Raw genomic sequence first — 144179 nt, forward strand, 5'->3', positions numbered from 1 at the left:
TATTAATTTTTTCTTCCCTGGTCTTTTTTTTAAGTCCTTTTCTTTTTTATCTATTTCATTTTGCAGTGCTGACAGCCTTTCTTCTCTTGCTCTTTTGTCTTTATTATTCAATGTAATTAATATACCCCTCATTACTGCTTTATAAGTGTCCCATACTGTTGGATATTCCATATCATCCGTTTCATTTATTTGGAAGAATGCTGTAGTCTCCTTTTCTAAGAATGATACAGTGTCTTTATTTTGTAGTAAATCCTCATTAATTCTCCATCTTCTTGATTTTCTTTGCAATTTTGTTGACCAGCATATTGGATTATGGTCCGCCCAAACCTTTGGAAGAATCTCAATTTTTTTTGTTATGAGGCCCAAGCCTTGGGAACCCCACAACATGTCAATTCTGGAAAAAGAATTATGCCTTGCTGAGAAAAATGTATAGTCTCTTACCTCAGGGTTGAACTTTCTCCAAATGTCTTCTAGATTTTCCTGTTTAATCAACTCAAAGAAAGAATTGGGCAGCTTCCCTTCTTTATCATTCTTCTTTGGACTTGATCTGTCAAGGTTATTTTGTATTGTCCCATTAAAATCGCCCATCATCAATACCTGGTCATAAGTCTCTTCGTCCATTTGTCTATTTATGTCTTTAAAGAATTTGTCTTTCGCTCCATTGGGTGCATAGAGTCCTAGTAGTAACGTTTTTTTCGCCTCTATCGTCACCTCAACAGCAATGTATCTTCCTTCTTTGTCTTTAAAGATTAATTTTGGGTCAAGTTGTTCTTTAATGTAAAAAACCACCCCTCTTTTCTTTTGCTCTGCTAGTGAAAAAAATTCCAACCCCAAATTTCTATTCCACAAAAATTTACTGTCCTTGCGTTGTATATGAACTTCCTGTAAACAAATTATATTGCATTTTTGCTTTTTAATCCAATGAAATGTTCTCCTTCTTTTCTGTGGTGAATTTAGTCCATTTATATTCCAAGATAGTAATTTGTACTCCATTATGATGTTGGTTCTTTATTTTCTTCAAAAAAGCTATGCATCTCTTGTTCGCTTCTTATTGTAATCCTTTTGCCATTTTGTTCAAATCCAAGACCCTCTGGTATTATCCATCTATATCTTGTGCCCTCTGCACGCAACTGATCGGTTAGCTTCTTGTACTTTTTCCTATCGCTGATCACTTCTCTTGGTAGCTCTTTCATTATTTTAACTCTGCTCCCTTCTATTGCCCAGGCTTTTTGGTACCCTTTCCTCAAAATTTTCTCTGCCACTTCTTTTGATCTTAATCTTATGACGATGTCTCTTGGCAGACCTTTATTTTTCGCATAAACTGAGTTGACTCTGTAGGCACCCTCCAACATACTCTTAAATCTGTCAGGGTCTTCTTCTATGTACTCAGTGATGATATCCACCATATAGCCTTTTAAGTCTGTGTCTTCTTTTTCAGGTACCCCTCTTAGACGCACTTGTGACTCCAGCAACTTACAGTCGTGTATTATGACCTTTTCTTGAATTTTTAGCAAGGCAGAGGCCTGTGTATCCACTTTCATCTCTACCTCTTTCACTTTATTTTGAGTCTCTTCCTTAAAATTCTCTATCTCCTTCTTAAGGTCTCCAACTTCTTTTTTAATATCTTTTTTTATTGCCAAATGCAATTTGTCCATAGCTTTTAACATTTTTGCCTCCAGAGCGTCAAATTGAGCCTGCATCTTGTCAAATGATTGGGCTCTTGCACGTGTTGTTCTTTCTACTGACATATAAAAAATCACCAAACCTTAAAAAAATCCCCACATAAAATTTAGCATCCAATCCAATAGCTTAGAGCCAGTTCTTTCAGATGAGACTAGTTTCGTTTTTCTCCCTTCTTCCTGAGCAAAGATATTGAATTTTAACAATTTTGACAGTTTTTCTCCCTTTTAAAATGGCAATCGTTATTTCTCTATGGTACAGTTCCAGCCTAGAGAGGTCTCTCTTCGTCTTTCTTGATCTGAGTCTTGGACTCAATTCCTTCCTAGTTCAAAGGTCGGATGTCACAGCTCTTGTTGTCCTTATAGGCTCTGATTTATTGTCCAGCCCCTTTTAGTTTCACTTCCTGTCACAGCTTAGACTGATCTCGTGTCTAGTCTCGCAGTTTTTTGAGCTGCATGAAGAAACCGCAACCACAAAAATTCACAACAATATGTCCTTTCTCCAAAATATCTTTGAAGGCAATTGTTTTTACGGCGTTCAGTTTTCCCAAACTGAATTCTTTCCCTGCTGTGCCCCCACTCAGCTCAGTTCATTCTAGGTTCTGCAGTTTATGGGCATATATACACGGCAACTCTCTTTTCTTTCTTCTGCGTCACCAGCCTCCCATTGCCAACTTTCACTCTTATCTTGAAAGGTTTTTTTTTTTTTTTGCTGTTGTTCACATCCAAAGCCACAGAGCTCAGCTTAACAAGGTAAAAGTTTTTTTTTTCATTCAATTATGCTTTGCCTTCGTCTGTTATTAATCCACTCAGTGTTTAAACTATATTCAAAGTCTCTCAGAGTGAAGATAAGAATGATGAGTCTACCTTTTAGATGTTCTCAACTCCCCCGGCTGCTATTTTCTTGCAATTAAAATCAGTCCTTCTAGCGTGCTTGGATTCCGACAGCCTTAAGTGACCGAAGTCACTTTAGAGTCACTGCAGACGATGGTTGACATTCCATTGCCGGACATCAAGAAATGAAGGAGTCAGCTCCCTGACTGCTCCAGTTCGATATCAACAGCATTAAAGGAAGATAAGTCGTCTTGGGTTAACCCTTGCCTAGGGTTAATGAGCATAGACCTTATCAGGGGTCTTTAATACCCTGAACAGTGACAATAAAATCCCCCTCTGTTAGGGAGCTGCAGACTGTCTTCCAGCCAAACAGGACTTTGTACGCGCAGCTTTGGAAGCAAGAAAAAATACCAGAGAAATGGGAATGGACCATGAAAGTTTTATCGTGGTGTGAAATGGACAAATTAACCAGAACACTAAGAGACTATGATTTAGAGATATTCAAAAGGGAGTGGAGAAAATTTAAAGGATATATGGAGAAAACTTGGAAAGTAAAGAAATATTGGACATTTTTTTAGTTGTAAGAATATATATACGGAACTTTGAGCAATCAGAAGTGCCTTTAGTATGGATTTGAACTTATAACCTCGGGGAAGTCAACATTGGAGGGAGGGGGGATGGAAATGTCATATGGGTTAATGTGAAAAAAAAGAAAAAATTAAGAAATAGATAAGCTTTGTAACCATATGCTACCAATAAATTGTTTAAAACAAAAAAGAATGGGTGACACCTTAAATCCTGAGTCAGACCTTGCACTCACCAGTAGCAGTCATAGCACTTTTGTCCTCTTGGGATTAAGTTTCAGTTTATTAGCCTACATCCACTCCAAAACTGTGTCTAAGCACCAGTTCAGGGTTTCTACAGTCTTCCTGGGATCAGCTAGAAGTGCCAAATAGAGTGACATCTGCATATTGGTGACAATCCAGCCCATATTTCTGGATGACCTAACTCGGTAATTCTATGTAGATGTTAAAAAATTTAGGAAACAAGTGATGGGGAAATTACAAATTTATCTGGGTTCAAAGAAGGGGTCCAAATCACTACTAACAGCTGGTACAGAAACTCTTTATTGATTGATTGATCATCATCAAAGAAAGCATCTATTCCTAAGAAAGTTCAAGATACTGACGCTGTTACATTCATCTTTGGTTTTACATAAAATGCATGCCTACTCAGCTCTGTATTAACTGTAAACTAATAAAAGCAATTTGCCCCCCCAGTCGGAAAGAAGAGGCAGACACAAGTGTTGGGTTTTAAACCGGGCCGCTTTATTAAACCTTAACAACTGTAACTGGCAGGGGGGTGAAAGTACCTGAACCAGACAAGCCCTGGGGTCAACCCCGGACCCCGCCTTGTCCAAAGGGCGAGCCACCTTGCCCCCAGCACAAGCCCGCCGTATTCGGGTTGTAGCTGAGCGGCCAGGCCTCCAACCATCACCATCCGGGCTGGCATCGATCCCCATGGAAAGATCCACCCTGGTGAGGCTGCCTGTGATCCGCATTCCCCGCACTGAGCCGTGTAGCCCATCTACGGTTCCTGCAGACCACCGCACCAACGGTGCTAGGCCATAGGTGCTCCCCTGGAAAACCTTGTGGCCAAACCTCCTCCAGCCTGTGACCAAAATAAATAACACTAGCAATCCTAACCTAATAGGCAGTACAAGGTAGGCAAAAAACACCCCCACATGAGCCAATTATGTGGAAGTGAAAAAATTCCTACCTGGCCCCTAATAAGGCGACCGGCATACACCTGTACTGCCGAAAGGGACGGGTGGGCGGGCAGAGAGCCAAAGGAACTGCATGGTGAGGGGGCGGGAGCCGAGGCTTATAAAGCCCCGGCTCTGCGCCCAGGACAAGCACCCGTATGTCGGGTGATGTCGCCCCTCCCTCCTTCCAGGGAGGCAAAGACGGCCCCCAGCCTAAGCGCCGGCAAGCCGGCTTGGCTGGGAGGGGCCGAACCTTGCCCCCCCAGTCGGAAAGAAGAGGCAGACACAAGTGTTGGGTTTTAAACTGGGCCGCTTTATTAAACCTTAACAACTGTAACTGGCAGGGGGGTGAAAGTACCTGAACCAGACAAGCCCTGGGGTCAACCCCGGACCCCGCCTTGTCCAAAGGGCGAGCCACCTTGCCCCCAGCACAAGCCCGCCGTATTCGGGTTGTAGCTGAGCGGCCAGGCCTCCAACCATCACCATCCGGGCTGGCATCGATCCCCATGGAAAGATCCACCCTGGTGAGGCTGCCTGTGATCCGCATTCCCCGCACTGAGCCGTGTAGCCCATCTACGGTTCCTGCAGACCACCACACCAACGGTGCTAGGCCATAGGTGCTCCCCTGGAAAACCCTGTGGCCAAACCTCCTCCAGCCACCGCCAATGCCAAGCCTCTGCTTAGGCATTAGCGCCCCAACGGGTGGCCCAGAGCCAACCGCACCCCCTGCCGTATCTCGTCTAAAAAGGCCCGGTTGCCCAACTCCGAGAGATGAACACCATCCGGCCGATACAGGTCAGCTTGCTCCACCCGTATGGCCGGATGCAGGAGAAAGATTCCCAATCCCCCTTCCATAGTTTTCTGAATGGCCCTATTGGCCTTGCGCCTAGCGCGTTCCACACCGCCTGGCGAAATGACACGGCTCTACACCCTACGCGGCAGGATTGTCGACCATACCAAAATAACTCCAGGCCACCTCCGCTGAATTTCACGGAGGTCAGCCAACACCTGCTGGGAGAGAGCCCAAGCCATTCTCCATGGCTTTCTACAGGGCCCTATTGGCCTTGCGCCTAGCGCGCTCCATACCACCAAGTGAAAGGGGGCACCTCCAACTCTTGCATGGTGATCCATCTGACCATACCAGGACCAGCCAGCAGGACAAGCCCTGGGGTCACACCCTGACCCCGCCTTGTCCAAAGGGTGAGCCACCCTGCCCCCAGCACAAGCCCGCCGGATTCGGGTTGTTGCTGAGCGGCCAGGCCCCGAGCCATTCACCACCTGTGATAACGTCAATCCCCATCGGAAAGATACGCTCAGGTGAGGCTGTTCCGTGATCTGCAGTCCCCACACTGAGCCGTGTAGCCCATCTGCGGTTCATGCAGACCACCTGCACACTTGGTGCTAGGCCATAGGTGCTCCCCTGAAACCGCCCAAGTGAATGACTGAGATGTGCGGAGGAGGTGCCCTCCTCTCTCCGCACTACGATGGGCTTGCTGGGCCGCCTGGACACCCTGCTGTGCGCGCGGATGAGAACACAATCCTCTCACTACGAGCCACAGCACCTGAAAAATAGAAAATTGTCAGAACAGATAATAACCAAGAGGCGATGAAAACCACCGCCCTGCACGAATACCCCCTACGTTACCAACGGGCGCACCTGGCCCAAAAGGCTGTCGCCCTCCACAGGCCAACCAATGTTAACATTCCTGGCCTGGGGCACCCACCCCGCAGTGCAGTAATAGACTGCACAACCCACTCGCTAAAACATAGCGCCGAAAAAGGCCATCAACAAGGCCGCATGAAGCAGAGCGGCCCCGAAAAGGGAACTGCATAACCGTACCACGGAACCAGCCAACTAACATGCAGTTCCGCGGTGCTTCCAAAAGCCTGGAATTGGGAAGCCGCTCTGTCGAATGCACTTCTGATAGTAGGTCTTCTCAACGAAACCATGGGCTTCACTAATAAAGGCCAACGCCGCCAGTTGGACCCAAATAGTCCTCAACCCCGAACCTCTCTTTATGCAACACGCAGAAGTGCATAATATAGGCCGCCGAAATCGGCTAGCAATCCTGCAGCGCAGCGGCCCTCCGAAATTCCCGGAATAGGGAAGCCGCTCTACCATAAACCCTATTGGTACTAAGTGCCAAAACCAGCTGAATGTCCCTACCAGGTTCAGCTTCCCAAGTTACCAGAGGTCCAGGGGCATTTACGCCAGCCGCGAGTCCACTTCCGGGGCGAGCTACCTAAAGCGCTCCATCTATGGCAAGATAGAGCGTCCCCCACCCCATTGCAGCCTCCGGGTACGTACCCTGTCAGGAACCAAATATTCCACCGCAGGTAATAAGGTGTAAATAACCTAACTGGGTTCATCACCAACACGACTTAGAGGTCAAGGAGTTGATAACATGTACAACCACCATGCCATCGCCCGAGACAAGCACAAACTGGTTGGCGAGTAGCTCACCCCAAAGCCAAATGGCCGCTAGAATAGGGAAATTTCCAAAAATGCCATGTCCCTACTGAACCCGCTGTCCAACGCCGGTGACCCCCAGCGTCCCTAATATGCTGTAAAAAGGCCCTGCCGGGTGCCACCACTTTGCATGCAAAGCTAAGGTGACCAACTACTTAGTGTAATTAGAGCAGCGACACCTTGCGTTGCCCCCTCCCGGGCACAAACGACCCCTAAGGTCAGCCACCTTATTCCCTGGCAACCAAAACGCCTGCTGGTGAGTATCAAGCTCAATGCCTAAAAATGTAAACACCGTACTAGGCCCCTCGGTATTCTTGTACGCCAAAGGTACCCCAGCTGGATGGCCAACACCTGAAAAGCATGTAAGAGCCAGGCGCATCACCTTGCACCCGCTGGACCGACAAAAGATAGGCGCCCCGATAGTGCGCCGTGTTATTAAGCCCGATCCTATCCTGCAACGTCCACTCGACCGAGGAGCTAAAGCGCTCAAATGCAGCGCAGGAGACCGAACCCCCAACAGGAGGGCGCGATCCATGTAAAATTTGCTTTGAAAACCAAACCCAGGAACTCGAGATCCAAGTGATGAACTGGCAAGAGGCGAAATGCCGACTTAATGTCACATATTGCCATCGCAGCCCCAACACCACGACCCCGTAGTACTTTTTGACCAACTGGTCAAAGAAAGTGCATTCCATAATTTACTGGCCCCCCTCTAGGGTAGGACCGGTGAAAATTGAGGCGATATTCCCCCGGTGCTTTATTAGGCACCACCCCCAGAGGGACTATGCACAATGTGGGTACAGGCGGCGTATCAAAGGGGGTCCTAAGACCCTGCATTCATAAAGCGGTTTTGGCAATCTTGGCCCTGACTACATGCTCAAGGCCTGCCGCTGACCGAAAATTAGCAGCCAAAAAAAGGGGGGGCCCTAGGCCCCTGATAAGGGATCCGAAACCCCAAAGAAAAACACCTCCGGCAGATACTGCCCCTCCACTTTACGTGGGAACTTATGCAATAAGCAATTGAGTACCCCCAGTTGAATGGGGCTGGGCCCCTTTTCCAGGGGGCTGCTGACTGCAGCCACCACCCCCACCGGGGCGCCTACCCCCGGGCCTCGGCTTCGACCTGGTACAGGCGGAGAAGGCGTGCCCCCCACTATAAAAGTGGACACTCGCGCTTGAAATTGTAGGGTTTTCTGCCCTGCACACTAGGCCCCGCCTGGTGCCACCGCCTTGCACACTAGGCCACGCCCCCTGCAGATGTGCATACTGCTGCCCCCCCGGGGCAAAATGCCGGGGGGGACACCGTGGGAACCGCAAGTGTCCCTGCCGGGGCAGCCTGTTGACCCACCGCCTGTAAGCCTAAGCCACCCACTGCGGCCCGGCACCCCACTGCTCTCCGAGAGTTCCGGACTGCCCAGTGCTCCAATCCCCACCCCCTGCCGCCAAGGCGGGGGATGGCATTTTATTAGGACACCAGGGGCACCCATGTGTCTGCTGCAACAGGAGCTTACCACCAATACCAAGGGCGTTCAAGCCACGCCTGGGGTCTGCCGCACTCCACCTCCAAGCGCGCCACCGCTCGCCCGTTCACCCGATGGACCCTTGTCCGGGCCATCCTCCTGGTCCGGTTCCAAATGAGGTTCGGGCCCAGGTGTGTCGCCCTGTAAAGTAGACAAGTGGGCCAGCACCTTCGTCTCAAAAGTTAGCTACGCCGAGCGCCCAGAGGTGCGACGACGCCCCTCCCAGATGGGAGCACCCCGGCGACTCTTTCCTGCTCGAGGGCCTCGAACTGGCCCATAATGGCCCTTCGGACCCACTTACCCTGCCCCGGCTCTCAGCAGGACCGGGCTGCGGGCCCGGCCCCCTGGCGGGCGGGCGGGCCGTTTTCCCTTAGACCTGCCCTGCCCTTTCATGGGTGCCATCAGGACATCTCCAACCCGCAGCCAGGCCCGCAGCAGTGCATGTACGACACCTAAACCGACCGGTCCCAAGTTCCCCTGTCAAGCCTAAGTGACACAATAAGTGGAGGGGTGCCCAAAAGTTAATGCACCCTGTAGCCACCCACCCAACTAGGGGAGAGAAAAATCAAGCAAGACCCCAAGCAGCTCAAGATAGAAGGCTGAGTCAACCTCGAGCCAGCTACCTGAACACCCGGCTTCCGCCAGGGATCAAACTCAGATGAACTTATGCCCATATGAAACTGCCTTATACTGAATCAGACCCTATGTCCCTCCATGTCGGTATCGTCCTCTCAGACCGGCAGCGACTCTCCAGGGTCTCAAGCCGAGGCTCTTCACACCTATTTGCCTGGACCATTCTTTGGAGATGCCGGGGATTGCACCTGGGACCTTCTGCTTCCCTAGCCAATGCTCTACCACTGAGGGAGGATGGGTGGGGGGGATAGATGAGGCAAGGCCGGGTCCCATCAGGCACATAAAATGAGGGGGGGGGGGAGACCTCCCCAGAAGGGCACAGGCAAAAGCCCAACCCCAACTCACTCTCTAACACCACAGCTGCGTGATAGAGCCATAATGGCCAGCCGTCTGCAAACCCCTTATATGCCCGCGATATTCCTCAAACGAGCCCCAGCACCACGTCACCTCCAGCAACCAGTGAAGGAGGGCTCAGACTGACCGGCCAGAGAAGAAGGGGAGGGGGGGTAGGCAATTATCTGCGCCCACCAAAGTACTCCCAAGCCCCAACTCCTAACAAGAGAGCAGCTCAGTGTTTAACAGGTGCCATCCTACTTGCTCTTATAAGCACAGGCCGAAAATAGCAGTGACTGCCGCCCACAGACACTCAAGGTTCCCTCCGTGCACCCCCACTCCCAATTGGTGTGGTAGTAGGGCAGTTGAAGTCAAAGGAGCCCCAGATTCTCAATCAAAGGCAAGAAGCCCAGCCCAACCCCAAAACAGCTACCCTAGGCTACAGGCTCCCTGCGCCCAAAGGGAAAGGAGGGGCGGTGGGGGGGGGTGTCTAGAGGAACGAGCCACAGCACAACGTCACCCCAGCAACCAGTGTAGGTGGGCTCGGCAAGAGAAGAAAAAAAGGGGGGGGAGAAGTTGCAGGCAACTATCCACCCCCACCAGGTACCACCAAGCCTAATTCCTCCCCACAGGGAGCTCAGTTCCTGGATCGCTGCCCTGAATCGGCCCCCCGAAGCCCGAGGGGCTGGGGAATGCCAAAGCCTCCGTGCTAGCTTCCCTGCTCAGGCCACCCGGGCCATTAACAACCCCGCCGCGCGAAAAGCAAATCAGCCGCGCAAGCGCTGATCAGCCAGCCGCACGCGCTCCTTGAAGCCCGAGGGGCTGAGGAATGTCAAGGCCGCTGCGCTAGCTTCCCCGTCCAGGCCAACCCCGCCGCGCGGAGAAGCTACTCAGCCTCGCAAGCGCTGATCAGCCGGCCGCTGATGTCACCGAGCGCGAAGGAGGGAAGGAGCCAAGGCCGCGCCGCGCTACAGTGCCTAGTCCAAGTCCCTCGTTGACTCGACGCTCCGCAACCCCACGTGGCTCTCCCTCACAGAGAGCCAAAGGAACTGCATGGTGAGGGGGCGGGAGCCGAGGCTTATAAAGCCCCGGCTCTGCGCCCAGGACAAGCACCCGTATGTCGGGTGATGTCGCCCCTCCCTCCTTCCAGGGAAACAAAGACGGCCCCCAGCCTAAGCGCCGGCAAGCCGGCTTGGCTGGGAGGGGCCGAACCCTATACTCCCTTCTTAACATATTTCAAAGAATATTACTACATTATTTACAGTATGCAACATGAACTACTGACTGCTATAGTATAAGAAAACAAGATATGTGTTAAAAGTTAGTTTAGGTTAGTTTCCCCAATGTGATGAGGAATGCAGATTTTGGAGGCTTAACACAGATAGCAATGCTTAAAACACAGATAGCAATGCTTGCTCATCACTAGGTCAAACATTCCCCTCAGTTCTTTCTTTTATGTTCACAGAGACAGGTACATAATGGTTCATTTACCTTTCCTCTTCCCCCACATCACAAGATGGAACATTGCAGGGCAAGCACAGACCAAGGGGCTGAGCTACAGTCCCCCAGCATCAACTTCTAAAAACAAAGGCCCAATTCTGACACCCGTGGACCCCATGTGACCACCCACAAAGATGTGGAGAGCTGCTGTCAGCCTCAAAACCTGGGAATGATCATGCAAACTTGCCATTGACATGTAGTACCTATGCTACATGTATTTCTATGTAGTGTCCAGACATGTAAGGGTCATCAGTCAACATGGTTGTAGCCTCCATGCTATCTTAGTGGGTAGGAGAGCAACAAAAATATAAGAGGTATATCAGTTCTGGCATCTCTTCATAGAACTGACTTTTTCTACTGTCACCTGTCTGGCACTTGCACTCCCATTATCTCTTTGTGATCCCCTCAGTTCCCGGCACAATACATAGGTCTCAATTCCACCTGTGGCCCATGAACACTCATCTCCCCAGCATAAGAACTACCCTTCACTCTTCCAAAATTCACCTTGATCATGTACTCTTAACTGCAATTCCCTGTTGTATCTCTTGATGATTCCCTGGGTATTCCCAGGGTACCCAAAGTGCAGTCCATCAGATCTCCTGCGTGCTGCACGGGAAGACTGGACTGCTCAGGTCTTGGGTTTTCAGGAAATAGCAGTTGGATATAGTTACTCAAGCTGGCTGTGCTGTTATCCTCTATGATTCCTGAAAAATCCAGAATGGCCCTGTTTTCTTTCTTCCTTGTTGAAAGCTTGCTAGTCTACAGCATCTCAATGCTGTCTTTACAAGAGATACTGCTTCATTTCATGCCTTATGGTGACAGTAATTTGTATCCAACACAATCTTCTAATTTTCTTTTTAGTTTTTTTAGTAAGCAAAGTGCTAATTTTGGAAAGATTTCTAATGTTCTTGTTTCTATGGCACAGAACAGAAAAAGTATGCAAAATACCGTAATAGGAATCTCTTCAAAATTGGTTGCTATTGTTTTTCCTATTTAGCACTAATTTTAAAAGCATTTTTTTGTCTCTATGATACTGTAGTACATAGTTACACTCTTTTGTGCTACAGAAACAAAACAAAAATAGAAACCCTCTCATAAATGCAAAAACATCTTATATGTTTAGTTTTTAAAATATTTTGGCAAATAAAGTGCTAATTTTGAAAAGCCTGCAACTTTGTTCTCTTTTTTATACTGCAATATGTGGATAAGTTTTTTTTCCAGGATTCCTAATTCTCAGGCTTGCCAAAATGTATACCCTGGGGAATTGAAACCATTTCTTCTTTGACTATGGTCTTCACAGATGCCAGGGTAACAGAAAAGAGATTTCTCTTTTTAATCATCAAAGTTCTACAAAATTTGACAGATCATTGGAGCAAAAACCCTGGATTAAAATGGAATGAATTCTAAATAAACACAGCTGAAGCACTCTATTCATCCTTACTTGTTTGAACTGAGGGACAAGCATTACAATCCTAAACAGAAGTATGTAACTCTATTTAGGATTACAGTGTAAATTGTATCTTTTTAATGACTCAAAGACTTAACATTCACATTCCGAACTAACATCAGCAATGCTACCTTTGTTCTGCTTCTGGAGTTGATGATTCTGGTTTAATCATCCTTTTATAATGTTGATGATGGGCTACTGTTTATTAAATGTCTGTTATCTGCACAATTTTTATTCAATGATAATAAATCAGAGTCCATCCATTTGACAATGTTTGATTCTAATAAAAGTGTTTGCAGTCAGCTTCAGATTTTTCAAAAGCCTTGAAATAGTATGCCTCCATGAACAAAGTTTGAGGATGCAACTGACACATCAGAAGAAACTGCAATCAATGGGGGAAAGCCATACACAGGGCCGGCTCGCCCACTAGGCAAACTAGGTGGTTGCCTAGGGTGCCGGGAGCGAGAGGGTGACGAATTGGGCTCCCCCCTCCAGGTGCCCAAGACAATGACCTAATTTGCCTCCCTCCCCACCACCACCACCAGCTCCCTCCTGCCTGCTGTGCTCCTGCCCCCCAGAAGCTCACCCTGCCGTTGCCTGCCCCACCCCTGAAGTTTGCCTGCCCTTCTGCTGGTGTAGCCAGCTCCCTCCCACCCCCAAAGCTCGCCCTGCCACCGCCCGCCCCATCCCCAAAGCTTGCCTTGCCACCCCCACAGTCAGCTCCCTCCCATCCCCCCCCCCCGAAGATCACCCTGCCACCCCCACAGCAGTCAGGGATTTATATATTTCCAGTCTATACTATAAACATCAGTAAGATTAAACTTTCATGTATAATAGGCAAAATGTATCTGAAATCATAGTTAACACAGCTTGTCTATGGCTCCAAATTAGAGCAGTTCATTCTAGATATTAAAAGGAGCCTATAAAAATAAGTTCTCACTGTTCCAACTGGTAACATTCATAAAGGAAGTTGACACCAGATACAGTCTATAAATAAGGTGTTATGAAAATACTCATGACTAGAGTCAAACCAGTATGTTCAGCCAATCATTTATAAATAGCTCTGTTCATATTTTGTCTAGTGCTGCATTATGCTCTAATTGTTGCATAATGGCATAAATGTCACTATTTGATGCTAGGCCTAGTTATTATGAATGATGCTGCTAATTAGACTAATATAAACAATACAAACAGGAATATTGATGCCTTCAGCTGCCACTGTTGTTAGTTGACTGTATGAATGATAGCACAGCAATAAAAAAAGAAAGTGGTTCATTGATTCAAGAGGTAAAACATCCCATTCAGAAACAACTACAACAGACAATTCTCACTCTCACTCTCTTCTTCTAGTTATCAAGCAAATATCACTATATCCAGTTCTTCATGTGACTGAATCTGCAAATACTTAAATCCAGAAACTGGAGCTGTGAATGAACAAGACAGATCTTTCTACAAACCTGAAAACTGCCCCAGGTAAGCAGAAATGAATACACACACACATTGGAGGGGGGAGTTTTAAAAACTCTACCATCATGATTTCAGATATCACTTGTATATACATACTCACCCATTTTTAAAAATTCCTAATTTCATACTACTTCCCTTACACTGAATTTTCCACATTTTCTCCATTAAATTGACCAATTTTAATGTTATTATTAAAACATTTTGATATACATATGGCATGAGCCTGCTTTAAACCAAAGATAACGCATCTGGAACACTAGAAACAAAAATGTGGAATGGAAAAGAGCAAAATGATAAAACCAAAAAGAATACCAAAAGAGCATATGTGTGGACCCTTAATCCATATTTGGAATCTTAACTGTATGCCTAAAAACAAATTAGGCATACATCTCAAGAAAGCTAATGTGTGACCCTATGGGTTATCCCCCATCTATCGTCAGTCCTTTTTCCAACTGTCATAACAGAGTTATTTTTGCTATCTGCTTACAAGTATATAATATAATATTTAAATAAATGAAACTGCATTAATGCTATTTACCTGTGAAACTGTTGTTTGGGGAGCATATTTCTTCTTTAAAGTTTCTTCTGAATATGAGAACACCCCCTAGAATATATTATCCTAACACTGCAATTAGCTGTTTCCATTTCTTTAGTTTCCTAAAATGGAGATATGTATTTCATAAAAGATCAGGCACTATGAAAGCAATATTTTCTACCTGTCTTGGGTAGTCTAAGCCAAGGAACATGGTGCATGATTTCAGACATCACTTGTATATACATACTTGCCACTCAGATTCTCTGCCTAAATGCAGCTTGACTGACACATGAAAAGCTAAAACATCTGTCTGACAGGTCTAGCTCTTCCAACAGACTTTCTATCATCTTGACAAAGCACCTCTAAAGATCTTTTCTCTCAACCTATATTTTCAAATGTGCTTCTAGAAGATTGCCTGTTTTCCAAGAATATGATGTTGGCTTTATTTTTGTGTATGCAAAGTCCCCCCACCAAGGGGTTTTCAAGGCAAGTGAGAACCAGAGGCATTTTGCCATTGCCTTCTTCTACACAATCTTCCTTGGTGTCTCCCTTGCAAATACCGACCCTGCTGAGCTGCCTTCCCACACCTGATTTATTTTAGTCTTAAATTATTGATTAAACCTCCTCAAACCACATTATTCAGAAGATAAGTAAGTACTATTCCATATTAAGGTACTGCCCTGCTGTCCATGAATTGCATCCTAACACCATTCTGCAGACAGAAATGAATCTTTGCCCAACTTCACCTTCTTCCAAAAGTCTTCTGTGAGCCCCAAAAAGGTATTGCAGGAGGAATGAGAAACACGCACAGACAAAAAGCCCAATGGTCAGACAGGGTATCCCATATCAGAAATCCTCTGAACACATGTTCCCACATGCATTCCCAGACCTTCCTGTCAAAAGATCTTTTGTCTATGCTTGATACAAATGCAAGCTTGGACTATATCTTAGGAAACAATGAGGGAGACTATACTTAGGTTTAATCTTTTTTAAACATATAAAAGTAACAAGAGAATAAGTGGGAAAATATGGGCAGATTTGAAAAGAACAATAAATTCCTAAGTTTGTGGAATTGTTGAGATATGAATAACTAGATGCCACATTAAATCACAACAGCATTCATGAAACAAGCAACAGTGAGCAAATCAGGTGATTCTTAGTGGAAGTCACCCCAGTGACTCTTCCTTCAAGCTGATCCAAATATCAGAATTCATCCTTGGTGTTATTAAAAGTGTACAGTGTCTCCAGAGAGAGGTGGGGTAGGTCAAAAGATAACAGTTGAGGACTCTCTCTCTCATCAGGAAGAGCTTCCTGACAGAGAGTAGGGATGTGCAAAAAAAAAAAAATCGGAAATACACGGATTCGGAAGTACACGGGGAAAAAAAATTCGGATTCCCCCTGTACTTCAGAATGCCGTATTCGGAATAGCCGCATATACGGTAATGCGCGGCTATTTCCGAATATACGGCCCTATTATACCCTATGGGCCATTGAAATCAATGGCAAATAGGGTATATTTGAAGCCGCCTGGAGGGGGGGGTTTGAGGGAGAGCCCCCAAATTTGCAGGGGACCTGCAGGGGACTCTCCCCTCCAAACCCCCCAAGTCCCAAAAAGATTGGGCCAGGGGGTCCCATTCCAGGGGCACCCAAAGAGGGTGCCCCTATTCCATCATTATACCCTATGGGCCATTGAAATCAATGGCAAATAGGGTATAATTGAAGCCGCCTGGAGGGGAGGGGGTTTGAGGGAGAGCCCCCAAATTTGCAGGGGACCTGCAGAGGACTATCCCCTCCAAACCCCCCAAGTCCCAAAAAGATTGGGCCAGGGGTTCCCATTCCAGGGGCACCCAAAGAGGGTGCCCCTATTCCATCATTATACCCTATGGGCCATTGAAATCAATGGCAAATAGGGTATAATTGAAGCCGCCTGGAGGGGAGGGGGTTTGAGGGAGAGCCCCCAAATTTGCAGGGGACCTGCAGGGGACTCTCCCCTACAACCCCCCCAAGTCCCAAAAAAATTGGACCAGGGGGTCCAATTCCTGGGGCACCCAAAGCCAAACCTAACTTCACACCAGAGAATCTCTATAGGCCCCAAATGCACTACAGCAAACCCAGATGCCAGCTCTCCAGCCCTGCCCCAAACAACACGGGGAGAGCTGGCAAACCACAAAAAGCCTGCTGCCTCTGGGTCTCTCACCCAGGTGCCAGCTTCCCTGCTTCAAACAACACAATCTACAGGTGCCAGCCCTCCTTTGTAAACAAGCACTGAAGCAAAGCAGAAGGGGGGGGGGGCGTGGGGGGATGGGTTAATTGCTATCAAATGAATTGCTCATTTTATTTATTATTTATTTTGGATTTCTCTGCCTGCCTTACGAAGAGATCAGGGAAGGGACGGTGCTAATTATAATTGATCTCAGTCAGCGCTGGGGGTGAGGTTTAATAAGTGGAGATTTTCCTTTCCCAAGCTCATTGCACACAACTGAGAGAAAAAGAGAAGAGGCCATAGAGGCCATCTAGTCCAACCCCATCCAGGGCAGGCAGTCCAAACCTAGACCACCACTGCAGGTGGCTGCAGGTAGCTGTCCATCAGGTGGACCCCTGCTGAAGACCTCCTGCCAGCAAAAGCCCACTGCCACCTTCCCCCAAGGAACTTTTTCCATCTTCCAGCAGGGTCATCAGAAAGCAGGGGTGGGGGTGGGTGGGAAATGTATGCTGAGGATGGGAAGGTACTGGCTGGATATTAGGGAAAACTCTTCTCTCTTTTTTTGACAGTAAGAGTTGTTCAGTAGTGGAATTAGCTACCTGGGGAGGTGGCCAGCCCCCCCTCACTTGCGGCTAGACAAACTCTTAGAACCATAGAGTTGGAAGGGACCTCCAGGGTCATCTAGTCCAACCCCCTTTCACAATGCAATACCATCAGTTCACGTGATCTGGACACTATACTTCTGTTGATACAGCCCAAAATTGCATTTGCCTTTTGTCTTGTCAGGGATTCTGTAGGCTGATCCTGAATTGAGCCAGGGGAGTTGGACTAGATGGCCTGGAGGGCCCCTTCCAACTCGGTGATTCTGTGATTGTACTCCATAAGCAGAGTGAACAGCTCCTGTGTGTAGCTGATGGCCCAGCCATCAGCTACATTGTTATTTTGATCTTTTGCAATGTTCTCTGGCCAATCAGAGAGAGCAGTGCTATTTTTTGAAATTGCTCTCTGTAGGGCCAGAGAACCTTTTTAAGGAGTCTTCCTGCTGGACTCCTCCTCCATTGCTGTGTTGGTGTATGTGGTGTGAGTGGGTTGGTGTGAGAGAGATTGTGCTGCTGCTGTGGTGGCTCTGGCTGGCCTGCCTGCTGCTCTCTCACTGCCTTACCACCTCCCTGGACTCAGAGAAGACAAGGTAAGACAGTTTTGGGGTTCTTGTTTTAGTTTTTGTTGGTAAAAGGACTAGAGTCCCTTTACTTGTTCAGATTTGGGTGGGTGAGTGCTGGGTGGGTAGGGTAGCCTATTTGGGGTTGAGGTTAGGTTCTGCTGGGGGTGGGGGGGCCTGGGGTGGGGTGGTTTTGCAAATTTGCCCATATCTTAATTTAGTGAGAGGACTTTTTAAAGTGCAGTGTCCTTTTACTTCTCCTGATTTGGGTGGCTTGGATTTCTTGGGGTTAGGGTGAAGGGTTTTTTTTTTTGGGGGGGGGAGTTCCTGTATTATTAAAAGTTGAGTTTTTTACTGTTTCATTGTTTGATTTGTTGCTCTTGTGTTGTGTTGCTGCTGTGTTACTTTTATCTTCAGGTTATTGGGGGGGGGTGCTGTTTGGCCTAATTTTCATTGTTTTGTCCCTCTTTTCTGGTTCTGCTCTATCTAGGAATCATCGGATATTCTATGGTAAAACTGTGTTTCTTGGTGATTCCTATAGAGGTATGACATCAGTTCTGAGCTTTTTCAGGAAATAAGGAAAAGCTGTCCCCTGGTGACAATTTTTTCCTCTACCACTCATCATTGGAGTGGTAATGTGGCAAAACAAAGGGAGCCAGGGGCAGGGAATCTCAGTGCTCCCAGAGGGCAAATAACAAGCTGAGTTTGCTAGTGAACTATTGGGGTGCTATTGTGGAAAGAAGCAGACATATTATGACACCCCAGTTAAAAAAAATTAATACCAGAGAGTTTCATAATTCCTTTTTTTTTTTTTGGTCTGAAAAATACACAGAACAACCAAATAAGAGGATTTTGAGGTGTATTTTTAACTTGGGAATGTTAGTATGCACATTCTTGTTTGGTATGCATATACCTGTTCACATATTTCAGTACATGTGTATATCTTTGGGCGCAAGATGGCGACCTAGGAAGGAGCTCAGGTGCTAGAGCTCCCGAAAACCGGGTTTCTATCATCTATTAACCACCCACGAGAAATCCTGACAGGCTGGTATTCGACCCTGGTGAGGAGCGAGACACCGGAGACCGCAGAAATTAGGGTGCCACCGATGCCGGGCTCCCAACATCAAACAAAGTCAAACCGGGCGCGGGCCGCGTTGGCCTACCTGACCGCGAACATAGCCGAGGCGGCGGAGTAGACTGCAGCCGATCGCGGCAGCGACGCGGACGCTCGGGCTGGGACCGAAATCAACACCGCGGCCCGGCGAATCGGCGGTCGAGCGGGGGCGAGTGCAGCAAGAACGGGGTGGAGCGGAGTCGAGTGGAGTGGAGAACGGGGGCGAGTGCAGCGAGAGGCCCCCCATGCTTGCAAATTGGGAGCGACGGACGAACAGCGGCGAGCACAGAGCACAGTGGGAGACCCTCGACGCTTACAAACTTGGAGCGACGGGAGGAGTGCCAGAGCGACGGAGGGGCCGACGCCCAGGAGAGTTTGATGCAGGTGACCTGGGTGCCTAAAGCTAACAACTGGCCGCACAGGCATAATAGGGCTCCATATGAACTGGTTGTCCCTATAGTTAATGCAGGAGGGGCCTCACGGCGCGGCGGGGAGTACGAGGGGGGTTTCTACCCACCGCGGGCTCACCAGCCTGCGCAAGATACAACGAGTAAGTCCCCAACCACGAGACCTGCACTTGCACCCAGAGCCTGCAATCTCTCGGAACTATCTGGCACACTCACATGGCCCTTCTGGGCAAACTATTGAGACTCGGTTCTGGACTCTGCACTGTGCACTTGACACTTTACTCCATGCTGATTGTAGTTTCATCGGCAACACCCATTATACCTCATTGGTGTCTGCTACCTCACAAGGAGCGTCTAAAACTGCACTCACGTCGCACTTTAATAATTGCTAACTCCACTCTGGAATTTACTAGTTTAAAATTAATTTATTACTAATTAACTCATTATTACTAATTAACTCATTGATTATTTATTACTATATATTTTAATCGGACTATATAATATTTTTAGCAAATTGATTGGAATTAGAGAGGGAGTTAAATTGATTGCTACTGGAATTAATTTATACCAAATATATATAAGGAATTGGGGGGGGGGGGTTCTTGGGTTGATTGGAATTAGGGTCTAGTTGGGTTGATTGGAATTAGGGTCTAGTTAAACGGAGTGAGGAGAGAGCGATTAGATACCAGCCTTGATAGTGGCTTATAGCAGCTGCTGCCAACGAGGAATGGCCGGCTCAGGGATTCCAGCGCTCCTGGGGAGGGGGAGGTATGGCGGTGAGAGCAGATATTATAAGGGAGGAGGACAGAGACAAGTTGGTGCTCGGCCCCCCTCCAATCTGCGGCCCATCCCAAGGGTGACAGGTAGTAGGGCCAGGTGTAACCCGCCTCCGTCATTGGTGTTATGCAACGCCAGGTCCATTAATAATAAGACCTCAATTCTCCGAGAGTTTATGCTCGAGCAGAATGTGGACCTGGCTTGCGTGACTGAGACCTGGATCCGGGAGGGTGATACAGTAGCCCTCTCGCAAACAGCTCCCCCAGGTTACTCAGTCTTCCATCAATCGCGGACTAGCGGGCGGGGGGGAGGAGTGGCATTATTTGCACGGGAGGCTTACTCCTTTAGGGCGCTCCCGGCCCCAAAGATTGAGGGCATTGAATGTGCCGGTCTGGCGTGGGGGGATGGAGAGGGGTTGGCGATTTGGCTGGTGTACCGTACGCCTAACGCACCAGCCAACGCCTTACCGTCCCTGCTCGAGGCGGCGACAGGCTGGGCGTTGGAGCACCCAAGGCTGATAATCCTGGGTGACTTCAACGTCCATGCTGATGACCCGTCCTCCAGTCAGGCGGCGGACCTAGTGTCTTCCATGGCGACACTGGGACTCTCTCAATTTGTTGCAACCCCCACCCACCAGGCCGGACACATGTTAGATCTGATCTTTGCGGCTGGGATTGTAGTGAGCGATATAACCGCAGAGGTGGTGCCATGGTCGGATCACTTTGCCCTCAAGGCCCGTGTAGATATGCCTCCCCAAACCTGTTTAGGCGAGGAGCCGATTATGGCTCGCCCGCGGAGCCAAATGGACCCGGAACGGTTCCAGATGGCTCTGCGGGATCCCTGGCCCTCTGGCGACTCCCTCGATGGCCTGATTGAGACCTGGAATAGCCGGCTCTCTAGGGCCATCGAGGAGATCGCACCTCGGCGCCCTCTGCAGCCTCGGACTAAGCTGGCTCCGTGGTATACCCCGGAATTACGCCAGCTGAAACAAGGCCTTAGACGGCTAGAGAGGCAATGGCGGCGTACTCGTGACGAGGCGACTAGAACATCTTATAGGAAGTTTATGAAGTCCTATGAGATGGCAACCAAGGCCGCAAAGAAAACATACTTTGCGGCTAAGATTGCATCTGCAAATTCGCGCCCAGCCCAATTATTTAGAATAATTCGGAACCTGACTACGCTGCCTCAAGGCAACTTAAAAGCTAAGGAATTGGAGATTGGCTGTGAGGCTTTTGCGAAATTTTTTGCGGATAAGGTCCAATCGCTCCGCCATGACTGCCCTGCCAATTTGGAGGCAGTAAGTGAACTCGAAGCCCAATGCGTGTCTTCTGATTTAATTCTGGATTGCTTCGACCCGCTCAGCTTGGAGGAGGTCGACAGAATTCTTGGTACTGCACGATCCACGACTTGTGACCCGGACCCATGCCCCTCCTGGCTAATTAAGGCCTGCCAGGAGGAACTAAGATATCCTATACGGGATATTATAAATCGATCTCTTTCAGAGGGTGTTTTCCCAACACCCCTGAAAGAGGCATTGGTCCGCCCTCTCTTGAAAAAACCGTCATCAGACCCGGCCGAATTGGCACACTACCGGCCGGTCTCAAATTTGCCCTTTTTGGGCAAAATTATCGAGAGGGCTGTGGCGGTGCAGTTACAGGAATTTCTGGAGGACGCTTCCATCTTAGACCCATGCCAGTCCGGCTTCCGCCCGGGCCATGGGACGGAAACAGTCCTGGTCGCCCTCATGGATGACCTCCGACGACAACTGGATCGAGGCGGCTCGGCGGTACTGCTGTTGCTAGACCTATCGGCTGTGTTCGATATGGTCGACCATCGGCTGCTGACCCGCCGCCTCGCCGACGCAGGAATTCGGGGGCTAGCCTTACAGTGGCTCTCCTCTTTTCTTGACGGTCGGGGACAAAGGGTGGCAATTGGGGGGGAGCTGTCTCAGAGGCACCCACTTCATTGTGGTGTGCCCCAGGGAGCAGTTCTCTCCCCGATGTTGTTTAACATCTTTATGCACCCCCTTGCCCAGATTGCACGGAGGTATGGGCTGGGTTGTCATCAATATGCAGATGACACCCAGCTCTATCTATTGATGGACGGCCGGGCTGGTGAGGTCCCTATAAATTTGGACCGGGCATTACAAGCCATGGCTGACTGGCTCAGGCTGAGCGGGTTGAAGTTGAATCCGGCGAAGACTGAGGTCCTTTGCGTGGGCCGCGGCGGACCGGGAGGGGAGATTACCCTACCGGCTTTTGACGGTGCGCCACTGGTACCAGTGCGCAAAGTCAAGAGCCTGGGAGTGCTACTGGAATCCTCTCTATCAATGGAGGCCCAGATAGCCGCCACTGCTAGATCCGCCTTCTTCCATCTCAAGAGGGCGAGGCAGCTGGCTCCCTTCTTGGAGCAATGGTCACTTCGAGACTAGACTACTGCAATGCCCTCTACATGGGGCTGCCCTTATACCGAACACGGAGGCTTCAGGTAGTCCAGAACGCGGCGGCCAGGCTGCTGGAGGGACTACCACGGTGGGAACCTGGGCTGCGGGATCTGCATTGGCTGCCGGTTGTGTACCGTGTTCGCTATAAAGTGCTGGTTATTACCTTTAAAGCCCTATATGGCCGAGGACCTGCCTACCTAAGGGACCGCCTCTCCCCATATGTGCCCCAGAGAGCACTGAGATCTAGCTCTCAGAACTTACTAACAATCCCTGGGCCAAGAGATGCTAGGTTGAAGGCTACTAGGGAGCAGGCCTTCTCAGTGATAGCCCCTCGTTGGTGGAACCACCTTCCAGAGATGGTGCGAGCCCTGCGGGACCTGAACCAATTCCGCAGGGCTTGCAAAACATTTCTTTTCCAGCTTGCTTTCGAGATGGAACCCGATTAATCTGACGTATGCACATCTAGCCATCTTATGGATATTATGATCACAGTATTTTAGCACCCATTTATATATTTTATTTATTTTAAATTAATTTATTATATAATTGATATATTAAAATTGTTTACATTGTTTTATATGAATCATGGGATTTCCATGTCTGTTAGCCGCCCTGTTAGCCGGGGGAGGGCGGGATATAAAAATAAAGTTGTTGTTGTTGTTGTTGTTGTTGTTGTTGTTATTATTATTATTATTATTATTATTATTATTATTATTATTATTATTATTATTATTATTATTATTATTATTATTATTATTATTATTATTATTATTATTATTATTATCTGCTTGTAAGAGCCAGCACACATTCACTTTATACCTGGTAGCAGCTCTCCAGGGTTTCCAGGGTTTCAGGCAGAGGTTTTCTCATTACATACTATTTGATCCCTTTAATTGGAGGTTCAGGGATTGATTCCTGGACCTTCTGCATACAGCCACTGAACCACAGACCCTTCCTGATCCCCATGGTCAGTGTACTACCTGATAGAGTGTCCTCTTCCCAGCTAAGGCAAGAGCTGTTTCTCTCACACAGAAGAATGGTACTGTTCCATCACTTAGTCACAACCATGATGGTATTTTCTACATTTGAACTGTACACCACTTAAGGTAGAATGGGCATTAAATAAATAATAAACAAACAGCAAACACTTTCCCCAAGCCAGTGACCCAGCAGAATGATTAGTAGAACTACACAAAGAAAAAATGCTATTTAGTGACAAATCTCTGTGTTACAATGTTCGGCTTGGACAACATGCTCAACAAGCATGCATATGCTGAGTTATTTTCAGTCTTTGCCTCCACTGAAAAATAGAAATGTAAGGATGATTTAAAGAAATGGAAACTGAAAGCAAAGTGCCATTTGAACCAGAGTGACAATACCAATAAAAGAGCCAGAACTGGCCTTCATGAACTTGGGTCTGAAAATTGGAACTTTCATTTGGCTGAGCCACCTTAAATTAATGGAACAGTCTGCACAGCTGAGGTTTGATTAATCATTTTCTGAATGGCACAATAAAATAACACAAAGAGAAAAGAACTTAGTATATAATAAAAAGTTTAAATTGATCCTAATAAAATGAGAGTTGTTTATTTTCTTGTTTTGGATACATTCGTAGCAAATTGAATTAAGGAGAGGTACCAAAAGTTATTCTCTTCCCTCTACTACAGGGATAGCTGCCTGTATTTTAAGGCATGGTTTATTTTACATTCCCTATGCATGACCTTGCACTTGGCTGCAGTAAAATATATATTGTTGGACTGGGCCCAGCATACCAAAGGGATCCAGATGGCTTCTCTAAATGCCCTGTCCTCATCATTATTTAAGAAGTTTCTTCAGTTTGTCTTAAGGGGTTACAATGTTTGTGAAATCAGGCGCCCTGACAGATTAATTAAAAAAGAAATCTGCTCAGTTATACCTCACAGTTTGCTCTCCTCAGTGTGCATTATTCATGTGTAATAAGAAAAACAGTCTAGTTGATCTTATTACACAGAACACTTCGTGGCTCTTGGCTTTTTGGAAAAGCGTGAGGACAGGCAAATGCTGCTTGGTGGGATGCTGTGAGAGTACAAATGCAAAACAAGCAGCATACTCCAAATCTCACGAGATTAAAAAGGTAGAGGGACCTAAGAGGTACAATGTGTATCGTTGTATGTGGAACTAAATGAATTAGGAAAGTAGACAGGAGGAATAACTCAGGAATACAGGGGAAGATAGAGTGTGAGGGAACATTTACAGAAAGTGTCTCAGCAGAGAAGCAGAGAGAAATAGGTCTAATATGCATGCACAGTTTACTGCAGAGAATCTGAGCAGTAAAGTCTTTAAGATGAGTGAGTTCAGATTCTGTGTCTGTGGTATGCACCATTCTTTTTTCTCCAATGTATTTATTCTGCAGCTAAAACCAAAGAACCATAGTTTTTCTTAATTGTGGTGGGAATGTCACTTGTGACGTGTGGGGTGACACCCAAACTTTTTTTTTTTAATTACACAATTGCCCTATCGTAGTAGCATCCAACAAGCACCTTTTATTTAAATCCTCTTGGTTCAGGTTTTGTGCATGCATTTTAGTGTCAGTTTATTGAATTAAAAGAAACAGAAAGGAATGTGGGCAATGGGGGGAAACCCAATGTTGAAACTACCAGACTTTAAAAACCTTTCCTCTCCATTTTTTTAATGAAATAGAATGAGGATGTGTTGGATGGGATGTGCAGAATCCTTCCACTCCTTTCATTTATTGTTCCGGAATTTTTCTGCTCTACATTCTGTTCCTCCTTAATTACAGTTTTACTATAGCAATTTCTAAAATCAGTTTGAAGTATGTACAGATTGACAAATCTATCAATGCCTTCATATTTACGTCCAGTTTTCTCCACCTACCTTACTGATTTGCACAGGCACACTGATTTAAAAAAAAAATCAACAAAGCAACCCTGATGGGATTTTATGTACTGTTGTTCCAAGGTTCTTTTTTGTACAGAATTTTATTAGACATGAATTCCCATGGATTAGTAAAATGCTGCACACACATAATACAGACTTTTGCAGTGTTTTATCAATGTGTAATAACACAGAAGAGAAAATATGGAAATAAAGAAAGTGAAAGCTGCAATAACACAATGCATGCTCAGCACTCCATACAAGAATTTAAAAGAAAAAAGAAAATGCCTAATGAACCCATTCTACTCAGAAACAAGAAACTCAAATTCTAGGAAGAAACTTGAATGAAGAGAATTTTGGAAGAAATACATGTTCCAGCTCCTCTAGAGTAGAAGAACCTCTGTGTAATAAAGAACCTCTATGTAAAAGAGAAGTAATTATGGATTATGAAGGGTCAAATGATTTACCAAATTGAATAAATTCCATTGCTTTGTTTTTTGAATCTTCTAAGGAACTTTTACACAGCAATAGCTTTTCCTAGAGTTTATGAGTATCAAAATTTTCACTCAAATATAGCAGTAACTTGAGGAAGTTGATTTAAAAGAACTGCCACAGGCACATGCAGGGAAAATAATATTGTAAAAGATTTTGCACCCAAAGTGTCCTAGCAGTATGACATATAGAAGGAGAATATCAGAAGAAAATATATAAGGCTCTAAAAAGAAAATATAAGACCCTCAAACAAAATATTAGCTGCTGAACTGTAAAACAAAACTAGGATACAGATCTTGCCCATGATATAGTATGATTTCCAGCGACAGGAATTCAGTGACAGAAAATTTTGTTGGCTTGTTTCATCCACCAGATTTAATTTTAGTGGCATTGTTGAAAACAGCAGGTAGCATGATTGTTACTGTATATTGGTGGGAATAAAGCTCTTAAGCAAGTCTACAAAATGGGGTGCGTTTTTGATAATCGCCTAGGAATGCTAAATTGAGATAGACTCTTTTTATATTTCATTTCTTCTTTCTCTCTTTACAAGAATCAGTGTAACATGTCTGTTCACTCCCAGTTCACTTGGGACTTTGGGGATGGAGCCAGGAGACTTTCCCAACCCCTAAAATAAATAAATACAAGTACAGCAGTGCAGTTTCCCTGAATACAGTTATTTCCTTATCCCCCAGCAGCTGTGATTCCACTAAATGAAAATGAACACACCCTCACACACTCACAAAGCAGCCAAAATAAATGCAATTTGCAAGTCCACACTTCTGTAATCTCACTGGGGCAATTTACTCATCTGTTGCATTTCAACCAAGTTCTTCAGACCAAAAGAAAGGTTCTAATTTATTCTTTATTATTTATTTTACTGTGCAAACAACTTCTAAAATGAATGCAAAACAAACAGAGGCGCTCTTACTTTCTCACAGCTTCACAGACTCACCGGAAACAGTCACGTGGCTCTGTTGATTCACCCCACAACCATTCAGTCATGTTTCTACTAAGATTTAAAGGCACACACACCTTACAAAATACAAGCCGCCCTGAGTCCGCTTGTGGAGAGGGCAGGATATAAATTGAAAGTAATAAATAAATAAATAAGCACTTTCAAAGCTTCTTCTAAGCCTTCCCAAATGAAAAGGCACATGGTGGCTGTTGAGGTGGGGCTTTTCTCTGCTGGCCAGCTGTGTGGCAGCAGGGAAAAGCCTGCAAAACTGGGAGATCCCCTGCTGGGACCTGAAGACTGGCTTTCAAATCAGCATGCACATAGGCATATGATTGGTTGCTTAGCAGTTGGAGTCTGAACAGATTCCTGTCCATCACAACATACATAGAACATTTCTCAAGATCTGGAAAGAGGAGTTTTGGAGGGTCACATGAAGTCAGAAAAACTCCATAGGGCCTTTCCTGCTATGCTAAAGTCCTAATGGAAATTGGGAACTCCCAAAGCTGCTAGTTATCAATTAAAACTTTTTGGGAGACCATTCACAGACATCCCAGCTTCTCATCTAATTTGACTTTTACTAAGTGTTTAACCAAAAATGTGAACTACGAATGGAACAAACTTATATGTGCAAACATGAACACCAAAGACTAGCTGATATTCTCTGATCAGAATGCACTCAGAAGCAAACACAGATTTGCTGTTTGTAATGTGGGGCAGAGCTATGCTACTCTAGAAATATTTTAGCCTTCCTAACCCTCACATATCCATGCACAGCCTTGCTATAACTCTTGATAACCAAGATTGCTTTGACAGCTTTTAGAACTTGTTGTTTTACCTCAAGTTGCATTACTATGCTTACAGGGACTGGAAAGTTCATAAAATTTGCCTGTGAGGGAGGATAGCAAATGGAAGAAGTTGCAAAAAAAACATTTTTGGGGTGGGTATTTATATACCCTTCCCTTCTGACAAAGTTAACACTGGGGGGCAGTATACATTCAAGAAATATATAATATACTAGTGTTTGGCACATAGTCTGCTATTTTAGACAAAGAGATGACTCAGTTTAGAGCTATCAAGCATCAATGGTCTAGCATGATATACTGATTAATAGTGGCACACTTTAATCTGGAGAACTGGGCTTGATTCCCCACTTCTCCGCATGAAGTCTCCTGGGTGACCTTTGACCAGCCACAGTTTTCTCAGAACTCTCTCAGACCCACCTACCTCACAAGGTGTCAGTTGTGGGTAGAGGATGACAATGTGAGTGTAAGCCACTTTGACACTCCTTAAGGTAGAGAGGGAGCACTCACTGAAGAAGATCCTGATGCTGGGAAAGACAGAAGGCAAAAGAAGAAGGGGATGGCAAAAGATGAGATGGCTGGACAGCGTTACTGAAGTAACAAACATAAATTTGAACAGACGTTGGAGGATGGTGGAAGACAGGACTTTCTGTTTGGGTTTTGGACAGTGCTGCAGCTCCCTACTAAGGAGGATTTTTTTTCTCTCTGTTCAGGGTATAAAAGACCCCTCGGGGGGGGGGTCTATGCCCATTAGTCTTAGTTAAAGGCTAATCCAAGATGACATCAAACACCTTTTGCTGTTGATTTTGGTTTGGGGAAGGTGGGGAACTGCCTTCTTCAGATCTTGAAGTCCGGCTACAAGGGGATACGTCTGCCATTGTCTGCAGAGGATTAAAAGTTATTAATTTGACTTAAGCCTGTCGGAATCCAGACACTTAAGAACTGACTTATGACTGCAAGATAACAGATAACAGAAAGCCGGAGTGACGAGAGAATTTCTGTTTAAGGTACTTTGGTCTGAATTCCTACTCTGAGTCCTTAAACTTTATCTAAACGTTGTGTGGATTATAAACAGTTGGAGTTGAAGCGTAATTGAATAAAGATAATTACCTGTCGGGTTTGAACTTTGAAAGTAAAAAGGCTTTAGCAGAACTTGAAAGAAAAAAGAATCCGTTATAACTGTCTGTGGTTTGCGGTTGATGACGTGGGATGTAGATCGCTTCTTGCTGTGTTTTCACTCCTAAAAGCTGGAATTTATAAATAAACTAAGCTGAATTAAGGCATAATTGAAAGAAAATTCAGCCTGCAAAAACTGGACATTGTTAGTTCAATAGCCTCAAAAGAAACTGGAGAAAAGGAAAAGTTGTTTTGAATTCTTGTGGCTTGTGGGTTGTGGCTGAGGAAGAAGACTATCTCAAAGGCTGCGAGACTAGACATGAGAACGGAGTAACCTGCACCAGGAAGTAAAAGGGACTGACCAATCAAACAAGTCTGTAAGGATTACAAAAGCTGTGACATTGGAACCAGGGAGGAATTAAGACCAAGATCAAGAAGGACCCATCTAAGAACTGAATTTAACCATAGAGAAATAACGATTGTCATTTTAAAAGGGAGAAAAACTGTTAAATTTGTTAAAAATCAATATCTCTGCCTAGGAAGCTAGGAGGAAAGTGAAATTAGTCTTATTTGAAAAAGCATGTTCTAAGCTATTGGACTGGGTGGTGAACTTTAATTGGAAAACTTTTTAAGAGTTGGTGACTTTTTTATGTCAGAAGGGAGAGTAACACGGGCAAGGGCTCACTCATTTGACAAAATGCAATCTCAATTTGACGCTCTGGAAGCGAGAATGTTAAAAGCTATGGACAAAATGCAATTGGCAATGAAAAAAGAATTTAAAAAGGAAGTTGGAGATCTTAGAAAAGACATTGAGGGTTTTAAAGAGGAGGTTAAAAACAGAGTGAAAGAGGTAGAGGAAAAAGTGGATACACATGCCTCTATCTTGTTAAAACGCCAAGAGAAGGTCACAATACATGATTGTAAGTTGATGGAAACACAAGTTCGTCTGAGAGGAATACCTGAAAAGGAGGAGGCAGATTTAATGGGATATATGGTGAATACTATCACTGAATATTTAGAGGAAGACCCTGACAAATTTCAAAGCATGTTGGATGGTGCCTATAGAGTCAACTCAGCATATGCAAAGGATAAAAGCCTGCCAAGAGACATTGTTATAAGACTAAGATCAAAAGACCTGGCAGGAAAAATTTTGAACAAAGGTTTCCAAAAAGCTTGGATCATAGAAGGGAGCAAAATTAAAATAATGAAAGAGTTACCAAGACAAGAGATCAATGACAGAAAGAAATACAAGAAGTTAACGGACCAACTGCGTGCAGAGGTTACAAGATATAGATGGATAATACCCGAAGGTCTTGGTTTTTAACAACATGGAAAAAGGATTACAATAAGGAGTGAACAAAAGATGTATAGCTTTTTTGAAGAGAACAAAGAATCAGCATCATAATGGAGTACAAACTATTATCTTGGAATATAAATGGACTAAATTCACCACAGAAAAGAAGAACAACATTTCATTGGATTAAAAAACAAAAATGTAACATAATTTGTCTACAGGAAGTTCATATACAACGCAAAGATTGTAAATTTTTATGGAACAGAAATTTGGGGTTAGAATTTTTTTCATTAGCAGAACAAAAGAAAAGGGGGATAGTCTTTTATATTAAAGAACAACTTGAACCCAAACTAATATTTAAAGATAAAGAAGGAAGATATATTGCTGTGGAAGTGACAATTGAGGCGAAAAAAACATTGTTACTAGGATTATATGTGCCCAATGGAGTGAAGGATAAATTTTTTAAAGATATTAATCGGCAATTAGAGGAAAGTCATATGAGCAGATTTTGTTGATGGGCGATTTTAATGGGACAATACAAAATAATATTGACAGATCAAGCCAAAAGAAGAATGATAAAGAAGGGAAATTACCAGATTCTTTCTTTGAGTTGGTTAAACAAGAAAATTTGGAAGATATCTGGAGAAAATTTAACCCTGAAGTAAGAGACTATACCTTCTTCTCAGCGAGACACAATTCTTTCTCTAGAATAGACATGTTATGGGGTTCCAAAAGTTTGGGCCTCATAACAAAAAAAATTGAGATTCTACCAAAGGTTTGGGCGGACCATAATCCAATATGCTGGTCTACAAAATTGCAAAAGAAAACGAGAAGATGGAGAATTAACAAAGACTTGCTACAATATAAAGACATTGTGACATTTTTAGAGAAGGAAACTGCAGCTTTTTTCCAAATAAATGAAACTGATTATATGGAATTTCAAACAGTATGGGACACTTATAAAGCAGTAATGAGAGGACTATTAATCACACTGAACAATAAAGATAAGAGAGCCAAAAAAGAAAAGCTGTTAGCATTACAAAATGAAATAAATAAAAAAGAAAGGGATTTGAAAAAAAGGCCAGGAAAAAAGAAGTTAATAAAAGAAATTACGATATTACAATCCCAAGTTAAACACCTGTTGAACAAAGAATTAGAATGGAATTTAAAAAGTTTGAAACAGAAATCATTTGAAAGTGCGAATAAACCTGCAAAATATTTGGCCTGGCAATTGAAGAAAAAGAGAGAAAATAAAACCATTAATAAAATTATGGTAAATGGAAAAGAAATAGTAGATCAAGAAGGAATCAAAAGAGAATTTTTTAAATATTATGCAAATCTATTTAAAGGTGTGAATATCAGGAAAGAAAGAATGGAAGAGTATCTACTGAACATCCAAGTGGCACCTTTGACTGAGTATATGAAAAAGACTTTAAATGACCCAATAGAAAAAATTGAAATAGAAGCAGCAATAAAAGCAATGAAAGAAGGTAAGGCCCCTGGGCCAGATGGATATACATCTAAATTTTACAAAACTCTTAAAGATGAGATAACACCCAAACTGATGAAATTGTTAAATACGATAAGAGAAAAAGGGAAAATTCCAAATACTTGGAGGGAAGCGGTAATTTCTTTGATTCCTAAAGAAGATAAAGATGCCACAAATGTAAAGAACTATAGACCAATTTCATTGTTGAATAATGACTATAAGATCTATACAAGAATTTTGGCAGAACGATTGAAGCAATATTTGATTAACTTTATAAAAAAAGACCAAGCTGGATTTCTTCCTAAAAGACAAATAAGAGACAATGTAAGAGCTGTTATTAATGTTGTGGAATACTATGAGAAACATCCAGAAAAGGAAGCGGCCTTATTCTTTGTAGATGCAGAAAAAGCCTTTGACAATTTGAATTGGGACTTTATTTTTGCGGTAATGGAAAAAAAATAACTTAGGGGAACATTTTATAAAAATGACGAGAGCAATATATATGGAACAACAAGCAAAATTGTGCATAAATGCAGATCTTACCAAAGAATTGAAGGTAAGCAAAGGTACAAGACAAGGGTGTCCGTTATCACCATTGCTGTTTATAATGACTCTTGAAATTTTATTACAACAAATACAAAATGATAAAGAAATAGAGGGATTAAAAATCAGAGGATTCCCTTACAAATATAAAGCATTTGCAGATGATATTGTGTTCATAATAGAGAATCCAATCCAAGTGTCGCCATTGTTGTTAGCCAAGATAAAAGAATATGGAGAGTTAGCAGGACTATATATAAATAAAGAGAAATCGAAATTTCTATGCAAAAATATGCAACTAAATAAAATTAATGAATTGCAAAGGGTGACGGGCTGTGAGGTTACTACTAAAGTTAAGTACCTTGGAATAGAGATAACCATGAAGAATATTGATCTATTCAAAAATAACTATGAAAAATTGTGGTGTAAGATGGACAAAGACTTGATGAAATGGAATAGACTTAATCTGTCCTTATTGGGCAGGATAGCTGCAATTAAGATGAATATCTTGCCAAGAATAATGTATTTGTTCCAAACAATTCCGATTGTAAAAGATACCAAACAATTTAACAAATGGCAAAGGAAGATTTCAGACTTTGTATGGGCCAGAAAGAAACCAAGGATTAAGATGAAGATTTTAATAGATGCTAAAGAGTGAGGTGGTCTTCAACTCCCGGACTTAAGATTGTATCATGATGTGGTTTGTTTGACATGGATTAAAGATTGGATAATGCTGTTAGACAAAAAACCTTTATGGTTAGAAGCTCATGGGAATAAATTCGGCTGGCATGCGTATTTATGTTATGGGAAGAATAAAATGGACAGATTTTTCTCTCACCATTATATTAGGAACAGTTTATTAAATACTTGGATAAAATATAAAAAATATGGAGACGAGAGAAAACCGCTGTGGATAGTGCCAGCAGAAGTAATAAAAATAACAGCTGAATCCGATGAAGAAAGAGCGATGTCATATAATCAACTGCTCAAGATTCAAGGAGACAAAATTGAATTAAAATCTTCAGAAAAGTTAAATAATAAGTATGATTGGTTTCAAATGCAACAAATTAAAAGCTTGATTAAAAAATAATATTAAATCGGACGGAATTAGACATGAGCAAACAGAATTAGAAAGAGTCCTGCTTGGAGATAATGAAAAATTGATTTCGAAAGTATATAAATTATTATTGAAATGGTCTACAGAAGATGAAGTAGTAAAGTCTCAAATGGTCAAATGGGCAATCAATGTGAATAGAGAAATACAAATGGATACGTGGGAGTACCTTTGGAAGAACTCAATGAAGATTTCAACTTGTCAGAGTATCAAAGAGAACTGTTTTAAGATGATGTATAGGTGGTATATGACTCCGAAAAAACTGGCTAGGATGAGTAAGAAAATGTTGGATAGATGTTGGAAATGTAAAAAACATGAAGGTTCTTTTTTTACATGTGGTGGACTTGTGAAAAAGCAAAAGAATTTTGGATGATGATACAACAAGAAATCTCCAAAATTTTGGGTTATGACTTTAAAAAAACTTCAAAGACTTTTTTGCTTGGATTACAATTAGAAAAATTTCCAAAGGAAGACAGGACATTAATTTGGTACTTGCTCTCAGCTGCTAGGACATTGTATGCGAAGCTGTGGAAACAAGAAAAAATACCAGAGAAATGGGACTGGATTATGAAAGTTTTATCGTGGAGTGAGATGGACAAACTAACTAGAACTCTAAGAGACTATGATCTAGATATATTCAAAAAGGAATGGAAGAGATTTAAAGGATATATGGAGAAAGAGTGGAATGTAAAAAGACATTGGACAATTTTTTAGTATGGATGAGGGAAAAAAAATATTGAACTTTGATTAGTTACTGGTACCTTTAGTATTGAACTTAAATATATAACTTCGGGGAAGTCAAACCAGGGAGGGAGGGGGGATTGAAATATCATATGGGTTAGTACAGGAAATGTATAATTAAGTTTTGTAACCATATGTTATCAATAAATTGTTAAAACACGAGGATGGTGGAAGACAGGAGGGCCTGGCGTGACTTTGTCCATGGGGTTGCAAAGAGTCAGACTCAACTGTGCGACTGAACAACAAAAGGTAGAGAAAAGCAGGGTTATAGAAGCCTATGATGAGATGAAAAGCTCTGATGGTGGGGTTAGGTGAAAATGGCATCCCTGTGATAACTTCACCAAATTTCCAGCAAAACCCGTCCCCAAAAAATGACACCACTGTGTCACAGTGCCATTCAAGGATTTCCATGGATCTCTGGTTTGGCTCTACAAATCCAGGGAATTCCTAGTGTATCACTGCAACACTATGATCTTGCTTCCAGTTTTCAGTCAGAAATGGCAACAAGATGTTGCACTATGTGATTTTCCCCTGTTGTTCATTTAAGCAGTATTGTGGACCAGGGAGGATTAGCAAGGAACCCTTCAGCCAGAATTAGGAAATGGCATTCCTAATTCAGGATACGTTTGTGGACTATGTTTTGTGTTATAAAGAGAATTTTGCTGCAGCCGTCTATTAGATAATTTCATGTATCCAATTAATGACCTAAAGTATTTCATCCACCTCTAATACAGCAGTGTATCACACACCTCTAAGCTGTTACCAGACATAACAGCAAAGTCATGAAAGTTCAAACTGTATTATTTTAAAAGAATGATTTGCGGAGGGGGGGGGATTACAATCATTATTTTTCCTTAGCATATCTCCCCACCACCACCATATATTTCCACCCGTAAGCCCTAGTCTTGCCCACGTTAAACTTGGTTGTCATTAATTGAAAAGTGATGTGGGGGGAGGGAGTAGAAAAGAGAAGAAGCTTTGGCAATAATTGTAGATTTCAAAATATTAATTTATTTTAATTACTTGTCATCTTGTTGTATATGTGAATAGATATGAATCAACCAGACCTCATACTGAAATGATATATTAGCTTTATCTCATGATATTTTATGAGCGCTGAGAGAGCGCTGAGGTCAGCTGGAAAGAACCAGCTGAATATCGCTGGGACAAGGGAGGCCAGATTGAAGTCCACCCGGGATCGGGCCTTCTCTACAGTGGCCCCCCTACTGTGGAACCAACTCCCGGAGGAGGTACGGGCCCTGCGATGTTTAGAACAATTCTGCAGGGCCTGTAAGACCCACCTATTTAAAACAGCCTTCACTTAATACCGAGCCAAGAAAGTCCTGCTGGATATGTTCTATGTTTTATGTTTTAATCACTGGATTTTATGAAAGATCTTAATTATAGCACCATAATCTTAAGTCTAACGTAATTTTAATTATTTTAAGGATGATTTTATAACTGAAATTGTATATGAATTTAAAACTGGAATTTATAATTGATTATTGCACATGGTTTTATTGTACACTGTATTTACATGTTGTGAGCTGCCCTGAGCCTGCTTGCGGGGAGGGCGGGATACAAATAAAAAGTTGTTGTTGTTGTTGTTGTTGTTGTTGTTATTATTATTATTATTATTATATGTATTTGATATGCTTTGTTTTATTTAGTGAACATATTCCGTCCTTTCCCATAACGGAAATAATAATTAGTGACCATGAATAACATTTTTTTTTTCTATTGTAGAATTGGTAGCCATTTTGTAGCAACCTGATAGAGCCAGAGAAGTAACAGCTTATTGCTTCTTTATTAAGGTACCAGAAATATTAATTCCTTCTTTCCCTAGGTTTTAACTAAGAACTTGCAGGAAGCTATGGTAAATTTAGCTGATTGCCAAAACCCTAGAATATGGTGTAGTAGTAATCTTCAGTAAAGTACCTACACAGCTTTTATTTATAACTTCTAATAAATGTGGCCAGCTAGTATCCCGTATAGCTGTTCTTATAATCTTGCCTTTTAAATTTAAACCTTTCCATCCCAGTTAATATTAGCCAAAGTAGCAAACATGAAAATAACTCTTTTGTGTTCTGGCATTTTCCATTTTAAGAATTATTAGTCATATTACAATAGTGCCTACAGGTCCCTGCCAGGGAATGCACTGCAGTATATTAGGGCCTTCAACAATGTTAAATATGGGACAGATGTTGTTGTGAAGGATTTGCAATACAAGTTATGAAACTTCTGAAAAAGAAATATTATTGACTTTTCAAGGGTCAACAAGGTGGTAAGATTTTAACCTGCTTGAATGTAGCAGTCAGCTTTGTCTTACGGTAAAGGTTACCTCAGTAGTTTTTGGACCTCTCCCAAGTTCATAATTATGTAATCTGAGACCACTGTTTTGCCAAAAAGTGAGTTTTGGAAAAAAATCTCTCTCCCTCCCTCTCTCTCTCTTGTCAGTACAAATTTGATAAGTGACAGATCTTTCAGTAAGAGACTTTCCAATAATTTGACATCAAGCTATAATCACAGTCCATAAACTACCTCTCCAAAGTCTAATAATTATAGTGGGTTATTTTCCTAATCTTACCAAGTATGCCAGAGCTCCCTGTGAGCAAGAGACCCCTAATTTCAGTTATATACAGACATCGTAATCACCCATTTGGTTGCCAAGGTGCCTGGAGATTCACCTCACACACATCTGCTGTGAAACATGGGTTTTATCTACCATTTTATAAGAGACTTATATGAGTACTAACAGCCTCAGCGTTACAACAGCACTCTATATCTCTGTAAGAGTGCTAGCCAGAAGTACAGATGGGTTTCCAGCCGCTCTGTGCATGCACCATCTCGGCCGTTGCAATGAAAGAAGTAGCACCGCAATGGAAGAAGTTGAGGGCAAGCGGTTTCCAGCCTTGACCATGAAAGCCATGTTGGTAGGGTAACATCATCAACGACCATCTTCCTGCAGTGCCAGACTCCAGAGAAGCGAGAGGCTCATGTACTCAACAGCTGTTACATCTATACAAGGCAATCAAGCTTAGCTTAGGCATGGATCCTGCCAGACTGCCCAAGTCTTTGTCAAACAGAACTTCAGACAAAGGACTGTGCTAGCCCGGTGAGCAAGAAGAGGAAGACCAGCTTCACCCCGAGCCAGAGTTTTTTGGGTAGATCAGGTGTCGCCTTAGGTACCAATTTGGCCCTCTATTGTAATGTTTAGATAAGTTTGTATAGTTTGTTTTAATGCCTCCACCCATGCCTTGCCCAAACTGCCACTTTGGAGCCTCCCTCTGTCCCATTGTTACTTGGAGATCCATTCAGCTGACCAGAGTCAGGTCTGCTCATTGGCTGGAGGTGGACATCCAATCAGGTACCCAGAATAGACTAGATACTGCCCACCAACAAGCCAGCGCTTTTTGGGAGGACCTTTTCCTTTCCAAAAATAATATAACCAGAGAGAAAGCCATGCTCACTTTCTCTCTACCTGAGCAATATGTAACCAGATTGTTCCTCCCTCCCTACTCTAAGTAAGGAGCATCAGGCATGGCACATCACAGTGCATGTCTATATCTTCTAGTTGTGACTGGACCCTAAGCCACCATTAGCAGGTCGTATACCTTGTCTATGTTTTTACCCTTGTGTTATCCCTCTATCAATTTCATATCGTTTTCTTAGGCCTGTATGTATGTTGTATGATTTTATATCCTTGTATGTTTGCCTTTACTTCATAATAAAACCCCCTTTCATTATTAGACCAAATCTCGTTATTGGGTGATTTCCAAAGAAGACGCTTCTGTATAAACAGGTTTTTAGATCTTGCTGAAAGGCTGATTGCCCTCCACTCTAAATTCCCCCAAACCCTATTTTTTTGGGCAATTTGCCTAACATCCCTTCATAACAAAACTATAAATTCATTGCAAACTTGCCATGGAACAAATGCAGAATACTTCAGATCTCACAGGATACTTCATATCTCAGTATGAGTATGCTATAGACATAAAAACTGGTTACATCTTGGCAAAACAGAGCACCTTGATTAGTTGGAACTGCACTTCATCAACCTTTGGCCTGTCAAGCTATCAATCAAGAATACTTGCATGCCATTGGTTGAGCCGACTCCTCTCTCCTACCTGAAGGACTGTATCTACCCAGCAAAACTGGTTCTGTCAGTGAAAGACAAACAACCTTACTTTTGGCAGTTACTGGCTCTCCCTACTCTCCCATTGGCTGAGCCAACTGTTGTACTGATTCACAGAGGAGAGAAAGAAAATCTTCCTTTGATTGGTTGAGGGAGGGAGGAGGAGGCAAACAGCCAGAGAAAGGCTTCCCTTGATTGGCTGAGAACTCCTCTCTGTCTTCCTTTGGAAGGGGAAATAAATAGTGTCCTGTAGCTACAGACCAGATACACAGAGAGAGAGAGAGAGATTGAAGTCCTGTGCTTAAGACCAACAACATTGTCAGAGACAGACTGTTGGTCTGAAAGATATCACTACAGGCCTCTGAGAAAGAACTCACTGGAGCCAGTCCTGACTACAGCTGCAAGTTCCAGGTTTTGTGGTGGAGTTTGAGGAGGGCATAGGTCTTCAGAGCAGGGTCTGCCAGACACAGGTTCTTGCTGTGGTTGCTGACTGGGTGATTTTGGTCCACTCACAGACTTCCAGCCTAGCCCCCCTCACAGGGTTGTGAGAGAAGAATGATAAAAGCTGCTTTGGTTCCCCCCCCCCATTCTGTGGAGGAAGACTGTCCTTTACCTATGTAGAGGCTGCAGGGAGGGGGGAGGCAATGTTGAAGTCAGAGGGGCAGATAAAGGGGAAAACTGCCAACTCCAGGTTAGGAAATTGCTGGAGATTTAAGGGGTACAGTCTGGAGAGGGTGGGGTTTGAGGAGAGGTGGGATCTCAGACAGGTACATTGCTGCTGACCTTTTGATTGAGGCAGCGAGCATTCTTTTCTATCAACTATTTATCAGTCAGCCTCCCTTGTTGTGACATCATACTTTGTAGCCCTGTTGAGGTGCTGAATCTGATTTTAATACCATCATTTTTGGGGCCAAAATCCGTACTTTGTGAAATATGCCATTTCCACCAGTGATGCACCTTATGTAGTTTTATCGTTCTATGTTTTGATTTTATTGTATTGTTTTTAATTTGACTTGTTGGTTTTTATTGTTTTATTTATTTATGTATGTATGTACATTTATAGTCCACCCTTTCTCATGAAGGGCTCAGGGCAGATTCCAACAAGCTAAAACATTAAAACCAACAGTAAAACATCAGAATAGTTTAAACAATTAAGCCAATAAATTAAAATTAATTATTTAAGATTGCATGGATGGCACATGGGGCGTAATTATCATGGGCAGCCTAAGTTGCTCAAAGATGTCAACAGTACTGGTCCCAATTGAAGTGGCGATCATTTCTGGGAGGCCAGTTAGATGGTATAATAGGATGAGGATGTCCACTTGCCTCAACCATAGACCTGACGGAACAGCTCCGTTTTACAGGCCCTTTGGAATGGTAACAAATCTGGAAGGGCCTGAATCTCTATAGGGAGCTGATTCCGCCAAGTCAGGGCCAAAGTTGAAAAAGCCCAGGCCCTGGTGGAGGCAAGCTGGATGTCCTTTGGGCCAGAATTGGTCAGAAGATGTTTGCCAGTCAATCGTAATGGCCTTCGGGGCTCATATAGGGAGAGATGGTCCCGCATGTATGCCGGTCCCAGGCCGTACAAGGCTTTAATTGTCAATACTAAAACCTTGAAGCGGATCTGGTATTCAATTGTTAGCCAGTGCAGAGTGCGCAGCATCGGCCGACTGCTTGCCCATAAAGGCAATTCAGTTAGCAATTGTTTCTGGATAATTTATGTTGTGATCTCCCCTGAGCCCATTATGGGAAAGGACAGAATATGTTCACTAAATAAATAAACAAATTTCCTCCTGGGAAACCACTCTTGCCAATCTCCAGGTTAGGGATGGAGCTCACTCAGAATTACAACTGCTTTCCAGATGGCAGAGATCAGCTCCCCTTGAGGTGGGGGAAGAGTGAATGCTTTCACATGGGTGAGTGGGGAGACATCAAAGGGGGGCACTTGCCCAGAACCACCTTCTAGAGCCTGTAGTATTTTTTTTTCCAATTAAGTACCTGTGGGAAAGAGTCAAATCTAGCTGCAGATAGTTTTGATTCTTCTCCTCCTGGCTAGATCACTGCTTAATCTGATTCCTTATTGGTCTAATGAATTGGTTATACATCACCATCTAGGGACCCTATTGATCTTTAGGTCTGAGATCACAAGGGCCCCTTATCCATAAAGAAGTAGGGTTCTATTCAGCTAAAGCATCTCCCTTTACTGATAGAAGCAACCTTGGTTGCCTAGCAACATCCTCTGGCTAGCAGCTTCCCCAGTGGGCCAATTGGCATCTGTCCTGGGGCAAGACTGAGGGGAGGAGGGAGGCAGGGAGTGACAGGAAAGTGATGGTTGCCCTGGCCTCTGAAGAAATGATCCTGGTGAGGCAAGGCCTTGTCACATTATCACCTTCATTCTCTGTATCTTCACTGTTTTCCTGCTGCTGCTGCCTACTTTCTCTTCTTAATGCTACAGAGAGGATAGGCAGCAGCAGGTGGAAGAGAGGATTGCTCCTAGCCAGTGGCATTCAAGTTCTCTAGAGTGATGGTTGATGGCTAATCACTAATGAATGCACACCACAGACAATGAGAATGCTGGATTTGAGTGGCAAGGCAAGCACCACTGCACCCTTAAGTGCCTCAGTGCCATCAGACTCCAGGTGGGACTGGGGAGGGAGTAATGGGGGATGGATCCTGTTGACAGAATGTTTGCATTGGAGGATAGGGAGATAAAAGGTGGGACCAGGAGAACTTCTGGAATCTGTGTTTAAAATAATTATTTTAAATTAAGTATAGCCATAATTGGTGCCCCACAAAAATGTGCCTCATTAAATGAAAAATCTTGACTATGTGCTCCACTAAACAAAAAATCCTAGCTACAGCCTTGGTTGGAGGCTTGCCCTTTGGTCTCTAATCATAAGAATACGCAAAAGGATTGGTATATGATGAGTTCTGCACCCCTTAGCCAAAAAAAATTTGGCCAAGGACTAGACTGGGTCTCTTTGACAGGCACATCACCCTATGTTTAATCTTCTGGGTTTAGAATCATGGAGTTGGAAGGGACCTCCAGGGTCACCTAGTCCAACCCCCTGTACAATGCAGGAAACTCACAAACACTTCGCCCTAAATTCACAGGATCTTCATTGCTATCAGATGACCATCTAGCCTCTGTTTAAAAACCTCCAAGGAAGGAGAACCCACCACCTCCTGAGGAAGCCTGTTCCACTGGGGAATCGCTGTAATGGTCAGGAAGTTCTTCTTAATGTTGAGCTGGAAACTCTTTTGATTTAATTTCAACCCATTCGTTCTGGTCCAACCTTTTGGGGCCACAGAAAACAATTCCACACCGTCCTCTATATGACAGCCCTTCAAGTACTTAAAGATGGTGATCATATCACCTCTCAGCCGCCTCCTCTCCAGGCTAAACATCCCCAGCTCCTTCAACCTTTCCTCATAGGACTTGGTCTCCAGACCCCTCACCATCTTTGTCGCCCTCCTCTGGACCCGTTCCAGCTTGTCTATATCCTTCTTAAAATGTGGTACCCCAAACTGAACACAATACTCTGGGTGAGGTCTTACCAGAACAGAGTAAAGTGATACCATCACATCACATGATCTGGACACTATACTTCTGTTGATACAGCCCAAAATTGCATTTGCCTTTTTAGCCACCACATCACATTGTTGACTCATGTTCAGTGCATGATCCATTAAGACCCTTAGATCCCTTTTGCACATACTACTGCTAAGACAAGTCTCCTCCATCCTATAACCATGCATTGGATTTTTCCTACCTAAATGCAGAACTTTATATTTATCCCTGTTAAAATTCATTTTATTGATTTTAGCCCAGTTTTCCAGCCTGTCAAGGTCATCCTGTATCCTGTTTGTCTTCTTCTGTGTTTGCAACCCCTCCCAATTTAGTATCATCTGCAAATTTAATAAGCATTCCCTCTATCCCTTCATCCAAATCATTGATAAAGATATTGAACAAAATAGGTCCCAGAAGAGATTCTTGAGGCACTCCACTTGTCTCTCCTCTCCAAGAGGATGAGGAACCATTCATAAGCACTCTTTGGGTGCGATTTGTCAACCAGTTACAGATCCACCTAACGGTAACAGGATCCAAACTACATTTTACCAACTTGTCAACAAGGATAGCATGTGGAACTTTATCAAAAGCCTTACTGAAATCAAAATAAACGATGTCTACAGCATTCCCCTGATCCAGCAAGGTAGTTACTTTCTCAAAAAAAGAGATCAGGTTAGTCTGACATGACTTGTTCTTGAGAAAATCATGCCTGCTCTTAGTAATCACATCCATTCTTTCTAAATGTTCCAGGACCGACTGTTTGATGATTTGTTCTAAAACTTTTCCAGGTATAGACATTAAGCTGATGGGTCGGTAGTGACTCAGATCGTCTTTTTTCCCCTTCTTGAAGATGGGGACAACATTTGCCCACTTCCAATCCTCCATCACCTCTCCTCTTCTCCAAGAATTCTCAAAAATAATAGCCAAAGGTTCAGAAATTACATCTGCAAGCTCTTTTAGAACCCTTGGATGCAATTCATCTGGTCCTGAGGACTTAGTTTCATTTAAAGAAACTAGGTTTTATGTACTACCCCTATGTTGATCCTACCCCTATGTTGATCCTAGGTTGGAACTTCATACCTTCCTTATATATTCTGTTTTTGCCATATTGAGCACCGTTTCCCTCAGAAGAGAAGACTGAGGAAAAGTAGGAATTGAGTAGTTCCTCCCTCTCTTCATTACCTGTTACAATTTCACTTTCTTGCCCTCGCAATGGGCCTACCGTGTCCTTGCTCTTTTTCTTACTCTGAACATAAGAAAAGAACCCTTTTTTGTTGTTTTTAGCATCTTTGGCCAGCCTAAGCTCATATTGAGCTTTAGCTTCCCTAACTATTTCTCTACAAGCACTGGTGATTTGTTTATATTCATCCTTGGTTATAAGGCCCTCCTTCCAATTCCTAAAAGAGTCTTTTTTATTTCTCAAGTCTTTAGAGAGCTGTTTATGGAGCCACTTCAGCTTCTTTAGGCTTTTTCCATTTTTTCTTCTCATAGGAATTGTCTTTGATTGCACTTTCAGTATTTTACTTTTAAGAAACTCCCACCCCTCCTGAACCCCATTCCTCCTAAGTATTTCTGAACATGGGGTTTTACCCAGCATAGTTCTAAGTTTATCAAAGTTTGCCTTTCTGAAGTCCAACCTATAAGTCTGACTACGTATAGCTTTTCCCTTCCCTAAGACTGTAAATTCCAAAATCATATGGTCACTACTGCCCAGGGTGCCCACTATTTCTACTTCTTCAATCAATTCTTCCTTGTTGGTGAGAATCAAATCCAAGATAGCAGATCCCCTTGTTTCCATCTTCACTTTCTGGAAAAGGAAGTTGTCAGCAAGACAAGTCAGAAATCTATTTGACTTTTCATTTTTAGCAGAGTTGGACTTTCAACAGATGTCCAGGTAATTGAAATCTCCCATGATCAAGTGGTTTACCCACTTCAAAGTATCAGGGAGTAGAACCAGAGGGTTTAAATGGCTCCACCATGGCAACTATGATCTTCCTGAGGCAGAGAGAGTTCTCCCTGTTGAACACAGATCCTGTGGTCAGTTTCTCGTCCTGCAGCATGGTTTTAAAGTATGCTACAGAATGAGAAGCCTTGGCAGCCAGGAGAGCCTTTCCCACCACACACAGATCCCAGGGTCAGCTTCTCCTTCTGCAGTGTGATTTAAAGCATGCCACAGGAGGAGAAGCCATGGCAGCCATAATGTGCTTGTGGCCAGGAGAGCCCTCCCCACTACATGCAGATCCTGGGATCCTGAGGGGATCCCCATTGCTTTGATGATTACGTGCTTGGCATTAGCATGTCTGCTGCACAAACTCCCAGCATGGAGGTAAAAACCATGGAGGTTCATTGTGGAGGTTCATTGAGGCCATAACTGCATGACTCTTGGCTCATGAACCATGAACCTGTTTTTTTGCAGTGGTCAAACTTAGGTTTGTGATGAAGTTTGTGCCCATCCCTAAGTACAGCTATTGTTCAAAGTGTGTACACATTAAGCTATGCTGATGAAAAGACTCGCTTGTGTTTCTCCCAACCATCCAGTGAACCAAAGAAAGATTTGCTTTTGGCTTGCTTTAGAGTTTAGACTTCCCACTTATATCATTCCAAATATTCATGAACAAATTAAACTTACAATTAGTAAAGCTAAAAATAAGTACAGTTGCATAACAACTAAAGACATTGGTGTGAAGAAACAAGCTGTAAAACAAAGTCTCAAAGCAGTAGTATATATATTTTATCAAGTTGGGAAGAACTGGAGTTTCACTGTTAGCTGACACTTTTGATTGTGGATTGCAAGCCTCCTTGAACCATGGGAAAAAGTGAGGTATAAATGTTCATACAAATATATATATATGGAGACCCTGAAGAGACATGGCCTCTTTGCCCAAGAGAGAAGAGGTCTCTAGCTCCACTCTTCAATGATGTCACCACGCTCCATCCTCATGTCTTCTGGGGTCCAACTTTCTGCCAAATGCTGCCCACCAAAGTAGAAGGTCAGTTTGTGCCTCCCAAGTCCTTGGGCTTAGCGGTAGCGATTCATCAATGTCTGCAACAGCTCATTCCTGTGGACTGTGATGTCCATGTGGGAGCTCTTGTCCTTCTCTTGCACATGCAGCTGCAAGCTCCCCACCTCACCACTCTCTTTGCTTGTTGCCTCCGCTATGTAATCGATAATATCAGCCACCCCCAGGTCCAGCCTACAGGGAGTGGCATCAGCTGCAAGTTCATGGTCCCGGAGCAGGAGTATTCTGCTCGGATGAACCTTTAGTGTCTGTCCCATATGTTCAACCACCCACTGAAGGAGGTCAGTCATCTGAACAGAAACTCTGTAGGGATCAGCCTGGCACCAGATCTTCAGGACCAACTCCTGGGATTCTGAAGGTTAAGGCAAGTCAATCATAATCACATCATCCCCATCATCCTGTAAGCTCTTCTTGACAGCTGAGCCTTTGGCCAAGAATTTGGGCTCCATGGCACCGTCTCCATGGCTGTGGGGAAGGCAGAGGGGATGGTGATGGTGGTGAAAGTTAACATCTTTTTTCTTCCTCTATGGGAGAAACTACCACCAATTCTGCTTTCTCCTCCTCCTCAAAGTGAAAATACACAATAGGCTTCACAGAATGAAGTTGCAACCAAATAAAACAAACCACTCTGTGAAAAATGCTATTACAAAATATACGTAATTCATACAAGGAAAAGAGTGCATTTCAGCAACCTCATAATTTTACATACCGCATGTACATATTTATGCAAATATATACACCATTGTGCATATAGTCCAAACATCATAAGTCCAGAAAAGAGTTCTAATGGACCACTAGCAGAGTATAGCCTGTTCTGGACCACCAGGTCCTTCCTCCAGGGAGCATCTTGCAAAACTTGTGGTATATGTGTAGAAAATATTCACAATGTTCGGTTATTTCACAAATTCATGCATAATTGGAACAGTGGACACCTTTTTTCTTCCTCTGTGGGAGACACTACCATCAATTCTGCTTTCTCCTCCTCCTCATCAGATGTGCCCTGGGGATCAGAGGATGCTAGCGGGCTTTGAACCAACAGCTTCAGAGATTCAGGGAACAGTTGGAGGCTGTTCTGAATCTTATTGGAGTAGACTGGGATGGCCACGACTGCTGTGTTAGGCAGAGGTGGCGACGCTTGGGGAGGTGCTTATTGGAGGGGTCCCACTGGCTCCGAGTCACTGCTGGAGCATGAATCCAACTAGGGAGCAGAGCAGAGAGGGGTTAATGAGGGGGCACCAAAATATTTTTCCTGTTTCCCAGCTCTGACAGACTTAAATCCATGCTACTTCTTACTTATCCCCATTTTACTTATTCCTACTTTGCTATTGGGGGAAGGAGGTGGAGGGACGAGGAAAAGAAACGTCACTTGGCTACTCCTGGGTGTGGGGAATTGCCAACATCCTCTATCCTTTCTGGGCCACACGAGGCAAAAGACTGGGATCTCCTCTCACTTCCTTTCCATTTTTCCAATTATTTGGAAACCACAAATAAAGTAGAATTGTTTAAAAAAGGAATATATATATATATATATATCCACACACACACACACAAAGGGAGAGAGAGAGAGAGGCAAAAGAAAAACTGAAAAGAAATTTTAGATTAATTTGTATTTATGATGGAACATTTCATCATTGCAGGAAGGGGTTGTGGCTCAATAGCAATATATCTGCTTGGTGTGCAGACAGTCACAGGTTTAATCCCTGGTATCTCCAGATAAGAAGAGTCAGGTGGTGAGTGATGTGAAATACCTCCACCAGATAATAATGGTATTTTGGAGGGGGGGGGGACAGCAAAACAAACCAAGGACTGGTGTCAAACCAGAGTCTCTTCAGTAGAAACTGAAGGTGGAGAGATTATTCCATGCTCAACAGAACCAGAGCATGTACATACAGAATGCCTTGCAAAATTAGTGCATGTACAGAATGCCCAGCACAACCAGTGTATGTATAGAGTGCCCAAAGAAGGTGCCTCCAACCTCCATTGTTTTCAATGGAAGGGCAAAAGAAAACATTTAAGTGATGGCACCAGGTTTTGCTGGGCAATACTATATTGCATGGGTCCGGCTAAACACTCTGTACAAGCTCTGGCTATGCAAGGCTTGAAACCCCCCCTTGCATGGATTTGTTAAGCTGGCATTGCCACAATGGCATTGGTTCTGTTGGGTTCTCTGTACATGCACTGGCTGTGCTAGGCCTGCAAATCCGGCCCCCATTTTGATTTGATGATCTGGCATTGCCACAGTGGCAATGGTTCTGAAAAATTCCCCCCACCTTTCAGTTTCTACTTCAGAGACTCTCTGGTTTGATATCAGTCCTTGTTTTGTTTTTATTTTTGCTTTGTTTTGAGGGGGTTTTTTTGCTGTTTTTTCTCCTCCATTGGAAATAATAGAGGATGGGGGCACCTTCTTTGGGGGCCCATACGTTGGATCTTCTGCTCCAATCATTCTGAAACTTGTGTGTGTGTGTGGGGGGGGGGTTGATTACAGGTGCCAGAAGCTACACTGAAAAATTTGTGTCTCTGCCTCAAAAAACAGCCCTCCAGACTCTCACATACCCCCAGATAAACCATTACAATGGCAAAAATACCTCACAAAAGAGGACATCCATTCCAAAATGAGGAGAGAAAAAAATAAAACTAGCAAAGTAGTTCCTGCAAGAGACCATTTGAACATTAGGCAGTTATACTATGAAAAAGACATTAATAAAAATGCAGAAAAATGCATTTGTAACCATAAAGTGGTAGAGGTGCTGCAAACAACATGCCTTTGTATCTGGAAAAACCAAAAGCCTCTCAAAAAGCAGAACACATTATTACTTGATATAGGACACATATCCGGCTCTGAAGAATCTTTCATAACTGAAAATCAAGTGATTACTGAAAAATCAAGTGATCACTGCTGCCACAATGGAAATGTAACTGTTCCTCCAGTACAGTGCCCATCATTACTTAAAACACTCTTCATGGAAAAACCAAGCAAAGCATAGAAGCCTAGTACAACTAAAAATAAACCACAGCACAATCCCCATTTTGTTGCTGGTCTGCATTATCTATATACTATTAGCCATGTGTGTCCCTCATCTGTGGATATATAAATCCACAGACTGGAAACACAAAGAGGCTAAACAATTTTTTTTTCAGCAAACTTGGGACTAGGGGTGTACAAAAAATGTTGTCCCCCCCCCCCCAATTCAGGTCTATTGGACCAAAAAAATATCAGTACTCCCAAATATTCCTGAATCCTTACATTGGTATTGTATTTGGAGCTAGGTAAATATTCGGAAAACCTGAATTTATTTGGCTCCATTATACCCTATGGGGACTTTCCAAGTTGTGCTGTGGCAGTGGCATGACTCTGCAAGTACAGAAGGTCTTTTCAGGACTGTTTTGACCTTTGAGGGAGAACTCATCAGGGCCAGGTCTGGCAGCAGCCACTTGGTGGCTAGTCACAGACTACAGTAAACATATGTACAATCTGTTTTCAGTGTACATTTGACTTTTCTTTATACAGGGGTCCCCAGCAATATTCCCTCTAAGCTGAGTTAGTGAGAGCTAGCTCACTGTTTACAGCTTTGAGCTCACATGTATTTGTCTTAGCTCAGGGAAAAAATGGCCTCAGAGCAAGCTAATTATACAATAGCTTGCAACTTTAATGCCAGTAGCTCACGAAGTAGAATTTTTTGCTCACAAGATTCCACAGCTTAGAGGGAACATTAGTCCCCAACCTTTTTCAGCCTGCAGACTCATTTGAAAGTTCAATACAGCATGGTGGATGCAGCAACAAAATGGCTGCCACAAAGCAGCTGCTAGCAGGAAGTGGAATTTACAAAAAAAAAATGATTGCCACACTTAACTTCAGTAAAGCAGTGTAGATCCTTGTACTGTGGTAAAAAAAATTGCACAGCCAAATCTGCTATATAGTCAATCAAAAACCTTGCTGGGCAAAGCCCTATCTGGCTTCACACACTTCCTAAAAATACTTGGCGGGTGCCAGAAAAGGTGCAGCAGGGACCATGGCACCAACAGGCACCCTTCTGGGGACCTCTGCTTTATACACATATTGAGTAATTCTCATGTTACAGCTAACATATTATAGCTGAATGTGTGATTTAAGCCCTTCAAACATTCAGGTAATGGGGCATAGTGTAATGTTAAAGATGTAGGATATAAGTCTGAAATTTCCAGTTTATAACTGTATCTTCCTCCGTGCAAAAGTATTATTTCCCGAGTGACTATTTTGTTAGATTCTTCTATCTCTTCAAAAGAATACCAAATATTATCTCTGGTTCCTTTGTGTTTGAAAGTATAATCCTATGCAGAACTCTGCAGTCTAAGCTTAAATCAACAAGTTTTGACTGGAGTAATTGCATATAGGATCATACTGCTAGAAATTTCCCACATCAAAAAACTAAAAAAAGAGATGGTAGCTGCTTTCACAGATGCCCTTTTCACTTTATTGTTTTGAGGAAGATAACCTGAGTGAAATTATCAGTGTAGTTTGGCGAGAAGGATGGTGAGATTGACTTTCTTCCTTACATCTTTCTAAGCATTAGTAAAGAAAGAACACCTATTTATGGCAGCCAAACATCACCTGTTCATATTTCATTCTCTGCTTTCCACAGCCCTGCTGCATTAGCATTGTCCTCTAGTGTAATGTGTTGGTTCTATTTGCTGGCAGAGTGCTCTGTCTGTCTTCCAGAAATCTGTCCCTCCCTTTCTCCTTTCCTCACGTTGTTTTCTTTGGTTAATAACACTAAGTAGTTAATGTGGCATTATGATTTGTTGCCAAGAGGAAGCCTGAACAGTGCTTGACCCTCCACAGATCACCAGTGATTTAAAGTGGCAGTCTAAATTGTACACATTAGCCTAGGCTACAACATTTAATATACCCATAAAACAGAGTTACTTCAAAATACAGCCAGCCCCAGAAGCAACATTCAGAATACAAATGTAAGTGTATTTCAAGGGGGAAAAAACATTATTGGCTAACAAATATGGGGTAGCATTAAATTCTTGGATAATAACTTTTTTATTTTGTTTTGTTTAAATGAGGAAAATTCCAAGCATTGCCAGTTGTATATAAGGGTAGCTATTACTCACCCATAAGGTATTCAATATGTAGTGAACTGTGTAGTCTTTATTTTTTATCCCACTTATACCCTATCATTTATACCAGCCAAAACTGGACCTCATGCACCTCATCTAGTAAGAAAGAAACACGGGGGGGGGGGGGGGGTCAAATGGTGTTTCATTCCTTTAGAACCATAACATTTTCTAACTATTGTCTTTTAAAAATTCTAAACATAATAACCAGTTAAGTATAATCACTAATATTGTTATGATAGTGGCAATTCATTTTAAATCAATGTTAGGTTTACTGTTGCCTTCTCTAGATGCTGGATTTTAGTTAATCAGTATAACTGAGTTATAATAAATAGTGTAGTTAATAAGATCATTAATAAATAATTTCTATATGAATTTTTAATGAAATTGTTGTTTGCCAGCAGAAAGAGTATATATTGTAATTGTAACATACTTAGTATTTGTTTAGCTCTTTTACTCCACAAAAATGCTCACAGTAATTCTTAACAATGCCATATAAAATGAGATAATATAATTCCTCGTGTATTGAAGATGGTGAGGAAATGCAGCGTGCTACAGCCTGATCATATCAGATCTCAGAAACTAAGTAGGGCTGGTACTTGGTTGGGAGACCACCAAGGAAAATTCTTCAGAAGAAAACAATGGCAACTCACCTCTGCTTTTCACTTGCCTTGTGTAATGATTCTCTGCTTTATTTTTCTTTCTGTTGGAGAAGGATTGTTTCAATTTGGTCTTGTGCACAAATGTAAATAACCACGCAGAATCTGCTGCATGTTACATAGTATTCCTGGAAGTGCATCCTGGATCATAAATTACCTCTTTTTGGAAGAATATGTAACTCTTGTGAACAAAGTCATTAGCTTTGCTACCATGATACTGTGAGACCTTTCTCCATTTCTGTCTGTCCAACCCAGTTGTTTGAATGTACATGGACATATGCTGACCTAGGGAATTGGGGGACCAAGTAAACTCTTCCTTTTGTCTTTGTCTAATAATGGCACATGAGAGGGTCAAAGCATTAATTATTTACTGTCTGTTACACCTTGAAAGCCCCTTACTGGGGTCTGTATAAGTTGACTGTGACTTGATGGTGTATATAAATTGAAGATTGGGACTGCACCTAAGGCAGAAGACCTTGCTTATGTGTGTGATTGTGACTGAGATGAGATTGAAACCGGCTTTCTTCCAGATTTCAACTCAGTGCTATTTTAAGCAGAGTACTATCCTTATGTTCATTGATTTAAATGGAAGAGTATAACCACTAATGATAATATTTGTGTCCAGTAGCCCCTTAGAAATGAACAATTTTCCCCAGAGTGTAAGCTTTCATGAGCCAAAGTTTACTTTAGCAGATTCACACAAAAACTTATATTGTGGAAAATTTGTTGGCCTGTAAGATGCCACTGGATTCAAATTGTGTTCCTCTACTACAGACTAAAACAGCTACCCCCACAGAAACTATCTGCTTGGGATGGCACTGTTATCTACTATGCTATGTGGTCTTCCAAACACATCCCACATTATTCACAGAACTTCATATAGACAGGCAAGTCACAGTTTGAAAGATGAATTACTGGTCACTGTTCTATGATTGTATCTGATCTATCCAGCAGTGGTGAGCTAGTTCTTATGCTTACTCAGCTAAGGATATAACATACAAAGTGCTGAGAATATATGCAAGCCCCCTCCCATAATATGTGCTGAAGATGTTCTTCATGCATTCATAAAATCTCTTTGTTTTTCTTTCTGATGGGGAATGATTGTGTCAATTTGGTCTTGTGCACATATGTAAATAACCACACAGAACCTGCTGCATGTTACATGGTATTCCTAGAAGTGCATTCTGGATCATAAATTGCCTCTTTTTGGAAGAATATGTTACTCTTGTGAGCAAAATCATTACCTTTGCTACCATGACACTGTGAGACCTCTGATATCAAAAAGCCATAGATATCTAGGGCAATCCGGCCCTTCCCTGCCCGCGCTGCTGTCAGGAGGCTGTGGGCAGGGGCCGCGTTTTGCCTCCCCGGATGGAGTGAGGCAACGCTTCCCGCCCATCCGGGGACTTGCTGGGCGTGGGCTGGGGCTTTATAAGCCCAGCCACGCCCGAGAGCACGCACTTTGCCGCATTTTGTTGGTCGAGCTAGTGCGTGCTCTCGTCGGTCTGGCCTCTTACGAGGCCTGCTGCGGCGGAGTCGGACGTCTTCGGGGCTTCCTCCTCAGGGCTTGGCTCCAGCTGTACGGCGGCACTTTCTACGGCGGCGTTTGAGCTGCGGCGGGTCCTTTCGGCGGCGGTGTTTTTTCCCGGCGCCAGCTGGATGGTGCGCTTTTCGGCTATGGCGGCGTTCAAGCCGCGGCGGCCCCTTTCGGCGGTGGTTGTTTCTTCTTGGCTCCAGCTGGACAGCGTGCTTTTGGCGGGCGGTAACGGCGGCGTTTGAGCCGCGGCGGGCTTTTTTGGCTGACGGGGTTTTCTCTGAGTGGCGCAGTCTCCTTTGGGCCCTGTTGGACCTGGGCGGGTGCCTCTCTGCTGCTCCTTGGTTCCCTGTGGGTCTGATTCAGTAGAAGGCAGCTTCAAATTTCTTAAGGGAGCTTCATTTTGCCGCTTTCCCACCCTCCCCCTTTTTTTGTTTGTTCTTCGGGGATGGCAAGGGAGGGCTTGCCTAGGGACCTTGGCCTGGTTGGGAAGCGCCCTCACCTCATTAAACCCTGGTGCTGGCCACACAGCTTATCTCGGTATTTGGCTTCAGGCAAGGAAGCCTTGAGAGCCTGTTGGGTTAGCTGGGCTATTGGGTTGAACCTCTTTTTTGTGCAATGGCTCCCAAAAAGGGCCTGGGGACATCCAAGGGCAAGCAGCCTGCGAAGGCCCAGGGAAAAAGGCCTGCACCTAGCAGGCCCGGGGAGGAGAAGGAGGCCAACACTAGGCAGGCCATTGTGGATCGTTTGGCCACATTGGAGCGCCAGCATGGCTTGGACCCGGGCACATCTGGGTTACCCCGGGGGAGGAAAGCCGCGCGGGCGTCTACAAGGGCTTTTGAGCAGGAGGTCCTGGCCCGTCTTTCTACTTTACAGGACTTGGCGGCCCATCCCGGCCCATCCGGTGAGCCGAGTCAGACGCCTGTGGATCCCACCTCGGATTCCGAAGATGGGGCTGTTCCTGCTGAGGGCCCGGATCGTCCCGAGGATCGCAGCGGGACTACACCCGTTGTGGTTGCGGTTGGCGTGCCTGGTCAAGAAGGTAAGCTGGGTGGGCCGGGGCCTGCTGGTGCTTGGCCTTGGGGTGTTTGGGGACCCCTCTATCAGCCTACAGCTTCTCTGTCGTCACCTTCAGTTGGCCTGGGCGCAGCCACTGGGTCCTTGGGTCCAATGGTGTCATCTTGCAGTTGGGGACCTTGTGGGCAGGGCCAGATTCTGTTGTGGTGTGCCACGCCCGCCTCTGCAGCAGCCAGCGCCCTGTCCACATCTCAGAGTACGGTTGGGCAGACCACGCAAGGTGGATCCCTGCCATGGGGTCACTTGTGTGTGGGGGGGCAATGGCCTCTTGGTTGGCCTAGCACCTCCAGCGGTTTAGGGGGATGGTCCCCTGCCTCCTTGGGGTCGGTCTCGTTTCAGTGCCGCCCTTTCGGTGACACGGCCATGCCCTTGGGTGACCACTTGATGGTGGCCACTCATGAGAAGATACTCAGGGGCGAGTATGTAGACGTCTTTGGCCTTCTTTACAGGGAACTGGAGAAGAAGGACAAAGACGAATTAGATGAGAGAGACAAAGAAAAGATTAAACGTAGGAAGGTTGAAAGAAATTGGGCCAACTGGTTGCCTGGATTTCTAATTTATACTGGTGTGATAGCGCGTGCACAGCCTTTACGGGCTGCACCGCTATTCCAGTATTGTGACATTGTTTACAAGGCATATACAGACTTCTCGGGTGCTGCATGGCTGCAGTACGACGAGGAGTTCCGGATGAGGGCTGCGCTTAACCCCACCATGCCTTGGGATCAAATAAACCAGCAGCTCTGGCTGCAGCTCATGTCCCCGGCTAAGCCTAATGCAAGGGACAGGTCTGATAGTGGGCACCTGGTAAGTAAGCAGGCTGGTGCGTCTGGTCCCCGCACGGGTGCGGGGCAGCCGGTTCAACCCCGGCTTTTGTGCTGGGAGAATACGTCCCAGGGAGTTTGCAACCGTAAGACCTGCAAGTACAAACCCGACTGCCCACTGTGCGGAGGCTCACATGCTCTGTCTGAATGCAGCAGGTCCAAGCCCCGGAGTGGTCCCAAGAGGTCGGGGGCGGGGGCGGAGCCCATGGCTCTAGTAAAGGGACCCAGCCCCATCAAGGTGAGGGTTCTCAGTGAAATGTTAGCTGGTTATCCTAGAGCTTACTTATGGGAGGGTTTTTTGTTTGGTTTTCGTATTCCATTTCAGTGTCCACGTGGACCCTGTATGGCTAAGAATTTAATGTCCGTTAGAGGGATGGAACGAGTTGTTAGGGAAAAGATTTTGAAAGAGTGCGCAGAGGGCAGGGTTTTGGGCCCTTTTGATGCCCCCCCTGTTCCTAATTTTTGGGTGTCGCCTTTGGGTGTAGTACCCAAAAAGGCTCCGGGAGAATTCCGGCTAATTCATCACCTATCTTACCCCAGGGGTGGGTCGGTGAACGATGCCATCCCAGACTTCCTGTGCATGGTCCGCTATACTTCCTTCGACCAGGCTGTCAGGGTCGTACGGCACTGTGAGGTTGGCGCTGAGCTGGCTAAGTGCGACATAAAGTCTGCATTTCGCCTATTGCCGGTACACCCTGACGACTTTGAGCTCCTGGGCTTTATGTTCGATGGTAAGTTCTACATGAACCGGGCATTGCCCATGAGGTGTGCTATTTCGTGTTCGGCTTTCGAACGCTTTAGCACTTTCTTAGAATGGGCTCTTCGGGAACGGGTTGGGTCTGCCAACACCGTTCATTACCTTGATGATTTTTTTTTGTTCGTGGGCCCCAGGGGTTCGGGCCAGTGTGCACAGCTTCTTTATTCCTTCCTCCAGTTGTCTGAGGACCTTGGTGTCCCGCTGGCACACGAGAAGACGGAGGGCCCATCCTGTGTTTTGACCTTTTTAGGCATTGAGCTGGATACAATTAGGCAGGCGTCCCGCCTGCCGGCTGAGAAAATCGTGGGCCTCCGCCAGAAGCTTGCTGGGTTGAAGGGCAAGCGTAAGATTTGTCTCCTAGAGCTCCAGCAGGTTGTGGGCCACCTTAACTTTGCTTGCAAAGTGGTGGCCCCTGGGAGGGCGTTTTTGCGACGCCTATGTGACGCCATGTGCACTTTGCATCTTCCCCATCATCGAGTTAGAGTCAGCCGTGGAATGCAGAAGGACCTCGAGGTGTGGGAACAATTTCTTTCCGATTTCAATGGGGGTTTTTTTTGGCGGGAGGATATGCGGATCGAGGCCGATCTGCAGATCATGTCCGACGCTGCTGGCGCTATTGGTTTTGGGGTCTATTTCCATGAACGGTGGTGCGCGGAGTCATGGCCCGTCGCTTGGTTGGATACGGACCTTTGCCGTAACTTAACATTTTTGGAATTTTTCCCAATTCTGGTTGCAGTACGATTGTGGGGTGAGGAATTGGCCAACCATGTTGTCCACTTTTGGTGCGACAACATGGCTGTGGTTAATACCCTCATGTCCAAATCAGTCCCGGTTATGCGCCTTGTTCGGTTTTTTACCTTGTGTTTTTTACGGTTAAACATTTTGTTCCTTGCCAAGCACGTGCCCGGTGTGTGCAACGGGGTCGCGGACGCTCTGTCTCGTCGTCAGATGGAGCGGTTTCGACTTCTTGCACCAGGGGCCAACCTCCTGCCGGCTCAGATGCCCCCAGAGATGTGGCGGCTTGGAGAGTCGAGGCCAACCGGGCAATGATGCTGGCCCTAGCCCCCTCTACCCGGAAGGCCTATGATCACTCCGTTGAGCAGTTTACGGCTTTCAGGGAGCAGGTAGGATTGGCCGACCTCTGGCCGATTCCAGCAGCTCATCTCATGCAGTTCTGCGTTGAGTTGAAAGGTAAGGGGTTGGTGGTAAAAACCATTAGGGCCAAGCTGGCTGCACTGCCGTTCACCAGTAAGGTGAAGGGAGTAGCAGACGCCTCCAACGACTTCAGAATACGCAAAACATTGGAGGGCTGGTCCCGTGAGCAAGACCCGCGGCCTGATACGCGGCACCCCTTTTCACCTGAGGTGTTGAAGGGTTTTCATAGAATATGGCCAGTGGTTTGTTTTTCTAAGTGTGAGGCTGCTTTGTTTGAGGCAGCTGCCATGTCCGCCTTTTTTGGCACGCTTAGGGTTAGCAAGCTGGTGGTCCGCTCGCGTAATGATTGTTCTGGCCGGGCTCTCCAGGCTGGAGATGTAAAAATTACTGGGGACTGCGCATCCTTAAGGATGCGCAGGTCCAAGACCGACCAGAAACAGTGGAGTGTCATGATTACCTTGGGCTCATGCCATGATCGTGACATTTGCCCGGTTTTGGCTTTGACGGATTACATTTCTATTCGGGGTGATGATGCTGGCCCCTTTTTTCGGCACGAGGATGGGTCCCCGTTGACTAAATTCCAATTTTGGTCTGTGACCAGCCATGCCTTGGATAGGCTTGGGCGGTCGGGTTTTCGGTTTGGGACCCATTCGTTCAGAATCGGGGCGGCATCAACTGCTGCGGCCATGGGGTACCCTGGGCCTGCCATTCAACAGGTTGGGAGATGGTGGTCTTCGGCATACAAGGGCTATGTTCGTCCTGTGTTGCCTGGCAAGTATTAGCTGGGTTGGTTTAACATTGCCATTCTCTTCTGTTCTAGGTGCTGTGGTGCAGGGCGAGAGGCGGAGGATACTGATCGCCGGCCACAGCATGGTTTTTTGGGCTGCCCACCAAGCCCGGCGTTCAAGTATGGGTTCGTAGTTGGGGCTTAGTGAGTGGGTGGTCGTTGAGTGGCAGGGCCGTTGGGGCCTTCGTTGGGACGGGCTCCTGCCACTCTTGCTCATGGGGAGGAACGGTCCTCCACCTCACATTTTGTTAATTCACCTGGGAGGCAATGATTTGGGCCTGGTGCAGGGGAGGGCCCTGTCACTCCAGGTAATCGAGGACCTCAAGGTGATTCGGAGCAGGTGGCTCGAAGTGCGGTTACTATGGTCCGCCATCCTTCCGCCGCGGGTGTGGAGAGCGGCTTGGGAACCTGTTGGGTTAGAGAGAGGCAGGCGCAAGGCCAACAGAGTGATTAGGAATGCGCTTCTCGGGGGCCTTGGCCTGTTTGTGCCGCACCCGGCCATTAGGTCGGATCGGGCGGACCTGTACCGGCAGGACGGGGTCCACCTATCCATGTCTGGAAACAGGGCGTTTTTGGGTAAGCTTCAGCTGGGGCTTCAGCAGGCTCTAGGCATGCCGGTGGGCCCAGTTGCCTAAGCTGAGGCTTGGCGCTGGGTTGGCGGGTGTTTAAGTTGGTTTTCAGGTTTCGGTGAGCAGCCACGGTTTTCCCTGATTTAGGGAAGTAGCGGGATGGGACAGTAGCGGGGTTCGACGGCCCTCTGCTGTCTTGCCTGCTATCGGGTCACCTCTTCTGGCAGGCCGTTCCTGGGTGGGCGGCCATGCCGGTGGGTGTTAACCTGGCCGGCGCCGGCCTAGCAGCAGCCGGTTCTAGCTGGCTGCGGCCGGGGGCTGGGTTGCTCACCCATCCGGACAGGGAAGGGTCCTGGGGTGTCTCCCTTGGCCTGTCCGGTAGCAGTTTAGTTTTGACCCATGCTGTTCAGCTCAATAAAGTTGCCCTGTTTTTCTATCCAACTCTTGGTGTTGTCTCGTTCTTCCGACTGGGGGGGCAATCCGGCCCTTCCCTGCCCGCGCCGCCGTCAGGAGGCTGTGGGCGGGGGCCGCGTTTTGCCTCCCCGGATGGAGCGAGGTAACGCTTCCCGCCCATCCGGGGACTTGCTGGGCGTGGGCTGGGGCTTTATAAGCCCAGCCATGCCCGAGAGCACGCACTTCACCGCGTTTTGTTGGCCCTCCCTCCCTTTAATAGTACAGGTTTTCCGGTCGCTGGTTTTCGGGGCCAGGTAGGAATTTTTTCATCCCATCTGATTGCCCTTTGATGGGATGTTTTTCGCCTACCTTGTACTATTTTATTTTGGGTTTGGGGCTAGGTTGGTAACTTTATTGGCTGGTGTTTAAGTTGGTTTTCAGGTTTCGGTGAGCACCCACGGTTTTCCCTGATTTAGGGAAGTAGCAGGATGGGGCAGTAGCAGGGTTCGACGGCCCTCTGCTGTCTTGCCCACTATCGGGTCACCTCTTCTGGCAGGCCGTTCCTGGGTGGGCGGCCGTGCCGTTGGGTGTTAACCTGGCCGGCGCCGGCCTGGCAGCAGCCGGTTCTAGCTGGCTGCGGCCGGGGGCTGGGTTGCTTGCCCATTCGGATAGGGAAGGGTCCTGGGGTGTCTCCCTTGGCCTGTCCGGTAGCAGTTTAGTTTTGCCCCATGCTGTTCAGCTCAATAAAGTTGCCCTGTTTTTCTATCCAACTCTTGGCGTTGTCTCGTTCTTCCGACTGGGGGGGGGCAATGAGGAAACCTTTGATTTTGCATGAAAAACCATATATTTCTATGAGGCTTTCAGCCACCATATTGCTGGTGCCATTCAAATTAAGCAATCTCAGTTCTGCTCCTATGCTGCTTATGAAATAGATTGGTGTGACATGTTTCAGAAGTGAACCATAATGACTTCGTATAGTTTCAATAAGGAATCAGATTTACAGTTTCAAAATAAAATACCATTGTTCAAAGTAATGCATCCAAGCAAATACATGTTAAAGGTTTCCCCCTTCCCTTCTAAACCCAAAATTATCTTTTCTTCTCAGTTATAAAAGTAACAGTTTGCAAGACTTTATTTCAAGTCACAAATATTTTAACCATTGCTCCCTTAGAGAGAGAAACAGCTTTTATAACCAGCTGGTGCTAGGATATATTTGGCTTTCACAGCCTGGACTCAGCTATCAGCTTAGAAACTCATAAATACTTACAAAAACAATACTGTGTATAGTATGCATGATTGGGAAAGTCCTAAAGCAGATTTTGGGGTAGATAGAGTTTTGGCACTGCTCTTTTCTATTAAAAGGGGGTTGATTTGGAAATTTCTCATAAATCCTTGAGTTTATGGAAGTCTCTGAAAAATGGAATTCTAGCCATATTGTGCAGAGAAATTATGGCAGAGAAGGAAGAAAAGATTACTGAAACACCAACATAGTGATAATATATTTTTTCCAGATGAACTATCTTATCTTTTAAATGACTTGCAATACATCATAGATGAAACCAGTAATCTTCTAGTGCATAAGTGAGTGGGCTAGGGTGTGATGCATGTATGTATGTTTATATCTTTAAGTACACCCTCAAGATTTGATTTTTGTTTCCCTTCTCAAGGCCTAAGAGGGGTCTCCCTTCAGTTTTGTTCTGTGTGTGTGTTGATTGCAGTCTTCCAGTATTTTCCATAAGTGAGAGTTCTCTCTCAGTTGGAAGCAACCTATTATTGAAGCTACTAGAGCCAGTTTGATGTAGTGGTTAAATGCACAGAGTCTAATCTGGGAGAACCGAATTTGATTCCCCACTCCTTCACATGCACCTGCTGAGTGACATTGGGTCAGTCACAATTCTTGAAAATGCTGCTTTCTCAAGAGCAGTTTGTAAAAGACCTCTCTCAGCCCTACCTATCTCACAGAGTGTCTATAGTGGGAAAGGGAAGGAGATTGTAAGCAGCTCTGAAACTCTGAGTAAAGGGCAGGATATAAATCCAATCTCCTCCTCGTTCAAGCTGGCTATTTTGCAGAACTAAAGTATCATCTGACAGGTAAACTGTAACAGATTGGTTAGGTTCCACCTCTCCCTGATGGGAACTGATGGGATGTTGGTGAAGGAGGCAGCTGAAAACAACAGTTGGTTTTGTTGAGAGCGAGTCTGGCTGAGTGAAGCCATGGAGAAGAACAGTGTAATGCTGACAGAGTAATATATTCCAGATACTGGAATAGGAAAATAGCTCAAAAGTTCAATTGAAAAGAAATTTTGTAATCTGTACCTGATCTATTCCAATGTTATCTTCAAACCATAAATAAAAGTTAACTCCTTGTTTAACACTGTGAACTGGTTGTCTAAGGGAAAGAAGCACACAGAAACAAGCTAAGCTCTCAGTTTATATGTATTTTAGGACAATGGATAACTGGTGGATGCATGTGAATGTTGCAGTGTTTGAGTCGTCACCCCCAATAGCTCTGTGCAGTGTCTGAGTGAGGAGTCATCATTAAAGGGGACTGGGTTATTCTGTCTGTTGGGTGTCTCTGAGTGTGTTCACACTAGCCTAAATAACGCATTTTGCAACTGGATTTTTACTGTGCAAGAATAGCAAAAATCTAGTTGCAAAATGCATTATTCAGTGTAGTGTGAATTCACCCTCTGTGAGTAAGAAGAAAGACCTGGTAAGTGAAATGGTCATGGCTGTTGCAATATATTAAAAAGTGGCAAGATTGGTAGTGACTTGTGACAGAGTTACAGGTAAATCTGAACTTGTAGGGGAGAGAGGTTATGCAGGACGATAGGCACTCTATATGAGACAGCTCATTGTGTAAGTTTACCTAAATCAACCATGCCTCAGAAGATACTACAATGGGTAAAGTATAAAGACAGGAACATAAGCAGAATATAGGAACTATAATGCAAGTGATGGCAATTGGACAGCTATATATGGCAAAGGTCAAATTCAAGTTAACTTTATACTCGCTATATGGTATTTATATAACTGAAAACATTAGTACCATTTTATAGTTCAGGAATACTGAAACACTGGGGCACAACAATAAAAATATGGAAATCCCTCCCCATGGAGATTTTCATCTCCTATCATTGTTTTCTTCCAGCAGGTGAAGATTTTTCTTGATTTGCCTGGTGTTCTTTCACTGATTCTTTCCTGATCATGTGTTTTTATATTTTCTTTAAATTGTTTTAAATTATTTTTAAAATATTTATACGTTCTTTAATCTTGTTTTATTGTTTTTATATTCACTGCCTTGAGGATTCCAAATTGGGTGGAAAGGCAGCTTTAAGAGAGAGAGAGAGAGAGAGAGAGAGAGAGAGAGAGTTACTACATCAGTATTAGTATGTGTAGCTTAGAATTCTTAAATTAAAACAACTACAACATAATAATAAAATGACTTAGAGCATATGCAAGTGCTTCTTCCTCACCACTGAGCAATTGCAGGCTTACCATCCCCATAGAATTAAGACATATGGTTTATGCTCTTATAGCATATCTTCCATATGGTAAAATAGTTAAAGGAGGATACAGTTAGGATTACCAGCCTCTAGGTGGTAGTAGGCATTGTCCCACTTTCAGTGCAGCCTTCTGTCTGCTTTCCTTCAGAAAGAGGGTGGAAAATTAAGGGTGAGGGAGAATCAAGATTGTGTGTACTGTGCTAGTATTTCCAGTGAAATCCTGAAAGGTCCCTGTATTTGTTATGTTTAGGATATTTAGGATGCTATGATCCATTGTATACAGCCAGACTCTATGCTACAGCCGCATTTGTTCCAATCCTACAGACAGAGATTCTCACCTTAGGGGTCTACAATTAACCTTTTTGGAACAAAAGTATCTACCTGATGAGGTCAAGAAGTAGATTAACAAAGACAGAATGGTACCCAGAGAAAACCTGTCCAACACAGTTCCAAAAGAGACAATAACAGAGCACTACTAGTGGTCACATACAGCTCTCAAATCAAAACAGTTCAATGTACCATCAGCAACTTATAACCTCTACTGGATAATGACAGTTCTCTTTCACAAGTACTTTGGGGGAGAGCAAACCTTTTCTTGACACAGCCAGCCCTACAATCTCAAACAACTCCTCAGCCACAATAATATAATATCTAATTTGACCATGGACACTAATACCAGAGCTTGAAATAAATACAGATGCCAACTCTGCTACCACATTCACCCAGGCAACACAATCACATGCTCATCTTCTAAAATGCCATTAGTTCTCTACATAGAGCAAACAAGGCAAATTCTACACCAAAGGATAAATGGACACAAATCTGACATCTAGAATCACAAGACTGAGAAACCTGTTGGAGAACACTTCAGCCTTTCTGAACATTCAGTGGGTATCCTCAAAATAGCTGTCTTATTTTATTTATTTATTTATTTATTTCTATTTATATCCCGCCCTGCCCTACCCTACCTAAGCGGGCTTATTGCAAAGGAACTTCAGGAACAGACTATAAAAGGAAATTCCTGAGTTGAAAGTTATTACAACACTCAGAACAATGGAATCCTCAGAACTCAACAGGGATATTGATTTTTTTTTTAATCTCACTACATATGCTAACCTCATTCAGTCCTTTCATCTGTATTTTCACCAATCCCCCAGAAGGGATATAATCCTTTTTATTTTATTTCTTAATTGGAATAGTAGATTAACAGCACTGGCACCAGGCTATTAGGTGCCCCAGACAAGCCCCCCCTCCTCCCACCCATAGGCAAAGTATGCTTCCCACCCCTGGTCTTCTCCCCCCCCCCTTACAGGCACCTGAACAGTCTAGCCTCACTACAGCCACCTTATCTGAGAGGTGGGGCGGAGATGCAGCATGGCCTGGCAGCATGCACTGCAATCCAGATGCACGCACATACACTGCCTTTGCCTCTGCCACCCCCTCCTGGGCATTTTAAAACATGTGGGAGGGCACAGGTGAAAGGGCCCACCAATCAGCTGAGCAGTGGGGCCTTTATCTGTGAGCAGGAAGGATAGCAGCTCCCCCTTCCTCCCTCACTCCCCCCACCCACTGCCCTGGAAGGGGGGCACCCATAGGCACCCACTGCCCCCCAGGGCTGCACCCATAGGCAATCACCTAGGGTTGCCTAATACTATTCCCCTTGAAAGGAGCTTGATTCATTATATCTCACAGCTTATGCTGGTGATGTACTTGACAAATCTGTTCCTTTTATCTGGACCAATCTTTTTACACTGCTGTAGTCCATGCTAGAAAGTAGTGTTGAGGAGAGGAAAGCTCCACAGAGAGCTATAAATCCTGTAGTCCAGTTGGACAACACTCTGTGGGAAGTAACAGGCTCGCAGTCAGATCCTTGAGCCACCTCTTCGTCCCCTCTTTCACATAACATGAAGTTTCAGGGTTGTGCACATATTTTTTCCAAATGCAAGATTTCCAGGTTCCATTCTTGACATCTTCTACTTAAAAAGTCTCTGGCAATTAAAAAATCCTTTAAATTCTTAGTTCTATCCTCTAACACGAAAAACAGACAAAAAGCAATTCTCTGGTTTGTTGTCTTGTCCACCAGGCTTCCTGCAATTCTTTTTGCAGCTATGACACTTGGTGGGCTCAGATCCAAGACCCTACCCACCTCTCCTCCAACCCCCATTAATTAGATTATTTAGTTCAGTGCTATCTTTTTGACAGACAAAGACAGCAATTTCGAATAATTCTTAGTTGCTGATATGCACCTGAAGAGGCCTATGATCAGGCCAGATCATGTAGCTAATAGTCTAAACTTTTCCTTGGCTGTCTTGTTCACTGACCTCTCTATCATTCCTGCAGTCAGTTCCTCTGCCGTTGTGGATGGAAGTTCCTAGTGGTAGAATTCCAACATTCCCTTTCATTTGGGATTATGTCTTGGCTGTTTTGCAAAGTGCACAGCAATTAGGGTGGCGAATGTAAGGCTACTATTTTGGTTCATTCCCTGTTCTTTTGATGGGTGGCTGTTGGTCCTTTCCAGGAGAGCCTAACTTGACTTTCCCTTTGCTTGTCTTAGTCTTTAGTCAGTCCTTATTTTTCTAAGATTGTCAGCTCTTTTTGGTTTCCATTGCACAACTTGCATTATTAATGTGTATTTTACCTTTTTGCGGATGCCCAGACTTGTTTTCCTTTCTTTCTGAGACAGACCTAACACATGCCATTCTTTTTTTTTTTTAGTTAAAACAATTTTATTGGTAACATATGGTAACAAAATTATTTCTTAAATCTTAATAACTTCTTTTATCTACCCCATATATTACTTTTTACCCACCCCTCCCTCCGTTACTTGACCCCCGCCGGTGTTATTTACTTATAATGCTAATATTTAAAGGTACCCTTAACTATTAAAACAAAAGCTTATATTCTTCTTCTAAAACTTAATCATTATCAAAAATTGTCCAATGTCCTTTTACTTTCAACTCTTTTTCTACATATCTTCTAAACTTTTTCCATTCCGTCTTAACAACTTCTAAATCATAGTCTCTTAATGTTCTTGTTAATTTGTCCATTTCACTCCATGTCATAACTTTTATAATCCAATCCCATTTCTCTGGTATTTTTTCTTGCTTCCACAACTGTGCATATAGTGTCCTAGCTGCTGAAAGCAAGTACCAAATTACAGTTCTATCTTCTTTTGGAAATTTTTCCATTTGTAATCCCAACAGAAAATTTCATATCCCAAGATCTTAGTAATTTCTTGCTGAATCATCTGCCAATACTTTTTCGCCCTTTCACAAGTCCACCAGATATGGTAAAAAGAACCTTCATGTTTTTTACATTTCCAACATCTATCTGGCATCTTGTTATTCATCTTTGCCAATTTTTAGGAGTCATGTACCATCTGTACATCATTTTAAAACAGTTCTCTTTAATACTATGACATGTCAAATGCTTCATAGAATTTTTCCACAAGTGTTCCCAAGTTTCCATCTGTATTTCTTTATTTACATTAATTGCCCACTTAATCATTTGAGATTTCACTACTTCATCTTCCGTAGACCATTTTAACAGTAATTTATATATTTTTGAAATTATTTTTTCATTATCTCCATGCAGAACTATTTCCATTTCCGTTTGTTCTTTCTATATCCCTTCAGTTTTAATATCATTATCCACCAAGCTCTTAATTTGTTGCATTTGGAACCAATCATATTTATTATTCAACTCTTCAGCAGTTTTCAATTCTACTTTGCCACTTTGTATTTTTAATAATTGATTATATGACAACCACTTTTCTTCACCTATTTCAGCCGTTATTTTAATTACTTCCACCGGCACTATCCATAACGGTTTCCTCTCATCCCCATATTTCTTGTACTTCATCCATGTATTTAACAAATTATTTATTATATAATGGTGAGAGAAGAAACCGTCCATCTTCTTTTTTCCATAATACAAATACGCGTGCCAGCCAAATTTCTTTCCATGACTTTCCAACACTATGACTATAAAATATATACTGCCTACTTTTTTCAGTTAGAGAAGAGTCCAAGGTATGCACAGGAAACTTTGAGGAGATTTACCTTGGCTAAAAGGGAGTCCGGGGGGGGGCTCCTTTGAGGGGTCTCCGGGAAGAGTTGCATTTTCATCATCTACAGAAGTTTTCAGAGTCATTTATTTGACATAAGCTCGACAGAATCCTAACCTTCTTGGACATTGCTAAACATCTAAAACTACACAAGACCCGTGAGATAATTGGAAGAGAAGGTACAGATTACTATCTTTCACTCCGGGACTATTTACTGTTTAATGGAGTAAATTTCAAAGGTGGGAAATGAAAACTTAGAAAGTTTGGAAGAAGGGAAGAAAAGGTGAAATTTGGACTTTGTAAATATAAAAGACAGTGCTAAAAAGTTTCTCCAGTAGAACTTTCTCCAGTAGAACACGGCACTTGATCCCGAAAGATTCTACAAACCCTAATGATGTTACCAGCCGTGAAAACCTGAAATCTTTGAATCCACATAGTCATGGAATACACTGTAATTATGTTTCCATTGACTAATGAACATCAGCTCCCTGACATTCTGATTGAAGGTCTGGGCTATTTTACCTTGCCCCACAGTGGGACATTCCTTTGTGCTTCTTTTCTGACAGGGGCCCTTGTAAATTAGGAATGCCCTTCTAATCACTTACCATGTTTTTTCTCTGGCGATACTGCTGCACAGGTTGTTCTGCAAGCTGTACAAGGTTCATTTATGGCACATCCTATCCATCCTCTCTTTGGCCACATCACTCCTGTTTTCACTGCCTCATTATTATGGCACAGATCTGCTTATTCTCACTCCTGCTGACAACTGGGTACTTTGATCAGCTGATCCTGTATTGTAGCAGTAGCCTCACACTTTTCTGAGTGGCACCACTCCGGCACTACTAAATTTTGCAAATTTTGGAAAAGTGTCTCTAGCTAACAGGATTTGGACCTTGCTTCTTGTGCTGTTGATTATGTTTTGTCCACTGGTTGGGTCACCACTCTCTAGCCTTTTCTTTTCCTTATTGGATTTCTAAAGGTGCTACAAAACAAAGGTATCACTCCTTGTTTTATTATTATATTTCCTGGGTGGTTCATTTATCTTGGACTTCCTGGGTGCTTCATTTCTATGGTGTATAAAGAGAGGTGGAGAATAAAAGTGATTGGGTTAAAAAGTCAGGACTAGAGGTTTCAAGGCCTGTAGCCCTATTCAAGACTGAAAGGCACATCATTCACTGAGACTGTGACATTTAAAAGGTTCTCCATGGCTGCGATCACACACACTAAATAATACACTTTCAATCCACTTACAATGCACTTTCCAACTGGATTTCACCAGTTCACACAGTAAAATCCAGTTGGAAAGTGCATTGAAAGTGGATTGAAGGTACATTATTTACTATGTGTGATCATAGCCCCATGAGTAATGCATCAGAGATGTAGCATATGCTAGCGTTAATTTAATGGTGTTAATATACCATATACACCCCAGAGGTCATTGTGATCAGCTATGCAACACCTCCTGACCACCCCTGGACCTAAGGATGCCCAGCTCATCTCAACCAGGGCCAGGACCTTTTCAGCCCTGGCCACTGCCTGGTGGAATCAGTTCCCTGTGGAGATCCAGGCCCTACCTGAACTACTACCATTTCGTAGGGCCTGCAAGATGGAGCTGTTCTGCCGGGCTTATGGTTGAGGCAGCAGGCGCCCTATTATTCCATCATTTGGCCTCCCTTGTGGGGACATTGTGCCCTTGTGGTGACATTGTAGCTTATCGCAGTGTTATCACCATCACTTAAATGTGGGCTTATAACTGGCTAGACATGCTGTGCCTTTTTCACCGATTATGCATTTTATTTATTGGTTACTGTTTTTACTGTTTAATTTTAAGGTGGTATTTTAACTCTGTTTTATAACTTTGTATTGTTGCTATTATGTGTTGTAATCCGCCTTGAGCCCGGTTATGGGAGAAGGCAGAATAGAAGCCTACAAAATAAATAAATAAATCATTAATGTTCTGGGAATTTTTTTGGTTTTTTGTTTAGGGGTCTGGAGTTGACTTGAAAAATAAGCCTGAATTGGTTTCAGAATGAGAGACACTTCATTGGCAGCAGCTTTTCAGTATCTATTCAGGATTCCATGGTTTCTATTACATCTGTGTGCCTGTAACTAACATTAAGAATAATATTTTCTAGCCATTTCCTTGTCATTCTTCAAGAAAGAACATAGCAATATTTTTCAATGTGTACACTTTGGAAGGTCCTTCATTAAACACTATTTTAAAAAAAAACAGTTTTAAAACTGACAAAAGTATTGCACTGTGAAATAAGAAAATGAGTACCTAGGCATTGATGTAAAATAGCTTTTGAAAGTTTTCATAAATCTGTACTAGGCAAGTGCATCTGGATTATCATATGCTGTGCAAAGAATTGCATTTACCTTCCATTCCATGTAAAATTAGTTTCCTAGCAAAATGAAGGTGGTTACTGCAGTAACACAATGGTTGCAGTAGACAATAACAGTTTTTAAAGATCATTGAGCTCATATGAGGTCAAACTATAACATTTGAAAACAGTAGCCCCAATTCAACTGTGCTGTAGTATCACTCCCAAGGTTGCAGGCAAGGCCACAGAAAACTAGCAACTGTGCAGTTAGCTGTTTGGCAGCAAGAAGGGAACTGCGGGCAACAACAGGATAACTAAATCTAGGCCCTCATTGCTTCTTGCAAACAACCTTCAGCATGTCTCCTGCTTTATGAATGGGATACTGTATACACAATCTTGGCTGCTGGATTAAGTAGAGAGAAACCTTGTGTGCCATTACTGTTTGCAAATGCATTTCTGTGCCCAGTTTTGTTTTGTTTTTTAAAAAATATGCACGAGTACCAAGGAATTTCTAGTTCAGCAACTTTATGATGTAGTTTCCTAGAAACTACAGTAGTTTGCAGTAGAAAATGAAGGGGGGGGGGTGTTTCCTGAAAACCCAGAGGAACTAGTGCAATGTTCCCAGCAAAACCAGTGATGCAGTGCCAGTGCAAACCCAAGAGGACTAAAGTCATATTAAATAATCTATACTGTAGAAACTGATAGTGGTGGGCATTTTTGCAAGCCCAGCAGAACCAGTGCAATGTACAGAACAATGCCAGCTCAACAGGGCTCATATTAAGCACAAAATCACAAACCAAAGTTTGTGTTTTTTTTGGGGGGGGGGTATGGAAGCCCAGCAGAACCAGTGCAATGTAATAGTGCTCAGCAGAACCCAGTGCCATTGTGGCAATGCCAGCTCAACAGTACTGATCTGAAGCACTGAATCACAATCCAAGTGGGCAGGCTTGCAAACTCAGCACAACCAGTTCAGTGTACTGATTGTCCAGCAGAACCCAGTGCCACTGTAGCAATGAAAGCAAAAGAGGATTAATGTCAAACCAGATAATTCCTGCAGTGCCAACTGAAAGTGCAGAGGGGCATTTTTTCAAGCCTAGCACACCCAGTTCAGTATAGAGAATGCCCAGGAAAATGCAGTGCCACTGTGGCACTGCAAGCTTTAAAGGAGTGATCTGAAAGCACAGAATCACAAGAAATCTAAGCACAGAGGAGGCGGGATTTTACAAACACAGCACAACATGTCACAATGTGCATAATGCCCACTAGAACCCAGTGCCACTTTCATTGAAAGCTTAAAAAGACTGATCTCAAAGCATGGAGTCATGACAAATTCAAGCAAGGGAGAAGAAGGCTGTAAACTGTTTACAAGAAAATGGGAAAAGACCACAAAAGGAATGCCAGGAAAAGAGGAAAACCCTCTTGAAACTGGCAAGACGAGCTTGAAACTGACAAAGCATCATGAAGCACATAAAAATCTCAAGACACAGAAACAAACAAACAAAAATAAAAATAGTCCCTGGAAGCCTGCAATGTTGGCAGCCAATCTTCCCAGAAAATCCCAAATATATCCAAGTTTATTTATTTATTGGTTTTCTGAAAAATCCTGGATATCTTTAGGATATCAAAATATACCCAGAAAATACTGCTAAGACATTTTGGAGCATATTTTTGGTTCAAGTGTATCTGAATGCACATTCCAACTCTTGAGAGGGAAAGAGAATTGAACCCTGATCCCCATCCAGCCAATTAAGGCTTGCCTTGCTGCAGATGCCGCTATTTATTAATACAACCAAGGCCTCTGCTAACTTTCCAGTCACACAGACAATCTTTTTTTCATTTCTGAGGGAAAAGGTATGCCTTGTGTTCGAATGAATGCAGTAGTATGAACGCCTCACATACTACTTCCTCTACATTTTCACAGTGAACTGCCTTGGTGTCAGGGCAATGTTGTTACTATAAGACAACAATATAGGTGGTGTTTTTCTCTGCTCTCTAGATTAGCTTTTGAAAAGTTCACTGCAATGGGACACAGACTGGTGGTGGAAAGTGCCATAAGGTCACAGCTGGCTTATGGCAACTTTGTAGGATTTTTAAAACAAGAGACAAACAGTGATGGTTTGTCATTGCCTGCTTCTGTGTAGCAACCCTGGATGTGCTTGGTGGTCTCCTATCCAAATATTAATAATGGCTGACCCTACTTATCTTCTGAGATCAGATGAGATTGGGCTAGTCTGGGCAGGGACACCCAGGCTTCCAGCAATTAGCATTACCAAAGGAGTCAAGTATTGCATTACTCCGAATCACTGCTATGCAAGTGTGTGTTTGTGCACGCATGCATGTCTTTAAGTGTAGCATTGTGCCATTCCTGAGCAGCAGAACATATATACCTAAAATAAAAGGTAGGCAGAGGACCATGATGACAGCATGATAGCAGGCAGTGAGGGATGCAATTGATACCTGGTGTGAAAGGGGGATGTCTCCTTGCAAATTGAGCAACACTTGCACAGCAACATGAATCCCACTGCAAAACTTGCTCATGTGTAATGCACAACAATTGAATGTGAAGCTTTCAGTGGGAGCTTTTTCATGGATTTGTTTCTTTTTAATTGATTTATTGTTGCTTTCACATAATTGTACTATGATAGGTAGAAAATGGACTTTATCTCTCATCCCTAAGATTTCACATATTTTGAGATATATTATTGATACCTTTATCATTTGAACACAGGAAGAAGACTTCTTCAGTTGTGGAGGGGCTGTCAGAAAACAAAGAAAGACCAATTACCTAAGGCCTATATGAATTGTAACTCCTTGTTGTGATTTTATCTGAAAACTGTGGATGATCAACCATTATCCCTCATGGAGGACACAGCCTGTCACTGGCTGCTGTACCACCTGGCTCCCTGTACCTCAAAAATATGCTTCTTGGTGCTGGGCTGGGAATATAATGCTTTTTGGCCTGATAATATAATGCTTTTTGGCACTGGGTTTGGGAAGCACTGGGGGAGATGGCTTACCAATGATGGCAGCAGGAGCAGCAGGAAGCTGGGATGTGGAAGGGGCAGATGCTTCACTCAAATCACTGACACTGGATTTCTCCCTTCCAAACAGTGTGATCAACTTCTGCTGTTGGGGCAGTGCAAAAAAAACAACAACTTTTCCACATCCTGTGAGACCGCCATGGACAAAGCAGAGGAAGGAGGCTCTGAGACCCCTGCTGATGACATGCTGGGGAGCAGGGCAAAGAGCAATTCCTTACCCAGCAAAGCTAATCAACTTCCTTCTCTCATTCTCTGTTTCAGTCCTCTCCAACCTAATGCAAAACCCATGGATTGCAGCTTGGGCTTTATATAGTTTTCATTTCAAAACCCATAGAGCTGGATCAAAACTCTGTAACTGGCAACCAACAATGCCTGCTAAGCTTTGGAGGGTCTCTATCAGTGTTTCCAAAGATGGAGATAATTCCACCCGTGCCATTGCCTTGGAGTTTGCTTGATCAACACCAGGTTTTCTGGAAATCATATCCACTTCCTGAACTCCCCAGAACTACCCTGAAGTTTGAGAAATGTTTGTGGTGCATGTGTTTCCACGAGTATTGCTTCACAACCCCAAATTGGCTCAAGATTGGCACAAACTTTGCTTTGTATGCTGATTTGTGCCATTCTTATTTAAGAATGCCTAATGGATATTATTTAGTACTCTGAGTGACGAAAACGAGTGTACACTGCTGGGCAGTATACTTAGACAATAATTGCAGCCTTAGGTATACTTTCTTGGAAGTAAGCATCAGTGAATAAACTTCAGTAGTATTTTGAGTAAGTCTGCTTAAGATTGTTTTCTATATCCTTTAGTGCGTTTGGTGGTATCTGGAAGTCTGTAGTTATGGATAATAAACAGTTGTTTTTCATAATAAGATTATATTGGTCTGCCCTTTACACAGGTTACTGTGGTGTCCATGATGTGAACCTACTACATGGAATGTTTGCTTGTTTTTTGGGTTTGGAGAATGGTGGTGCTGGCATCATTGAAATCCTGGTGGAATTTTTCAAAGGTCTCTTTTTCTTATGCTTGCAATTTTCATCTAGGAAGAAATCTGCCAACTATGCCCTTTTGGCATTTTCATATGCAAAACAGGTCTTATGCACAAGAGAATAAATAAATACAAAATAGACACTTAAAATGGTTACAATCAGAAGCAAGTGAGAGAGCACTTTACTCCTTGGAGCTCATCAGCAAATCTGGAGAGGGAAGCAATTCTTGAAGTGCCTAACTCATTCCAGAAAGTAATTGTCTGACAGGTGTTTGTTTACACTGTCGATATTGTTATGTCTGTGCATCACCAATGTCTGATAGCTGAGAGTGGATTACATCTTCTCTGATTAGTCTTCGTATTCATTTGATTGGATGATGTATTCATTTGTGCTCCGTGTATTCTTATGACATACCAATAAGTGGGACACCCAGTAAGACTGCTTTTTCCTTGATTAGTTTATTTACCCTACTTTATTGCAGCCTTGTTTATCATCACTGCATGAAAGAGAGGCTTGATCATCTGACCTCTCTCAACATCTATTATGTATAATAACCCAAACCCTACAAGTCCCTGACATTGAGAATCACACTGATATCTGATACCAGGTCTCTCTCACCTTGCTCTGCTTCCCCTGCCCCTGTAATTTTCTGTGTTCATTTGAGGATTTTTGCCAATTCCCTCCCCAAGATTTTGCCCCCAGGGTCACTGAACAACATCATGGTTTTTATTACTAATAGAATATCACAATTAAGAAAGTTTGTCTATTCTTTTAAAGAGGGAATTCACTTCAAAATTTTGCAATAATGTTTTACTATCTGTTCTCACATTTGAAATATGTACTTTTACTAAAAGTTGATTTTCCTTGTTTTACTTGTATGTAACTATTCATAATATTTGAAAATTATTGATGAATTTATACTTTCCCCAACCCCTTTTGTCCTTCTGTACCCCATCTTTTTTTTACCTCAGAAAATAAAATAATAATCTCTCAAAATAGTAACATGTCCAAGATGGTAGAGGTCTATGTGGCATAGAGAACCACTACCAGGATCAAAAATTGTGAAATATTTATTTAAAAGGAAATATTCACAACTATATTTTAGCACAACATTAGAATGAGCAAGGGAATAAAAAGAAAAGGGTAACATTAAATTCCTCTTTCCCTCCTTCTATTCATGCCCTATCAAAAGTCAAATATTAGGCAAGCTCCTTAGCTTAGAAAGTTACAGATGTTTTACTAGAGTTCAGTTACCTTTAAGAGTCCTTCAAGCTATGGTGGGGACAGGCCCCACAAATCATTCCCTGTTTTACCTTTCTGGCCCCTCCACTGTCACTTGCTGCCATTGCTCTCACACTGCCTTCCCTGCTCTCCCGCTGCTGCACTGCATTCCCACTCTCATGCCACTTTCCCCACTCTCCTGCCAGGAGTTTCTTCTTGAAGTCTTAATTCCTCCAATTCTCTGTTACTTGTGGGGCGGGGGGCGACTGACTATCCCATTGTCTTTAACTAGACCTAGCTTTTCTGAAGAGATAGCTGAGGTAAGGCTGGGAAGCCATTGAACTGATTTCCCCCTTTCTGTCTGTTCTCTGCCCAGAGAGAAATACTTTCAAAACTTTTGGTGAAGGTTTTACTCAGTTCAGACATCACCCCCAAATTCATTTCTTCACACATACCATGAAGAACAAGAACATAAGAACATAAAAGAAGCCATGTTAGATCAGGCCAATGGCCCATCCAGTCCAACACTCTGTGTCATACAGTGGCAAAAAAAAAATTATATATACACATATACACACTGTGGCTAATAGCCACTGATGGACCTCTGCTCCATATTTTTATCTAACCCCCTCTTGAAGGTGGCTATGCTTGTGGCCGCCACCACCTCCTGTGGCAGTGAATTCCACATGTTAATCACCCTTTGGGTGAAGAAGTACTTCCTTTTATCTGGCTTAATTAGGGGACAATATGTGTTCATGTCTAAGAGTACAAGAGTCAGTGTAATAATGTTAAAACACATTCTAATACTCCACATTTTCCATTCTTAGATCCCAGATTTTACATGGTTTAATGTCTCTGGTCTAGATTTTATTTTTAGTTAAACTAAGTTGCAAGTCACCCCAAAGAGAAATTTGAAATCAAAGTGTTCTGAAGGAAGATCAAATAATTGTGAAAATATATCAACTGGTTTCTCTCCCTTTCATCTAAAAGGCTAGTTAGAGGGGCTCTGATCCATGAAAATTCATATTAGAATAAAATCCTATTAATGTTTAAACTGCCACTGGACTCTTTACAGTGTTAAGCAGAATTTTACACTTCTCAGTCCACTGATAGAAATGGAACTATAAGTTCACTTAGGATAGCATTGTTAGAATAACAGGATAACTACAAACACAAATAGGCACATATATCTGACTGGAAAGCCATTAAAAGGAAGCAAATCTATTTTTAATGTTTAAATTAGTATTGCCCCCCCCCCGTTAGGAATAAAGAGACAGACAATAATATGGGATAAAGGGCCACTTTATTTAATTAACAGCAATGGGAAAAACATGGAACCAGGTTGAGCCAGGGGTCCAACACAGACCACCCCCTCAACCTGAAAACAGGGCGAGCCCCAGGCCCCGGGAGTGAGCCGACCCAACGGCTCAAACCCGGCCGACCAGGCACTAGATCCAGCTCACTGAGCTCCACCCTCACCCGAGCCGTGCAGCCTGGGCTGTGGACCACTCCCTAGTGACTGGATCACCAAGGCTCCCTGGAGCCAACCTTGAGCTGTGCAGCTTAGGTCCCCCAGGGAGACCGTACACCCCAAAGGTGCTTTGCCATGTGAGCTCACCAAATCCCCCCAAAGAACATGTTCCCAATGGCAAAACTGCCACAGACAGCGCCAAGCCTCAGCTTAGGCCACTGCCCCCCCACTAAACAGAACATGTTCCAGCCCATGCCTCAACTCGGCCAAAAAGGCCTCGTTGCCCTTTATCGACAAGTGAACACCATCAGGCCTGTACAAATCCGTACAACTGGCCCTGATGGATGGGTGGGGCACGTAAAATCCGAGCCCTGCCTCCATGACAATACATAAGGCCCTATTGGCCTTTCTTCTGGCCCACCCCAAGCCCTCTGGGTCCCAAGCTGCCCGCCACACCTGGCGCGGCAACATGGCTGACCACAAGACGAGGATGCCCGGCCATCTTCGCTTAATCAGGGTGATGTCATCCTGGGCCTGAATTGATAGGGCCTTACCCTTCATTAGGCCCAAATCATTCTCCTCCAGGTGAATCACCAAGATATGCGGCGGCGGGCCCCTCCTCTCCTTAAACAGAAGCGAGAGGAGTCCTGCCCACTTCATGCCCCGCTGGCCCTGCCACTCAATTGTGGCCTGCTCACTCAGGCCCAACTAAGATCCTCCTGGCATCCGACGGGCCTGATGTGCCGCCCAGAAGACAATACTGTGGCCGCAAATAAGGAACCTCCTCCTTTTCAGGCCAGCCACAGCACCTATGAAAGAAACAGTAAATTCATAACAATTAATAACCATAACCATAACATAATAGAAGAAACCCACTGTAGCATCTTAAGAAACCAGAGGCCGTATATAGGTCTGAAAAGCCCGGGACTTCCAACGGCCCACTCAGCGAATGACATCACCTTCATAGCCCATAGCCGCAGCCGTAGATGCTGCGCCTATGCGAAAAGAGTGAGTGCCAAACTTCGCGCCCCCGAGTCCCAGCTTTTCCAGGGCCCGGGTGGTGACTGCCCAAAACTGGAACTTGGAAAGAGGGGAGGAGTCTTCATGGCAGAATAATAGGCCCTGAGCCGCTTCCCGCATTTCCAAATATAGCACCAAGGCCTGCACCGGGCACAACTCCTCCTCTAAACAAGGGCCCAGCGTAATCACGCAACCCTTCTGTTTTTGGTCGGTTTTAGACCGGCGGACTCAAATGACCGCCTGCCCCTTCTCAAGCCTAACAGCACCCACCTTCAGGGCCCTGTCCGAAACGTCGGTGCGAGAACCTGCAACAGGCTCCGATACCCGCAACATCCCAAAAAACGCCGTCAACACCGCGGCGTGAAATAAAACCTGCTCATAACTTGATACGCAAACTGAACCCCAGGTGGTGTGGAGTCCCCGCAAAATAGAAGGCGAAATAGGGAGCCTGCTGTTGACCTGGCGGCCTACCTCCCAGGACCACCCTTCCAACATTTTGGAAATCCGGAAGTCCTTGGTGCCCTCTGAATATCCCCGCGACCTACTGGTAAAAGCCAACCCAGCGAGCTGACCCTTGATGGACTTCACGGAAAGACCGCGATCCTTCTGCCAGATGCAAAACTGGAGCAACTGCTCAACCAGGACAGGCCAGGTCTCCTCCAGCCCGGCGCCTGCTCTAAATAACGAAAATTGCTTTGCCGCCCGATCATACGACCTCCTCGTACTGGGTGCAATTGCCAGTTGGATGGCCCGGCTCACTCCCTCCTTCCAATTCGCCACAGCTCTGCCGGCATGGGCACTGGACAACTGTCTGCCTCCGGGGCAAGCTGCCGAAACCGCTCCATCTGTTGGCGAGACAGAGCATCCGCCACACCGTTACTTGAGCCCGGTACATGCCGGGCGGCGAACAGCACATTCAGCTCTAGACAGCGTAACGTAAAACATCTAACTAAACTCATAACTGGGGGGGACCTGGAAGTGAGATTATTGACAACATGGACAACCGCCATATTGTCGCACCAAAAGTGCACCGTGTGGTTGGCCAAAGAGCTCCCCCAAATAAAAACTGCAACCACAATAGGGAAAAACTCCAAAAATGCCAAGTTGCGAATCAAATCAGAGCTCCACCACTCGGCTGGCCACGGTTCAGCACACCACTGTCCCCGGAAATACACACCAAACCTGGTAGTGCCCACAGCATCAGAGACAATCTGCAGTTCAGCCTCCAACAGCATAACCTCCCGCCAAAAAGATGTCCCATTGAAATGCTGAAAAAAGGTCTCCCAAACCTCTAAGTCATCCCGCATGCGCCTAGTTACCTGAGTCACGTGGTGAGGCAAACGCAGTCATGCCGTCACAAAATTGCCTCAAAAACGCCCTGCTGGGTGCCACCACCTTACATGCAAAATTCAGGTGGCCAATGAGCTGTTGGAGCTCAAGCAGCGAAACTTTCTTCCTTCCTTTCATTACAGCCACCTTTTCGCGTAAGCTACACAACTTATCCAGCGGCAACCGTGAAGACTGCTGTAAGGTATCAAGTTCAATACCTAAAAAAGTCAACACGGTCGAGGGGCCCTCCGTCTTTTCCACTGCCAACGGCACGCCCAGCTTGGCCACCAACCATTCAAAAGACCTGAGCAGATAAGCACATTGTCCAGAACCCGCGGGGCCAGCAAACAGGAAGTCATCAAGGTAATGCACAGTATCCTGCAACCCTGTCCTGAACTGCAACGCCCACTCCAAAAACGTACTAAACCGCTCGAAGGCCGAACAGGACACTGAACACCCCATAGGGAGGGCCCGATCCATATAAAAACTGCCCTCGAAACAAAAACCCAACAACTCGAAATCGTCTGGGTGCACGGGCAGCAACCTAAAGGCCAACTTAATGTCATATTTAGCGAGCTCTGCACCTACACCTACCTCCGCACCTACCCCTTCTTACGATTCGCACTGCCCGGTCGAAAGAGGTGTACCTAACCGAACACAACTCATCTGGAATGGCGTCGTTAACAGACTGGCCCCTTGGGTATGATAAATGGTGTATCAGCCAGTATTCACCTTTGGCTTTATTGGGTACCACTGCTAGAGGAGAGACCCTCAAGTTAGGCACCGGTGGTTCCGGAAAGGGACCCAAAACGCGGCCTTCCGCACATTCCTTCTTAATTTTACTACACACAACGTGCTCTAAGCCTTTAACCGACTTCAAGTTGGAGCACAAAAAGGGGGCTCGTGGACCCTGGTAAGGAATCCGGAACCCCAATGTAAAACCATCTAACAAATAATGCCTATCATCCAAACGCGGATAATGTAGCAACAGCTTATTGAGAACCACCATTCTGATGGGGCTGGGGCCCTTTACCAGGTGGCTGATTGGGACCTCTCGGCCTCTTAAAGCCCCCTTTTGGCTTTGACCTGTTACATGCTGTAAAAGCATGGGGTCCCCCGCACACCGGACACTCATGCTGGTATCTACAGGCTTTCCTGGCGCATGCCCCTTGGGAGGTAAACTCCCAGCAAAGCAGCCGAGGTTGAATCGGCTGCCCTGTGGGTGCGTGGGTAACGGCAGGATGAGTTGTTTTCTGGACAATGTGACCACGGTCTGATCTGTTGCTCATATTGGGCTTCACGGGAGCCATAAGTTGCAACCAGAGCTGTTGGTTGATCTGGTCCCACGGTAACCCCGGATTCACCGCCGGCCTCATGCGGAAAGCCTCATCATATTGAAGCCACGCTCTGCCCACAAAATCACTGTAAGCGCGATAAACAATATCGCAATATTGAAAAAGCGGGGCAGCCTTCCAAGGCTGGGCCCGAGCAATTACCCCCGCATAAATCAAAAACCCTGGCAACCAGTTCGACCAAGACCTATCAACTTTCCTTTTCTTAAGTTTTTCTTTATCCTTCTCATCCATCTCCTCTTTTGGCTTCTTCTCTAGCTCCCTGTACAGTAAACTGAATACGTCCATGTATTCGCCCCTCAAGATCTTTTCTCTAGTTGCCACCATCAGGTGGTCGCCCAATGGCATAGCCGAGTCACCGAAAGGGATAGCGTGAAAAGGAACCGAAGCATAAAAAACCGAGGGATGCGATGGAAACCCCAGCCCTCCCCACTGCTGTGTGGACCAATGTGGAGCAGTCGGGATACCTAACTGGCCTCCCAAGGCAAAACGCCCCCGGCTGTGGGGCTTGACACCCCCCCAGCCTCGCTAGTCTGTCCCGCCGCAAACGGCGAAGGGGACAAGGAAGACCCCATGGCTATTTGCCCCAGTGAGGGAGACAAGAAAGGTGACCACCCCAAAGTTGGCTGCTGACTCAGGGAGGGTCCCCCGGCTACATGCGTAAAGCCCATCCCCTGCGAAGGCACTGAAGTGCCAATCCCGGGTCCTATGACCAGGCCCCAAGGACCCCACGGCCAACCCGTCCCTGAAGGCTGAGCCGGCCACCTACCGTCCTGCTCAAGTGGAACCACTGCAACCTCCTCAGGCTCCCTTCCGTGTTTCTCCTCTGGAGCGACCTGATCCGGCGCGTCGCCATCATTGCCGCCCTGTAAGGCAGATAAACGAGTGAGAACCTCCCTCTGAAAGGCAATGGTTGCCACCCTACCACTACCAGTAAGACCTGACATGCGCCGAGAAGGACTGGCGCCACCTCTTGCCCCTTCTAAAGCTGCCAAGCTATCCAAAATCACCTGGCGAGTGCTGGCATCGTCCCACTCCTCTACCGGGGGCTCCACTGGACAGGGCCTCTTTGCTGGTTTCTTAGCAGGCTGTTTTCCCTTTGAAGGTCCCTGTCCCTTTTTAGGCCCCATAACAACAAATAGAATCACGCCCTACACAGAACCACAACCCCAACCGCGTGGCCTAAGGGGAAGTCCTTGCGGCACCACACGCCCAGCAAGTGCCCCGCCTTTGTGCCAATCACACCTGCCCTAATGGGCAACACTCAAGGGTGCTGATGAGCAACCCTGCCTTAGTCCCTATCAATGAGCACCAACTACCTAATGAGCAAAATTTTGAAGAGGGGGGGGTGGGGGGATGGCTGACCAATCTGCCCCAGGGCGCTGGGCTGCCAACCCAATAACCACACCAGCCAGCCACTCAACCACCCCAAGCACCCAGCCCCCACTAGCTAACTCTAAACAAAGGGTAGGAGGGCCAGTCCGCTACCACTGCCCAAGGCCACTCACTCCCCCGCCACTCGTACCGCCCGCCAAACCGCAGCGGCAATAAAAGGAGGGGGGGATCGAAAAAAGAAAAGGCGGGAAGATCCGCCGCTGTCAAGCCTGCCTTGCAAAAAGCGCCTGCACAAGGCTCGACGCAGTGAAAAGGGGCAGGAAGGCTCTGCAACTGCACAGGCCGCCCTAAAGAAACGCCTGCACAAGGCTCGGCGCCGTAAAAAGGGTGGGAAAAATCTGGGCTCAACGGCCGCACTGCAGAAGCGCCTGCACAAGGCTCGGCGCAGTAACACCTCCCCTCACGCTGGACAAAGTGAAAAGGAAACCTGAGGGCACCCAGCCACCTTAAAAGGCACGGGAAAGCGCGGGCAGGAGCAACCGCAGCCGCGGCCGCTTCAGACCCGATGCAATGGCCCTTTCCCTCCCACTGGGCCCGACCAGCAAAGGGGGAAAGGAAGGAAGCCCAAAAGGCACACAGCCTAAATACTCCCTGCCCAGCCGGAAAGGCTCTCCGACAGCCTGCTGCTCAGCCGACGCCGCAGAAAAGTTCAGCCGCTCTCCCTGCCTTCAGCCGCCGCCGAAGCGCCCGACCCCTCAGCTTGCCGCCGCAGACGACGCTCAGCAAGGCCACAGCACAGCCACGCCTGATCGTGGCCTCCTCGCTGCAATCCAACAAGCCCTGGAGATCAGACTGCGCAACACGGGGACGGGCCAGCCTTATATAAGGCTGTCCGCCCCCAAGCAGACCAGGGCAAACGAACTGTCTCCCCTCCAGCAGGTGAGGCAATGGGCAGCCCCCAGCCTAAGGCGGCCGATGGGCCGCTCGGCTGGGTGGTGCCAAATTGTTTTTATAGTATTTGGTTTTATATAGTTCTATCGTGTTAGTTCAAACAACAACATCTGTCACTATTTCAGAAAATAAACTAAGAAAAACAAGGCACCATGCAAAATACCATATTGAATGAAAAATAGTATATTAAAAAGTGTAGGGCATTTAAAAGGACTTAGACCAGACTTATAAGTGTGGCAAAATGAGGTGGTATAGTTCTGAATAATAGCTGAATGAACTGTCTCATTTCTAAGACAAGGAGAAGGCGTGACTTAGCAGATATGCACATGGTGGGGACAACCAAAACACTTTCTTCTATTTGTAATTTGATCATTTCATGGTAATATGCAGGGCAGGCCCTAGACTGTCTGGTACACTATTTTGTTTTATTTTATTTATATTCTGCCCTCCCCGCCAGAGCATGAGGCAAGGCTAACTTCTGGTGCTCTCCCCAACACACACTGATGATGTCACCGAGTCACATGGGGAGCACTCTATTCAGCGCATACAGAAGGCCAGTGCCCTAGACAATATCCTAGTTTACCTAGTGGCAAGGCCAGCCCTGATAATATGGGGACTTTCCATCTAGAGATTTGTTTTCTATTGAAACCAAAGGTATGTTTATTGGATTGATTTCCTAAATGCAAATAATTTCAATTCCAATACTAATAAATCTAAATCATTTTTAAATGAGAAATAACTTGAATGTTGTGTGCATGTGTACACATGCAGGTAGATGTGTGTGCATCACTACTATATAGATTCTCATTGGAATAAAACTATTTCTAGATATCACTTTACTCAACCGGATTAAAACCTTAATTCCAAAGCAAACTGAAATAGAGGTGGCTACTTCAACTGAAAAACAACTCCATAGAAATAATTCCAACCTAAAAGCATTTGCTCAAAGTCTGTGGTCCAAACACTAGCCACAACAGTACTGATTTTCCTTTTTTGTGCCATGCCATTTCTTGTCAGAATGCAGAAGTGACATCACTATTTTGAAGTGATATACTATGAATCCCACCTAGCATCTCACTGCTATGTAGTGATGTCACTTTCAGTTTTGGGCCAGAAAGGATGATACAATGTGCTCACCAAGAGTCCTCTACCACTCTGGTAAGCTTCCTTCCAGTTACCAGCCATGGGATGACAACCTTGCTTGATTGTGCAGGTAAAATTGCTATAACATGAAGAGAGATGTTCCTGTGCCATACAGAATAGCTTTAACACAAGTTTGGTTTTAATTCTCTAGTATGCAAATCACAACCGCTAATTGGACCTAAAAAAATGGCCTTGTTGCTCAGTTTTGCACATTAAAGGTAAAGGTAGTCCCCTGTGCAAGCACCAGTTGTTTCTGACTCTGGGGTAATGTTGCTTTCACAATGTTTTCACAGCAGCCTTTTTCCGGGGTGGTTTGCCATTGCCTATAGGTGTCCATTGAATTTGAATGCTTTCCCACATTTAAATGGTTGTACCCTCCTAAGTTTTCCATTTTCCATTTTTTATTTTTAGGTATAAAAAGTGAAAGAATAATGCATAGATACAGAAACAACAATAAGAGGGAAGAGGGGGGGGGGATACAGAATAGGGAAACCAGAAATAAATAAAGCAGCAAATATGTCAGTTACATTTCTACCTCAAACCAGATTACCTAATTCTTTCTACCTGCAAGTCTTGAATTTTCCCGTTATATAACCATTACATTCTACAGTCGCCATTATATTTTTTTTACTAATCTGTTGCTTATGATATGAGTCTAAATTATTCTTCTTCAACAGATGTAAATATAAAAAAACAGAGATGCCACAACACAGAACTAACTGGCTAAATTTAACAATATTAAAAGTAAAAGCTAATTAGTTATTTTAGCGATGTCAACATTTGGATCATAAAAGATAAATATAATTTCTTTATCCTTCTAATTTACTTACTTATTTCAAACGGAGAAAAAGAAAGCAAATTTAAAATACAATAAAAACTGAGAAAAAAAAAAGAATGGAGAACAAAATACTTTATCTATTTCAATATAAACAGTTTATCCAGTCAAACATATTAAGAGCAGAACTACAAAATTACAAAATAGTTGTGTTGTCTGCCTTGTTAAGAATTGACCCAAGTTAATTGTTTATTTATGTAGAATTCTTTTTAAAGCTTTTGGAGACTATAACTCCTATTTCCATATTACTCTGAGAGGCACAAACCTAATATACCACAACAGCCTCATCCCCCATGTTTATATATTTTTACCTAGAAAAAAAGGCACCTGCTATCTCTATAACCCCTCTTTATTACATAGCTCTATATGGCTTTTAAAGAAATATAAAAAATAACAGGCAGAAGGGAAGCATCCTTGTTCCGAGAGCCTCACTTGCCATTTTAAAATCACATGCCAATTCTTTTTAATAGTTCCATGTTAGCCAATTGCCTGCTAGAAAAACAGTTTTAAAATCCCTTCTTCTTAAAAGATTTCCACGTCTTGATTTTTTTTTTTTTGCTGAAGTATGCCTCTTGTCTCCTTAATACATTCATCCATCTCGGTAAAAATGATAAGGCTCCCACATTGTCATTTCCTCCTAGAAAGCTTTAGTCGGTCTTGATTTTCGTTTCTTCTTAATAACTGCACACTCTAACTCCATTTTAATTTTCTTTGGCTTCTTTCCCAGCGGATCTTTATCCATTTTTCTCAACTCAGCAGACATCACCGGGATCTCTTTAATACTCTGCTCATGTAGATTTAGGGTTTCTCTGCCTTTCAAAATAAAAGCTTCTGTTTGCTTTTTTTATCAACTCTGTTAAAAACAAAGATCCTGATTTAAAGAAATTGCGGTATCCATTACATCTTTTTAATGAAACATTTCGCTTCACAATGCCATTTTTCTCCAGAGAATAACTCAAATAATCAAAATTGGAAAGTAACTCAAAAATCCAGTTAGTCTATCCTTCTGAATCTCCTCCAGCCATGTGTTCTAATTGTTGTCATTTCAATCCCAATCAAGCAACAGATACAGTTCTCTCTAAGATATCTCATTTTTGTTCAGACTGTGTGGTGGTCTCCTTGTTGTTTGTTCAATTATAAACCGAATCAATTTAGATATCTGTATTCAGTCCAATTCAGATTATTGCAAATGCTCAAAATTGTTCTTTGTCTTTTTGAAGCCACACTTGCGGAAAAGTGTGTGTGTGTGGGGGGGCGAATTTCCACCTCTTTCCTTTCTTTTGAACAGTCCCAGTTGTTGTTATGTAAAAAGACCCATTAGCTGATGGTATTAGAAAACAGACTTACTAGTGAAGTAGAATTTCAGTAACTAAGGTAGAAGAATGATGCATCAGAAACTTGTTAGAAGAGAAAAGCAAGTGGTCGGGCATTCACCTCTTTTTGCCATAATGGCGGCCATGGCGGCAGAGCACTGGAGCAAACAAGAAGGACAGGGAACAGCTACACTATTTCCTTGGCTTCCTGTGGAGCCCCTTGCTGTCAGGAGACACCCCCCAGTGTCTCCCTAGAGATGCTGTGGCTGCAGCACCTTTCCTACTCCCCGGTTCAGGGGGTTCACTAGAGATGAGCTCCGCAAATTCCCACTGAGCTCAAGGCGCCGAAACCCGGAACCCTCCTGACTAAGTTTTCCATTGATGGAGGAATAGAACAGTCCTTCCTCCTCCAAATACATCCATCTGCTCTTTCTGAAATGCTGCTCCTTTAGAACAGCATGAGAGGCAAACTGGGGATCTAAAGTAGGAAGAGAGAACCAGTGGAAATCATACCACCTTCAGTTAGCAGAAAATTTAGTCTTGCATTCAAAACTAGCAGGAGAAGTCTGGATGGAATAGGCGCACCTTTGGAATTCTGTCCCAGGTTGGTGGGCATAGCTACAAAATGGCTGCCATGAGGCAAAATCAGCCACAGAATGTCAGGGAGTTAGGTTGATTATAATTATAATAATAACTCTTCAATGTTTCAGGCAGAAGTTCAGTAAACCTATATAAAATTGCATTAGAAATTAAGACAAGTATTAAAATGTCACTGTTCAAGAAACATGACTCCAAGAACATTGGATGGCTTTGCAACATGTGAAAAAAATCATAATATGTATAATCAGGGGTGGAATTCTAGCAGGAGCTCCTTTACATTTTAGACCACACACCCCTGATATAGCCAATCCTCCAAGAGCTTACAAGGCTCTTTTTTGTAAGCTCTTGGAGGATTGGATACATCAGGGGTGTGTGGCCTAATATGCAAAGGAACTCCTGCTAAAATTCCACCCCTGTGTATAATCTACAAACTTTAACAAAAGTCAGACTACAAATTGCAATCCAAACTCCATGTCTCTGGCTTGCATTCACCTAACATTTCAAATCATCGATGACTCCATTTTTCCATAAAAATGAATCCCAAACTTTATCTAAGCCTCAGAATGGACATGATTAGCCAGTTCTTTTATGTGTAGAATAGGGATGGGCATGAACTGAGAAATGAACCATGGTTTGGACATGAACTGAGTCAGTTCATAGTTTGTTTCAAGCCAATTTGGTCACATCATTCCTGAACCAAAAAACAAACCACATTTCTTTCCATGGTGGTTCATTAGTTTTGTTTTTGCAGTTTGTTCTCCATACAGCCTGGCACCAATTTAATCAGTTCCTAGGCAATGCTGGGGGTGCCCTTGTGAGAGCCCTAGAAACACCCAAAGCAGTTGTTCATGGATTGATTGGCAGCTCGAGGAGCCAACCATGAGGTTCCCACTGCTGTATGGGAGCAGAATATATACCAGTATGATATCACACCTGATTCAGCTGTTTTCAATCTGCAGCATGAAGAGAGAAGAGTTAGTTCAGTTGTCTTAGGCCAAGGGATGCTTTGAGGGATTCCTTTTTCCCCTACACAGTGGTACATTTTTTAAAATACCTGTCCTGCCTGGGAAAGTGTTCCTGAAAGTGGTTTCAGGAACTGAACCTGAAGCTAGAGCTGAGTTTTCCTGGGGGCACCTGTGGAGGGGGGGAGCTGTAACTCAGACATCCCAAATCCAATCTTTGCCAAAATTGAAGGGTGGACGGAGAAGAGACTGCTAAAGACTTCCTGTGAATTTGGCATCTCTAGCTCATGAGGGGCTGTTCTACCACCTCCTGAACCAAATAAACCAAATGAACCATGAAATAATTCAGTAAATCAAATGAATCACAAACCAACACAACCCATTGGTTCAAGCAATCAAACAAACCATGAACCAATGTGAACCACCATTTTCCTGGTTCATACCCACCCCAGTGTATAAAGCATTTGGCTATTTAGTCTTCCATTAGCAGTCTGAACTGGTGCATCTCAAAATGCATCATCTGAAGTGGCCAAAAATGTCTTTTAGCTCCAAATAATTATAGAAAAATTGAGAAAGTTGGTTCCTTGTTATCGTAGTATACTACACTGTGGGGGTTTCCTACAGTTATAATTTCTTCCATGTGGTTAATAACATATATAATACTGAATTCATCAGAATTAAATTGAATTTAAAAATTAGCATATGTTCCAGAACTTTACAACATGAGTACTGACATGGGAGCTAGTGCATAAACCCATGTATTAAATAGTCAGATTTACTATATTGGATCTTCCTCCAATAGTCTATGATTTATTGCTTGCTGGGATTAAGTTGGGGAAACTTTTCAACCATTTGTCTGAAGATTCAAAGACTGGCTGTGTAAAATGCAGTGTGATTACACAAGTTTGTTTCCCCTCTTGTCACAGTAAGTCTTCATTAAATCCTGTTGTATCCCTGGTTCCTGCTGCAAAAGCCCATTAGCAGGAGTGGCTGCAGAGCTAACAAAGGATTTAAATTAACCCATGTCATCTCTGTGAGACTTCTGAAGCATGTGACATGCAGGCACACACGAGGATCCTGTGAACCTGCTGATTGTCTAGAATCATAGAATCATAGTGTTGGAAAGGATCTCTAGGGTCAACTAGTCCAACCCCCTGCACAATGCAGGAAATTCACAAACACTTCCCCCCAAATTCACAGGATCTTCATTTCTGTTAGATGACCATCTAGCCTCTGCTTAAAAACCTCCAAGGAAGGAGAGCCCACCACCTCCCCAGGAAGCCTGTTCCACTGAGGAATCGCTCTAACAGTCAGGAAGTTCTTCCTAATGTTAGCCGGAAACTCTTTTGATTTCATTTCAACCCATTGGTTCCTACCTTCCAGGGCCACAGAAAACAATTCCACACTATTCTCTATATGACAGCCCTGCAAGTACTTGAAGATGGTGATCATATCACCTCTCAGCCGCCTTCTCTCTAGGCTAAACATCCCCAGCTCCTTCAACCTTTCCTCATAGGACTTGGTCTCCAGACCCCTCACCATCTTCGTTGCCCTCCTCTGGACCTGTTCCAGTTTGTCTATATCCTTCTTAAAATGTGGTGCCCAAAACCAAACACAATACTCCAGGTGAAGTCTTACCAGAGCAGAGTAAAGCGATAATGAGATAATCTATGAGATAATGAAAGCACTGTAGTGCAGGGGAGTAACTGCTGGAAATGGGTCAACACTAAACGCAAACCACCAGCTCTAAAAAAAATGCTTCTGGCAGCATAGAATATCTACAAAGAGATCTTGTTCTTCATTGAAGCATGACAAATCTTCAAGAGAAAACCTTGTACATGCCCTATATCTGGTGAACGGTAATAAAATACACAGAAGGCTAAATAGTCATATAGACTGAGAAAATAAGCAGTTGCATTCAGGTTATTATAGCTTTTACCATAGGGTCTTTTAAAAGAAACTTGCATGTAAGTAAGAGCAGCAATTACACTCCCCCCCTACCCTCTCTCATTCTTTGTTGACCGGCATAGTCAGCAGGCACAGAAACAATGTCTAGCAGGTGCTTAGCTGGCTGCTGATGAGGTCAAAAACAGCTGGAATCCACACAAGTGGAGAACATGTGGAGATAGGTATGGGGTGCAGCACACGGCTTTCAACATTAAACAGCACTCAGGATGAGACAAAGGAAGGTTGGAAGCTCAACGAGCCATCTCTAGTTGCCTGGGATAGATTGTTTTCACAAATGCTACTTGAGAAGCATGATAACTAAAATATGCATGTCTGAACCTCCTTAGCTGGTAATCTAGAAAAAGGTCACACCTGTGATTTGCTAAGTTTAAACAAACTGTATTTGCTGATTGTACTCTGAAACTGAGGATTCACTGAGAGCAATAAAAAGTAAGGTAGAGGTATCAAATAACATCCACAGACTTGCTATAAGGGCTGATTGAATATGCACCTGCACCATGATACTGTAAGAATGGCCCTGGGAGTGCTGACTCAGACTATGTTGGCATTATGAGCATTCCTGGTTTTTAGATTGATGATGAAAGGTGTTTCTTGTTCAATTTCGGCAAATATATCAAGGTTCCGCTGTCCCAGAGTTCTACCAATATGAGCCTCAAGCACTTCAGTGATGCTTGTTCATGATTTGCAAGCCTCTCACTGACATTAAAGGAACTTTCCCAATGGCAGCCAAACAAATTATCTCCCATCCTCGCCCCCCACTAGCAGCATAAGCATGCCATGATATCAGATCAGAGCAAACAAAGCATCAACAAAGGTGGACAGAGTGCCAAAGTGATAGCTAGAAGATAAAGAGGAGAAAGCTGAGCCCTCTGTAAGGAAATTCTTTGCAAGCCTTTCTATGGACAGAACATTGGCTTTGTTAGAACAATAAAGTGGAAGGATACAGAACAGGAAGTCATGACCCTTTGTTCATGTTCCAGTTTCAGAGCTTGAAGGAACATTTGAAAGGCTTTTGAATTACAGTGTTGCATATGCCTATTCAGACTCATTTCATATGCCCAGGCATATCTGACTGCTGGGCTTTTTTTATAGCAGGAACTCCTTTGCATATTAGGCCACATCATCTGATGTAGTCAATCCTCCAAGATCTTACAGTAGGCCCTATACTAAGAGCCCTGTAAGCTCTTGGGGGGATTGGCTACATCAGGGGTGTGTGGCCTAATAAGCAAAGGAGCTCCTGCTACAAAAAAAAGCCCTGTCTGACTGTAGCCCTTTGTGTTGATACAACCACATGTACCAGAATTCCACCAATGGCAAAATGGCCTATTTAGAACTGAGGAAATAATCCAATCCCCTATATGCAGAGTTGCTGTTTATAAAAGTTACCTCAACAACAGGATTTGTAAAAAGTGTTAATTAACTGTAGGCTTTCCAAAGTCATGAAGACTTTCTGGATATAAGAATTTACTCACAAGCAGATGGGAAGCAGAACAAGAGGTGGGGGGAGGGGTCAGAATTGAAGAAGCGTTCAATTTTGGATAGTAGAAAGAATGCACAAAGCTCCATCTAGATTTCTAATGGACTAAACATGTCATGAATCTATATGTATATTAATAAAACTGATCACTTGCTGTTGCTGCTCTGACATCACCCACAATGCTCTTGATACACATGGTTGCCTCTTTGTATTGAGGTCATGTGTTATTCTATTCACACAAAATTACAATTGAGCTCACTGGGAACATTGTGAATGTTGTGTATTGAGAGCTTTGAGTGAACACCTATTGTTTTAGAGACTCCATGCAACTACATTCAGATTGGCTGCCCTTATGGATCCAGCCAATTGGGTAACATTGGGTTGAATAAAGCCCACACAATTGAAGGCTCCAAGTGCCTGCTTATCTATTGGTGCGTTTGTATTCTGTTTGTGTTTCCTATTGCTGTATGTGTATTCTGGGTGTGTGTTTTGGGTTGGGGTTTGTATATATAGTTGTGGCTTGTCATTTGTGTTGTAAGCCAGTACTCAGTAAAGGAGCTATGCTGAAATCACTCTGATGTCTTGAACCCACTACTTAACAGTGGGTAACAGGTGTTCCTTTTACTGGGCTTCCTATATGCATGGTTATAACATCTGGAAAGTCATGTGTCCATATTAATCAGGGAATGGCTGTGTATTAAATCAACTATGGAAACTATTAATCTAACCGGTATGTAACATAAACGACAAAAGACATATTAGCATGCTTACATGCCTAGCGTGCATATGTTAGTATCTTTAAAGTGTAATATAAACCTAATAAATATATTATTCAAGTGAACCTTACTACTTAAATTAATGTTAATTTCCATGTAATGTAATTGAATCAACCCCTTTCCCCCCAGAGCATTATGAACATTCTGATCCTGTTTGACAAGCTGGATTAATCTAACTGGATTTATGCCATGCAGGAAACAGCAACCTTTCTTAAATTGTGAAGTTCAACCCCATTGGGAGACAGGTAGAATGTCAGCAGGAGTGTTCGCAACCTCTCCTATTGTGTTTTCCATTTTATGAGGGTCAGAAGTCAGCATTTGAGCCCTGCTATTTCTTTCAATTAGTGCAATGTAAAAGGCTAGCAAAGGGATAATCAGGAAATCTCTTTGCTATTAGGCTGTCTGCTCCCACAAGACCCAGAAACCTTAGTAAATGCTGTGGATTCCTTCAATGATGAAGTGGAGAGATGACTTTTTGCTATTTTGTATTTTTATTTCCATCTCTATTTTCAGTAACTCTACTTGGCTAATCGTGACATTATCAGCACAGCTGTTTAGAGGCATTTTTTCCAATGGAAGGGAGGTAATCTGTCAGGCATTCCAAAATCCTGCCACTGGGAGTAAGTGAACCTCCAGAATTCGGCCCCACCCTGGCCGCGCCGCAACGCGGCTGCGCGCCGTGGGGCCGTTTTTTGCAGCCCCGGCAGGATCAAAGAGGGGCTTCCCGGGCATCCGGGAATTGTGCGTGGGCGGGGGCGAGGCTTTAAGTAGCCTCTGCCCCAAACCCCTCCACGCAGTTTCGTGGAGGCGTCGGCCTGCCCGCCCACCCTGCGGTAGTACAGGTTACACCGGTCGCCTTATTAGGGGCCAGGTAGGAATTTTTTCACATCACCTGAATTGGCCGTTGGTGTTGTGTTTTTCGCCTACCTTGTACTGCTAGCAGTGGTGTGGAGTTTGTTAGGTAGCTAATTCGGCCACTTGGGTGGAATTTTCAAGGGATTCTGACCTTGCCGGCGAGCACCCAGGCCTCTCCGCCTGTGGTTGTGCGTACGATCCGTATGGAAGGCAGATGGGCTTTACGGCTCAATGTTCTGACATGCGGATTGGGTCCATGTATCCCCTTTTGGCGCCCCTTTCTGGTGATCGGGGTGAGCACTAGGGGATGACATGTTTGGTCTGCCGCCCGGTCATAGCCATGCGGGTATGGCTGTGACCGGGGGTTGGGTGGCTCGCCCTTGTAGGACTTGGCGGGGTCATGAGTGACCCCAGGGCTCGTCCTCTCTGTTATCCTTGCCTAGTTGTTTAATGTTAAATAAAGTGGCCCATTTCCCAACAACTGTTGTACGTCTCTTTATTCCGTTTGGGGGTGCAAACTTCATGTGGGATGGAGTGGGGGGAATCAACAAAAATCACCTCCTTCCTTCAAGCAGAAACATAAGTAGGGATGGAAAATAAGGGATGAAAAGATGGCAGAAACAAAGAAGTGAAATAATGGAGAGAGGGATTGCTAACAAAGACAGGATTTGGTCACATTTGAGATGGGAATAAGGATTTAAAGAAAGATGGGCTTTGAGTAGAGGCAACCAGTTTCTCCCACATTCCTTTCCAGAAGTTCAAACTTGAACTCTTTTAAAATTCCAGTTTAATAATTTAACTAGAATTTCTACAACTAGTTCTATAGTTGGAATTAGTGTGGGTTTTGCAGCTTTCATTTCAATTGCTCTTACCATTGCAAGACAGCAGACGCATGTGTGCTTTTCTCTCTCATCAGGGACATGATGGTAAGGCAAGCATGATGGTAAGACTGTTTGTCCTTCAAACAGAATAATACTCCAAAACAGAATAAAACTCCACAAGCACAGCTACTGCATGGCCACAAAGTTGTTGCACACCCTGGTTCAGTTGAGGGAAGCATGTTTAGCAGATCTGAAGTTAAATCATGAGTGATCCTGGCTCCTGAAAACTGTTCTTCTGCAGAACATGTTCATTGTGAACCTCTTATCTTATCATAATTTTATGAAGATCATTTTGGTAAAGTATTATACTAATGTGGTCCTGTGAATTACTAAAACACCACACAAAAATAAATATTGATGTAACTTTATATACAATGGTTATATACAATCAAAGTAGGTCCCTTCAGTTTTTTTAAAAATCCAGACAAATGATGCACATGATTAAAATGCCATATCAAAAGGCTCATAATATAATCATATGTATGATCATGCCATATTTTTTGTAGTGTTATATCATAGCATGTAGGCTATTGATAACATAGGGAAGGGGACAGGCAAGTTGTAGCAAAAACCAAATCAGAAATAAAATGTTAAACAATGTAGGATGTCTAATGCCAGAGTTCTTTTGGGGGAAAAAGCTAGATAATTTGGAGCTCCAAAATGCCAGGGGGGAATTAGATTGGGAGAATTTTGGAAACATCCCTACTTTTTTACTAGGACTTTTAAGGCAGAGGGAAAGGAACCACACTCCCCCTCCCCCCCCCACAAAAAAAAATCATGGTTCTCAAGCACTTCAAGCCCAGTTGTTTAAGGAAACAGGATATCTTCAAGTGACTGAGGTTTTATTCACTTCAGTACTCATTATTGATTCTAATATATCAATAGATGGTAGATAGATAGATAGATAGATAGATAGATAGATAGATAGATAGATAGATAGATAGATAGATAGATAGATAGATAGATAGATAGATAGATTTATCTTCTACAATATTAGCCTACATGTGATGCCTAAATGGGGTGAAATAGACCATGCTTTGGAGTTGCTGGAAGCTCATAGCCAGAGAAGGCCAATGAGCACACCATGGGGTGGGGTAGATTCAGGCATCAGTAGTGCTGGCTGGAGAGAGAGTGCTATTAGGCATACAAAGGCCAATGTGGGCTGGCTGGAGGAGAACAATGTTCTGAGGGTGGGGCCAGTTATTGGGCTAGTCTTAAAAGTAGTAATTACTAGGTGCTCATAGTGATGGCCCATGGAGAACTTCTGTACTTTAAAACATGCCACGTGACTGTAAGCACAATATTAGGCCACCAATAAAGGGGAGCTAACAGCAGCAGATTACATATGTGTATATCTTCTTGGGGAGCATAGAAGGACAACCTCTGCCTAGCCTTCTATGGCCAGCAACCTGAGAGGTGCCCACCCTGTATAAGTCTACATTTCAGTAATTATTTCTAGAAAACATGACTTTTTTTTCCATTGACTTTGCCAGGCCTCAGTACAGGAATGGACAATGCCTGGCATGCCAACCGCAGGTTGTTCATTCATTTTCATCTTGGGGGATTAATGGTAGGTATTACAACAGCTGACTTGACTTCAATTGTAACTCTGCTTAGAATTGCATTGCATATCTCTGAGTGGGAAATGCATGCCTCTTCTCCTTGGTGCCCATATGAATAAATGCCTGCATATGAAAACATGTATAGGCTGCCATCCTTGAGCCAAACTAGACATGACAGCAGCAATGTGGCCAACCCATGTCCACCAAGACACTGTTACAGGAAAATTTAGTCATTTAAAATTGTCACAACAACCCAATCCTGATCATGCCCATCGCGTTGCATCAACAGATTATCTTGTTTTCTCCCTGTGCTTTTTAAAGTGCCAACACATTTGTCGTGGGGCCTATTTCAGCACTTTAAAAAGACACAGGTGAGTAAACGAGATCATCTGTCACTGCTAGCAATTTTTAAATGCCTAATTTATCCTCTAAAATGGTGTCTGGGGCCCCAGGTTATCCCTGTGGTCATTATCATGTCTAGTTTGGTCCTTACATGAGGGTCTGATTCAGTATAAGGCAGCTTCACATGTTCATATGTGCTCAAAAGCAGGGAGGAATGCCATCCATCCCACTTTTTCCCCAGTGGAACTGAAACAATCCCATTTCTTTTTTAAGAAGAAAAATATCCATGATAAAGCAAGGTCACACTAATGAATATCCATTAATGACTTTTGATTTCATGATTCTTGGTGATGACTGTCATGATATCAAAGTGGGAACTCCTTGTTAAAGTTTATTAGCAAATAATTTACACAACAATTATATACTCTAAAGATGATGAGTAGGCCACTGGCTAAACTGAGCCTGGCCTGATTTGAACTAAACCTTCCACTTCAAATATTACTGAGATAAAATGTGTTGATGAAATATTGTGAGACAGATTTTTCAAATACATCTTTAATTAAGAGTACTTCCTTTTGTCTTTAAAGTCAATGGCACAAAATTGATCTGCATACAATTGGAGAGATAGAGGCTTCAGGAATGTGTAACAGTGTGGTGTGGAGGGTATCAAGGGAAGATTCTGTATCTGAGAACTGAAATGCTACAAGTAAGTATTTTCTTCTGTCAAATGCTGATATGAACGCATTAGATAGAATATGCTTACAGAATGCACAGAAGAGCAAAAAGTCGGTCACAAAGAGTTAAGCAAGACAATAGTTTTAGGGTTTATGGGGCACACAGTCTTATCATTTGTTTAGTTTATAATAATTTATTTACAGGAATATTCATGAATCAAAGACAGCACACATACTGGCTTTAAAAAAAAAAAACAGATGGAGAAGTAAATTGGACTGTAATCAAGAAACTGCAGAACAAGCCTGTTCAGAAATCCTATCATGGTATGGGCAGCTCAATTTCAGACTGTGAAGGAAGTTGAATCCTCTTCAGAGCAACATGAGGGAAATTATATGTATTTGTGCAGCTCACACAGATATGAAACATCCAGAAAGAAGATTGCTGTTACAGACCTGACCTTTCTTGATAGAACGTTCTGTGTGTATGCATGTGTGTTTCCTGATAGATCATTCAGTATATTCAGCAAGCACTTGTGGTAAAGACTGGCTAGTAGCTATAATTACCCAAAGGAACTCTGGAGTGAACTGCCCCCCAAATTTTGCTTAGCAAGTTTTAGCAGCTTTGGCTTGGGAAATTCCTGGAAATTTGGAGGCAGAGACTGGAGAAGGAGGAAGGGACTCATCAGGAATGTGATGCTAAAGAGTCTGCCCACCAAAGCTGCCATTTCCATATTTCAGTAGTCTAGGGGAATTCTAATTCCCAGAGAACTCCTGGAGGATGCCAGATCTCTGCTGGATAGTAAATCTTAGAATACAAGCACAAACCCACAGACTTCTTGTTTTCAGTTATATTTAAATCTAATAGATAGGATGAAAAAATTCTATTGAGAAAATAAGCTGAATGAATTTTTGAAGTTAAAAACCCTGCACCTTAGTGGGTTAAAATGAGAATATCTCTAGGCAGACATTCATGTAGATAAGGGAGAGAACAAGTCTAGACAGCTAACTATGCTGCAATATAGGTATGGTAATGGAATGAAAAAGAATCTAAAAGGTCAGTAGGATTTTTAAATGTCCAAATTAACAACTACCTAAATTGTGAATTCTTTATAAAAATGTAATACATTATGTAGCTTTGATTTTCTCCATAACAACTTATGAATTGTACTCCGTGTATGCTCTGTGAAAATGCCCTGTGTTTTATAGATTTTTAAAATTATGTTTTTTTATTTAAGATTTTTAAATATATATTTATTTTTATTATTTCATTAGATTCCCCCTGATGAGACTGCATGCAAATATAATAATTAAATATTCCATTTCCTTCTGCACCATTTTGTTTCTTCTTTATTTTGCCTTAATGTGGCTCCCCTTTTTTCTTCATTCCCTGTTGCTGGCAAAAGTATTACCTTCAATCCAGCTATTGATAAAAAAGAGTGCAGTATTTGATCCACACAGGATGGGCAATCAAGAGGATGATTTGCATTCATTTCATACACGTCCCCACCCCCCCACCTCAGTTCTTTGTCGATATGCCAAAAACACCCATCAGTCTCTTCACCTTGAAATGGCAGGTGCCATTTCCTAATCTAATCCAAACATTACTCACTTCAATCTTCGGAGCAAAAAATTTCCCATTTTGTGCTATGGAATTTTCTCCCATAAAAGAACTAGCCCAGGACTTCAGAGTTGCTTGCAGATCGTCTCTCTGCGGCAACTCTGAGTCTGGCCATTGGAGGGGTGTCGCAGAAGTGATGCCCCCATAGAAAAAGCCCAAAGTGGCTTTTTCTTCAGCATGGGACTTTTACCGGGGGGGGGGGGAGAGGGCCAGCGGCAGCTGCCCACTGTGCTCTCTGTGCATCCTGAAGCTCCGCAGCCATGAAAGCTGGCATATCAGCAGAAAAAGAGGAATGCCCGACCACTTTTTTGCTTTCACTTTCCCCAGTGTGCCTTTGAAGCAGCATTTTTGTACTTCTAAAGCGACGACTCTACTTAACAAGTAGGTGCTTTTTTCCAGTTCTACTCCCTGATGGGTTACTCTCCATAACAAAAGACTAGTTCAAAAGATCACCTCAAAAGGCCTCGAAATATTACGAGCAGTCTTAACTATTTACACTGGATTGAATATAATCATTAAAATTGACCCAGACTGTAATTGGATATATATCAAAGAGGTTACTAAGAAGTTGCACTACAATCTGAACACAAAGGAGATATACTGTAGAGAGTTCTGTCTCTATCGCCTGACTGTATCTGAAATAATGGTTTCTAAAACTTCAGTTGGAACTGTTGTGGAACAGGGATTAACAGAAGCTTGAAGTGAATTTACAATCTGATTTAAGAGACTGAATTTTGATATGGCACCGCTTAATGAAATGTCACATGGAAAAGATATTTGACCAAATCTCATTTTTGTGAAAGAAGATCTTATCTTATTTATGCAGCTCCTTAAAGACCAAATGAATTGTTTTATTTTGACAGATCATTCTAAAAGAAGATCTGACAGCTAATGAAACTGTAAACCTACAGGGGTCCAGTACTAAAGACAGTGTATTGATGTCAGTGAAAGTGGAAGGGGAAAGCGATATTTTGTGAAATAAACAAAGGAAAAGTAAGATGGTCTCTTGTGACGCACTTTCAAAACAAGATCAGAAATCAAGATGCAGTGAAATCAAGCTGAGAGGGGGAAAATGACAATGAATTCTTCCCCCTGTGGTTGAGGGGGCAAGACATGTTGAGAAGAGAAAAGCTGCACTCCAATCAACAAATCAGGATTTGGAAAGCCTTTCGGAAAAAGGATTTTGGATTTTTTTTTCTGCTTTATTGAATGGCTGAACAAGGAACTCTGACTAAGAAGTGAAATGTGATATCAAAAGATAAACTGTGATTAAATGGGCTGCCTTGGATGCAATATGGGTGCAGAAATCAAGGGAACTTAAAAGTTTTTAATCTTTGGGAAGAAGGACTTTGGAATCTGGGTTCTTTTTTTCCCCTTGTGAATTAACAAACATGTAACCATTAAAAATGAACAGATGTTAAACTTTAAAAGAATAAGGGAGATCTTGAAGAAGTAATGTTAGTGAGTATAGTTAACGTATTTATCTATATAGTAGATGTATAGACAGTTTGCCTATTTAGTGAGATTGTTTATAATGATGTAAGAATAGGATCAAAGGTTGAAAAGGCAGATAGCATAATTACTGTGAAATTTGGTAGATTTGGTAATTTGGCAGACTTGCTTTTAATATGTTATCAGGAGAAATGGTTTAGACAGAGATAGACAAATTATTTAGTTGTATATGTAATTTGCTAAGGACAAATAAATGATTTTTATGTGCTTCTTTTAATAAGGATTTTGCTAAATCAACAATCTAATTTGTGCTTATAATAGGCTTAAGTTAAATTAGATAAAATTGGCATTGAGACAGTTTTGAAAGAAAAAATCTTTTTTCTTAACTGGTTACATTTAATTTGTGTTTAAGAAGTGTTTTAGATTTACATTGCTTTACTTGTTTATTAAAAGAAATTATTTCTTTTTTATTTCGGTAAAGGAAGAAAGGAAGGTAATATTTAAGGAGATTTTTATACTTGTAGGTAGAATGATTTGAGCATTTTATTGGGAGGTGGAATTATAATTGATTTATTTGTACTGGTTTCTGTTTCTGATTTCCCCATTCTGTCAAGGCCCTTTCCCCCCCTTTTCCCCTCTTTTTTATGTATTTTCTGCAATGCTTTTTTTTTTGTAGTTTAAATAAATAAAACTTTTAAAAGCAAAAAAAGAGAACTAGCCCAGGTTAGTGAAAGTGTACTAGTTTCTCTCAGCTACAAGGACACCGCAGCAATTGCTTTTCAGGCTCTCCTCTCCCTTCATTGGACTTTTGCTACATGGACTCTCTGCAATTCTCAGCTTCTCACACACCTTGAATCAGGTAGTATCACCCTTCTGAAACTCCTTTCCTCCCTGCCCTTATCTCTTCCCCTTATCATCTCCCCATTCTCAGGTCTGTGTTCATGCATGGGTTATTTGGGAGAGAGAGGGTGATTTTATTTACTTGTGTAGTTGTATTCATGATTTGAAAAGGATTTGTAATTTTGGTCTATCTCTAGTTGTGTGTCTGAGTGCTAGTGAATAAATATTTTATTTAAGTTTGAACTGGTTGGTCTCTGTTACTCTTTTTCTTAGGAACATTATACAAGAATAAAACCAGCACAAGATCTCTTTTTTATCTGGCTCCCATTTGAGTAACATAACTGCCTCAGCAAAATTACAAAAATAGCTACTTTCTATTATTGTCAATGGTCTTTTGCTATTTGCATTTTATGGCCCTCTGAGCCTATTGAGTTTTCCCCCATACCCACATATAAAAGCCCCATACACAGCATCATATGTGTTGATTTCAGTGTACATAAAGGGGAAGTAGACATGAGTACACTAGCCCCCTTCACCTACACACAATTGATCATTGACTCCTAAGCATGATGCCAATTTGTAGGATCTCTGCCATTGATTTGGAATGTTTGGAAAAGTAGTTTTCCTAATAATGAAAAAGGGACTGTATGTGTATATATTTTCTGTTTACCTAGTTCCACGCTCATAAACTGATGAAAATGCATTGATGGAAGGTAAGGTCAATGCGCTCATGCCCACGTCCTTGCTATGTGTGTTGAAATCCATGTGCATAATGTCTTTAGTGGAGGGATTAAAGACAAAGAGTCACTGGAAAAGACAATAATGGTTGGAAAAGTTGATGCAGCAGGAATAAAGGAAGACCTAACATGAGATGGATTGACTCAATACAGGAAGCCATGACCCTCAATTTGCAAAACCTGAGAATGGCTATTAACGATAGGACATGTTGGAGGATATTAATTCCTAGTGTTGCCATAAGCAACTTGATAACACTTAACACACATGCAAATATCTAACAACTAGATTGCATCTGAAGTAGTGGGCTGTAGTCCACAGACACTTACACTGGAGTAAAAAACTTGTTACTCCTTAAGGGGCCACTAGACTCCAATGCATTTTTTACTACCACAGACTAACATGGCTACTAATTAGAGGGGTAAGCATGGAAGTTTATTTGTTAAGCAAAAGTGAATGCTGCACCTTTGATGCAGGAATTGTTTCTAATGATCATGGGAGAATAACAGATTGCTGGGAAAATAACAGATTGAGTGCATTCCTGATGATTTTTTCAGACCTTTCATTTTTTAATACCATCATGTATCTGAAGAGGATGGCGGGATTTGGTGCACACCATGCTTTGGTCATTCTGCTCTTATTTGACTGGCTAATTCAATTCCAGAAGCTGGTGCTAGGAGACTGAAGTGTAAAGAAGTACATATCATACACTGGTCATAACATTAAGGTTGTTTTAGAATTAACACATAATTAGATGTCTCAGCAGTGTTACTTGCGAAAGGACTGACATTTAGCCACAAGTGACCCTCTCTCTCTCTTGGCTTGACTTTGCGAACGAAGATTTAAGAAAGGTGCAGTAGTCCACGTCTGCTGCAGGCTCACTGGTGGCTGACAAGACCAATGCAGGACAGGCAGGTCCGCCACAGTGGCTGCAGGGAAAAGTCTGATTTGGGATTGGTGCTGTAGCAGTACGATTTTTCCTCAATCTCCTTTTATCCTCAAGACCAGCTATGCGTGCGTTCTCAAAGGAAAAGACAGCCTGGTGGATGGTGTGCCTCCATGCTTTGCAATCTGAGGCTAGGACAGACCACTGGTGATGGTTAATGCAACAGGTACCAAGGGATTTCTTCAAGGAGTCCTTGTACCTCTTCTTTGGTGCCCCTCTATTTTGATGTCTGGTGGAAAGTTCGCCATACAGGGCAACTTTGGGAAGGCGGTGGTTTTCCATCCTGGAGATATGCCCTGCCCAGCGCAGCTGCGTCTTCAACAACAATGCCTCGATGCTTGTAACCTCCGCCCGCTTGAGGACTTCAGTGTTGGTCACAAAGTCACTCCAGTGGATGTTGAGGATGGTGCGAAGGCAGCGCTGATGAAAGCGCTCAAGGAGTTGCAGGTGATGACGGTATAAAACCCATGATTCGGAGCCGTAGATGAGGGTGGTCATCACAACCGCTTTGTAAACATTGATCTTTGTGCCTTTTTTCAGATGCTTGTTGCTCCACACTCTTTTATGCAGTCGGCCAAATGCATGGTTTGCCTTTGCCAGTCTATTGTCAATATCCTTGTCGAGCTTGGCATCTGAGGAGATGATGCACCCCAGGTAGCTGAACTGCTGGACTGTCTTCAAAACTGATTCACCCACAGTGATGCAAGGAGGGTGATAATCTTCCTGGGGTGCAGGCTGGTGGAGAACTTCTGTCTTCTTCAGACTAACTTCTAGGCCGAATAGCTTGGCAGCCTCTGCAAAGCAGGACGTCATATGCTGCAGAGCTGATACCGAGTGGGAGACAAGTGCAGCATCATCAGCAAACAGTAGCTCTGGGATAAGTTTTTCCATTGTATTGGAGTGGGCCTTTAGTCGCCTCAGGTTGAACAGGCTGCCATCGGTGCGATAGCGGATGTAGACACCATCGTCGTCATCTAAATCTACTGTGGCTCTTTGAAGCATCATGCTAAAGAAGATCGTAAAGAGAGTTGGCATGAGAACACAGCCTTGCTTTACGCCTGTGCCTATTGGGAAGGGCTCCGAGAGATCGTTGCAGTATCTGACTTGGCCTCGCTGTTCTTTATGTAGCTGGATGATGATACTGCAGAACCTTGGGGGACATCCTAAACGTTCCAAGATTTGCCACAGGCCGTTCCTGCTAATGGTGTCAAAAGCTTTGGTAAGGTCAACAAAAGTCACATATAGACCCTTGTTCTGTTCCCTGCATTTCTATTGGAGCTGCCTGAGAACAAATACCATGTCAGTGGTGCTCCTGTTAGCCCTGAAGCCACACTGGCTCTCTGGGAGGAGTTCTTCTGCAATGGTGGGCACCAGTCTGTTCAGGAGTATTCTGGCAAGGATTTTGCCTGCGATGAAGAGCAGGGTTATCCTCTGGTAGTTGGAGCAGTCTGACTTTTCCCCTTTGTTCTTATGTAGAGTAATGATGATTGCATCGCGAAAGTCCTGTGGTAGTTTGCCTTGTTCCCAGCAGGTGACAAGTACTTTGTGAAGTGTGCTATGTAGTACTATGCCCCCATGCTTCCAGATCTCTGGTGGGATTCCATCAACTCCCGCTGCCTTGAGACTTTTCAGTTGCTTGATGGCTTTAACAGTCTCTTCTAGGGTGGGGATCTCATCCAACTCTGTTTTCACTGGTTGAAGTGGGGTGAGGTGGATTGCTGAATCTTGAACTACGTGATTGGCACTAAAGAGAACCTGAAAATACTCCAACCACCGATTCAGTATGGATGCCTTGTCTGTGAGGAGCACTTGGCCGTCTGCACTACGCAGGGGACTCTGAGCCTGATATGATGGACCATATACTGCCTTCAGGGCTTTGTAGAACTCTCTTAAATCACCAGTGTCTGCACATAGCTGGGTTCTCTCTGCAAGCTTGGTCCACCACTCGTTCTGAATGTCTCGAAGCTTGCGCTGAAGTTTGCTACATACAGCGCGAAAGGTTGCTTTTTTCCCGGGACAGGAGGGCTGAGCAAGATGTTCTTGGTAGGCAGATCTCTTTTTCGCCAGTAATTCTTGGATCTCTTGATTGTTCTCGTCAAACCAGTCCTTGTTCTTTCTTGTGGAGAACCCGAGGACTTCTTCAGAGGTCAACAGGATGGTAGTTTTTAGGTGTTCCCAGAGTGCTTCTGGAGAAGGATCTGTGAGGAGACTGGGGTCCTCAATTCTTGTCTGGAGTTCTGCCTGGAAGGCAGCTTTAACTTTGGCTGACTGAAGACTGCCGACCTGAAACTTCCTCCGGGGGATACCACCTCTCCTGGGTGTAGATCTAAAGTGAAGACGGAGATTGCAGCGTACAAGACGATGATCCGTATGACATTCTGCACTGGGCATTACTCGAGTGTGTAAGACATCTTGAAGGTCTCTCTGGAGCACCAGAATGTAGTCAATAAGGTGCCAATGCTTGGACCGTGGGTGCATCCAGGTTGTCTTCAGACTGTTCTTCTGCTGGAAGATAGTGTTGGTAATGGTGAGCTGATGCTCCGTGCAGAATTCTAGCAGGAGGCGCCCGTTATCATTGAAGTCGCCAATGCCGTGTTTGCCAAGTACTCCTTTCCAGGCTTCCGAGTCTTTACCTACTCTGGCATTGAAGTCGCCAAGGATGATCACCTTGTCCTCTTCCGTATGAGGTTACGTAAATCAGCATAGAACTTGTTCTTTTCTGCAGGATCTGCTTGAAGGGTTGGGGCATACACACTGAAGAGTGTTGCATGCTGCTTGTTTTGAAGTGGGAGGCGCATAGACATGATGTGATCTGAGTGACCTGTTGGCAGGTTTTCGAGTTTAGAGGCAATGGAGTTCCTGACCATGAAACCAATGCCAGAAAGGCGGCTCTCAGCCTTTGACTTTCCCGACCAGTAGAGGGTATAGCCAGCACCGTGTTCTTGAAGACTACCTTCCTCAGGGAAACGGACCTCACTGAGAGCTGCTATGTCAATATTCAACCTGAGAAGTTCGTGGGCAACTAGAGCAGAGCGTCATTCAGGGCGACCACTGTCTACTGTGTCAAGCATGGTTCTGATGTTCCAACATGCAAGCTTTAGTCTTTGCACACTTTGTGAGGCAGGTGCATGCCTTTTCTTTGTTGTTATTTTTTGACCGCAAGTAAGGATGCCCATTGACCGCGGCTAGCCAACTGGGGGGGGCGGGGGGAAACGAGCTTTGTTTAGGCCACCTTTTCTAGGCCCCTCTCCATACGGAGCAAGCAGTGCTGTCCCTAAATAAGGCTGCGTGGTCGTTCAGGGCGCTGCCGAAAAATGCTTTCCTCTCCGGGTCAGCATCAGGCGACCAATACCCTGAACCGCCTACATGCAGGATCGGGACTGCAGCTTCCAGTGGCATCTTCCACCTGCCATTTCGCCCCTTGCCCATCGCTGCAGGACTTGGTATGTTGTGGGTTACGGATGTGGATACCCTTCAGGCCTGCACAGAGGAATTTTTAGGTGAAGCGCAGTGTGCGCAGTACTGGCTACACCCTTTCACCTTGGGGTCATCTGCCATGGCCCAGTAAGCCGGGACGCTGGCAGCGAGTCCTCCAGGTGGTAGATGTTACACTAACGAGCTCTGTCTGCCCGGGCTTGATGTTAGAGTTTTCCTTCTCTTGGCTGGCGAGGTTGGTGAGCCCAACCTGCCCATCCGGTTATACCGCCGGACATTCGGTCGCACCATGATGTGGCAAACTCTGTGAAAATGGGGGGGGACCCACAAGAAGGTGTTGCCACGGATGCAGTAATGTAGGAGAGGCCATTGCAGTGACCATCTGCCAGGCATAGCCAGACAGTGACCACGCAGCGTTCACTACACCGGGAAAGGATAGGCAATGTATTGCGCATGCACTTTTCCTGGGGGGGCAGGACACCCGGAGGGAGCCCACCCCCCCACCTTCCAAGTGACCACTTGAACTGTATATATATATATATATATATATATATATATATATATATATATATATATATATATATATATATATATATATATATATATATATATATATATATATATATAAAATCTATAGTATTAATTGGACATTGATTTTCATAGCCCTTTATACATTTTTTTCAGGTATTAGGACATCCATTCTAATGTAGTTCTATGGATAGCTTTGCCCTTGCTGCACAGCAGCCTATTAGCAATATGGTCAATGAGAAAATCAAATTTTGTTTACTGCCACATGTCGTATATTTCCCTTACCCATTACAGGGTAAAATAAGATCATGAATAAAGTAATCAGTCCCCATATCATGGAAGGACCCATTAATGCATGCTTGGCAACCTCTCTACAGTACCTCAGACTGAAAAAGAAGGAGGAGGAGGAGATTGGATTTATATCCCACCCTTCACTTGGAGTCTCAGAGTGGGTTACAATCTCCTTTCCCTTTCCCTCCCCACAACAGGTACCCTGTTGTGCCTTACAGATTCATGCCAATAAGCTATCTAGTGCAGCATCCTCTAGTTAAAGGTGGTCTGCCAGATGTTTCTGAAAACTATAAGGAGAATATGGAAGCAAGAAATCTCCTCTGCTATTTGCCTCCCTACTTCCAGCAACTGATGTTCCAGAAATCAGTTTCTTTTAGCTATCATAGATAACAAACTCTCTTAAAAATGAGGATTTACACAATACTTCCTTGTAAAAAAATGTTCATGTTATCACAATAAGCCCTTGAACAACCCTGCTACATAGGCTTATCATCATAGTTCAATTGGGAAAAGGCAGGTGAAGTTTGCCTGAGGTCAACTAGAGAGTTCACTATCAAAGTTAAGAAGTTATGTTTAAAAAAAGATTTATGTATTTTCTCCACAGCGGAGACCCAAAGTTGCTAACACCATTTTCCTCTCCTCCATGTAATCTTCAGAACAACCCTGGGAAGTAAGTTAGGTGAGAGTATGTGACTGATCCAAGGCCACTCAGTAAGTTTCCATGGGAGAGCAAAGATTCAAACCTGGGATTACCAGATCCAATCAGACACTCTAACATCAAGACAGAAGGATGGGCTGAACAAATATGTTAAAAAGTTTGAATGCCAGTTGTGCATCTAAATCCTCAGTATTCTTAGGTTTAAATCTCAATCTACTTTCTGCAGGGCTTTTTATGTAGAAAAAGCCCAGCAGGAACTCATTTGAATATTAGGCCACATCCCTTGATATCACCATTGTTTCATACAAATTTTTTTGTAGAAAATGCTCCATCGGACCTCATTTGCATATTAGGCCTCATACCCTGACTCCAAGGCAGCCGGAACTGCGTTCCTGTGTGTTCCTGCTCAAAAAAAGCCGACTTCCTTGAAACTTTCACTGATATCAACAAGATTTGCTTTCACATAAAGAAAGAAATAAGCTGTAAGTATACCATTTGAGATTTTTGAATATTGAATATCAAAGAATTCAGTAGAAATCAATAATAAAAAGGGAAGGGGAATATAATAGACAACCAGGGAGATTAAGTTGACTGATTCAATGGAGGTAGCCAGTTTGGACATTGTACAGAAGGCAGCAATCAGCACCATCCCAAAGAAAAAGAAATGCAAGAAAGCAAAGTGACTGTCTGATGAGGCTTTATGAATAGCTGAGGAAAGAAGGAAAGTAAAAGGCAAAGCTGAAAAGGAAAAATTCACCCAACTGAATGCAAATTTTTCAGAGAACAGCAAGAAGAGATAAGGAGGCCCTCCTGAAGGAAAAATGCAAAGCAATAGAGGAAAATAACAGAATGGGAAGGGCAAGAGATCTCTTCAAGAAAATTGGAGAAATCAAGGGAACATTTTGTGCAAAGATGGCTATGATAAAGGACAAAAACGGTAGGGACCTAACAGAAGCAGAAGAGATCAGGAAGAGGTGGCAAGAATACACAGGAGAATTATACAAGAAAAATCTCAGTGTCCTTGACAACCATGACAGTGAAATCGCTGACCTCAAGCCAGACATCCTGGAGTGTGAAGTCAAATGGGTCTTAGAAAGCTTTACTAACAACAAAGCAAGCGGAGATGATGGTATCCCAGTTAAGCTATTCAAAGTCCTAAAAGATGATGCTGTTAAAGTGATGCACACATTATGTCAACAAATTTGGAAAATGCAACAGTGGCCACAGGATTGAAAAAAGTCAGTTTATATTCCAATCCCAAAGAAGGGTAATGCCAAAGAATGTTCAAACTATCACACCATTGCATTCATTTCACATGCCAGCAAGGTCATGTTAAAGATCCTACAAGCTAGACTTCAGTAGTATGCAGATCGGGAACTACCAAAAGTTCAAGATGGGTTTCAGAGAGGTCAAGGAACTAGAGATCAAATTGCCAACATTTGCTAGATTATGAAAGCACAGGAGTATCAGGAAAACATCTATTTCTGTTTCATTGACTACGCTAAAGCCTTTGATTGTGTGGATCACAACAAACTGTGGCAAGTCCTTAAAGAGATGGGAGTACCAGACCACCTCACATGTCTCCTGAGAAACCTGTATAAGGGTCAAGAAGCAGCTGTCAGAATGGGATATGGAACAACTGATTGGTTTAGAACAGGAAAAGGAGTTCAACAAGGATGTATATTGTCACCCTGCTTATTTAATTTATATGCAGAGTACATCATGCAGAATGCTGGCCTGGATGAAGCACAAGCCAGAATTAAGATTGCCAGGAAAAACATCAACAACCTCAGATATGCAGATGACACCACTCTAAAAGCAGAAAGTGAGGAGGACCTAAAGAACCTCTTGTTGAGGGTGAAAGAGGACGGTATCCCAGTTAAGCTATTCAAAGTCCTAAAAGATGATGCTGTTAAAGTGATGCACAAAAGTAGGCTTGAAACTCAACATCAAAAAAACTAAGATCATGGCATCTGGCCCCATCACACCTTGGCAAATAGAAGGGGAAGACATGGAAGTAGTGACAGACTTCACATTTCTGGGATACAAGATCACTCCAGATGGTGACTATAGCCATGAAATTCGGCCCCACCCAGGACGCGCCGCAAAGCGGCTGCGCGCCGCGGGGCCGCTCTTTGCCTCCCTGAAAGGATGGGAGGCTGACAAGAATTCTTTCCGCCCATCCAGGTGTTGTGGGCAGGCGGAGCATCGGGGCTATTTGTAGCCTCGACCTCGCCCTCCCAGCACAGTTCAGATTCTGCTCTTGGCTCGGGCAGAGGCTTTTTCAAGCGTCCGGAGCCGAGAGTGGAGGGGGGCTTCATCGCGTGCTGTGTGCTTCGTCACCCCTTTGCGTCGGGAGAAGGGCCGTTTATCGCCCTAGCAGGGCGCCACCCCCTGGAGGTGGGTGAGGTCCTGGCCTGGCTCGATGCAGAGCAGGAGAATCACCCCCGGGGGCGCGTTCTTTGCAGTTGCAGATGCCTCGGTGGCTCGCCTGGGGCTTGGTTATGACTCACAGCCAGCCGCGCTGAGGGCAATGGGCGGTGGAGAGGCGAGCAGGCGCCGCTTCATAACCCAATTCAGGCTAGTTTCCCCCAGTATTTTATTAAGCTGTTCGGCCCCCCCCCCTCCATATGCACGTAGCTGCAATGTTTTTGTGAGGTGGCTTGTTTGAAAGGGTTTACCCCCCCCCCCCATCTCCCTCCTTAGAGGTAAATACCGGGGGGAAAGGGTTTACCAGAGGAGGGGGCTGCACTTTTCGAGGTTATTTGTCTGGTTGGGGAAATGCATTAGGAAGGGCTGGGTCTTCCCAGCCATGAGAAAGTTCTGAATGTGCTGACCTGGATGGCACAGGCTACTCTGACCTTGTTGGGTCTTGGAGGCTGAGCAGGGTTGGCCCTGGTTGGTGCTTGGATGGGTGACCCCAGGGAGGACCAGGGTCACTGTGAGGAGGCAGGCAGTGGCAAACCACTTCTGTCCATCTTTGCTATCTGTTTCGCCTTTTTCAGGGATGGTGGCTCAGTGGTAGAGCATCTGCTTATAAGCAGAGGGTCCCGAGTCCACTCACAGCGGCTCCAACTAAAAATGGGTCCAGGCAAATAGGTGTGGAAGACCTTGGCTTTGGATCCGGTGAGCCGCTGCCGGTCGGGGTGGACAGTGCCGACTTTGATGGACTAAGGGTCTGATGCAGTATAAGGCAGCTTTATATGTCTATATGTTAATTTTCTGAGAAGATGCAAGGAAGGTAACTATGATCAGAATGGTTGGGTTTTTGTTTGTTTTTTTCTCAGTATGGGACCTAAGAAGGGGCAAGTTCTTTCCAATGGGAAGCAACCGGCCAAAGGCCCCGTTAATGGAGTTTTTCTGGGGCTCTCTGCGTGAGGAGCAGTGAGACGGGTCTGAGATGAGGCAGTCCATTAGGGCAAGTTGGACACTTTAGAAAGGGAAGAGGTGCGGCTGGTGCACCTGTACCCCTGTTAGTCGCCATAGGGCTTCGGGGCGGTCCGCCCCTCCCACTTTTACAGTAGGGTGGGTGGTAATGTCGAGTCTGTTTGCGTTGCATGATGGTAGGGAATCGGACCAATGCCCTAACGGAGTCAAGAGGCTGGGATGAGCAAGGATCCCGTGCCTAGGGACAATGGCGGGGGCTTGAAGGGGAGGCCAGTGATACATATGGCTTTTTCAGAGCTCTGGACGGCGTGGTACAATAGGATGTAACGTTTCGTAGGAGGGTAGCGATTATTTCGGCTTTATCTGTGGTCCAAATCAATCACATAATTGTGGCTACAGCTGATAGTGCCATCAAATCCCAATTTGGGGGATAGGGCTGACAGGGGCACCTGGTGCGCAGTCTATTGGCTGTCCCTGTTACCCGCTCATCAGCGAGACGGTCGGCTCAGCCTTGGCTGCTGATGGGCAATTCTCTTCCCAGGGAGTTTGCAAATTCAGGCATGAATGCCTGTTATGCAGCAGCCCCCCCCCCCACATTTTCGGCATGCAGCAAAACGTAGCAGAAAGGGGGGGACGTAGCGACCCGGGGGGGCGGGGGCAATCTGCTGACACCTAAAAAAGGGTCCCAGTCCCATTCAGCTGAGAGTGCTTGAGTGTTTCCTGGGGGGTTTCCCCCAAGGAGATGGATAGGGCCTGATTAGGGGGAGGGGTTTACATCGGGGCTCAGAATACCTTTTTAAGGGCATCGGGCACCTCGTGGGGTTCCCAACCTCTGGTCTATTGTAGGGCTTGAACAGGTTGTCCGGGCAAAGATAGCAAAAGAGGTTTGTAGGGGTGAGTCTTCGGTCCTTTTATGACCCCCCCCCCCGTTTCTATGTTCATGGGTTTCCTCTCTTGGTTTGGCACCCAGGCGGGCAGCTGGTGATTATAGGCTTGTGCATCATCATTCTTATCCTTGCGAAGGATCTGTGAAGGATGGAATTCTTGACCACCTGTGTTCAGTTAGGTACACTTCCTTTGACCAAGCGGTCAAAGCGGTGCGGGCGCGCGAGCTGGTGCATTGATGGCCAACTGCGACAGTAAGTTGCATTTCGCCTGTTATTAGTACACCCTTCAGACTTTGAGTTGTTGGGGATTTTAGTTTAGGAAATTATTACATGGGTAGAGCCCTACACATAGAGCGCTCAGTTTCCTGCATAGTCTTTGGGAGATTCAGTTCTTATTTTGTAAAGGGCCTGTCCCTTTAGCATACGAACAGACAGAGGGTCTGGCTACATGCTGGACAGTTGAGGTTTGAACTGGACACGTTCAACAGGTCACGAGTCCCGGACGTTGGTATGACAACTTAGGGAGTGGCTCGCTGCCATTGAACCTAAACACACGGTGTCGTGGCTGGAGTTGTATCAGCCTGTCGGGAGCTCAATTTTGTCTCTAGAGCGGTGGCACCGGGGAGAGCATGTCTGTGGTGTCTTTGTGAAGCAATGTGGTCCCTCCGGTCCCCTCCCATCATGACGCACATTAATGACTGGTTTGCGCAGTGATTGGAGGTATGGGATGCTTTCCTGGAGTTGTTTGATGGTGTTTTGTTTGGTGCAAAGACATGAAAGTAGCAGGCTATCATGCAGATATCTTCAGATTCAGCCGGGTCGTCCGGTTGGGATTCTTTTTCATTGAATGTGTTTTCGGATGAGGTGACCTCTTGGTTGTAACGGGGCGGCGGACGCCATGTCTAGACGATGGATGAGCGTTTCGCCTGCTGGCCTCAGAGGTAGACCTTTGGCTGGAACAAATGCGCTAGGACCTGCGACAGCGTGGTAGGACGTAGCAGTAGGGCAATTAGGTTGTGTTGCCCCCGAGCACATGGAAAGTGTATGAGCGTGCCGCTTGACAATTAGGAGGTGTAGATATATGCTGCTTTGGGGGACAGCTGGCCCATTCTGCGGTTGCATGGATGCAGTTCTGTGTGCAGCTGAAAGATACGGGTTTAAGGGTTAAGTCTATTCGTGTGCAGTAGGCCACCTTTGCTTCTGTAGAAAGGCGCTGGGCTTTCCAGCCGCAGTTGTGGATTTAGAGTTTATGATGCTAGAAGGTCAGTCGCGTGAGCTGGGTGCGCGGGAGGATGCCCGGCAACCCATCTCGCCGCCATACTTAGGGGATGGGGCCACGTTTTGCCTGATGTGCGCGGCTCTTACTAGGAGATGGCACTATTCATGCAGACGCACTGACTCCTTTTTGGCACCCTTTGGGTAGGCGAACCAATTTGGCTGTCACAGAATGATCAGTCGGATAGGGCGTTGTAGCATAGTGACGTCAAATTTATGGTTGAGACGTGGGGCTGCATGTATGGCGACCCAAACGGATTTGTGGTGTAGTGGCACTTGTACCGCTATCAGTCCCCGGTGAGGGCCGGTTGTGCGATGCAAGTGTTCAGCACTATGAGGCAGTGAGGGGGAATGTCCAGGGACCCCTGCGGGGGCCACAAGGAGGGCCCCCCCTCACTAAGTATCAATTTCGGGCAGTTTTGGCCTGGGGCAAGCGGGGATGGATTGGGTTCAAGTTCGGCAACCATTCCAACCACTTCAGTAATGGGCTATACAGGTCCGACCATTTAAGCGTGGGCCGCTGGCGTTAGCCGATTTCCGTGCTTATAAGCCCATGGGCACCTCCATGGAGGTGTTGGAAAGGCTGTTAGTTTTAAGTTTGCTCAGTTGGTTTGACTGTTTTCATCCCAGCTGCTGTGTCTTGCCAAGGGAGGCGTGTACTCGCTTGCGGGCATGGTACGATATTATGGGCGGCCCACTATGCAAGGAGATCACCAGTCAGCACCCTGCAGGGCTGAGCGAGCGAGCTGTGGTGGAAGGGCAGGGGCACCGGGGGCTAAGGTGGCCAAGGTTCCTGCTGTTGTTGTTTTCCAGGTGGGCCGGTCCCCCATCCCATTATTGCATTCACCTTGGTGAGAATGACTGGGACTGTGTAGGGGAAGGCCCTTTCATTGCAGATGGTAGCGGAGCTCCGGGCCATCGTGCGGGGGTGTCCTGGAGTCCGACTACTCTGGTCCGCCATCATATCGAGAAGAGTCTGGCTGGCTGCTTGGGACCCGGTTTGGGTCGAGCGGGGCAGACGGAAGGCTAATCTGGCCCTGCGGTGGCCTTTGCTGATGGTCTGGGTACCTTCTTTCTTCATCATTCACCTTGGTGGGAATGATTGGGGCGGTGCAGGGGAAGGCCCCTTTCATTATAGGCGGTGGCAGAGCCCCAGGTCATCGTGCAGGGGTGGCCTGGAGTCCGACTAATTTGGTCCGCCATCTTATCGTGCAGAGTCTGGCTGGCTGCTTGGGACCCGGTTGGGTCGAGCGGGCCTGACGGATGGCTAATCTGGCCCTGTGGTGGCCTTGGCGGATGGTCTGGGTACCTTCCTTCTTCATTTAATTAGGGAGGACATGGGGGAGCAGTACCAGCCAGATGTGATTCATCTGCTGAAGTGGGTAATCGGGCCTTCTTCCATGACATTTGGCAGGGGCTCGGGTGGCCTTGGCTGCTCGGTGGGGCGCTAATGCCTAAGCAGAGGCTTGGCATTGGCGGTGGCAGAAGGAGCAAGGGGTTTATACCTTGCAGGTGAGCACCCAGGCATCTGCACCTGTTAGTGCAGTCGATACGCAGGAGCGGCAGATGGGCTTTACGGCTCAATGCTGTATATGCCTCCTCCTAAATTTGCCTCCTTCTGGGTATCGGGGCAGAAGTTTAGGGGAGGGTTTTTGGCCTGGCCGGCCCGGCATTAGCCATAGTCTTATGGCTCGTGCTGGGGGCAGGGTGACTCACCCTTTGTGGGACTTGGTGGGGTCTGAGGGAGACCCCAGGGCTTGTCCTACTGCAGGTTGCCCTTGCTGTGTTTGTTGTGTTAATTAAATAAAGTGGCCCATTTCCCAATATTATGTGTCAGCCTCTTTATTCCGACTGGGGGGGGCAATTTGGCCCCGCCCAGGCCGCACCGCAAGCGGCTGCACGCCGCGGGGCCGCTCTTTGCCTCCCTGAAAGGATGGGAGGCTGACGAGAATCCTTCCCACCCATCCGAGTGTTGTAGGCAGGCGGAGCGTCGGGACTATTTGTAGCCTTGACCCCGCCCTCCCAGTGCAGTTCAGATTCTGCTCTCAGCCCACCCACCCTGTGTAGTACAGGTTTGACCGGTCGTCTTATTAGAGGCCAGGTAGGAATTTTTTCATCTCACCTGATTGGCTGAGGTGGGGTGTTTTTCACCTACCTTGTACTGCTGGCAGTGGTGTGGAAGTTAGGTAGGGGGGTTTAGTTTGGTCACTTGGCAGAAGGAGCAAGGGGTTTATACCTTGCAGGTGAGCACCCAGGCATCTGCACCTGTTAGTGCAGTCGATACGCAGGAGCGGCAGTTGGGCTTTACGCCTCAATGCTGTATAATGCGGATCGTAGTCATGCTTCCTCCTAAATTCACCTCCTTCTGGGTATCAGGGCAGAAGTTTAGGGGAGGGGTTTTGGCCTGGCCGGCTCGGCATTAGCCATAGTCTTATGGCTCGTGCTGGGAGCAGGGTGACTCGCCCTTTGTGGGACTTGGCAGGGTCTGAGGGAGACCCCAGGGCTTGTCCTACTGCAGGTTGCCCTTGCCGTGTTTGTCATGTTAATTAAATAAAGTGGCCCATTTCCCAATATTATGTGTCAGCCTCTTTATTCCGACTGGGGGGCCAATTAAAAGACCTTTGCTCCTTGGGAGGTCAGCTGTGGTGAACCTGGGCAGTATAATAAAAAGTAGAGACATCTCTCTGCGTATAGTCAAAGCGATGGTATTCTCAGTAGTAATGTATGACTATGAGAGCTGGACCATAAGGAAGGCTGAGCACAGAAGAATAGATGCTTTTGAGCTGTGGTGCTGGAGAAGAATCTTGAGAGTCCCTCGGACTGCAAGAAGATCAAATCAGTCAGTCCTAAGAGAAAACAACCCTGACTGTTTCCTGGATGGTCAGATGCTTGAAGCTGAAGCTCAGATACTTTGGCCTTCAATGAGAAGGGAGCACTCACTAGAGAAGATCCTGATGCTGGGAAAGACAGAAGGCAAAAGAAGGGGACAGCAAAAGATGACTTGGCTGGACAGTGTTACTGATGTAACTAACACATATTTGAGCAGACTTCAGAGGATGGTGGAAGACAAGACCTGGTGTGATTTTGTCCATGTGGTCACAAAGAGTCGGACTCGACAGTGCAACTGAACAACAACAAAGCCAGTTTGGATCAAATTAAAATATTTCCTTAGTGAAAGATCTAAGAATTGCTATTATTCTCTTATCTAAACTTTTACTGTAATATAACCAGTATTGTTACTGTCTACAGCTACATTCCTTTACATGTATTTTCTATTTAATTTTTAGTGAAATGGAATCTACATCTTTTTTTTGCAAATGTTGCAAAAATATTTTCAAATATATGACTTAGCTGATAGTTTCTCATAGTGCTTATTATAAATCTGATTAATCTCACGTATTTTCTTCTGTGTCATATACAGTATCATTTTTATAATATTTCTTTTTAACAAGGGAGCAAAAAGCTATCATTTGGTATTAACTAGCAATGTTTTGGTCTCATCACATATCTCAGAAGGGTTCTCTTGAGAGCAGTCTCTCCCAAAATGCTGTTCTCACTTCTGTTCTAACAGATCAGCTCTTAGGCTTATCAACTAGTAGGAGATGAAAGGGAGAGATGTCCTCTAAATTAAAGGGAGGAAATTACTTTTCCCTGACTTTCTGTGCCCATTTTTTTATTTGTACTGTTTTTAAAAAAAACTTTCCCCAAACCGTTGATATCAGAATCTGAAACAACATACCTAGGCATGCAGTATTATATATACGCATTTGAAGCTAATACCCAGTGCAATTCATAGAAATTACTTCTGAGTAAATGTGCATAGGATATGTTTGCATAGATAAATTTAAAGAAGCCCCCAGTATTGAACCGGCCAAGCCAATCTTTTTACCTTCACCATAAAATTCCAAGAGTTTTTTAAAAAACACTTTTACAAATGAAAGTGATGTGAAAAGGAGCCGATAAGCATCAGCTTAAGCATAAGGAACATTTCAGTAGGTCTGAGTGAAGAAGGTAAGGCATATCCCAGGTACTGAGTGTAGCAGTGACCAGCTGGAAAAATGAAACCCCCTTAAAGTGCAGTCTCTTTTAGTTGGCAGGTATCCTTCCTCAGCCCTTCAGAGACAGCATTTGTTGGATTCCAGGGGAGGGAGTAATTTTGATCTCACCAGGCTAATTGAGACTACTTACCCCCACACTTACTCCACATTAGGATTGTCTGTTATACTTATTAGTGATCCAGCTGATTGCCTCATTTAGTTATTATTGGTCCCTGCTGATAATAACCATGTGGGTAAAGCAAGCCTTCAGGACTAACATGTGGGTAAATGGGACAGAAATCCTTTTGTGACCTCTGGAAGAGAGCAGAGAGTGCTTCAAGGGTGAGGCTTGGCAGCTGGGGGAATTGCTGAAAACTTTTGAGTTCGTGTGAAGGGCTGAAGGTGATTGTGGCTGATTGATTAGAGTGGCTATATTGCCCACCCTCTTTGCATTATTAAGCTGTGCCTTGCCAGAGGCGTGAGCTGAAGGGCGAGAGCTAAAGGGCTCTTGGCCTGTGGCTCTTAGCCTGGGGGCTGTGTAAGGACCAGGAACCCAGATCCCTATTTCCTTGTTTTCCCAATAAGGTAAGTAGACTCTTCAGGCGGGGAACCACATAAACAGGGTCTAAAAAGAGACTGCATATGCTATCATGAAGGTAGAATGCAAGCAGGGGGTGGGGGCTTTCCAATGTTTTGCACTGAGTGTCACATGTATGACTATCTGCCCACAGGACAGAAGTCTTGGGTGTGTGTCGATGCAAGGAGCTCCTGGTCCTCAGGGAACGAGATCGTACCCTTGAGGCTGAGGTGACTGACCTGGAGAAGCAGATACAGTCAGTTAGGCACTCACGGAAGACTCTTGGGGAAATGTTAGTTGAGCCCCGATCTGAACGTGGCAGCCCCGTTGCTGCCAGAGAGCGTGAGGGTCAAGAGGAAACAGGGCACCGGGCTGAGGATAAGGGGAATGCGCCCTCAGAAGGGACCTCTTCGGTTGGTGAACGGGAATCCTTTCGTGCCAAGGAATCATCCCTGGGTGGGGAGAGAGGGTGGGTCTTGGTAGTTGGTGATTAGATCCTTAGGCAAGTAGACAGCTGGGTGGCAAAACCACATACTGACCGTATGATGACTTGCCTCCCTGGTGCGAAGGTAGCAGACATTACGCGTGTAGTAGACAGGCTGATAGACAGTGCTGGGGAGGAGCCAGTGGTCGTGGTGCATTTTGGCACCAACGATGTGGGGAAATGCAGTCATGAGGTCCTGGAGGAAAAATTTAGGTTGCTAGGTGAGAGACATAAGGCCAGGACCTCCAAGGTAGCCTTCTCGAAAGTGCTACCTGTTCCACGTGCAGGGCTGGAGAGACAGGCACAAATTAGAAGTCTCAATGTGTGGATGAGACGATGGTGCAAGGAGAAAGGGTTTAAGTTTGTTAGGTACTGGGATGCTTTCTGGAACAAGTGGGAGCTGTACAAAAAAGATGGTCTCCACTTGTCCCCGGATGGAACCAGGCTGCTGGCGCTTAAAATCAAAGAGGTAGCAGAGCAGTTTTTAAACTAAATCCAGGGGGAAAGCCGACAGGAGATGAAATGTCTCTGGTTCGGGAAGACTCATCTCAGAGAGATGAAGGGTTAGCTGATACTTTTCTACTGTGTAATGGAATAGAGTTGTCCATTGGGACGATGACAAACAGAATGGACTGCCTGCCAGAGTCTCGAGGCAGCAGGAGGAAGGTGGCGGGCCTAGCTTGCCTAGGAAATTATAGATGTTTGTACGCAAATGCTAGAGGTCTTTGAAGTAAAATTGGTGAGTTGGAATATTTAGTGTTGAGTGAAAACATAGACATTGTGGGAATTTCAGAAACTTGGTGGAATGAGGAGAATCAGTGGGACACGGTGATTCCTGGATATAAGTTATACCGGAAGGATAGGGAAAGAAGGGTTGGAGGTGGTGTGGCTCTGTATGTCAGAGAGGGCATACGGTCCAGTAAGACTGAGGTCAGAGAATTAGACTCCCTTATAGAAATGCTTTGGGTTGAAATAGAGGGCCTAAAAGACAATTTAACTATGGGTTTGTTATCGCCCACCAAATCAAAAGACAGAGGACAACTATAATATGATGGAAAGCTTAAAGATGGTGGCTAGACGAAAAAACTGTGTCATCATAGGTGATTTTAACTACCCGCAGATTGATTGGGTCAATATGTGTTCTGGTCGAGAGAAAGAGACTGAGTTTCTAGATGCTCTCAATGACTGTGCTATGGAGCAGATTGTCACAGAACCTACCAGGGGTGGGACAATCCTGGATTTGGTCCTAAGTAATGCCCAAGACCTAGTGAGAGATGCAAAAGTGATTGCACCGATTGGGAGCAGTGACCATAATGTTATTGATTTCACTATTTGTATAAATAGGGAGTTGCCCCAAAAGAGCAGCACAACCATGTTTAACTTTAAAAGGGGTAAATTCTCTGAGATGCGGAGGCATGTGAAGAGGAAACTGAAAGGAAAGGTAAATACAGTCAAAACCCGTGGGGAAGCTTGGAGGCTATTTAAAAATACAATCCTAGAAGCTCAGATAAAATATATACCACAAGTTAGGAAAGGTACAAACAGGTATAAGAGAAGGCCTGCAGGGTTAACAAACAAAGTAATGGAAGCTGTAAAAGGTAGGAAGGACTCCTTTAAGCAGTGGAAAGCTAGTCCAAGTGAAATTAGTTAAAGGGAACAAAGGCAATGGCAAATCAAATGCGAGACTGTGATCAGGCAGGCAAAAAGAGACTATGAGGAGCATATTGCAAAAAACATAAAGACCAACAATAAAAATTTCTTCAAATATATTAGAAGAAGAAAACCAGCCAGGGGCCCTTGGACGACCAAGGGGTCAAAGGATTACTGAAGGAGGATAGGGAAATGGTTGAGAAGCTAAATGAATTTTTTGCCTCCGTCTTCACTGTGGAAGATGAGAAGTGTTTGCCTGCTCCAGAACCACTTCTATTGGAAGGGGTGTTGAAAGACCTGAGCCAGATTGAGGTGACAAGAGAGGAAGTCCTACAACTGATGGACGAATTAAAAACTAATAAGTCACCAGGTCCGGATGGCATACATCCAAGAGTTGTGAAAGAACTCAAAGTTGAACTTGTGGATCTCCTGACACAAATATGTAATCTTTCATTGAAATCTGCCTCCGATCCTAAGGACTGGAAGGTAGCAAATATCACCCCCATCTTTAAAAAGGGTTCTAGAGGAGATCCGGGTAACTACAGGCCAGTCAGTCTGACTTCAATACTGGGAAAGTTGGTAGAAACCATTATCAAGGACAGAATGAGTAGGCATATTGATGAACACGAGTTACTGAGGAAGACTCAGCATGGGTTCTGTAATCGAAAATCTTGCTTCACTAACGTGTTAAATTTTTTTGAGGGGGTGAACAAACATGTGGACAAAGGAGACCTGATAAATATTGTTTACCTTGACTTCCAGAAAGCTTTTGATAAAGTTCCTCATCAAAGGCTCCTTAGTAAGCTTGAGAGTCATGGAGTAAAAGGACAGGTCCTCTTGTGGATCAAAAACTGGCTAATTAATAGGAAGCAGAGAGTGAGTATAAATGGGCAGTCTTCGCAGTGGAGGATGGTAAGCAGTGGAGTGCCGCAGGGCTCAGTACTGGGTCCCATGCTCTTTAACTTGTTCATAAATGATTTGGAGTTGAGAGTAAGCAGTGAAGTGGCCAAGTCTGCAGATGACACTAAATTGTTCAGGGTGGTAAGAACCAGAGAGGATTGTGAGGAACTCCAAAGGGATCTGTTGAGGCTGGGTGAGTGGGCATCAACGTGGCAGATGAGGTTCAATGTGGCCAAGTGCCACATTGGGGCCAAGAATCCCAGCTGCAAATACAAGTTGATGGGGTGTGAACTGGCAGAGTCTGACCAAGAGAAAAATCTTGGGCTCGTGTTAGATAACTCACTGAAAATGTCAAGACAGTGTGCGATTGCAATAAAAAAGGCCAACGCCGTGCTGGGAATTATTAGGAAGGGAATTGAAAACAAATCATCCAGTATCATAATGCCCCTGTATAAATGGATGGTGCGGTCTCATTTGGAATACTGTGTGCAATTCTGGTCACCGCACCTCAAAAAAGGATATTATAGCATTGGAAAACGTGCAGAAAAGGGCAACTAGAATGATTACAGGTTTGGAACACATTCCCTATGAAGAAAGGTTTAAACACTTGGGGCTCTTTAGCTTGGAGAAACGTCGACTGCGGGGTGACATGATAGAGGTTTACAAGATTATGCATGGGATGGAGAAGGTAGAGAAAGAAGTACTTTTCTACCTTTCTCACAATACAAGAACTCGTGGGCATTCAATGAAATTGCTGAGCAATTGGGTTAGAACGGATAAAAGGAGGTACTTCTTCACTCAAAGGATGATTAACGTGTGGAATTCACTGCCACAGGAGGTGGTGGCGGCCACTGTGTGATACAGAGTGTTTGACTGGATGGGCCATTGGTCTGATCCAACATGGCTTCTCTTATGTTCTTATGAGGATACCAATCATTAGCTAGGGAGAAAGATACTTCTTGTTAGGTGACAAATTGAGAAAGGACCTTATTGGTCATGGTAACAAAATTTTGAAACTCCGTCTCCAAGGAGATTTGTATGTCTCCATCATGGTTTTTTGCCAGTGGATTAATTTTTGTTTTGTTTTGTTAGCATACCCTGCCAATTCCTTTTATTGGCCATTCTCCCTGTTTTTGTGTTTGTGTATTATATATGTTTTATTAAGTTAATTGCTTTTATTTTAAGTGTTGTAATGACTCAGACATGTTAATGTCAACACTGATTCAGCTGTATTCGGAATTGTCCGTAGCCGATTCCCATTGCCGCCTATTATGCGGCAGCCGAATACGGCTCGCCGTATACTGCCGAATAGCTATTCGAAAGTATACAGCTGTCAATGGAAAAGGCGGGAAGTAGCTTCTGCAGCCTCAGTGGAGCTGCTTTCCTACTTTCCCGCCTTTAGTGGCCTCTTCCCGCCTCTCCTATAGCCTCCCTGGGATCAGGGAGGGGGGGAGGGGGAAGAGGAGCCACAGCAGCCAATTCAAAGCATGCATTTGCAAAATGCATTGCAAATGCATGCTTTGCAGGGCTGTTGTGTAGCTGATGGCCCAGCCATCAGCTACCTTGTTGTTATTTTGATCTTTTGCTTACTTGGGTATCCAAGTAAGCACTGTTGTCTGGCCAATCAGAGAGCAGTGCTATGTTTTGAAATTGCTCTCTGTAGTGCCAGAGAACCTTTTTAAGGAGTCTTCCTGCTGGACTCCTCCATTGCTGTGTTGGTGTATGTGGGTTGGTGTGTGAGAGATTGTGCTGCTGCTGGTGGCTGGCCCTTGGCTTCAGCTGCTGCCTGCTGCTCTCTCACTCAGCCTTACCAGACCTCCTTGGACTCAGAGAAGACAAGGTAAGACAGTTTTGGGGTTCTTGTTTTAGTTTTTGTTGGTAAAAGGACTAGAGTCCCTTTACTTGTCCAGATTTGGGTGGGTGAGTACTGGGTGGGTAGCCTATTTGGGGTTGGGGTTAGGTTCTGCTGGGGGTGGGGGCCTGGGGTGGGTTTTTTTTGCTAATTTGCCCATATCTTAATTTAGTGAGAGGACTTTTAAAAGTGCAGTGTCCTTTTACTTCTCCTGATTTGGGTGGCTTGGATTTCTTGGGGTTAGGGTGAAGGGTTTTTTTTTTTGGGGGGGGGGGGGCGGGGGAGTTCCTGTATTGTTAAAAGTTGAGTTTTTTACTGTTTCAGTGTCTGATTTGTTGCTGCTGTGTTGTGTTGCTGCTGTGTTACTTTTCTCTTCAGGTTATTGGGTGGTGGTGGTGCTGTTTGGCCTAATTTTCATTGTTTAAAAGGCCACTTTTGTCCCCCTTTTCCTGGTTCTGGTTTTAGGGGTGGGGGTGTTGTTGTTGACTGATTTGGCCTGAGTTTTCTTATTGGTGAAAGGCCACTTTTTAAAATCTTGAGTTGCTTTGGTTGGCCTTTTTTTCCTGTTGTCGCTTTTCCTGGTTTGGGTGTGTGTGTGGGGGGGTGTTGTTGACTGATTTGGCCTGAGTTTTCTTATTGGTGAAAGGCCACTTTTTAAACACTTGAGTTGCTCTGCTTGGCCTTTTGTGATTCTGCTGGTTTTGTTTTGGTTTTTTAAAATTACCTCTGGTTGGTGTGGGGGTTGGCGAGGGTGTGTGTGGGCTGGATCACTTTCTTGTTGTTATAGAGTGATTTTTTGGAATCTGAGTGTGCTCTCTGTTTGGCTAGGGCCACTAAATAGGCTGCCCCACTAATAAGGGTGTTTTTAGGGATTGTGGTTTTTTTGAAATTTAAAACAAAATTAATCCAGTTTAGGGCTTTATCTCCTTTCACAATTCAAGTAGGCCAGATAGGGGTGCTTTAAAAAGTTTTTAGGTTTCTCATAAAAGGCAGCGTGACTACTAGGCCACATCAGGCTCCCTTTTAAAGAGACTAGGGTTGCAGCAGCGGTGCATCTGGCTTTCAGCCACTAAAAGCTGGTGCATCCTTAGATTTCCACAGGGTAAACCACAGCTTCTCTCACGTTATAGGGGACACCTGATTCTAGTTTGCAAGGAAATCAGGTTTGTCCCAGGATCTAGTTAGGAGAAGTTTAACTAGGAGGATATAACAAGGATTGCCTTCATCTCAAGGTAGCCTTTTAAAAACTGCAGCCAGGTAGAGGCAGGATCACCTAGTCTCCTAAACTTTACCAGACTACTACTACCCCAACCCAAAGAAGGACAGGTTAGGGACCAAAAAAACAAATAAACAAGCTTTGGTGGGAAGGTTTTTAAAAAGAAGTCAGGGCACCTGTTGATTCAGGGTACACTGCAGTGAGTTAGGTTTGTAAAAAACCCCACTCTCAGTTCAGGTTCTGTGAGACTGGCCAAGGGTGACATGAGTGACAGGCAGCAGAAGAGGGGCCCTGGGGGCAATGCCAAGGAGAACACTAGAGGGGTGGAGGGGAGGGGGAGGACCCAGGTCTCCCCCCCCACCCGTTCGTGGGGCCACTCCACAGCCGCTTTCCAGCACTCTGACCTCTGGCCGGAGTGTGATGAAGAAGAAGGCCTGCCTTGGGCCCTTCATCGAGGCTGCTGCTGGGGCGCCCCCAGCAAAGGTGGCATTAGGTGCTGGCACTGCGCAGGGGTCTGCTGCTCAGGCAGTCACTCCTCCAGCTGATGGCGCTTGGCCTCAGCAGCTGGAAGAGGGGCAGCAAGAGCAGCCCTCCTTGGAGATGAGCTTTGGGGACAGTTTTCTGTCCAAAACGATCACCCCAAGGAGGGTGGAGAGTGTTGTGCAGGAGCTGGAGGAGAAGCTGGTTGAGGAGGACCAGCCCCCTTCTTCGGTTCCTTCGGGCACCAGCAGACCTTCAGGGGATGGCCAGGAGGGGAGGCCGCATGGGGTGGAGGGGGAAGAGATGGAGACACACGAGGTGCCTCCATCTCCGCCCACTTCCCCCTGGCGGCCAGCCCCTCCTGCCACCCCGAGGCACGATGTGTCTCCCCCGAGCACCTCAAAGGAGGTGGCTCCAGACACCCAACCTGCCAGTCAGTTTGGGCATCCGTTCACCTCTGAAGTATGGAAGCATTTCCAACTTATGGAGGATCCACGTTATGCGCAGTGCAAGCTGTGCAGGGCCCGGATCAGTCGTGGGTGGGACCCTGCCCACCTGACTCCGGGGGGGATGTGGAATCACCTGCGGAAGCACCACCCGGGGGTGCTTCTTAAGGGGGAGAAGCAGGCTGGTGCTGTGTTGTCCAAGCGGACAACAACACCACCCAGCCAGAGGGTCCGTCCCATTGCGACTATCCCCGCTCTCCAGGAGCGTTCCATGGGAGAACAGGGATGCCAGGTATCTCTGCCTGAGATGTTTGGTAGGGACACCTCTGTGCCAAGAGGGGGAATCAGGCACTGCAGGAGGGTGATCGCCTGGCACCTTGCCAGGTCGGTCGCCCATGGGCTTCCATTTTCAGTTGTCGGGAATCCTGGGGTGCGGGGGTTGCTGGAGTACCTGGCGCCCTGGTACAAAGTTCCTGCTAGAACCACCCTTAGCAGGACCATTGTGCCAGCTCTTTTCAGGGCGACCAGATCTGTGGTGAAGGAGCATTTGTCCCGTGCTGCCGGGGGGACTGTTCATTTCACCTCAGATATCTGGACCTCCAAACATGCGTTCGAGGGGTATTTCTCCCTGACTGCGCATTGGTGGCAACCCAGAGACCTGCAGGGTGGGGGTGGCAGTAGTGACAGGCAGGGTCAGGGCCGCCGGGCCGGCTATCACTGCGCCTTGCTGCACACCGAAGCAGTCGACGCGCCGCAAACGGCGGACACTCTCAGAGCCATCCTCTCACAGCAGTTAGAGGGCTGGGTAGGCAGCGGGGACATCGCCAAGGGCTTCGTGGTGACTGATGGTGGCTCCAACATCAAGGCGGCTGTCCAGCGTGAGGGCCTAAAACGCCTTCTTTGCGTGGCCCACCTTCTCCACCTCGTGATCAAGGACGCGTTGGGACAGACGAAAAACCAGGATCGTCTGTATCAAGACGCGACCCGTGAGTACCGACTTCTGCTCCAGAAATGTCAGTACATCACGGGTCACTTCTCGCGCAGCAATACGGACTCGTATTGGTTGCGTGAGAAACAGACACTGACAGGCGTGCCATGGCACCGCCTGCTCGGTGACGTCAGCACACGCTGGAACTCCACCTGCGCCATGCTGGAGCGCATGGTGGAGCAGAGAGCAGCCCTGGATGCCTTTGTCTCTGAAAAGAGGGTCTTTCGGGATGAGAATCGTCTCACCCAAGAGGATTGGGTGGTCATTTCTCAGACTGTGGAGGTTCTTGGGCCCTTCAAGACCTACACAGAAATGCTCTCGTTTGACACGGCGAGCATCGCACTGGTCGTCCCCATGGTCCAGATGGCCTGTGAGGACCTGGCCTCATTTCTAGTGCCAGCTCAAGGCCGTGCAGACGTTCTTCCAGTGGTGCGTGCCCTGGTTGTTAGGCTGCAGGTAGGGCTAGAGGCCCGCTTTCAGACTTTCACCCAGGATAAGGTCTACATGATGGCGACCATGTTACACCTGCGCCTTAAGGGCACAGTCGCCGAGCGGGACAACGAGCTCGATCGCTGGCGAGACGAGCTCTCCCAAAAGGTCGAGCGTACCAAAGTCAGGGGGGGCCCAGTGCCAGAAGTTGAGGAGGAGGGGGGTGGAAGCAGCTCATCTGCGACTTCCGCTGCTGTTGTTCATCCCCAGCCTCCCCAGCTAGGCAGTGTTTCCCACCAGACTCACGCCACGAAGAGTGCTGAGGTGACATTCATCAGGCGTGTCGTTGGCCCCTCTAGGAGCGGTAGGGCACCGAGAGTGGAGACGGGTGCTGCGATGGTGAGGGACTATCTTTTTGAGCCCCTTGAGCCGCAGGAAGCATCTCCTTTGGACTACTGGGTCACGAAGGAGGGGGTCTGGCCAGCCCTCTCCTCCGTGGCCAAGGTGTTCCTCTGCTGCCCACCGACGAGCGTGCAGAGCGAGCGCGTCTTTTCATATATGGGCGACATTGTCTGCCCACATCGCAATCGCCTGCAACCCTGGACAGTTCAGCAGTTGATCTTCCTGAAGGTCAACTTGCCAATGTTCGGCTCCCCAAACATGGACTTTGAGATTGAATGAAGTGAGCACCTACTTGTGCCTGCATCCTCTCTTGGCCCGCGCTTGGAAGATGGTTGTAAAACGCTCCTCCAATAAAAACTGACTAGAGTCCAAAGACAGCCCAAAAACTCACTCACAAATTGATTGGCAGTGCATCCCCCCCCCCCCCCGTCATCCCTCCCCAAACCAAAAGTGAATGCTGGTTTAAAAACTGCAAAGCGATCCAAATTTCTCCAGTCCTCCCTCCACACATGCCTAATAATAATGAAAGGGCCATTGCAGACCCCAACTGTAACCGACAGCACCCACAGGCCCAGCCAGAATAACCCACCCAGTTTTTTTTCAGGGGCAGGAGGAAGAAAGAGGGAGGTGCCAGTGATGATGACAGGCAGCCAGCAGCCATACCAATGCTGAGGTCCCTCTAGTGGGACAGTGATGCTGGTTTTTTACTGCTGAGCTGAGAGAGAAGGAATGGTTGCCTTCCTCTCACATAATCTGAGGCCCTCCCAGCGATCTTCCTCATTTGGGGTGCAATTCTGGCTCGCCTCCTCGTGGTGCACCCTGGGTAACGCGAAAGAGCCGGGACCAGCCAACCATCCATCACTCAAGGTAAGTCAAAATGCTTCTTGCTTTGTGTTACAGAATGATGTAGAGCTAGGTGTGGTGGTCCACCACTTTTCTTGTTTGCGACTAGAGTTGTGTTGTTTGGGGCAGGGAAGCTGGCACCTGGGTGAGAGACCCAGAGCCAGCATGCTTGTTGTGGTTGGCCAGCTCTCCCCGTGTTGTTTGGGACAGGGCTGGAGAGCTGGCATCTGGGTTTGCTGCAGCCAGGTCTGCCTCAAACCCCCTGCCCCCCCCCCCAGTAGCCTCTAATTATGCCCTATGTTGCCATTGATGTCAATGGCCCATAGGGTATAATGATGGAATAGGGGCACCCTCTTTGGGTGCCCCTGGAATGGGATCCCCTGGCCCAATCTTTTTGGGACTTGGAGGGGTTGGAGGGGAGAGTCCCCTGCAGGTCCCCTGCAAATTTGGGGGCTCTCCCTCAAACCCCCTCCCCTCCAGGCGGCTTCAAATGTACCCTATTTGCCATTGATTTCAATGGCCCATAGGGTATAATAGGGCTGTATATTCGGAAATAGCCGTGCATCTACCGTATATGCAGCTATTCCAAATACGGTATTCAGCAGTATACGGGAATTCCGAATTTTTTCCCCCGTATACTTCTGAATCCGTGTAATGCCGATTTTTTTTTTGCACACCCCTAGTAGAAAGGTGACATAGAAATGCTTAAATAAATGCCTCCTTCAAACATCAGCTAGTGTTTGACAGAAAAGAGCCCAAATGGAATTAGATAAACTGACCAGAATCTTAAAAGACTGTAAGTCAGAAAAATTCAAAGATGATTGGAAGAAATTTCAAGAATTTGTTGAAAAACAATGGAAAGTCAAGAGACACAGTGGTTTTTGATCATACTTTCTGAACTTTTAAGGGGAAGATAAAGTTGTAAAAATGGATTTTTGATTTCACATGCAATTTAGTAGAGGGTTAGATTATGAGATAAATAGAGGGTTAATTTTAAAAATCATTAATACATAATCTTGATTTATTTTGTATTAAGGTAAATTGAAAGTGAAGATTCTATAAACGTGAATTTTACTTTTTTTTTCTTTTTAATTATTTTAGACAACGGCAGAGGTCAAGAAAAAGAGGGTTGGGGGAGGAGGAAACTTTGTAATGTATTGGTTAATATTTTGAAATTTATGATTGATGAATATTTTTCAATATGTTGCAAAAATAATAAAATTGGTTTAACACAAAGAGCCCAAATAGTACACGACTCTTCATGGACTTAAAATCAGGGTAGACTTGTTCAAAAAGGACATATAAACAGAGAAGGACTAACTCTTGTGCATCTTACTGGACATCTCCTTTCTAGTGTGGTATCATTTGATTATCATGCCCATTGCTGATTTTTGTTTTTGTAATAAATAGGACTGTGCAAAAAAAAAAATAGAGTATTTTTGGGGTTTGGGTATCTCAAACCTGAAAAATAGTGATACTTCCCAATATTTCTGAATTCCAATATTGGGATGATATTGGGATTCAGGAAAAATTGGGACTGCTCGAAGAGTGGGGAATCAAACCCAGTTCTCCCAGCCTAACCACTACACCAAACAGGATGAAGATCTCTCTCTACCTTCCATTCTGCTGGCCTCAGGAAGCCACAGCTAGCAGAATGGACAAAGGAAGGCACTGCATTGTACACTATGGAGACCATAATGGAGATGGGTGTGGGCAAACAAGAGACACTTCCAAGTTCACTTGAACAGAGAATGGCTTGCAAAAGCCATTAAAGGGAAAGTTCCCTTTAAATGGCTTTTGCAAAGTTCTCTCTCCTCTTTCCATTCTGCAGGCCTTAGGGAGCTACAGCTGCAGAATGACAGGAGGAAGGGAAGATCTCTTCCCTCTTTCCATTCTGCTGGCCTCTGAGAGCCATGGCCATCAGACTAACAGAAGAAGAAGAGGAAGAGGAAGAAGAAGAAATTGGATTTATATCCTGCCCTATACTCTGAATCTCAGAGCGGTCACAGTCTCTTTTACCACACACACACACACAACAGACACCCTGTGAGGTAGGTGGGGCTGAGAGAGCTCTTACAGCAGCTACCCTTTCAAGGAGAACTCCTACAAGAGCTATGGCTGACCCAAAGCCATTCCAGCAGCTGCAAGTCGAAGAGTGGGGAATCAAACCCAGTTCTCCCAGCCTAACCACTACACCAAACAGGATGAAGATCTCTCTCTACCTTCCATTCTGCTGGCCTCAGGAAGCCACAGCTAGCAGAATGGACAAAGGAAGGGAATGAAAAGTGGAAAGGAATATCACTTCCCCACCCCATTCTGCTGATTCTAGACGCCTGGGCCAGCAGAAAGGACTACAGTTGCTAAGTGGCACCACGGAGGCAGAGTTGTGGGCTGGCTTGAAGAAGGGATTTATTTAAATATCTTCTCCAGGGGGCTGCCACCAAGGGGCTGCTCAGCGAATGAACTCAGAAGGCACAAACTAAGTTTGCATAAAAACCATGTAATATCAGCCTTTATTCAGGCTTGACTATATTAGTAGACGAATCAGATTTGATAATCTTATTTGGCTTGAATAAATACCTGGAAAATACTGATAAATTTTTGGGGGGGGTATTTATTCAGCTTGGTATATATACTGAATGTACGCCCTTAGTAATAAATAGAGCTGTGGTTGTTTCTTATCACAGTTTACTGTGTCACAAGGATGCCAACTCTCCCCTGGCTACTGCCAGAGGATTGGGCAGTAGGGCTGCTAGGTCCAGGCTGGGAAACTCTTGGAGATTTGGAGATGGAGCCTGGGGAAAACAGGGACCTAAGTGGAGTGTAATGGCATAAAGTGCCAATTTTTTCGGGGGGGGGGGTGAGGGGGGGGGGTTGATCTCTGCAATCTGGAGATGAGCTGTAATTCCAGGGGTTCCCCAGGTGGAGACTAGTATCTCTACTGTATTATCTTTCTTCATGCCATGTTTGCCTGCAAATTTAGACTGTAGAAAAGAAATAAATTTCTGTGCAAGCAATTACTGATTTAGTACAAAGGAAAAGGAAAAAGGAAAGGAAAGGTCCCCTGTGTAAGCCCCAGTCATTTTCGACTCTGGGGTGACGTTGCTTTCACAACGTTTTCACAGCAGACTTTTTACGGGGTGGTTTGCCATTGCCTTCCCCAGTCTTTTACACTTCCCCCCCAGGAAGCTGGGTACTCATTTTACGGATCTTGGAAGGATGGAAGGCTGAGTCAACCTTGGGCTGGCTACCTGAATCCAGCTTCTGCTGGAATCGAACTCAGGTTGTGAGCAGAGCATTCAGACCAGAGTACTGCAGTTACTGCTGCTTTACCACTCTGCACCACGAGGCCGCTACCAATCTAGTACAAAATGTCTGGTTAAATCATATTATAATTCTTTCCTTTAATTTAATCTGTTTTTAAATGATGACTTAGTTAAACTGATGACTAACAGGTTGATGATGGCTAACTAAAACTAATTATTTCTTAGAAGGAACTAAAGAGGGAAAATATTTAAAAATTGCAGAGTTATTGAGTAGGCTTATTGCAACCCAGCAGCTGTGTTGCTAAACTGGCTGAATAATTGCTATGAACATAAAATTGTGAGCATTCTAAATGAAGTCATACATTTGATGCATAATTAAGAATAGATTTCTTCTATTCAGACCAGAAGTAAAGGACAGTTTGAAGGTATCATCAGAGTTCTGGTGGGTAGCCGTGTTGGTCTGAAGCAATGGAACAAAGTTTGAGTCTAGTGGTACCTTTACGACTAACGAAGTTTAAATTTGGGTATCAGTTTTTGTGTGCATGCACACTTCATCAGATACATTGGAACAGTTTTCCTCAAGTCATACATATATAGGTATGGGGGGTATTTTTCGCTCCATAAGACGCACCTGAACATAAGACGCACCTAGTTTTTAGAGCCGTTTGTGTGAATTTAGAGGCATTTGTGTGAATTTTTTGCAGTATTCGCTCCTTAAGACGCACACACTTTTCCCTCCACTTTTTTTGGGGGGGAAAGTGAGTCTTATGGTGCAAAAAATACTGTAGTTTCCAGGAAGGACTAGTTAGAGTCAAGATGCATAAGTAACTGGGCAATAAGTATAGCTGAGACTGAATTAAAGTGGTTGCTAAAACCTGTGAATAGCAGCAAATTAGCATACAAATGCAAGAGTTAACAAACAGATGTAAGGACTAAGTTTGGGTCCAGTCACACCTCCAAGACCAGCAAAATTCAATTCTGGGTATAATTGAAAACTGACAGACTTAGTACATGTAGTAAGATAAGAACACAATATCTCGCATAAGACCCAGAGGTTCCATTGTCCTGAGTGCTGTAATAACTTGTAATTCATCAATGTCCTATTCCAGTCTGTTTCTTAAATTCCTTTGCAGTAAATCAGCTACTTTAAGGTCCCCCACTGAGTGTCCTGGGAGGCTGAAATGTTCTCCTACAGGTTTCTCAGTCTTATGCTTCTTTATGGTAGATTTGTGTCCATTCAATCTTTAGAATTTGCCCCCCCCCTCCAGTTCTTGTGAAAGAGAACTGTTATTATCCAATAGAAGTTTTAAGTCTCCCCATCTCTACTTATATGTAAGACTTGAGGGAAACTGTTTTAGTGTATCTAATAAGAATTAAATTTTGTTGATCCTAAAAGTGCCACTAGACTCAAACTTTTTTCTATCAGTGTCCTAGTTTGCCTGCAAATATATTTTCCCGGAGATTGGAAAAGATCTGGAGATTCTAGACATTGTATCATAGACTTTACAGTATGCTTAGGGGTAGGATGTGTGATTGGATAGATCTGGTCTGAAAATATAGCCAACAAACACCTTATTGGTATTTTAAATGTATACTCCAGATTCAGATACATATTAGCGAATTCCTGTCAATGCCAGTATCCTGATGCCAGATATTTGATTGAAACACTGACAATTCACCCCACCGCCTGCATGAAAAAAATTTGCCATAGAGAATAATGGATCTGAATACCAAGAACAAATTGGAATGCTGAACTGGTTTTAGAGATCTGAATAACCTGGAATACTGATAATTGTTGATGTTGTTATTCAGTTACACAGTCAATTCTGACTTTTTGTGACCCTGTGGATCAAGTCTTGCCAGGCCCTCCTGTCTTCCACCATCCAAAGTCTGCTCAAATTTGTGTCAGTTACATCAGAATACTGTCCAGCCATCTCATCTTTTGCCATCCCCTTCTTCTTTTGCCTTCTGTCTTTCCCAGCATCAGGATTGTCTCCAGTGAGTGCTCCCTTCTCATTTGGTGGCTAAAGTATTTGAACTTCAGCTTCAGCATCTGACCTTCCAGGGAACAGGCAGGGTTGATTTCCCTTAGGACTGACTGATTTGATCTTGCAGTCCAAGTGACTCTTAAGATTCTTCTCCAGCACCACAGCTGAAAAGCATCTATTCTTCTGCGCTCAGCCTTCCTTATGCTCCAGCTCTCACAGCCATACATAACTACTGGGAATACCATCGCTTTGACCATATGGACTTTGCCCCCCCCCCAAGTCGGAATAATGAGGCAGAGACAAAACTGGGATTAAACTTGTTCATAACTTGTTCATTATTGTTCATAAATTGTTCATTAACTTGTTCATAAATGATTTAGAGTTGGGAGTGAGCAGTGAAGTGGCCAAGTTTGCGTATGACACTAAATTGTTCAGGGTGGTGAGAACCAGAGAGGATTGTGAGGAACTCCAAAGGGATCTGTTGAGGCTGGGTGAGTGGGCGTCAACGTGGCAGATGCGGTTCAATGTGACCAAGTGCAAAGTAATGCACATTGGGGCCAAGAATCCCAGCTACAAATACAAGTTGATGGGGTGTGAACTGGCAGAGACTGACCAAGAGAGAGATCTTGGGGTCGTGGTAGATAACTCACTGAAAATGTCAAGACAGTGTGCGTTTGCAATAAAAAAGGCCAACGCCATGCTGGGAATTATTAGGAAGGGAATTGAAAACAAATCAGCCAGTATCATAATGCCCCTGTATAAATCGATGGTGCGGTCTCATTTGGAATACTGTGTGCAGTTCTGGTCACCGCACCTCAAAAAGGATATTATAGCATTGGAGAAAGTCCAGAGAAGGGCAACTAGAATGATTAAAGGGCTGGAGCACTTTCCCTATGAAGAAAGGTTGAAACGCTTGGGACTCTTTAGCTTGGAGAAACGTCGACTGCGGGGTGACATGATAGAGGTTTACAAGATAATGCATGGGATGGAGAAAGTAGAGAAAGAAGTACTTTTCTCCCTTTCTCACAATACAAGAACTCGTGGGCATTCGATGAAATTGCTGAGCAGTCGGGTTAAAACGGATAAAAGGAAGTACTTCTTCACCCAAAGGGTGATTAACATGTGGAATTCACTGCCACAGCAGGTGGTGGTGGCCACAAGTATAGCCACCTTCAAGAAGGGTTTAGATAAAAATATGGAGCACAGGTCCATCAGTGGCTATTAGCCACAGTGTATGTGTGTATATAAAATTTTTTGCCACTGTGTGACACAGAGTGTTGGACTTGATGGGCCGTTGGCCTGGTCCAACATGGCTTCTCTTATGTTCTTAAAGGGCCACTTTATTAATATAACAGAACAACTGATGGGTCAGGTCAAGCCGAAGGACAAGCCATGTCCACCCCCTTGTCCTGGTCTGGGTGAGCACCAGCCCCGAGTTTGAGCCAAATCAGTGGCTCCTCCCCAGCCAGCAGGGACTAACTGATCTCCCCTTAACAGAGCTCCACCCTCCCCCAAACCTTACAGCCTGGTGTGTGGCTAACTCCCATTGTGAGGGGATCCTCAGACACCAGGCCTCAGGCCTCAAGTCGTAAAGCCTGATGGTCGATCCAGGTAAGTCATTACCAAATGGTACAGTGCCCTTGGTGCTCACCAACACCCATGCCACCACTAGGGCCAAACCTCTGTTTAGGCCCTTGTGCCCACCGGACATGCCAACACCCCTCTGAGCCTTTGCTGTAGGTTTTCTAGGAAAACCCTATTGTCTTGTTCAGACAGGTGCACTCCATCCAACCTGTACAGCTCTATTCGGCTGGCCTGTATAATCGGATGGGGGAGGTAAATCCCAAGGCCCAACTCAAGGGCCTTCTGCATGGCCCTGTTGACCTTTTTCCAAGCCTGTTCTATCCCAGCTGGGTCCCAAGCAGCCTGCTATTCCCATTGTGGCAGCATGGCTGACCACACAATGACCACGCCTGGCCACCTGTCCCTGATTATGGAAAGGTTGGCCTGCGCTGTAAAGACAGGGCCTTGCCTTTCAGCAAGCCCAGATCATTGCCATTAAGGTGGATCAACAATATATGAGGAGGAGAAACTTCCGGGGTTGGAAAATGGAGAACTGACATGCTTCTTTCAAGAGAAGCAGAAACAAATTTGGCTGGCACGCATATTTGTATTATGGGAAAAAAAGATGGACTGTTTCTTCTCTCACCATTATATAAGAAATAATTTGTTAAATACATGGATGAAGTACAAGAAATATGGGGCTGAGAGGAAACCGTTATGGATAGTGCCAGCTGAAGTAATAAAAATAACGGTTGAGACAGGTGAAGAAAAGTGGTTGTCATATAATCAATTATTAAAAATACAAAGTGGCAAAATAGAACTGAAAACTGCTGAAGAGTTGAATCATAAATATGATTGGTTTCAAATGCAAAAAATAAAGAGCGGTGGGGAATGATATTAAAACTGAAGGAATAAGGAAAGAGCAAACATAAATGGAAAAAGTTCTGCTTGGAGACAATGATAAATTAATTTCAAAAGTATATAAATTATTTTTACAATGGTCTACAGAAGATGAAGTAGTGAAATCTCAAATGATCAAATGGGCAATTAATGAAAATAAAGAAATACAGATGGAAAATTGGGAATATTTGTGGAAGAACTCTATGAAACTTTCAACATGTCAAAGTATTAAAGAAAACTGTTTCAAGATGATGTATAGATGGTATATGACTCCTAAAAAATTAGCAAAGATGAATAACAAGATGCCAGACAGATCTCTCGGCTTGGCTTCGCGAATGAAGATTTAAGAAGGGTGCAATAGTCCACGTCTGCTGCAGGCTCACTGGTGGCTGACAAGACCAATGCAGGACAGGCAGGTCCGGCCACAGCGGCTGCAGGGAAAAGTCTGATTTAGGGTTGGTGCTATAGCAGTGCGGTTCTTCCTCAATCTCCTTTTGTCCTCAAGACCAGCTATGCGTGCGTTCTCAAAGGAAGAGACAGCCTGGTGGATAGTGTGCCTCCATGCTTTGCGATCTGAGGCTAGGTCAGACCACTGGTGATTGTTGATGCGACAGGTGCCAAGGGATTTCTTCAAGGAGTCCTTGTACCTCTTCTTTGGTGCCCCTCTATTTCGATGGCCGGTGGAGAGTTCGCCATACAGGGCAATCTTGGGAAGGCGATGGTTTTCCATCCTAGAAATATGCCCTGCCCAGCGCAGCTGCGTCTTCAGCAGCAGTGCCTCGATGCTGGTAACCTCCGCCCACTTGAGGACTTCAGTGTTGGTCACAAAGTCACTCCAGTGGATGTTGAGGATGGTGCGAAGGCAGCGCTGATGAAAGCACTCAAGGAGTCACAGGTGATGACGGTATAAAACCCACGATTCGGAGCCGTAGATGAGGATTGTCATCACAACCGCTTTCTAAACATTGATCTTTGTGCCTTTTTTCAGATGCTTGTTGCTCCACACTCTTTTGTGCAGTCGGCCAAATGCATAGTTTGCCTTTGTCAATCTCCTTGTCGATCTTGGCATCTGAGGAGATGATGCACCCCAGGTAGCTGAACTGCTGGACTGTCTTCAGAACTGATTCACCCACAGTGATGCAGGGAGGGTGATAATCTTCCTGGGGTGCAGGCTGGTGGAGAACTTCTGTTTTCTTCAGACTAACTTCTAGGCCGAATAGCTTGGCAGCTTCTGCAAAGCAGGACGTCATATGCTGCAAAGCTGATACCGAGTGGGAGACGACTGCAGCATCATCAGCAAACAGTAGCTCTCGGATGAGTTTTTCCATTGTCTTGGAGTGGGCCTTTAGTCGCCTCAGGTTGAACAGGCTGCCATCGGTGCGATAGCGGATGTAGACACCATCGTCATCATCTAGATCTACTGCGGCTCTTTGAAGCATCATGCTAAAGAAGATCGTAAAGAGAGTTGGCGCGAGAACACAGCCTTGCTTTACACCTGTGCCTATTGGGAAGGGCTCCGAGAGGTCGTTGCAGTGTCTCACTTGGCCTCGCTGGTCTTCGTGTAGCTGGATGATCATGCTGAGGAACCTTGGGGGACATCCTAAACGTTCCAAGATTTGCCACAGGCCTTTCCTGCTAACGTTATCAAAAGCTTTGGTAAGGTCGACAAAAGTCACATACAGAGCCTTGTTCTGTTCCCTGCATTTCTCTTGGAGCTGCCTGAGAACAAATACCATGTCGGTGGTGCTCCTGTTAGCTCTGAAGCCGGACTGGCTCTCTGGGAGGAGTTCTTCTGCAATGGTGGGCACCAGTCTGTTCAGGAGTATTCTGGCAAGGATTTTGCCTGCAATGGAGAGCAGGGTTATCCCCCGGTAGTTGGAGCAGTCTGACTTTTCCCCTTTGTTCTTGTATAGGGTGATGATGATTGCATCGCGAAAGTCCTGTGGTAATTTGCCTTGTTCCCAGCAGGTGACAAGTACTTTGTGAAGTGTGCTATGTAGTACTGTGCCCCCATGCTTCCAGATCTCTCGTGGAATTCCATCAACTCCTGCTGCCTTGCCACTTTTCAGTTGCTTGATGGCTTTAACAGTCTCTTCTAGTATTGGCAAATGATTTAACAACAAATTTCTAGGATATTGGGATATGAAGTAATGAAAGTTGCAGATAATTTCTTATTGGAATTACAAATGGAAAAATTTCCAAAAGAAGATAGAACTTTAATCTGGTACTTGCTTTCTGCGGCTAGGACATTGTATGCACAGTTATGGAAGCAAGAAAAAATACCAGAGAAATGGGATTGGATTATAAAAGTTATGACATGGAGTGAAATGGACAAATTAACAAGAATATTAAGAGACTATGACTTAGAAGTTTTTAAGACGGAGTGGAAAAAGTTTAGACGATATATAGAAAAAGAGTGGATAATAAAAGGACATTGGACAATTTTTGATAATAATTACGTTTTAAAAAGAAGAAGAATATAAATTTTTGTTTTAATAGTTAAGGGTACCTTTAATATTTGGGTTTTTTTAAGTAAATAACACTGGCGGGGGTCAAGTAACGGGGGGAGGGTGGGTGGAAAGTAATATATAAGGTAGATAAAAGAAATTTTTAAAGATGTAAGATATAGATACAAATTTATTTCCATATGTTACTAATAAAAATTGTTTTACCCAAAAAAAAAGCAGAAATGTAACATAGTATGTTTACAAGAAGTACATATTAAGCAATTGGATTACAAATTTTTGTGGAATAAGGCTTTGGGGGATGAATTTTTTTCATTAGCTAAAGAAAAAAAAGGGAGTGGTCAAAAAAGAATTGGATCCAAAATTGGTTTTTAAAGACAACGAGGTAGATGCATTGCTGTGGAGGTGTTTATGAATGAAAAAAAGACATTGTTGTTGGGACTATATACCCCTATGGGGCAAAAGATACTTTCTTTAAAGATATTCAGCAACAACTTGATCAAATGACTTATGAACAGGTAATGTTAATGGGAGGTTTCAATGGAACAATTAAGAACTCTTTAGATAGATTGGGAAACAAAAAGAAAAAAAGATGGTAAGCTGCCAAAGTCTTTTTTTGAAATAATAAAGCAAAAAGTTTGGAAGATGTCTGGAGAAAGTTTAATCCAAATGTACGTGACTATACTTTTTTTTCAGCAAGGCACGATTCCTTCTCAAGAATTGATATGATATGGATTTGGGACTTATTATTAATAAAATAGAGATTCTTCCAAAAATAGGTGCAGACCACAATCCATTAATGTGGTTAGCAAAGGGAAGGAGAAAGAGAAGATGGAGACTAAATGAAGACCTGTTGTTAAAAGCTGAAGTAGTGAAATCTCTTGAAAAAGAGACTAAAGCTTTCTTCCAGGCTAATGAAGACCAAGAGGTCAATACTCAGACTGTATGGGACGTGTATGAAGCTGTTATGAGAGGATTACTAATTACATTGAACAATAAAGATAAAAGAGCCAAGGAAAAACAACTGATGGACATGCAAGCAGAAATAGGCAGAAAAGAAAATGACTTGAAGAAAAGACTGGGGGGGGGGGGAATAATGCAAGAAATAATAATTTTACAGAATCAACTGAGACATTTATTGAAAAAGAGTTGGAGTGGAATTTAAAAATGCTACAGCGGAAATCATTTGAAGGCGCTAATAAACCGGGGAAATACTTGGCCTGGCAACTGGAAAAAAAAAAGAAAGAAAAAATACATAAACAAGATCTTTGGTGGGTAAACAAATTAAAAGGGAGTTCTACAAATTCTACGCCAAATTATTCAAAGGTCAACAAGTAAATAGAGAGAACATCGATGCCTATTTGCGAAAAATTAAAGTACAACCCTTAAGGGAGAATATGGAAAAAAATTTAAATGATCAAATTGAGAAAATAGAAATTGAAGCAGCAATTTGTTCAATGAAATTAGGAAAAGCTCTGGGTCCTGACAGATTCTCAGCAAAATTTTATAAAGTTTTGGGAGAAGTACTAGTACCAAAACTTTAAAAATTGATGAACTGTATAAGGCAAGATGGGAAGGTGCCCAACACATGGAAAGAAGCCATTATTTCTTTGATTCCGAAAGATGGAGATTCCACGAATGTAAAAAACTATACACCGATTTCACTACTGAACAATGACTATAAGATTTTTGCTAGAATTCTAGCAGAATGACTCAAACAGCATTTGAACATTTCTATTCAAGAGGAACAAGCAGGTTTTCTCCCCAGAAGGCAGATAAGAGACACTATTAGAACTGTAGTAGACATTGTGGAATATTATGATTACCATCCAGAAAAAGAGGTGGCTTTATTTTTTTCTAATGCAGAAAAAGCTTTTGATAATCTCAACTGGGACTTTATGTTTGCTGTGATGGAGACAATGAAATTAGGAGATGATTTTATAAGGATGATAAAGGCAATATACACAGAACAACAAGATGAACTTTGTGTGAATGCTGACTTGACTGAGGAATTGAAGATTAGCAAAGGCACAAGACAAGGTTGCCCTCTATCTCCATTGTTGTTTATAATGACCCTAGAGGTCTTGCTGTCTCAAATTAATGACGATAATGAAATTGAGGGCTTGAAGTTGAAAGGTTTTTCATATAAATACAGTGACTTTGAGGATGATGTGATGTTTATTAATAAAAAACCATTGCAGGTGACACCCTTGTTGTTACAGAAAATTAAAGAGTATGGTGAGTTAGCAGGCTTTTATATTAATAAAGAAAAATCGAAAATCCTTACTTAGAACTTGTCATCAGGCAAACAGAAAGAATTACAAAATGTTACAGGTTGTGAAGTTGCTTCAAAAGTAAAATACTTAGGTGTAGAAATTATGATGAAAAATATTGATTTATATAAGAATAATTATGAAAAGCTTTGACATAAGATTGAAGAAGACATGCTAAAATGGAATAAATTGAATTGATCTATGTTGGGGAGGATATCTGCAATTAAAATGAACGTTCTACCAAGAATTATGTTTCTTTTTCAAACCATTCCAATTGTGAGAGATAAGAAACAATTTAATTGTTGGCAAAGAAAGATCTCAAAATTTATATGGGCAGGCAAGAAACCAAGAATCAAGATGAAAATCCTGACGGACGCAAAAGAAAGAGGTGGCTTTCAGTTACCTGATTTAATGCTATATCATGATGCAGTATGTTTGGTATGGATTAAGGACTGGATGACTTTGATTAATAAAAAATTACTGACTTTAGAAAGTCAAGGAAATATTTTTGGTTGGCATGCATATCTGTATTATGGGAAAGAGAATATGGATGGTCTTTTCTCACACCATTATATAAGGAGGAACTTGTTGAAAACATGGAAAAAATATAATAAATATGGTGATGAGAGAAAACCACTTTGGATAGTGCCGGCTGAAGTTATAAAATATTCTCAAAGTCCACAAGAAGAGAAATATGTATCATATGAACAACTGCTAAAATTTCAGGGAGGTAAAGTAGAAATGAAATTGGCTGAAGAATTGCACGGAAAATTTGATTGGTTTCAATTGCTTCAAATTAAAAGTTTGGTGGAAAAACAGGTATAAGACATGAAAAAACGGAAATGGAAAAAATGCTGTTGGGTGAAAATGAAAAATTGATTTCAAGGACTTACAAGTTGCTATTGAAATGGTCTACAGAAGAGGAGGTTGTGAAACCTCAAATGATTAAATAGGCAATAAACTGTAATAAGGAAAATACAAATGGAGACGTGGGAACACCTATGGAAGAATTCTATGAAAATTTCAACGTGTTATAATATCAAAGAGAACTGTTTTAAAATGCTGTATAGGTGGTATATGACACCTAAAAAACTAGCAAAAATGAACAATCAAGCTTCAAATAGGTGTTGGAAATGTAAAAAACATGAAGGTTCTTTCTACCATATGTGGTGGACTTGCGAAAGGGCAAAACAATTTTGGCTTATGATTCAACAAGAGATTTCGAAAATCTTGGGATATAATATTCAGAAAGCAACAGATGTCTTTCTGGTGGGATTACAAATGGAAAGCTTTCCGAAGCGAGACAGGACATTGTTTGCTTTCAGCTGTGAGGACATTGTATGCGCAAATGTGGAAGCAAGATGAAATACCAGAAAAATGGGACTGGATCTTAAAGGTTCTTAATTGGAATGAAATGGACAAACTTACTAGAATCTTAAAAGACTGTAATTTGGAGGAATTTAAAGAAGATTGCAATAAATTCCAAAACTATGTGGAGATACAATGGAAGGTGAAGAGCCATCTAGTGGTTTTGATAATATTACCTGAAATTTGAAAGAGAAAAAGGACTGTGATTACTGAGTATTGTTTTAGTAGTGAAATACAGTAGTTGAGTTCATATAGTAAGTTTATGTGAGTTAAGATAAGATTAAGATTTGAGTAATTTTTAGTGATGATTTAATGACTATGAAATTTATGTTTAATGTTTAATAAGTAATAACTGAATTTTTAAAGTGCAATAATAGATTATGGTTATCTGATTAAATGTGTAATATTGAGGATTAAGCAGTAAGTACTAAGTAAAGGAACAAGAATAGTAGTCATATTGGAGTTAAGATAAAGTTAAACGAATGATAACTTTTAGTTACTCTTAAAAGGTTTTTAATTTGTTTTGTATATCGGTGGAGGTCACAATTTGGAAGGTGGGATGGGTGCGAAATTGTGTAATGTATTGATGAACTATATTTAGACTTTGATAGTTGAATACTTTTCAATATATTGCAAAATAAAAATTTTGTTACTGGAAAAGTCGCACCTGCCATTTTGGATTTTATATAAACTTTAAAAATTAATATCTTGAGCTAGGAAGCTCAGAGGACAGCAATTTTGGGCTTTGGAAAGGGCATGCCCTAATCTACTGAACTCTGTACTTGGTTTGCTGATTGGTGAGGTCAATGTCAGAGCCTATTTTATGCAATAGGAGGACAGTGATGTCTGATCATAAGCTGGCAACACGTTTGAGATCAGGCTCATTGGGGGAAGGGAAAATGGCAAAACAAGTTCAAGAGCAACTGGGATGTGATGGAGGCAAGATTGGGGAAGATGATGAAGGATTTGATAACTGGAAGTGAGAAGAAATTAACTAAAGAAATTAATTCTAGTGCTGAAGAAGTCAAGAAAGAAATTAAAAAAGAGATTGAGGATCTTAGGAAAGAGTCACAAGCAATAGCACAGAAGACACAGGAGATTGAAGCTAAAGTTAAAGACCAAGATGTTACCATCAAGAAGATGCAGGAGAAGACAACACTACAAGATTGCAAATTAATGGAAAACTTGATTCATTTAAGAGGTGTTCCTGAGAATGAACAAGAGGATTTAAAGAAGTACATTGCAACAATCATTGCTGAGTATATGGGAGAAGACCCTGAGGGAACGGGACATTTATATGACTATGTTTACAGGGTTAACTCTGAATTTGTTAGAAAATGTAAGCTACCAAGAGACATGGTAGTAAAATTTACTACAAGAGATATGGTGGGAAGAATCTTGTCAGCAATTTGAAAAAGCAATGGTGGTGGAGGAAAGCACAGTAAGAATAATGAAGGAGCTGCCAAGGAAGGTCATAAGTAACAGAAGACAATTTAAGAAATTGACAGACAAGCTAAGGGTGAAGGGAATAAGATACAGATGGATTCTACGTGAAGGCCTTAGCTTTGAGTATAATAGACTGAGAATCACAATAGTAGATACTCAAGGCATGGAAAGGTTTTTTTGCGGACAATAAAGAATTTGGAGATACAGATTAATTGAAGAATCAATATGGATTACAAATTAATTTCTTGGAATGTAAATGGACTAAATTCACCGCAAAAAAGAAAAGTGGCATTTCATTGGATTAAAAAGCAAAAATGTAATATAATCTGTTTACAGGAAGTCAATATCAAACAAATTACAAATTTTTATGGAACAAATCCTTGGGTGAAGAATTCTTTTCATTGGCTAAGGAAAAGAAAAAAGGAGTGATTTTTTATATCAAAAAAGAATTGGAGCCAAAATTGATTTTTAGGGATAGTTAAGGCATGTATGTTGCAGTAGAGGTGCTGATGAATGAGAAAAAACGTTGCTGAGACTATATGCCTCAAATGCGGCAAAGAATGCTTTTTTTCAAAGATATTATGCAACAAGTAGACCAACTGACATATGACCAAATAATGTTAATGGGAGACTTTAATGGAACTATTAAGAACTCTCTGGATATGTCCGGGAAAAAAATACAGATGGCAAACTGCCAAAGGCATTTTTTGAACTAATAAAACAAGAAACTCTGGAAGATGTATGGAGAAAGTTCAATCCTAATGTACGTGACTATACCTTTTCTCAGCAAGGCATAACTCCTTCTCAAGAATTGATATGTTTTGGACTACTAAAAATTTGGGACTTATCACAAATAAGATAGAGATTCCTCCAAAAATAGGTGCAGACCATAATCCATTATTGTGGTTGGCAAAAGACAGGAAAAAAGTGAGGAGATGGAGATTAAACGAGGATTTACTGCAAAATACAGAAATAGTGGCCTCTCTTGAAAAAGAAACTAAAGCATTCTTCCAAATAAATGAAAATCAGGATGTTCAATATCAAACCATGTGGGATGCGTATAAAGCAGTAATGAGAGGAATTTTACTTACATTGAACAACAAAGATGGAAGACATAAAGAAAAACAAATGGTGAACTTACAAAAAGAAATTGGCAAAAAAGAAAGAGAACTGAGAAAAAGACTAGGAAAGAAAAAAAATTGTGGGCGATTACAATATTACAGAGTCAAGTGAGACACCTATTGAATAAGGAGGTGGAATGGAACTTAAAAAGACTGCAGCAGAAATCTTTTGAGGGTGCTAACAAACCTGGGAAATATCTGGCGTGGCAAATGAAGAAAAATGAAGAACAGATTTATTAATAAAATCATAGTTGGAGGTAATCATGGATCAAGTAGGAATTAAAAGGGAATTTTACAAATTCCAAAACAAGATAGGCATTGTTGTGGTACTTGCTTTCAGCTGCAAGGACCTTATATGCGTAAATGTGGAAGCAAGATAAAATGCTAGAGAAAAGGGACTGGATCTTAAAAGTGTTACACTGGAGTGAAATGGACAAATTTACTAGAATCTTAAAAGATTGCAATTCAGAAAAAATTAAGGATGATTGGAAGAAATTTCAAAAATATGTTGGAAAGCAATGGAAAGTCAAGAGACACTTAGTGGTTTTTGATAACATTATCTGAACTTTTAAGGGGAAGATAAAATGGTAATATGGATTTCTTATCTTATATATAACTTAGTAGAAGTTAAACTATGAGATAAATATAAGGTTAATTTTAATAATAATCGGGAAGAGAAGATTCTATAAGCATGAATTTTATCTTTCTTTTCTTTTTAATTGATTTAAGCATTGGCGGAGGTCAAGAAATAGAGGGCTGGGGGGAGGTGGAAACTTTGTAATGTATTAATCAGTATTTTGAAATTTCTATTTGATAAGTGTCTTTCAATATGTTGCAAAAATAATAAAATTGGTTTTAAATTAAAAAAACCCCCAATATATGAGGTGGAGGACTCTTCCTCTCCTCAAATAGAAGTGGCAGGAGTCCCGTCCAGCTCATGCCACGCCAACCCTGCCACTCCAGGACGGCCCACTCACTGAGGCCCAGCTGCGAACCTGGCACTGTCCACCATGCCTGATGGGCCGCTCAAAAGATCATGCTGTGGCCGTAGAGGAGGATCCTTTTCCTCTCGGCCCGTGCCACAGCTCCTGTAAGAGAAAAACAGACTTCCCCTTACCTCCTAACAAACAATAACAGAACTACAGAGGCTCTAAACTTGGGGAATAAACTCCTTCATGATAAAGTCAGTGGCCGTACGTAGGTCTTGAATGCTGCAGACCTCCAGCGTCCCACACAATGAATGTCATCACTTCCATAGCCCAAGGCAGCCACGGTGGAGGCAGCCCCTATTCTAAAGGAATGCATGCCAAACCTAATGCCACCCAGGCCTATCTTTGTTAACGCCTGCCCTGCGATAGTCCAAAATTGGAACTTCGTTAGAGGGGCCCCACCTTCATGCTGGAACAACAGGTCCATGCTTGGGCCCCGCAGTCTCCCATAATGAGACAGTGCAGCTACCAGGCATAACTCCTGATCAGAGAACTGTCCTAGGGTCATGGTACTACCATGCTGCCATTGGTCCGTCTTTGAATGACGAACATGTAATACGACCCGGTAGCTTTTTAACTCCATATTGCCTATCAACAGGGCACAGGCATCGCTATCATGGTGGAAAAGCACCACCAACTCGGACACCCGCAAAGCCCTGAAAAAGGCCATCAATGAGGCAGCATGGAAAAGGGCCTCCTCATATGGTGAGCTGCAGATGGTAGCCCAAGCAGCAAGCAAGCCCTTCAAAACTGTCGAGGAAATGGACTGTCGGTCATCTCTTTGAGGACCTGCCTCATGGGACCAACCCTCCAACATTTTTTGTATCTGGAAGTCCCGTGTGACCTCCCTAAACCCCCATGACTTACTTACAAAGGCTAGGGCTGCTAGTTGACCCCTAATAGTTTTCACTGTCAAGCCCTTTTGTTTTTGCAGTATGCAAAATTGCATCAGGTGCTCAACCGGGATGGGTCAATGATCAGCTAAGCCTGCCTTCCCCCTGAAAGAAGTGAACTGAGTAGTTGCCCTGCCATACAACCTGCTGGTGCTGGGAGCTGTGATGAGCTGGATTGCCCGGATAGCCTCCTTCCTCCAAGCTGCCATAGACGTGCAGGGATGTGTATTGGCCACGGGTCAACCTCTGGGGTGAGTAGACAGAATTGCTCAATCTGTTGGCGAGACAGAGCATCTGCCACACTGTTACTAGCCCCTGGAATGTGCTTAGCAAGAAATAAAACATTCAATTGTAATCAACACAACGTGAATGCCCGAACTAAGGCCAGAACCACAGGGAACTTGGAAGTCAGCTTATTGATAACATGTACGACTGCCATGTTATCACACGAAAAGTGCATGGTCCTATTGCTTAGCTCATGGCCCCACAAAAACAGAGCTAACATGATAGGGAAGAACTCCAGAAAGGTCAGGTTCCAACACAAGTCAGACCCTAACCATTCCTGGGGCCATAGTTCCGCACACCAGGGTCCCCTGAAGTAGACTGCAAAGTCGGTGGTACCAGTGGCATCAGAAGTAATCTGAAGTTTCGTCTCCAGCCTGAGGTCCTCCCGCCAAAAGGAATCCCAATTGAAACCTTGCAAGAACTCTTCCCATACGCACACGTCCTCCTGCATGCCCCCTGTCACCCGGGTACGATGATGGGGCAGCCGTAAAGCCACTATACTATCACAAAAGCGCCATAAGAAGGCTCTGTCTGGGGCCACCACTTTGCAAGCAAAGTTCAGGTGGCCCACCAGCTTTTGAAGCTCCAAGAGGGAGACCTTACACCTCCCTTTCACTGATCTTATCATATCCAACTGGGTATTGAGCTTTCCGTCAGGCAGTTTGGAAGACTGTCTAGTGGTATTGAGTTCGATACCCAGAAAGGTAAGGACAGTGGCCAGCCCCTTTGTTTTTTCCCTGGCCAATGGGATGCCTTCAGCAGCAGTGCGTATTGACCCGACCCCGCGGAGCCAACAAAGAGGAGGTCATCCAGGTAATGTGCCATATCTTGCAACCCTGTCCTGTTCCGCAGGGCCCATTCCAGGAAGGTGCTAAAGTGTTCAAGGGCTGCACATGACACCAAGCATCCCATGGGAAGCGCCCCATCCATGTAAAAATTGCCCTCAAATGCAACCCTAACAAATCGAAATCCTCCGGGTGGACCGGGAGAAGGCGAAAGGACTCGATGTCGCATTTAGCCATCTCCGTCCCTATCCCGCAAGATCGCACAATGCACACGGCCCTGTCAAAGGACTCGTATTTCATGGAGGTCAATTCCTCTGGAATGGCATCATTCACTGATTACCCTTGAGGGTAAGAAAGGTGATGAATTAGGCAGAACTCACTTGCCGCCTTTTTGGGTACCACCCTCAAGGGTGACACCCGCAGGTTAGGGACCGGTGGTTCTCTGAAAGGGCCCACCACCTTTGACCGAGCGCAGGTTGGAACATAAAAATGAGGCCCAGCGACCCTGGTAGGAAATCTGAAACCCCTGAGAAAACCCTTCCCATAGGTACTGCCCATCCTCCCAAGTTGGGGTAGGCCCTTAACAGTTCCTTAAGAACCATCAGACGTATAGGGCTGGATCCCTTTCCCAGATTACTGGCTGGGCCCGCCCCCAACTATCCGCTTACTGGGACCTTTTGGCTTGGCCCTATTACCTGCTGTAAACGCACGGGGGCCCCGCACAGCGGGCATTTGGGCTTGTACTTGCACATTTTCCTGGTGCATGCCCCCTGGGAGGTAAACTCCCAACAAAGCAATCGAGGTTGAATCAGCTGCCCCGCGGGGATGTGGATGCTGGTTGGGTTAGCTGATTTATGCACTATGTGGCCACTGTAGGACCAGTCCCCCACGTTAGGCTTCGCCGGGGCCATAAGCTGCAACCAAAGTTGCTGGTTAATTTGATCCCAGGGGAGGCTGGGATTAACTGCCGCCCTCATCCAGAATGCCCCCTCCACTAAAATCCGTATATGCCCTGTAAATGATGTCAGTATTGAAAAAGGGGAGAAGCCCACCACGGCTGCAGCCATGCGATGACTCCTGTATAGATGAGAAATCCCAGGAGCCAATTGGCCCCTGCCCTATTGACTTTCTGCCTCTTCAGCTTCTCCTTATCTTTTTGTCCAACTCATCATTGGACTTCTTCTCCAACTCCCAATAAAGGAGGCTGA

The 144179-nt window shown here is 44.2% G+C and overlaps 1 pseudogene; it reads right to left on the reverse strand.

Moving 5' to 3' along the window:
- Positions 1 to 44263: 44263 nt before the first annotated feature.
- LOC132570108 (NFATC2-interacting protein-like) lies at positions 44264 to 110286 on the reverse strand (annotated as a pseudogene).
- Positions 110287 to 144179: the final 33893 nt, after the last annotated feature.

The sequence above is a fragment of the Heteronotia binoei genome, chromosome 4, assembly GCF_032191835.1.
Source record: "Heteronotia binoei isolate CCM8104 ecotype False Entrance Well chromosome 4, APGP_CSIRO_Hbin_v1, whole genome shotgun sequence".
Taxonomy (NCBI): Eukaryota; Metazoa; Chordata; class Lepidosauria; order Squamata; family Gekkonidae; genus Heteronotia; species Heteronotia binoei.